Below are 144179 nucleotides of genomic sequence, written 5' to 3'. Positions count from 1 at the left end.
GTATGAGAACTTATTTTTAGTGGTTGAAACTACATTTAACATAACTCAGCACTGTGCAGTGTGCCGGCCCGTGTGGCCGAGCGGTTCTAGGCGCTACAGTCTGGAACCGCGTGACCGCTACGGTCGCAGGTTCGAATCCTGCCTCAGGCTAGGATGTGTGTGATGTCCTTGGGTTAGTTAGGTTTAAGTAGTTCTAAGTTCTAGGGGACTGATGACCTTAGAAGTTGAGTCCCATAGTGCTCAGAGCCATTTGAACCACTGTGCAGTGTGCCCCATGACTCGGGGTAAAAGCAGATACTCTGTGCGGCAGTGCTATTTTTTCCGTCTCATGCAGTTCATCTTCACTCTGTATAATCCTCATGCTTTGAATGCTTTATCATATCATCTGATTTTTAGGTCTCTTTGCAAATAAGATAAGGTGTTTCATTTTCGCCTTCAGAAGAGCGGTTTGCTTCACACGTCTTCCAACTCTTCTGACTCTGTCTACACCCGGAGTCTTTCGACAGATTTTTTACTTTCTGGTAAGAGCTGTTGTTGCTTTGTGATCACGACGCATTTTCCACTTCACCTGGTTGATGGTCTCCCGTAATAAGTAACTGGCGCTACACTCTCTGGTGATACAGTGAATGAAGACTGTTGTTTGCACGTCAGTCGACGGACCAGGAAGTGGAGAAGAAGCAGCAACTGGCTCTGTTGAGTGCTGGGAGTCTGTCATTATTCTTTCTGTTGTATCTGATGACGAAAATTCGTCTTCGCCAAACATATTTACGTTAAGCGAGAAAATACCCGTCTTTTTAAACCCAGATAGGTCATTTAGGATTGTTGGTGTTATACTATATGAAAGTCCGAACAGCTGAGCTATTTGCTGCTGGCTTGTGACTCTCCTCGGATGGCTGTTAACCCATATTTTGATTTCATGACTGTATAAAGCGCTTAATGGTCGCATCTCAAAAGAAAATGCACGTCTTCAATAAGATACAATTAGTCACATTATTAGTAACAAAAATATTATAAAAATTTGTGCAAAATATTTATAAATTCTATATGTAATTATTAACTGGTAATTATTAAAAAGTGTACACGCAAGTAGCGTACCTTTAAAAGCGTATACTTCTTACGTCATACATATTACTTATATGTGACGAAGTCATGCGGTCATAACAGGTAAGTCTGGTTTTACCTCAAACGTTCTACGCCGTTTTCTCCCAATTGTACTTATCTATTACCTATAAAATTCCTTTTGCATAAGAAACAAGGTGAAGAATCGTTTGACACTGCATATGTTCGTAAAACCTGTTACAAGTACTTTTTATTGCATTACTAGTTTCAGCTTGTAAAACGACGGTATAAGTTCCGGACTGAACACAAAAATCACATGAGTAAGATCTCTCTCTCTCTCTCTCTCTCTCTCTCTCTCTCTCTCTCTCTATTCGTTTAGTCGGTTCCGACTCTTCGCGACCCCATGAACCAAATCACGCCACTTTTTCCTGTCTTGCACTTTCTCCCTTAGACCTTCCAGGTTGGAAAACATTGCTTCTGTGATGCCATCGATCCATCTCATCCTCTGACGTCCTCTTCTTCTAGTTCCTTCAATCTTCCCCAGCATTAATGTTTTTTCCAGCGAGGCATGCCTTCGCATTGTGTGTCCAAATTAGGTCAGCTTTTGTTTTAACATTAGACCTTCCAGGGAGAAATCTGGTTTAATTTGCTCCAATATTGATCTGTTGGTTCTCTTGGCAGTCCATGGAACTCTAAGACGTTTCCTCCAACACCACAATTCGAAGGAGTCAATTCTTCGCCGTTCAGCCTTTCTAATGGTCCAGGTCTGACATCCATGCATCACAACTGGAAAGACCATGGCCCTCACAATACGGATCTTTGTTGCTAGTGTTATATCTCTGGACCTTATAACCTCATCAAGGTTTGACATCGCCTGTCTACCGAGCAGCAGGCGTCTCCGGATTTCATGGCTGCAGTCGCCATCAGCAGAGAACTGGGAACCGAGATAACTGAATGTGGTCACTATCTCCATGGTTTCTCCTGCTATATCCCACGAATTGGTAGGTGTAGTTGTCATAATTTTCTTTTTCTTTACATTCAGCATAAGACCGGCTTTTTCACTTTCGTCTTTCACCTTCAGTAAGAGTGTTCTCAATTCTTCTTCACTTTCTGCCAACAGGATCGTATCATCCGCGTACCTGAGGTTGTTTACATTCCTTACAGCTATTTTAATTCCTGTTTCTCCTTCATCTAGCCTCGCATTCCTCATAACATGTTCTGCATACAGATTGAATAAGTACGGTGACAGTATGCAGCCTTGCCGGACCCCTTTCTGAATCTTTATCCATTTCGTTGTTCCATACATAGTTCTCACCGTGGCTTCTTGCTCAAGGTATAAACTCCGTATCAGATGAATGAGGTGATCTGGTACACCCTTGTTTTTCAGTACGTTCCATAATTTGTTGTGATCGACGCAGTCAAAGGCTTTGGCGTAGTCAATAAAGCAGAGGTACACATCTTTCTGGAATTCTCTCTCTTTTTCCATAATCCACCGAATGAGTAAGATGCACAACCATAAAAACTTAAATGGCTCTGAGCACTATGGGACTTAACTTCTGAGGTCATCAGTCCCCTAGACCTTAGAACTACTTAAACCTAACTGACCTAAGGACATCAAACATATCCATGCCCGAGGCAGGATTCGAACCTGCGACCGTAGCGGTCGCGCGGTTCCAGACTGTAGCGCCTAGAACCGCTAGGCCACTCCAGCCGGCATAAAAACTCAACAAATCATTTTACTCAGCAGCAATGCGTCTCGCACTACGAAGCCTAAAGGCGGTACTGAAATTGCTGGCTGTCTTGATGGACTAATGGCCAAAAAACAGTGTTACCAACTCTTCCGCGGTCGACGTGCAATGAAAGACCTAACGGAGTTCCGCAGAGGGCAGATTGTGGGGGGACCGATTAGCTGGAGCATCAGTAACCACGACAGCCAACTTATGCCTTCAGAAAAGAAGAAGAATCGATTACAGATGCCAGCATGAGTAACGCAGAAGTAAATATCCTCAGAAGTTAAGTCCCATAGGGCTCAGAGCCATTTGAACCATCTAATCTTCAGCATTCTGCTGCAGCGCCACATTTCGAAAGCTTCTATTCTCTTCTTGTCTAAACTGTTTATCGTCCATGTTTCACATCCATACGATTTAGAAGAAATATCAGAATGGTACGAACAGTGGCAGTTGACCCTAAATAACGAAAAGTGTGAGGTCGTCCTCATGAGTAAGAAAAGGAACTCCTTAAACTTCGGTTACACGATAAATCAGTCTATTCTAAAAGCCGTAAATTCAACTAATTACCTAGGTATTACAATTACGAACAACTTAAATTGGAAAGAACACACAGAAAATGTTGTGGGGAAGTCTAACCAAAGGCTGCGTTTTGTTTGTAGGACACTTAGAAAATGCAACAGACCTACTGAGGAGACAGCCTACACTACGCTTGTTCGTCCTCGTACGGAATACTGCTGCGCGGTGTGGGATCCTTACCAGGTCGGACTGACGGAGTACATCGAAAAAGTTCAAAGAAAGGCAGCACGTTTTGTATTATCGCGAAATATGGGAGACAGTGTCAAAGAAATGATAAAGGATTTGGGCTGGAAATCATTAAAAGAAGGGCGTATTTCGTTGCGACGGAATCTTCTCACGAAATTCCAATCAAGAACTTTCTCCTCCGAAGGCGAAAATTTTTGTTGATACCGACCTGCATAGGGCGGAACGATCACCACGATAAAATAATGGAAATCAGAGCTGGTATGGAAAGATATAGGTGTTCATTCTTCCCGCACGCTATACGAGATTGGAATAATAGAGAACTGTGAAGGTGGTTCCAGGAACCCTCCGCCAGGCAGTTAAATGTGGTTTGCAGAGTATCCATGTAGATATAGATGTATATGTAGATTGAATCTTTCAAGAGCAACTGTTTCCACAGTTATGGCAGCCTACACAAAACGTGGAAAGACATCATCGTGTAAACGTAATAGTGGGCGCAAGTCAAAATTAAATGATAGAGATCGTCGCACGCTAACAAGAATTATGTCAAACCGACGGCTGCTAAAGTGACTGCAGAGCTCAATAGCCATCTTCGAGACCCCGTAACTATCCACACTGTCAGCCGAGAACTCCACAAAGCTAATATTCATGGACGAACTGCTTTACCGAAACCAATCAGCTCAAAGAAGTGTAGACCATCGTGTCAGGAGCATAAATCCTGGACGGCTGATCAGTTGAAACGCGTCATATGGTCCGACGGGTCAACGTTTTCGTTATTTCCAATATAGGGCCGGGTTTACGTCTGGAGAACGCCGAAAGAAGCCTACAATCGTGATTGCTTGATTGGAACGGTTAAGCATGGAGGTGGAAGTGTGATGGTGTGGGCAGCCATATCATAGTATTCTGCTAGTACCATCATCTCAAAGGCCATGTTACAGCCAACGATTATGTGAACATTTTAAGTGATCAGATGCACCGCATGATTCAAATGTTGTTCCCAACAACGATGCCATGTTTCAGGACGATAATGCACCCATTCACACAGCGAGGACAGTACGAGGTGCATTCAAGTTCTCAGGCCTCCGATTTTTTTTCTCCGGACTGGAAAGAGATAGAAACATGCGCATTGTTTTAAAACGAGGCCGCGTTCATTGTCAATATGTCCCAGAGATGGCAGCATCGTACGGCAGATGGAATTTTACCGTCAGCGGCGAGAATGAGAACTGTTTTAAATACTTAAAATGGCGAAGTTTTCCTTACTTCAACAGCGCGCAATCATTCGTTTTCTGCATTTGCGGGGTGTGAAACCAATTGAAATTCATCGACAGTTGAAGGAGACATGTGGTGATGGAGTTATGGATGTGTCGAAAGTGCGTTCGTGGGTGCGACAGTTTAATGACGGCAGAACATCGTGTGACAACAAACCGAAACAACCTCGGGCTCGCACAAGCCGGTCTGACGACATGATCGAGAAAGTGGAGAGAATTGTTTTGGGGGATCGCCGAATGACTGTTGAACAGATCGCCTCCAGAGTTGGCATTTCTGTGGGTTCTGTGCACACAATCCTGCATGACGACCTGAAAATGCGAAAAGTGTCATCCACGTGGGTGCCAGCAATGCTGACGGACGACCACGCAGCTGCCCGTGTGGCATGTTGCCAAACCATGTTACGCGCAATGACAGCATGAATGGGACTTTCTTTTCGTCGGTTGTGACAATGGATGAGACGTGGATGCCATTTTTCAATCCAGAAACAAAGCGCCAGTCAGCTCAATGGAAGCACACAGATTCACCGCCACCAAAAATATTTCGGGTAACCGCCAGTGCTGATAAAATGATGGTGTCCATGTTCTGGGACAGCGAGGGCGTAATCCTTACCCATTGCGTTCCAAAGGGCACTACGGTAACAGGTGCATCCTACGAAAATGTTTTGAAGAACAAATTCCTTCCTGCACTGCAACAAAAACGTCCGGGAAGGGCTGCGCGTGTGCTGTTTCACCAAGACAACGCACCCGCACATCGAGCTAACGTTACGCAACAGTTTCTTCGTGATAACAACTTTGAAGTGATTCCTCATGCTCCCTACTCACCTGACCTGGCTCCTAGTGACTTTTGGCTTTTTCCAACAATGAAAGACACTGTCCGTGGCCGCACATTCACCAGCCGTGCTGCTATTGCCTCAGCGATTTTCCAGTGGTCAAAACAGACTCCTAAAGAAGCTTTCGCCGCTGTCATGGAATCATGGCGTCAGCGTTGTGAAAAATGTGTACGTCTGCAGGGCGATACGTCGAGAAGTAACGCTAGTTTCATCAATTTCGGGTGAGTAGTTAATTAGAAAAAAAAATCGGAGGCCTTAGAACTTGAATGCACCTCGTACAATGTGTGGCATGCAACTGAAGTGCAGCGTCTTCCCTCGCCAACACAGTCTCCGGACTTGAACGTTATCGAACCCTTGTTGGCGGTGTTGGAGCACAGACTCCGGAGCAGATTTCCGCCACCTTCGTCACTGCAGCAGTTAGATGAGGATCTGGTCGCAGAGCGGCATAACATTCCACTGGACACTATACAATCATTATACGCCAGTATCTCAAGAAGAATCGCAGCTGCATTATCGGTAAACGGAGGTCGAACCCCTTATTAATAAACCATTCCCAAGCAAGTACAAGGGTTCACATTAGGCCGCGCCGGGTAGCCGCGCGGTCTGGGGCGTCTTGCCACGGTTCGTGCGGCTGCCCCCGTTGGAGGTACGAGTCCTCCCACGGGCATGGGTGTTGTGTTCTCCTTAGCGTAAGTTACTTTAAGTAGTGTGCGAGACTAGAGACCGATAACCTTAGCAATTTGGTCCCTTAGCAATTCACACACATTTGAACAGTTTGTTCACATTATTTTGCCCATCCCGTGTATGTCAGAGACTGCGGCAGTGAGACAAAATGGTTCAAATGGCTCTGAGCACTATGGGACTTCTGAGGTCATCAGTCCCCTAGAACGTAGAGCTACTTAAACCTAACCAACCAAGGACATCACACACATCCATGCCCGAGGCAGGATTTGAACCTGCGACCGTAGCTGTGGCGCGGTTCCAGACTGTAGCGCCTAGAACCGCTCGGCCACCTCGGCCGGTTCAGTGAGACATTCAGAGCTCTTTGCAGCTAAAGTCCTTCAGAAGGCAATGCTGCTCAGCGCTGTACACAACTCCGATTCCCCCCTCGCTCTGATGGCACGGCGTTTTCCGGAACAACGGTCCACCAGGAAACTATTGCATGACTACTTCGGGGGCATTCCGGCAGTCTGTGACGTTCGTGGCAGACAAACAAACAGCCCCAGGCAAGACTCGCGACTGTGCGTTCCTGATTGCTTACGGCAGTGCTTTCCTGTGCGTTAGTCTCGGAACTTGATCGGTAGCTAGTTGGCGAGCCCGCTGTTGCTGTTTCCTTCACCTGCAGACTGCTGACATCGGCATTTATTGCTAGCTGCTACGTCCAAGTTCACCATCCGAGCAACATGTGAGTACTCAAGTCCGTTTTTATTGCTGTTCCCAGAGGTACGCTGCTGCATGAGGTCCGATGGAACTTATAAATAAATCTAGTATTTGTAATCCCTTGGGCTTTTTTTAAAATTTTATATAACCACTCACGTTGCTATGAGTATTATTTTATTTGAACTGTAGGTATGTTTCAGCCATACGGCCATCATCAGGTTATCTGTAACAGAACATCTTACAAATTTTGGTACATTTGCTGTATTGCACGTGAGTTAGTTATGAATAATATGATTTTACATCAGTTTCGAAGCCCCGACTTCCATGCAGTATCGTATTTTTGTTGCTGTTTATTTGTTACTGATTATATTTTTGTGTATCAATAATAATCAGCTTTCAGTGTCCAGAATGAGATTTTCACTCTGCAGCGGAGCGTGCGCTGATATGAAACTTCCTGGCAGATTAAAACTGTGTGCCCGACGGAGACTCGAACTCGGGACCTTTGCCTTTCGCGGGCAAGTGCTCTACCATCTGAGCTACCGAAGCACGACTCACGCCCGGTCTCACAGTTTCATATCAGCGCACACTCCGCTGCAGATTGAAAATCTCATTCTGGAAACATCCCCCAGGCTGTGGCTAAGCCATGTCTCCGCAATATCCTTTCTTTCAGGAGTGCTAGTTCTGCAAGGTTCGCAGGAGAGCTTCTGTAAAGTTTGGAAGGTAGGAGACGAGGTACTGGCAGAAGTAAAGCTGCGAGACCGGGCGTGAGTCGTGCTTCGGTAGCTCAGATGGTAGCGCACTTGCCCGCGAAAGGCAAAGGTCCCGAGTTCGAGTCTCGGTCGGGCACACAGTTTTAATCTGCCAGGAAGTTTCAGTTTTCAGTGTGTTGTAACTTATCTTTTAGTAGTGGTCAGAAACACATCTTAGCGTGTACCTGATATTTAGAGACAGCAGTTGTGACGGATGATCAGCGATTTCATTATTTCTGTTCGTGTCTGTGATTATACTCTTTCGTTGTTATTATAGTGAAGATTGCATTTCATATGTTTTTGTATTTTAATTTTCGCTAGAGTATACTTTTTGCATTATGGTCTTTCTTAACAAGTAAGTTTTTAAGACGTGCTTTTCATTCTTAGGAACGCCGGCCGCTGTGGCCGAGCGGTTCTAGCCGCTTCAGTCCGGAACCGCGCGACTGCTACGGTCGCAGGTTAGAATCCTGCCTCGGGCATGGATGTGTGTGATGTCCTTAGGTTAGTTAGGTTTAAGTAGTTCTAAGTTCTAGGGGACTGATGACCTCAGAAGTTAGTCCAATAGTGCTCAGAGCCATTTGAACCATTTAAACCATTCTTAGGATTTTATTATGATTATACTCAAGTGAGAATCGTTAGTAGCGTGGATTTCGTTCAAAGATACCAGATGTACTTTCGCACTGCAGCTTTATTTAGTTTCATAGTTAATACTTTTTGTGGTCCGTGGGTATCGTGCAGACACCTAGGATTAAGTGCAAATAATAATACCGGGTGGTATGATGTAAATGGCTTGTTGTGCTTCGGACACAGTTTTTTCATTGTTGTTGCCGATTGCGGAGTTACTTTAGCTATAAAGGTTACGTGAATTTATGGATACAAGCATTTGTCTTTCCCTTCACCCGTGAACATCACTTTTCATAGTTATTTAATATTCTGCAGTTGAGTTGGCCTTCATCGGTGAATTGAAAATACTGATACCAAGATTATGGTGTTTACTGTTGAAATCATATTTTTTTCACTGTCTCTCATATCGTAAGACAGATCTAGTTTCCCATTCCCCTTTTCTAGTCCATGTTTTCCACGTATTCCATGTCGAACAGGTTCTGCTGGGAACCTCCACACTTTTTTATCCTATTAGTCCCCTTAATTCTAAGCATTTTTCTGTAATGCTGTTCCTTTTCCGACAGTCACAGTCCATGATTGTGTACCTACAGTACCGTACTCTATTACCTTCCTCAAATTAAGTCCCATGTTTTATGTCAGTGGACGTCTTCTTATATACTGCGTTCTTCGCCTGCGATTTTGCTTCCAAGGTAGTAGAATTCCGTCATTCGTCTACCATGTGGTCCCCGATTTTGATCCTAACTTGGTCACTAATCCCATTGATGCAACTTTTCACTATTTTCGTCTTTCTTCGGTCTATCTCCGAACAGATATTCTGCACCTATTAGACTGTTCATTCAAACTGATCTGTAGTTCTTCACTTCCACTGAGGATAGAAATGTTATCCGCGAATCTTATCGCTGATTTCATTCCGCGGTGAATTTTAATCCCGCTACTGAATCCTACTTTAAATTCGTCAGTGCTCCTTCGATGTACAGGTCAATTAGTGCAGGAGAAGTATTGCGTCCCTACTTTATGCCCTTTTTACTTGGAGCCCATCTCCTGTACTCTTCAATTTTTATTCTTCTCTATTGGTTCCTGTACATATCCAGTTTTATTATTTGTATCCTAATGTCTTGATAGTTCAATGAAACCATTCGCGGCCAGTGCCTACTTCTACTCAATATTCAAGGCGGAAAAGCCGTGATCGATGCATAAAAGTTCCGCTTCGTCCCCACATTTGGGACACATATTCAGAGATAAACTATATCCTAAGGTCACTCAACTACTAATTTATACGAGTTTTATGAACTACAGTGAGGTCATCACCAATCGTGTAATATTCGTAGTTTCGGCCCGTACTGCAATATAGTGACACTAAGACGGACTTCCTGTTGGGTATACAAATGGTCCCTAACTCAAGAGTTATACTGAACACTTAGCCCTATGTTTGTATCATCAGTAGAATCTGAGGTATGAACAGCGGAAAGTCCCATGCCGTTTTAGAACATATTGGTAAGCGTACTGTCGCAATTACATAGACAAGTGAACTTCTGAAAAATGTTTATTTTGCATATTTTGAATTGAAACTTCTAGATCAAGACAAACCATGAACTTCACAAAACATGTGCGGTAGATACGAGGAAGATCTTCGGTTGTGGTTTAAGGACAACTCATTTCTGTGATATGGCTTGAACAGAAAAATCAGTCTACCGACTGCTACTTGCGTTACTTAAATGTCAAAGGATCTAATAGAAAACTTAAAATAAAATACCTTACCCCAACCTTGCTCAGCCATTCTTCCACTCTCCCATGCCTCTCAAGTATCAGTTCCACAGCCACCTTCCAATTTAGATAAAATCCTGGTTGAGTCAGAGGACAAAAACACATTAGCTTCCCAGGACGGATCTACCTAATATTTTCCTGTTGACGAAAGACCTCAACTTTATTCTCAGAGTGAGGTGAACGAACTACTAAGAGATTTAGATCTTTCAGAAGATGTAGGCGAACTGCTACGATCAAGATCAAAAACAAAAACCTGCTATTGTCTGTGGGCTCATTTTCGTAGTGCAGACATCGAGAGAATTTACTCCGTTTTTCTCCAAAACGGAAATCTGGTTTACTGTAGTAATGCTCATGGATTCAAGAAGTGTTTTGTAACGGGATATGATTAAGAAGAATGGCACACATTCATTGATTCTTCGAAAGCTATACTCAACGCAGACTTGCTGCGTTATGGAAATGCATTTGCATCGCTTCCTATGCGACACTCGGTTCATATGCAAGAAAAGTATAACGATTTGGCTACCGTTCTTGAGCATCAGTGGATGGTTTTTGAGGATTTCAGTTGATCCAAAGAAGAGCGGCGCGTTTCGTCACGGGGTTATTTGGTAAGCGTGATAACGTTACGAAGATGTTTAGCAAACTCAAGTGGCAGTCTCTGCAAGAGAGGCGCTCTGCATCGCGGTGTAGCTTGCTGTCCAGGTTTCGAGAGGGTGCGTTTTTGGATGAGGTATCGAATATATTGCTTCCCCCTACTTACACCTCCCGAGGAGATCACGAATGTAAAACTAGAGAGATTCGAGCGCGCACGGAGTCTTTCCGGCAGTCGTTCTTCCCGCGAACCATACGCGACTGGAACAGGAAAGGTAGGTAATGACAGTGGCACGTAAAGTGCCCTCCGCCACATACCGTTGGGTGGCTTGCGGAGTATAAATGTAGATGTAGATTAAACACGTTGTTGGGTCAGCGGGGAGGTTATACGAAATATGCTTGCTTTCTTTGTTTACGTGACAGCAGAGCAGGACAGCTGCACTGGACAGAAATTGACTGGCCACCACGAGAAATTTTAACCCCCAGCGAGAAAGACGACATCAGTACGACCTTCCTTAAATCAGAAAAGTTTTATTATGTGTTTTACAAATAAAAACCGACTTTTCTTGCTGCACTGTAGTTTATTTCTACCAGACGCGTTTCGCCATTTATCACTCTAAGGCATTTTCGGTGTTATTTTTAGATTATAAAACAGTTCACGTCGCGTTTTTTATGTTAATAAGTAATTACTTGCAGTTCTTCACGTTTTTGGTTGGCATCTGCGTTGCCTTTCATCTGGTCTGGAGGTAGCACTACATTTCATTTACGTAAGCACATTATTATATTCCGAACTTTTCCTTTCACGCTGTTCGTCTTGTTAACCCCATTTATGTGCTGCACTACACACATTTCTTCGGATACAGTGCTTTAAAAGGCGTAAATATTTTGAGTTTACTATGTGTCTCATCCTATTTGAATTGTATACCGAGAAGTTGCCAACCTAATGAGGTAGGTAGGGTGTGCAACTGTGTGCGTCCGGCCAGCATGCCGGAGATCGGACAAGTATGTGAGACCTTGTTGCCCTGACGACAGGAGCGTAATCCAACGACTCGCCGTGCTTTTGTTAACTGCCATGTCTCCGAAGATGTTCTTATCTAAAATGCTCTGGTTTTCCACTAAAAGAAACTCGGTGACAGCACACTGTGTAACCTCCCCCTCACTTATCGACCTTAATGACAGTGAGAAATTAAACCGCGTGTATCTAATGGAAATTTGGGAAAAGCAATCGTCACCGAAGTTAATCTGTCGGTAAAGAGGGAGGAAAGGGTTACATCTAAATGAAAGGAAAAATGCAAATGAAACTGGTGGAAATTAATTTTGAAAAGGGGTAAAGTTAATAAAGGAAGTAAATGTGCGGCCGTTACGTTAACAGTCAACTAGCGGTAATTAGATATTTGAGATTTGGGGGAAATTACGGTCGCCAGTCCTAAGGACAACTACTATAGTAACTGAAAAAGAAAGGTTATTACACATATAATTAGCACTAGAAGCGTGGCAACTGAAGGTTGACACGTGTAGTGTGAAAACTGAAAGTTTGTCAGAAGTAATCAATTTCGCTACACTCTGACTTAATTTAGCAAAAGAATGAATAAAACGGGAAAATCGAAAGTTAATTTAGTGACTGAAGTTAATAGTGAGCTTTCTTTCTCAAACACATCGAAATTCAGTAAAATATGGTTAGTCTTGGACTACCTCAACAATCATTTCAAAAGCTACTTGCATCTACGCAATTTAGAAATAAGAGATTTAACTTTGAACTTGAATTAAATGATTCTGAACAATTAACAATAGTAAAATTTAGTACGTACCAAGCTGAGCTGCAGTCACAGGTAAGCTAAAATACGGTAACAAAGCTCGCACTCTTAATTCGTGCTTGTGTAATCTAAATATTGTAGCCAGCTATGAATGCCTTAACTGAACTTTGAAATTAAAGCAGTGAAAACGAATTAGTTATATTACTCTAATGCTGGCGTTTGAATTTCAACGACACTCGGGTTCATTTCGGAAAAGGAAGGGACTCTGCTTGGTAATGCAATTGGGACAATGAGCAACAAACGTTCATGCTAAGTTGCTGTAATTATAGTGACGAAAATGGAACAGTTTGAAAAGCTGAGGTCCGCCATACAGTTCTAAAACTTTACGTGCGTCCAGTCTTCCTTGTCGGTTGATTGAAGGTTTGAAGCCGTCGGTCGAGGAGGTGGCGACAGTCACTCATTGTCGGCCGTCGCTGTTGCAGAAGCTGGATGTTGGCGCGCCTTCTTCTCGACACGGTCACCAGATGAAACGGGCTCTTGATGTGCGCTAGTTAATGTTTCCCGTCCGCGACAACATGTCAGAAACTATCATCGCAAATCGAGCGCAATTACATGCTGCCAAACCCCGAAAGCGCGGCAACTCGCGGGAGCGTCACACAACACACCTGCTCCACTCGCTACTTCAGCCACACTCCCTCTGCCCGCGCTCCACGCGGCAGAGTTAACACTACCAAAGATCCTAAACACTCTGGTTCTCCCCACGACCTATCGATGTATTCGTTCGATAGCATAGTTTTCCCTAGGCAAGACCCAGCGTAAAAATACGAATAATATTTACGAAACAAACCAATTATACATCGACATAAATGCATATATATATATATATATATATATATATATATATATATATATATATATATATATACAAATAGTAAAACAATTACAATATACGAAGACACAGAAATGTTATATATTCAGGTAACAAAAATAAGGAAAACAAATTTATAGTACAATAGATGGAAATAGGAGGATATGCATTTCCGGCGTTACAACTGCTTGGAACTCACCTGCATTACAGACAGTATTTAGGTGGCTACACATACCGCCGCCACATAGCGGAACTTCATGAAAACAAATTGTTCAAATGGCTCTGAGCACTATAGGACTTAATATCTGAGGTCATCAGTCCCCTAGAACTTTGAACTACTTAAACCTAACTAACCTAAGGACATCACACAGCCGGTCGGTGTGGCCAAGCGGTTCTAGGCGCTTCAGTCTGGAACCGCGTGACAGCTAAGTTCGCAGGTTCGAATCCTGCCTCAGGCATGGATGTGTGTGATGTCCTTAGGTTAGTTAGGTTTAAGTAGTCTAGGGGACTGATGAACTCAGATGTTAAGTCCCATAGTGCTCAGAGCCATCTGAACCATTTTTGTGACACATATCGATGCCGAAGGCAGGTTTAGAACCTGCGACCATAGCAGCAGCGCGGTTCCGGACTAAAGAGCCTAGAAGCGCTCGGCCACAACGGCTGGCGAACTTCATGAAGGAATGTGGGCTGAAGCGGGAATATTCTGTGATGGCACTTTACAAAGTTCGCGTTTTCCAACCGAAAGTGACCGGGGAAAAATGTATTGCATTACATATTGAACTCCCCTCGTATGTTCAATTCATTGTAATACACTGAAGAGCCAAAGAAACTAGTAGACCTGCCTAATACCGCAGTCACGCAGAAGTGCCGCAACACGACGTGGGATGGACTCGTCTAATGTCTGAAGTAGTGCTGGAGGGAACTGTCACCATGAATCCTGCAGGGCTGCCCACAAATCCGTAAGAGTACGAGGGGGTGGAGATCTGAACAGTACATTGCAAGACATCCCAAATATGCTCAATAATGTTCACGTCTGGGGAGTTTGGTGGCCAGTGGAAGTGTTTAAACTCAGAAGGGTTTTCCTGGAACCACTCTGTAGCAATTTTGAACGTGTGACAGGTCGCATTGTGGTGCTGGAATTGCCGTTATCTGTCAGAATGCGCAATGGAAATGAATGGATGCAGCTGATCAGTCAGGATGCTTACGTACACTTGTCAGATTCATATCCAGACGTATCAGAGGTCCCATATCACTCCAACTGCACACTTCCAACACCATTACAGAGCCTCGACCAGCTTGAACAGTCGCCTGCTGACATACAAGGTGCATGGAGTCATGACGTTGTCTCCATACCCGTACACGTCCATCCGCTCGATACAATTTGAAACGAGGCTCGTCCGACCGTGCTACGTGCATCCAGTCATCAATAGTCCAATGTGGTGACGGGCCCAGGCGAGGCGTAAAGCAGTCTTCAATGGTACACGATTGGGCCTTCGTCTTCGAAAGCCCATATCGATGATGTTTCGTTGAATGGTTCGGTCGCTGACGCCTCTTTATGTCCCAGGATTGAAAACTGCAGCAATTTGTGGAAGAGTTGCACCTCTGTCGCTCTGAACGACTCTCTTCAGTCGTCGTGGGTCGCGTTCTTGCAGAATCTTTTTTCCGGCTGCAGCGGTGTCGAAGATTTGATGTTTTACCGGATTCGTGATATTCACGGTACGCTCATGGAGTGGTCGTACTGGAAAATCCCCAGTTCATCACTACCTCGGAGATGCTGTATCCCATCGCCGTGCGCTGACTACAACACCACGTGCAAACTCACTGAAATCTTGATAACCTGCCACTGTAGCAGCACTAACGATCTAACAACTGCGCCAAACACTTTTCTTAAATAGGTGTTGGCGACCGTAGCGCCGTATTCTGCCTGTTTACATATCTCTGTATTTGAATATGCATGCGGCTTCGGTCAAGAATAGCATCATAACGACCGGGAGAGCGGTGTGCTGACCCCACGCCCCTCCTATCCACATCCTCCCACTGAGGATGACACGGCGGTCGGATGGCCCCGATAGGCCACTTGTGGTCTGCAGACGGAGTGGAATGGAGTAATCCCTCATTTTCCCAGGTCCATTGTTTTTTCTTTCCAATGGAGCAGTCTCCCGCATTCCTCTATCGATAGAAATAAACACCTTGACAGATGATGCCTGTTAGGGAATCGTTCCCTATATAGCCTTACAGCAGCGATAGCATTGCAACGTACTTCCCCATACCCAAGGTGCACGTCAGTGAGTTCTGCGAGTCTGTACTGGTACTGCCCCATCGTACTATACTGTACGTCTCTAAGAGCACTAAGAAATGAATGGATCTAGTACGTCCTGTCATGGGACAACGTAAATACGATACAACAAAGCCACCTTACAGACAAGTAAACTAAAGAAAAGCTGCGTTATGTCTTTCTAGTAAACAGACTAAAAAAACGGTTCAAATGGCTCTGAGCACTATGGGACTTATCATCTGAGGTCATCAGTCCCCTAGAACTTAGAACTACTTAAACCTAACTAACCTAAGGACATCACACACATCCATGTCCAAGGCAGGATTCGAACCTGCGACTGTAGCGGTCGCATTGTTCCAGACTGAAGCGCCTAGAAACGCACGGTCACAGCAGTCGGATAAACAGACTCGTCCTCCTTCTTTCCTTGCAGAAAATAAAGAACATACATATAAAGAAACAGCACAGTACGTGTAAACTTTTATGCATGTTAGTTCAAAATAAGTTGGAAAACAGTAATGATAGAGGAAGCGGTACACAAGTTTACTTCCATAACTCCCAAAGCTGGCGTCTCCAACCTCAAGTTTTTCAATGTAGCGTTCTCTTCATCCTGTTACATTTTTGCACGCCCTGTATATGCGGTATCTCTTTTCTCAGACATGTCCAAAAGAACAGATACCACGTTATAAATAATTAAAGTGAGCACGGCCAAAGATCCCTTTAGTGCAGATGCACACTAAGCCCGAACTTTTACGGGAATCGGCGAAATGCCGCAAGTAATCGAGATAATGGGCAAGGGAAACTACATATGTAGTGTGTGTTTCTGGTGGAAGGCATAATAGGGTAGTTTGTAAAGTCGTGGTGACCACTTGTCCAATTGGTGTAGTGATCATTCTACTTGCTAGCAAGCATAAAACCCGGACTGAAATCCAAGTCCAGCACAAATTTTCAACTTTCCCCATTGATATAAACCAATGTCTACTGGTAGCGACCATCTTTAATTGCTTCGTGCTTTGAAGAGAGTGAGCTGCATTTTACTGGGCTTCTGCCTGCGGGACTGATCACGATTTTTATCGACAGTTTTCGCTCTCCAAAAACTCTTGATCATAAAACTCGCTCCTCAAATTTACAACAGACTGACATATTGATACAGGCCTATAGCTACACTGGAGCGCCAGAGAAAGTGGTATACCCATGTGTATTCAAGCACAGAGATGTGTAAACAGGCAGAATACGGTGCTGCGGTCGGAAATTGATCGTGACCGGGCCAAATATCTCACGAAATAAACGTCAAACGAAAAAACTTCAAACAACGAAACTTGTCTAGTTTGAAGGGGAAAACCAGATGGCGCTAAGTTTGGCCCGCTAGATGGCGCTGCCATAGACCAAACGGGTATCAACTGCTTTTTTTAAAATAGGAACCCCCATTTTTTATTACATATTCGTGTAGTACGTAATGAAATATGAATGTTTCAGTTGGACAAATGTTTTCGCTTTGTGACACATGCCTCTGTAATAGTCACAAACATATGGCTCACAATTTTAGACAAACAGTTGGTAACAGGTAGGTTTTTTAAATTAAAATACAGAACGTAGGTACGTTTGAACATTTTATTTCGGTTGTTCCAATGTGATACATGTACCTTTGTGAACTTATCATTTCTGAGATCGCATGCTGTTACAGCGTGATTACCTGTAAATACCACATTAGTGCAATAAATGCTCAAAATGATGTCCGTCAACCTCAATGCATTTGGCAATACGTGTAACGACATTCCTCTCACTAGCGAGTAGTTCGCCTTCCGTAATGTTCGCACATGCATTGACAATGCGCTGACGTATGTTGTCAGGCGTTGTCGGTGGATCACGACAGCAAATATCCTTCAACTTTCCCCACAGAAAGAAATCCGGAGACGTCAGATACGGAAAACGTGCGGTCCATGGTATGGTGCTTCGACGACTAATGCACCTGTCATGAAATATGCTATTCAATACCGCTTCAACCGCACGCGAGCTATGTGCCGGACATCCATCATGTTGGAAGTACATCGCCATTCTGTCATGCAGTGAAACATCTTGTAGTAACATCGGTAGAACATTACGTAGGGAACCAGCATACATTGCACCATTTAGATTGCCATCTATAAAATGGGGGCCAATTATCCTTCCTCCCATAATGCCGCACCATACTTGTCGCAGCCATCATTTTCCGTTGCCCAGTAGTGCATATTATGCCGGTTTACGTTACCGCTGTTGACGAATGACGCTTCGTCGCTAAATGGAACGCGTGCAAAAAATCTCTCATCGTCCCGTAATTTCTCTTATGCCCAGTGGCAGAACTGTACACGACGTTCAAAGTCGTCGCCATGCAATTCCTGGTGCATGGAGCTATGGTACGGGCGCAATCGATGTTGATGTAGCATTATCAACACCAACTTTTTTAGATTCACGATTATCGCGCAATTTGTCTGCTGCTGATGTGTGGATTAACCGCGACAGCAGCTAAAACACCTACTTGGGCATCATCATTTGTTGCAGGTCGTGGTTGACGTTTCACATGTGGCTGGACGCTTCCTGTTTCCCTAAATAACGTAACTATCCGAGGAACAGTCCGGACACCTGGATGATGTCGTCCAGGATACCGAGCAGCATACATAGCACACGCCCGTTGGGCATTTTGATCACAATAGCCATACATCAACACGATATCGACCTTCTCCGCAATTGGTAAACGGTCCATTTTAACACGGGTAATGTATCACGGAGCAAATATCGTCCGCACTGGCGGAATGTTACGTGATACCACGTACTTACACGTTTGGGACTATTACAGCGCCAGCTATTGCAAAGCGAAAAAAGTGGTCCAATTGAAAACATTCATATTTCTATATGTAATAAAAATGGGGTTTCCTATTTTAAAAAACGCATTTGATAACCGTTTGACCTATGGCAGCTCCATGTAGCGGGCCAACCATAGCACCATCTGGTTTCCCCACTCAAGCTAGACGAGTATCGTCCATTGTAGGTTTTTCGTTTGATGCTTATTTCGTTAGATATATGGCCCGGTCACTATCAATGGACCACCCTGTATAAGACAACAATTGTCAGGCGCAGTTGTTAGATCGTTTAGGGCTGCTACAATGGGAGGATATCAAGATTTAAGTGAGTTTCAACGTGGTGTTATAGACGGCGCACGAGCGATGGAACACAGCATCTCCGAGGTAGCAATGAAGTGGGTATTTTCCGGTATGAACATTTCATAAGTGTACCGTGAATATCAGGAATCCCGTTAAAAATCGCTGCGGCCGGAAAAAGATCCTGCAAGAACGGGACCAACGACGACTGAAGAGAATCGTTCAACGTGGCGGAAGTGCAACCATTCCGCAAGTTGCTACAGATTTCAGTACTGGGCCATCTACAAGTGTCAGTGCGCGAGCCATTCAATGAAACATCATCGATATGGGCTTTCGGAGCCGAAGGCCCACTGGTGTATCCTTGATGACTGCATGACTCAAAGCTTTACGCCTCGCCTGGACCCGTCAACACCGGCAATGGACTATTGGTGAGTGGAAACATGTTGCCTGGTCGGACGAGTCACCTTTCAGACTATCGAGCGGATGGACATGTACGTGTGTGGAGACAACCTCACGAATCCATGGACCCTGCATGTTAGCAGGTGCTATTTAAGCTGGTGGAGGCTCTTTAATTGTGTGGGGCGTGTGCAATTGGAGTGATATGGAACCACTGATGCGTCTAGATACGACTCTGACACGTGGCACGTACGTAAGCATCCTGCCTGATCACCGGGATCCATTCATGTCAATTGAGCATTCCGACGGACTTGGGCAATTCCAGCAGGACACTGCGACACCACATACGTCCATAATTGCTACAGAATGGCTCCAGGAACACTCTGCTGAGATTAAACACTTCCGCTGGCCAACAAACTCCCCTGATATTAACATTATTGAGCATATCTGGGATGGCTTGCAATGCGCTGTTCAGAAGAAATCTCCACCCCTTCGTATTCTTAGAGATTTATGGACAGCCCTGCCGGATTCATTGAGTCAGTTCCTTCCAGCAGTACTTCAGACATTAGTCGATGCCATGCCACGTCGTGTTGCGGCACTTCTGCGTGCTGGCGTAGGCCCTGCACGATATTAGACAGGTTTACCAGTTTCTTTGGCTCTTCAGTGTATTTCCATCTGTCATACGGTCCTTAATGAAAACGGGAATGCCGTGTACTTTTTTCCGTTTGCTAGGTACGTGATAAGTGTTAGAAACCGGACACAATGGGAAGCACCAGGCCCCCTTGCTTTTCTGCTACGGTCGCAGGTTCGAATCCTGCCTCGGGCATAGATGTGTGTGATGTCCTTAGGTTAGTTAGGTTTAAGTAGTTCTGAAGTTCTAGGGGACTGATGACCACAGATGTTAAGTCCCATAGTGCTCAGAGCCATTTGAACCATTTGAACCCCTTGCTTTTTTTCTTTTATCACTTGTTTATTACATCAGAGGAATACACATTTTAAGACAAAATTTAACTACATGAGATATTGCTCCCAGTAAAGGTTAACATAAGCAGTGAAAAAACTTAGTTGTCTTACGGGTTTCTGCTGGCAACTAATTTTAAGGAGGCAATTAAGGTTTACATCAATTTAGCTCAAACACGTAGCTAGTGATTGAATCACGACACAGACACCTCAACAGTTTCGGCAACAAATAAACAGCGTGAATTTGCACTCACAGTAACCAACTAATCAACAGCCTTGCCATTGAATAAGTTGTAGGCCATTTGGAACGAATTAGCAACACCCCGCAACTAGGAGAGTTAATACCAACAGTCTTTAGATGTCTTGCTCCCCATTAAATAAGCAAACTTACAGTAATTAAATGAATAACAAATCAAACACACTATGCTCCACTCAAACTCTTCAGTGGAACCCAAGTCAAAATGAAGATTCCATTAACTGACTAGCACTGAATCACACTAAAGCTCATCTCTGTGTTCCCAGACACACATGGGGCAAACTTATACAAGACAAGATTTTGGAAGGAGCACATCAGTAAAAGCGGTAGTGGAGCTAACTCGTGCCACTGAAAATTAGGGTACAAGACCGGGGCAAGAGGTGGTATACAATGAGGTTGCCTTAGTGCTATACAGCGCTCCAAAATATTAATTCAAATGGCCCATTCAAAATTAAGTACACATAAACCAATATTAATTAACGAGGAGTGACATCAGGTCGCTCGAAGGGATGACAACGCTTAATTGAAAAGACGAATGCCGGAAGCGGCAGTAACATCAAACACCTTATCCGAGTTTTAACCAGGAGTTACTTCCCGCTATACAAGTAAACATTTAGCCAAGCACGAGGAATTAGCAAGAGAAAATTCAAATAAAACACCCAAAGATTATAAAGGACAGGGAAGCCCAACTATTTAAATTTGAAAGAATTAGCTCTCCCCAAAGGCAGTGTAAACGGGAAGGCGACACTTAACAGGCCACCAAAATTGGTTACAAAAGGTCTTATTCATTTGCTCCTTCACTTTAAAAGAAACACAAGGCTGCTTAAATTCTGCTGGACGTCCGGTATGGCTCGTGTAGGATACACCAGGCAGCAACCCAAGCTAGGCGGTCGCAAGGCACGGCGAGCAAAATCAGGAGAGCAGACAGGCAGGCAGCCAACACGTATCCTCCATGCTGAACCGGCAGACCGCGTACAAGCAACTCCACGTATGCGTGGTTGCTTCCCACCTCGTACGCCGCGGCGTCTCAGCAGGTAGCCCGAGCAAACGTCAACTGCCACTCGCCCCGCGAATGCGGAAAACAACAAGGCAAGCAAAGGTGAGAAACCTCGAAGGATCGATAGTGGACATCCAAGAGACTGGCGCGCCAGTAACGAGGGCCACAGCTCAGTATGCTTCATTGTCCCTGCCGACCTACGAGGAATTACTACGAGAAGGGAAACGAGATCTTTTGCACAGTGTGTCTAGAACTGCAGGTCTCTCACCTGATCCAAGCGCCTTCCACTATCAAGCGAAAGAAGAATGCTGTCTTTTGGCATCACTCCTGCCAGCTTTGAACTCCGAAGCAGGAAGACACTGTTGGATGTACCTAACCGAACTGACTGAAAGCTGCAGTCCCCTCCAGAAGTGTGGCAACAGGAGGCGTTGCCACACATATGTAAACAAACACGTGCCATAGAACTGGTTATGCCAAGTGTGCGAAGCAGCTGCATCATGCCCACACAAAATCTCAGGGCTCGTCTTTCAACGTACGGACTATAATCGCAGGAGCTATTTGTTTATGGTCTTCACACTGTGAAGCACTTTCCGCCACAGCCGACATACCAGTTCGTACGAAGTGACAGTTCTGTTTATAATCGGCGAGGGGCAATTTAATAGTTGAAACTTCCTGGCAGATTAAAACTGTGTGCCCGACCGAGACTCGAACTCGGGACCTCCCGAGTTCGAGTCTCGGTCGGGCACACAGTTTTAATCTGCCAGGAAGTTTCATATCAGCGCACACTCCGCTGCAGAGTGAAAATCTCATTCTGGAAACATCCCCCAGGCTGTGGCTAAGCCATGTCTCCGCAATATCCTTTCTTTCAGGAGTGCTAGTTCTGCAAGTTTCGCAGGAGAGCTTCTGTAAAGTTTGGAAGGTAGGAGACGAGGTACTGCCAGAAGTAAAGCTGTGAGTACGGGACGTGAGTCGTGCTTCGGTAGCTCAGTTGGTAGAGCACTTGCCTGCGGAAGGCAAAGGTCCCGAGTTCGAGTCTCGGTCGGGCACACAGTTTTAATCTGCCAGGAAGTTTCATATCAGCGCACACTCCGCTGCAGAGTGAAAATCTCATTCTGGAATTTAATAGTTGTTGTTAGGGTTCCAAGTTCGTAGTGACTTAGCTACAACAACATGAAATTTTATTCGTAACAACTGTCACCAGAGAATGACTTTCATAGTTTGTAGTTCTCAGGTGATCTCTTATTATTGTAGATATCGTGAAGATCCTACCAACCTCAAGCTTGTCGAAAAAATCCTGATCCGATCAGTAACGTAGTAAGTGAAAGAGAGCAAAACTTTCCCTTTTCGTGGCCATTGTTACTGAGTCCTGGATTCTTCGACGTAATGCTCGTTCCACCCCATTAGCGGAGTACCGGTAACCAATTTTCTGAAAAGTGTGCTGCACGTTACTCAGTGTTTCTTGTAAGTAATCAGCTGAAGTATTTTATTTACTCTATGCACCGAGGCTTTGCCAAACTCTGTGGCCGAGCGGTTCTAGGCGCTTCAGTCTGGAACCGCGTTGCTTCTACGGTCGCAGGATCGAATTCTACCTCGGGCATGGCTGTGTGTGATGTCCTTAGGTTAGTTAGGTTTAAGTAGTTCTAAGTCTAGGCGACTGATGACCTCAGATGTTAGGTCCCACAGTGCTCAGAGCCATTTGAGGCTTTACTGTAGATCTACCTTTGTTTTGGATGAAGGTCAGATTCTTTAGGGAGTATGTACTCTTCAACAGATAACTACAGAGCTTTAATGACTTCAGAGTACTGATAATTTTAACCTTGTGTTGTAGGTCCAAGCCAGATCGACGATTCTTATTATTATAGGGTTTAAGATTGTAATTCAATGACTGGTGAATGTTTCAGGTTTCATCGAGGGCCTCACGTCCCAGGAATCATAGTGGCATCAGTCCTTCTGATATTCAGTGTTGAGGTTTGTGGCGATTCCAAAACCACCGACTGTCCATGTTACGTCTCCACACTGTCATCCTGCTATGAATTCTCTCAAGCACCTCCATGTCTCCTGTCTAAGAACGTCTCGTCCTCCATAATTGATCTTCCAACCATCACCCACCTGACTGCTCCCGTGTTGGAGAATGTGCGAAGCGCGCAGATACTCTACATTACGTCCTCTTCCTTGACAACCATCGGATCGTCCGCCTTCGCCAATAACCCATTAGTGTATGAACTCAGAATGAGTACACCGAGCGTGACCATCCTGGAGCCGGGAGTCTTCCGATTACTGCCCAAACTCCAGTACCTGTACATGACGAGTGCCATCCAGAGTCTGGACGAAAACCAGTTCGAGCTGTGCCCAGACCTGAGAACAGTGGTCGTAAACGCCAAGATCCAGGAAATACGGCCAGGAACTTTCAGACAGAACGAGGCACTCAGTTTCCTGAGCCTCTACAACAACAACTTCACGCACTTGCCAAATGGTCTGCTCGCTGGCAACCCAGAATTGCGTCACTTGTTCCTCAATAGCAATGGCATACGGACCATTTCTGGTGGGGCGTTCAGGAACGCTTCGAAACTCCAGGAGCTGATGCTGTCTCGAAACCACCTGAGATATCTGGAACAGGGAACGTTGGACGACGCGGAGCTGCTCACCGATTTCGACGCTTCGGAGAACGAAATCACATCTCTGCCCTCGACAATCTTCGCCAGAACTGTGTCGCTGAGAAAAATTGATCTCCACTCGAACAACTTGACGTCTCTTCCAAAGGACATATTTGCAACTACTACCAGTCTCGTGGTAAGAAAAAATTATTATTTTTTGCTTATTTTTACGATTTAGTACCCGACAGTCATCACAAAGGAAAACTCAGTACTTGACAAGCAAATGTAGTTAGTAGAGTGTACTACCTTAACAGAAAGGAAATGAGACTTTTTAGAGTGTGACTGTGTTTCAGCCTTGGACTACTTCCTTACAGCGACACAGCTCTCCTCAAAATGGATCAGCTCGTCATAACAACCATAATATCTGCCATGCCAGGTTGGGTATCTTATCATATGCTTATGGCATTAATTATTTAGGTCATCCGAGAACTTCTCAAAAGCACAAAAGAAATCCTCCTATATTTCCTCATATTACTTCTGACTGTTACATGGCCGCAGCATCGATTACGAGACGGGTTTGAAGTGTTGGCCACGCTTGTCCATCAGTCGCTTCCGAACTTATGTGATTGCCCTTTTTAGCGATGTCCATTCCTAGTCATATGTACTGCCTACTGAGCTATTTCCTATTGCTGTATTTATAGTCTTCGAGAACTTCAATCGTATCTCGTCACTCTTTAGCTCTACCGAATCCCACTTACTTGCATATTGATTCTTCCTGACTAATCTTAAATTTCTGCCTACTCTTCATCATTACTAGATAGTGATCTGAGTTTATATCTACTCCTGGGTACGTCTTACATTTCAGTATCTGGCTTCGGAATCACTGTCTGACCATGTTGTAATCTAACAGATCTTCTCATATCACCCGGCCTTTCCCAAGTATACCTCCTCCTCTTACGATTCTTCGATAGAGTATTCGCTATAACTAGCTGAAATTTACTATAGAACTCAATTAGTCTTCCTCCTCTTTCACCTCTTGTCCCAAACCCATGTTCTCTTGTAACCGTTTCTTCTACCTACAACTGCATTCTACTCCTCCACGGCTATTAGATTTCCATCTCCCTTTACGTACTGTATTACCCTTTCAATATCTTCATATACTTTCTCTATCTCTTCCTATTCCTTTGCGACTTCAGCATGTATACCTGCAGTATCGTTGTTGGTGTTGGTTTTCTGTCGATTTTGATAAGAACAACCCTATCACTGAACTGTTCATAGTAACACACTGTCTGCCTTACATTCCTGTTCATAACGAATGTTACTCCCATTATACCATTTTCTGCTGCTACACTCATATGGCCAGAAATCCTTATCTTCCATTGCACTTCACTGATCTCAACTACATCTAGATTTAGTCTTAGCATTTCCGTTTCAGATTTCTCGCTGTCCTACCACGTTCAAACTTCTGACATTCCATGCCACGACTCATAGAACGTTGTCCTTTCGTTGGTTACTTATTTTTCACATGGTCACCTCCCACTTTTCAATACCCTCCCAGAGATCCGAGTGGGGGACTATTCCGGAATCTTTTGCCAATGCAGAGATCTTCATGAAAATTTTTCTATGACACGCCACGTGTCCTGTGGATACACGTTATGTGTCTTTAATTCAGTGGTTTCCAATGCCTTCTGCGTTCCCATGCATTTGATGATTACTGATTCTTCCGCCTCTAGGGGCAGTTTCCCGATAGAAAGACAACAGAGTACCAAAGAAAATCTGTCTGCTCTTCGCCCTCTTCGTCAAAGCAATTGGCAGAATGGGGATGACTTCATATGCCACGACTGCCGCCAATTCTGATTATTTTGAAAATTTAAGGGGTGGCGGGTCTCGAACACAGGGCGCTACCTTGAGACCACGAGTGTGCACCCGTGACAAATAAGGATGCAGAATGAAACTTCCTGGCAGATTAAAACTGTGTGCCCGACCGAGACTCGAACGCGGGACCAGGAAGTTTCATATCAGCGCACACTCCGCTGCAGAGTGAAAATCTCATTCTGGAAACATCCCCCAGGCTGTGGCTAAGCCATGTCTCCGCTATATCATTTCGTTCAGGAGTGCTAGTTCTGCAAGGTTCGCAGGAGAGCTTCTGTATAGTTTGGAACGTAGGAGACGAGATACTGGCAGAAGTAAAGCTGTGAGTACCGGGCGTGAGTCGTGCTTCGGTAGCTCAGATGGTAGAGCACTTGCCCGCGAAAGGCAAAGGTCCCGAGTTCGAGTCTGGATCGGGCACACAGTTTTAATCTGCCAGGAAGTTTCATATCAGCGAACACTCCGCTGCAGAGTGAAAACCTGATTCTGAAAACATCCCCCAGACTGTGGCTAAGCCATGTCTCCGCTATATCCTCTCTTTCAGGAGTGCTAGTTCTGCAAGGTTCGCAGGAGAGCTTCTGTAAAGTTTGGAACGTAGGAGACGAGATACTGGCAGAAGTAAAGCTGTGAGTACCGGGCGTGGGTCGTGCTTCGGTAGCTCAGATGGTAGAGCACTTGCCCGCGAAAGGCAAAGATCCCGAGTTCGAGTCTCGGTCGGGCACACAGTTTTAATCTGCCAGGAAGTTTCATATCAGCGCACACTCCGCTGCAGAGTGAAAATCTCATTCTGGAAGGATGCGGAATGTTTGTGATGCAGTTTTGTGCCTAGGAGTTTCCACACCCACTACCAGACTTGACCAGAAGACGTAACCGAGGGCTTACGATAGTCATACGGGGTAGTCCACAACTGCATTTCATTGCTGCACACAGTGTGGCGTTATTAATTGGCAGTCCGTATTTCCTGATCACCGCACCACTACAAACGCCATAGTGGCGTTAACGTAAGCCTATGCATGAGAGAGTCATTCCGTCATCTGCCTGCTGACTGCTGCCAACGAATATTCCAGAGAGTCCATTATTTCTTCTCTGATGACAGGCATTCATAAGAACTAAGAAAGGATTACGATTTGTTTGGTGGAATATAGGGGTCTCTCCCCTTGTCAGACATGGTGGACTGGAACCTTTGAAGCGAATATGCCTCTGCTCATGTTCCCATGCCGTCCAACATCAGACCACTGTCTCATCCGAGTACGCAACATCTCCGTCTCTATACTCTATCATGCCTGGTAAGAGCGACAAACGCGAACAATACAATTGCCCAGCGGTGGCACTTTCACCTATATCTTCAGTCAGTTACCTAACCACAGGTGCTGTCTACCAACAGGAAGTTACACTGACATCTATATCTTCAGGGTGCTACACTTCTGTTGTCAGACACTGTAATAGAACTAAAGAGTCAGTGAGGTATGGATTGGTTTTGTGGGCGTCACGTGATATGAGAACGCCCACAAAAAATGTGACTAGTTTGAGATATGCGGGAGATATGAAATCAAATAGAAGCCAGCCATTGGTTTTCAGTTTTCATTACAGAGGAGTGACATCATTATCATTGCGTCAAGTAAGCTCATTAAAACCTAAACTGCAGGTTTTCCATAGCTAGCACATATAGGCGTTTATGGTGCTACATGGCCAGTCCTTCAAACCTGTCCTCTAATTGGTGCTACACTTATATAACGTTGAGATGACAGGATACGGAAGTGATTTGTGCAAACACCGAAAGTTTTTTTTTTTTGAGATGTTCTCAGATGGCGTAATTAATTAACGCATTTAGTAGATGATAAGGATTCCTAAAGTACGATGGCAAAGATATTCGGTTGTCATGACAGAACAGCAAATCGATTTCGCTGAAATCTGTCTCTCTATAAGGAAATAAGACTTAACTGTGCGCATGTGATATAAATAGCTTTAAAACATGGACTGTGTGTCGAAAGGAGGATATAAGATGAACATCAACAAAAGCAAAGAGGAGGAGGAGATTACTGTTTAACGTCCCGTCGACAACGAGGTCATTAGAGACGGAGCACAAGGTCGGATTAGGAAAGGATAGGGAAGGAAATCGGCCGTGCCCTTTCTAAGGAACCATCCCGGCATTTGCCTGAAGCGATTTAGGGAAATCGCGGAAAACCTAAATCAGGATGGCCGGACGTGGGATTGAACCGTCGTCCTCCCGAATGCGAGTCCACTGTGCTAATCACTGCGCCACCTCGCTCGGTAAACAAAAGCAAAACGAGGATAATGGAATGTAGTCGAATTAAATCGGGTGATGCTGATGAAATTAGATTAGGAAATGAGACGCTTAAAGTAGTAAATGAGTTTGGTTATTTGGGGAGAAAAATAACTGATGATGGTCGAAGTAGAGAGGACATAAAATGTCGACTAGCGATGGCAAGGAAAGCGTTTCCGAAAAAGAGAAATTTGTTAACATCGAGTATAGATTTAAGTGTCAGGAAGTCGTTTATGAAAGTATTTGTATGGGGTGTAGCCAAGTATGGAAGTGAAACGTAGACGATAAATAGTTTAAATAAGAAGAGAATAGAAGCTTTCGAAATGTGGTGCTACAGAAAAATACTGAAGGTTAGGTGGGTAGATCACATAACTAATGAGGAGGTATTGAATAGAATTGGGGAGAAAAGAAATTTATGGCACAACATGAATAGAAGAAGGGATCGCTTGGGAGGACATATTCTGAGGCATCAAGGGATCACAAATTTAATATTGGAGTGCAGCGAGGAGGGTAAAAGTCGTAGACGGAGACCAAGAGATGAATTCACAAAAAAAAAAAAAAAAAAAAAAAAAAGATTCAGAAGGTTGTAGGTTGCAGTAGGTACTGGGAGATGAAGAAGCTTGCACAGGATAGAGTAGCATGGAGTGCTGCATCAAACCAGTCTCTGGACTGAGGAGCACAACGACAAAACATACATATTACATTTTACTCACCATAGAATTCTGTAACTGAAAAATTTACAATATATTCCAAATAACTATAATACATTATATAGCACTTAAACGAGCAGAATGCGAAATATTTACAAATGCCGTGCAAAACCAAACCCCGTGTCTAACAACAACAACAAAAATTGCAGGAAATGGCATGAACTGCTTATCTGATTATCTAGTGCACAAGCATCATGTGACTCTAAAATGTCTCACTAGGCTGAAGTACCGACCAAGAAGCATCATGTGTTTCTAGAATCTTGATGCCTCAGAATATGCCCTACCAACCGATCACTTCTTATAGTCAAGTTGTGCCACAAATTTCTCTTCTCTCCAATTCTATTCAATACCTCCTCATTAGTTATGTGATCTACCCATCTAATCTTCAGCATTCTTCTGTAGCACCACATTTCGATATATTCTATTCTCTTCTTGTCCAAACTATTTATCGTCCACGTTTCACTCTATACTATACTCTAGATGCAAACTCCACACTGTAACGTATCAAACGGACATATTAGGGTAACTGTATAACTCTAGAATCACTCACCGGCCAAGAAGCATCATTTTTTCCAACATAGGTCGGCCGGTGTGGCATGCAAGACTATGTAGCGAACAAAATACACAACAAATAAGGGGTTATACCTGTTCCTAGGACTACTCCAGACTTCTCAATGGTGTTATTAACTTCATTATGACGTTTTCATTAATTTATGTTCCTGTGCATCTCTTGTTATCCGTTTGTATGCTCGAAATGACTTTGAGTTTGGACGGTTATGAATCAAATGACAGAACTGTCATTCTAGTTAAGACATTCAATTATATATATGTTTGTGTTTCGGATCTATGTCTCTGTCTGGACTGAAGAGGCTATTGTCAGTTTACTATTTTTGTTCTATTTTGTAAGCTTACAAATGGCACTATATTGAAATGTGTTCTTCATTCTATTGTAGGATACAATTCGTGTTGAAACAGTTCCAGCACTTCAATATTTTGTTTTAGTGCTTATGTACATATATGGTTGTTTTAATAAAGGAAAAAAAAGCGGTTCTAGGCGCTACAGTCTGAAACCGCACGGCTGCTACGGTCGCAGGTTCGAATCCTGCCTCGGGCATGGATGTGTGTGATGTCCCTAGGCTAGTTAGGTTTAAGTAGTTCTAAGTTCTAGGGGACTGATGACCTCCGAAGTTAAGTCCCACAGTGCTCAGAGCCAATTTTTTTGTTCCTACATATACTATGTTCTAGATGCAAACTCCACCCTGTAACGTATCAAATGGAAATGTTAGGGTAACTGTCAGTAATTAAGTCAAATTTGTCTGTTTGGCAGGTTATAAGCCTACGATATTCTGTCTAGGTCGGTATCCCATTGCCACTAAAACCACTTTTTTTTAAAAAAATATTCGAACTCTAATAATTACCTCCCATCGAAACTAGACTGGGGATAACAATCTGAAAAAGGAAGCCTCCGCCAGTGGTTACAGTACACTGTATTCCCTAGGAATTTTTCAAAGTGTTACTTAAACAGCTGCCTTCGCCCCCACTAAAGGCAGCTAATGTCTGTGCACAACCAGAATTCAGCCTAAATTTCAAGGTGAACTACCCACTCAGAACACTTAGATATCATTGTCACTTTCAGACTGTTGCCCTTACCTTGGTCTACGTGCATTTAGAGAGGTACTGTCCTGTATTCACAGGATCTACTCCTGGCCTCCAACCAGCTGGAAACCCTGGAACCAGGCATGTTCCGGCACACCCCCCTGCTGCACACATTGGATCTCAGAGAGAACATCCTCAAGACCCTCCCTGGAGATGCGTTTGCCGGGATGCGGGGCTTGCGCTACCTGCGCCTGTCCCACAACCGGCTGGCCTCACTGCCAGCTGATGTCTTCAAGGAGACCACTGGCTTGCTGACACTGGAGATGTCAAACAACCTCCTCGAGGAGTTGCCAGAGCAGCTGCTGGCCAACTGCCCTGAGCTGTCGATTCTGTTTTTGGGCCACAACCAGCTCAAGAGACTGCCTGGGCGACTCTTCATCAACAGCACTGATCTCTGGTGTGTCTGGCTAGAAGACAACAATCTCTCGAGGTACGCACTTTTTCTAATTGCTCTTTTTAATTACTTGTTTACTTTCTTCTTTGGAACAGATCAAATGTACCACCCTTGTGATACCAATGCACACTTTAATGACGACGTGTATATATAAGGGGCAGTCAAATGAAAACTGAACACTTGTCACAATGGGACCATGGAATGGTTCCATTCAAAAGTAATCACTACCGCATCCCATTGGGAGATGAGATGATCAGCTGCTGTTTCTCAAAACGTTGTGTGTCAAATACGATCCAAAACCGCATCCACTCTTGGACTTCCTTATACGACTGAAAGCGACGTCATTCTATGTTTTCTTCAGGTCGACAAAGATGTGAAAACCACATGGTGAATGATGTGGGATGTATGGAGGATATTTCTTTATTTCCTAGCCACTCGCTGAAGCATAGCTAGCGTGTGATTGGCACTGCGGAGGCGGGCATTATGGTGCAACAGGATGATTCTGCCTGAAAGTATTCCTAGGGGTTTTGACTTTATAGCTCAAGGCAGTATGTGCCAAATGTCTTTGTAGTGATACATATTGATTGTGGTTCCACGCTCGATAAACCCGACGAGCAGAGTGCCTCTGCAATCGAAGAAAAAGGTCATCATGACCTTACAGTGACACCACTCTCAGTCCGAGGGCAAATGGCTTGGGTGGCAGCTGCTGGCAAACAATCAAGTGCTGTTCACATAGGTCCCGTTAAGATCAAGATGACCTTCTTCTTCGACTGCAGGTGTCATCTGTTCGTCAAGTTCCTCGTCATGAAGTCAAAACACCCAGAAATACAGTTGGATACAATTATCCTGTTGGACAATAACTTCCACCTCCCACAGTGCCATTTGGACGAAGGCTAACGTTTGTGTTGTTAAATACTTCAACATCTTCCTTAAAGCCCAAATCTTTCACTGTGTGTCACGACTATGGTGACCTGATGAAGGACACCTGTGGACGTCTGTGCAAGAATGGGTGTGACCATGGATTCATCAGCGGCCCACTCTGAGAAACAGGAATTGATAATCTTGTCTCACAGTAAGATAAATATGGTAACTTGTGTGACGATTACTTTTGAATGGCCCCATTGTAGCAGGCATTTGATTTCCATATGATTACCCCTCAGAGACTGATACTGTTGTCTAGAATACTCCAGATGTTTCTGATAGGCTGTCCACCTTTGGATGTGACCGTTGTACGGGTGAAGAGTTATCTGAGGATAGTGAAGTAGTAACTGGGGTGGCCACATCTATGTGATCAGACACTCAATTTTAAAATCTGATGAAACTGTATCATCATCTATTGCCCTACTTTCCAACTACTGTTAACCCCAGGGCTCAAAAGCCTATGTATGGATGGTAGTTAGTCTTATTTTGTCATCCTGATTCTAATAGTAGTGAGCCTGCAATATGATTTACCTACAAGTGAGCATATGTGACCGTTCCATTTCAAATCCCCACAAATTATTAAATGTAGTTATGTGAATTGACTGAATACCATCGCGAAAACAATTGAGATGTGGCTGTTTGAAGAATGTTAAAGGTTATGGTGACAAATAATGCATGAAATCAGATATTACAGTGGGTACTTTCTTTATGTTACGTCACATAATTAGGCCCAGAGAACGACTTCCAACCAGAGGGCTTCTCCTCAACCTGACTCAGTTTCACACATGCATGTATGAGGGAACACTGCACCATAGTTCTTAATAACAGAGGCACTTCTGTTATGTATTTATTTGCCAATACCAAGCCCTCGATTCTAAATGAATATGCTCTTCCTATATGGGAATATACGTAAAGTAAGAGAGCAGTTTGTGAGACAAGAAAGATGATGTATGGAAGATTGAGGCTGGCTATGATACGTGTATGAACAGATGAAGTGGTTAAGCTGTAACTCGCCTAAAGTTGGAAATCCGGGTTCGAGCCCGAGTCCAGCACAAGTTTCCAATGACATTGTTCTAACAGCGTCGAAGGTGGATCATACTCGTCCATCTATTTTTTTTCTGCGAGGAGAAAACTTTATGGATTTCAAAGCTCATCACTGTTTAACTATCTAGCCACAATATTTAGGCTTACAATTATGCCTTGATTCTCCATTGTGCAGTGACCTTATACTGGACCCTTTATCTCTTTTAAGACTTTTCACTCACGAATGAGATAATTATTTAGCTCTTTCTTTCGAACAATGCAAGTTCCGCAATCATCTAGCCCAACAGAACTTGCTCAGTATTTTGCACACTTGGTGTTTGAAGTTAGTTGAGAGACTGTGAGATTTTAAAAGGTTACTCAAACTCTCGCTTCGATCATCGCATTAGTTTCTGCCTCATGCGACATCTCCTGTGTTAAGATTGGTTGGTTGGTTGGTTTGTGGGGGTTAAAGGAACCAGACTGCGATGGTCGTTGATCCCTTTTTCCAAAAAACTAAAATCACCCACAGAGAATAAAAAAATGAACGAACAACAGATAAGACGTCAGACGACACAGGACAAGAAAGACTTAGACAGTGATCAGACAAAACAAATCAAAATTACACACGAGGGAAACACTGGTCGAGAGCTCGTAAACCGCTCAGGGAATCGCTACAGATCACGAAGGACTCACCTGAGCAGGAGCGGATATACCATAGAAAAAAAAAAGAAAAAGCCAACCACCGAGGACACACTAAAAACTCAGTTTAAAATCGGAGGCCAAAAGCCAGAATCAACACTAAAAAACATAAACCCTGAGATTAAATGATAAAAACCCCCTGCCCGAATAAAACGCAAAACTAAGTCCACCATGGCAGAGTCATCTATCAAAAGAGCAGGGATTGTGTCAGGCAGCGCAAACGTCTGCCTGAGCACAGCTAAAAGGCGACACTCCAACAAAATGAGGACCACAAACAAAACGGAGCTGCAGCGACATAGAGGTGGGTCCTCACGGCGCAATAAGTGGCCGTGGGTCATCCGCGTGTGCCCAATGCACAGTCGGCAGAGGACGACAGACTCCTTGCGAGAGACTCGCAAGCAGGAGTACCAGACAGTCATCGTCTCCTTGACGGCACGGAGTTTATTAGGGGTGGCCAGACCGCGCCATTCAGCGTCCCAAAGCGAGATAACTTTGCGGCGTAAGACTGCCCTCAAATTAGTCTCCAGGAGGCCAATGTCCAGAGATGGTGTACTGGTGGCCTCTTTCGCCAGGCGGTCAACATTTTCACTGCCGGGTATCCCAACATCGCCTGGTGTCCAAACAAAGACCACAGAGCAGCCGCAATGGGCAAGAGTATGCAGTGACTCCTGGATAGCCATCACCAGACGAGAACGAGGGAAAGACTGGTCGAGAGCTCGTAAACAGCTCAGGGAATCGCTACAGATGACGAAGGACTCGCCTGAGCAGGAGAGGATATACTCTAGGGTACGAAAGATGGCGACCGGCTCAGCAGTGTAAACGCTGCAGCCAGCTGGCAATGAACGTTGTTCAGAATGGTCCCCTAGGGTTAGCGCATAACCGACACGACCAGCAACCATCGAGCCGTCAGTGTAAACAATGCCATAGCCCTGATACGTTGCGAGGATGGAAAGAAAGCGCCGGCGGAAGGCCTCCAGACGGACTGAGTCCTTCGGGCCCTGTGCCAATTCCAGCTGAAGGCGAGGGCGAGGCACACACCACGAGGGTGTACGCAGAGGTGCCCGGAAAGGAGGCGGAAGAGGTAAAGCCCCAAGCCCGGAGAGTAGCTCTCTGACGCGGACCGCGATCGTACATCCAGCTCTGGGCCGACTTTCTGGATGATGGACGTGCGAGTGTGGGAACAGTAGACGATAGTTAGGATGTCCGGGAAAGCTGAAAACATGCGCAACATAAGCGGCCAGCAAACGTTGGCGCCGTAGCCGCAGTGGAGGGACACCCGCCTCCAAAAGTATACTGTCCACAGGGCTGGTCCGGAAAGCACCAGTGGCAAGGCGGATCCCGCTGTGGAGGATTGGGTCCACACCCGCAACGCAGCTGGGGATGCTGAGCCATAAGCCAGGCTCCCATAATCCAGACGAGACTGGTTTAACACCTGGTAGAGCCGCAATAGGGTATATCGGTCGGCGCCCCAGCGGGTGTCGCTCAAGCACCATAGAGCATTTAGATGCCGCCAACACATCTGTTTAAGCTGCCGAATATGAGGCAGCCAAGTCAACCGAGCATCAAAAACCACACCCAAAAACCTATGTTACTCCACCACTGCAAGAAGCTCGGCGTAAAGATAAAGCCGCGGCTCCGGGTGGACAGTGCGTCGCCAGCAGAAATGCATAACGCAGGTCTTGGCTGCCAAAAACTGGAACCCATGAGCTACAGCCCAAGACTGCGCCTTACGGATAGCGCCCTGTAGCTGACGTTCAGCAACTGCAATGCCAGTAGTAAAGGCAGAAGTCGTCAGCATACAAGGACGCTGAGACGGACGTTCCCACCGCTGCAGCGAGCCCGTTAATGGCTATTAAAAACAGGCAGACACTTAAAACAGATCCCTATGGCACACCGTTCTCCTGAACTCTGGAGGAACTATGGGAGGCCACGACTTGCACGCGGAAGGTACGATACGACAGAAAATTTCTGATAAAGATTGGCAGAGGGCCCCGAAGACCCCATCCATGAAGCGTAGAAAGGATGTGATGACGCCATGTCGTATCGTACGCCTTCCGCATGTCGAAAAAGACAGCGACCAGGTGCTGACGGCGGGCGAAGGCAGTACGGATGGCCGACTCCAGGCTCACCAGGTTGTCGGCGGCGGAGCGGCCTTTACGGAACCCACCCTGAGATGGACCCAGAAGGCCCCGAGACTCCAGTACCCAATTCAGGCGCCGGCTCACCATCCGTTCAAGCAACTTGCAAAGAACGTTGGTGAGGCTAATGGGACGGTAGCTGTCCACCTCCAAAGGGTTCTTGCCTGGTTTCAGAATGGGGATAACAGTACTTTCCCGCCATTGCGACGGAAACTCACCCTCGACCCAAATACGGTTGTAAAAGTCGAGGAGCCATCGCTGGCAGTCCACTGAAAGGGGTTTCAGCATCTGACAGTGGATGCCATCTGGCCCAGGAGCGGTATCAGGGCAAGCGGCTAGGGCACTGCGAAATTCCCACTCACTGAATGGAACATTGTACGATTCTGGATGGTGGGTGTGAAACGAAAGGCTCCGACGTTCCATCCGCTCTTTAATGGAGCGGAAGGCCACTGGGTAATTGGCAGAACCAGAACTCAGAGCAAAATGCTCTGCCAAGCGGTTGGCAATTACGTCGGAGTTAGTACAAACTGCTCCACTCAGTGAGAGCGCAGGGATGCTGACAGGGGTCCGATAGCCTTAGAGGCATCGAATCTTGGCCCAGACCTGCGATGGAGTGACATGGAGGCCAATGGTGGACACATACCGCTCCCAGCACTCCTGCTTGCGTTGGCGGATAAGGCGGCGGGCTCGTGCACGCAGCCGTTTGAAGGCGATAAGGTGTACTATGGAGGGATGTCGCTTGTGACGCTGGAGCGCCCGCCAGCGATCTTTAATTGCTTCAGCGATCTTTAATAGCTTCAGCGATCTCAGGCGACCACCAAGGCACAGTTCGCCGTCGAGGGGACCCAGAAGAACTGGGAATGGCAGATTCTGCTGCAGTAACGATGCTGGTGGTGACTGAGTGAACCACCGCATCAGTGTCATTAGAGAGAGGCTCAAGAGCGGCAATGGAGGAGAACAAGTCCCAGTCACCCTTATTCATAGCCCATCTGCTGGGGCGCCCAGAAGAGTGACACCATGGCAGTGACAGAAAGATCAGAAAGTGGTCACTACCACACAGGTCATCATGCACACTCCATTGGACAGACGGTAAGGGGCTAGGGCTACAGATCGAAAGGTCAATGGCGGAGTATGTGCAATGCGCTGCACTGAAGTGTGTGAAGGCACCATCATTTAAAATCGAGAGATCGAGCTGCGCCAATAAATGCTCAACGGTGGCGCCTCGACCTGACCCACCCCACAGAGGGTTATGGGCGTTGAAGTCACCCAGTAACAAGAAAGGTGGCGGCAATTGGGCTATCAGCGCAACCAGGAAATGCTGTGCGACATCACCATCCGGTGGCAGGTAAAGACTGCAGACGGTAACAGCCTGTGGCGTCCACACCCGAACAGCGACAGCCTCTAAAGCTGTTTATAGAGGGGCATAATCGCTGTGAAGAGAGTTAAGGACATAGATGCAGACGCCACCAGACACACTTTCATAAGCTGCCTGGTTCATATAATAACCCCGATAGCCACGGAGGGCGGGGGTTCGCATAGCTGGAAACCAAGTTTTCTGAACAGCAATGCAGAAGAAAGGGTGAAGGCTGATAAGTTGTCGGAGCTCAGCTAGATGGTGGAAGAATCCGCTGCAGTTCTACTGGAGGATGATATTGTCCATGTCTGAGAAAGGCGTGACGGGACTGGAAAGCCAGATTATGTCGCTGGGTCACCTGCTGCCTCCGATTGACCACCTGTGCTAGTGCTATCAATGGTGTCTGAGGGACCGGCGAGATCGAGGTCCTCAGCGGACGCCAGAATCTCCACCTCGTCCTCAGATGCAGAGCTGGAAGGTTGCGGTGGGGTGGGTGCCACCACGAGTTCCTTGGGCTTAGAGCTCTTCTTCTTAGATTTCTCACACTGCTCCTTAGGTTTCACTGGCTGTGAGGGCTTCACCGATTCAGTCTCCGGGACTGAGGAGGATCGCGAAGCCCGACGACCAGCTGATTGTGGGCACTTACGTCACTGTCGGTCGGCAGCCGTCCCGCTGGTGGAAACCTCGGAAGGGAGGGACCCAAGGGACCCCTTGCGAGCGTGAGAAGCCAAAGAAGTTGGACACTTCTCCGGCTGAGAAGCAGGGACGGATGTCCCCGATGTGTAGGGGGTTTTGCTCTCGAGGTAGGTGGCTTGGGAGTAACAGGGGGGATAGTGCCACCCACGGGCAAGGGGCATGAGGCGTTGTATGGCTCTGTGATGTGACTGGAGTATGCTGAACTGATGGGGCTAACACGGTTGTCGTTGCAGCAGCATAGGAAGAAGTCATTTGTACCGGATGTAGTCGTTCATATTTCCACTTGGCCTCAGTATAGGTCAGCCGGTCCAGGGTCTTATATTCCGTGATTTTGCGTTCTTTCTGTAAGATCCTGCAGTCTGGCGAGCAAGGTGAATGGTGCTCTCCGCAGTTTACACAGATGGGAGGTGGGGCACATGGAGTATTGGGATGTGATGGGCGTCCGCAATCTCGACATGTGGGGTTGGAAGTGCAGCGAGAAGACATGTGGCCGAACTTCCAGCGCTTAAAGCACCGCATCGGTGGAGGGATATAGGGTTTGACGTCACATCGGTAGACCATCACCTTGACCTACTCTAATAATGTATCAGCTTTGAAGGCCAAGATGAAGGCACCGGTAGCTACCTGATTGTCCCTCGGACCCCGACGAACACACAGGACGAAATGTACATCTCGGCGCTCTTCATTGGCGCGCAGCTCGTCATCAGACCGCAAAAGAAGGTCCCTATGGAAAACAATACCGTGGACCATATTTAAACTTTTATGTGGTGTGATGGTAACGTTAACATCCCGCAACTTGTCACAAGCAAGTAACCTGCGTGACTGGGCAGAGGATGCTGTTTTTATCAAGACTGACCCAGAGCGCATTTTGGACAAGCCCTCCAACTCCCCAAACTTGTCCTCTAAATGCTCGATGAAGAACTGAGGCTTTGTGGATAGAAAAGACTCCCCATCAGCTCTCATACAAACTAAGAATCGTGGCGAATAACTGTGACTGCCATCCTGAGACGTACGCTCCTCCCGCGCTGTGGCCAGTGAGGGGAACTTTTTCGGATTGTACTACTGAGCATTAAATTGAGCCCGAAAACGCTTGGAGACTGCTGCCGGCTGGCCACCAGTGAGAGATGATGTACCACGATTAATTGCGGGTCATCCGCCCTGATGCCACCTACTCCGACCAAGAGCCCTCCCCACGGACGCCACCCAGCCACAGCAAAGGCCACCTGGCAGACGGCCATTGCCGGGAGTCCCGATGCCCCAGGGAGATGGGCAACTACTCCTTGGCATACGTGGGGAGTTAACGGCACAGGCATCAGTAGAGCGACCCCTGTGTTGTCAGGGGGCTACAACCAACAGGGTACATGGCAGCCCCATCACAACAGACAGGCTACCGTGCTGGATTTTAGGTGACACGTAGTCCATGGTCGTCGTCTCCGCAAAAAGCAACACTACACAGTGCATAGTGAAAATTGCATCCATGAACACATCCTCGCCCAAGAGATGGAGAATGAGCGGGACGGCAATGCGATGACGAGAAAGCGGGATAGAGGTCTTAATGCACGATGGACAAAATGCACCATGTAAGGCGCCCTTCCCCAGTCGGCTCGCTCTTCGGAAGAATTTTGAGATATGGAGGTCAAACCCGACAGGGGACCATCACATTAAGTCTCCGCTATATCCTTTCTTTCAGGAGTGCTAGTTCTGCAAGTTTCGCAGGAGAGCTTCTGTAAAGTTTGGAAGGTAGGAGACGAGATACTGGCAGAAGTAAAGCTGTGAGTACCGGGCGTGAGTCGTGCTTCGGTAGCTCAGTTGGTAGAGCACTTGCTCGCGAAAGGCAAAGGTCCCGAGTTCGAGTCTCGGTCGGGCACACAGTTTTAATCTGCCAGGAAGTTTCATATCAGCGCACACTCCGCTGCAGAGTGAAAATCTCATTCTGGAAACATCCGCCAGGCTGTGGCTAAGCCATGTCTCCGCTATATCCTTTCTTTCAGGAGTGCTAGTTCTGCAAGTTTCGCAGGAGAGCTTCTGTAAAGTTTGGAAGGTAGGAGACGAGATACTGGCAGAAGTAAAGCTGTGAGTACCGGGCGTGAGTCGTGCTTCGGTAGCTCAGTTGGTAGAGCACTTGCCCGCGAAAGGCAAAGGTCCCGAGTTCGAGTCTCGGTCGGGCACACAGTTTTAATCTGCCAGGAAGTTTCATATCAGCGCACACTCCGCTGCAGAGTGAAAATCTCATTCTGGAAACATCCGCCAGGCTGTGGCTAAGCCATGTCTCCGCTATATCCTTTCTTTCAGGAGTGCTAGTTCTGCAAGTTTCGCAGGAGAGCTTCTGTAAAGTTTGGAAGGTAGGAGACGAGATACTGGCAGAAGTAAAGCTGTGAGTACCGGGCGTGAGTCGTGCTTCGGTAGCTCAGTTGGTAGAGCACTTGCCCGCGAAAGGCAAAGGTCCCGAGTTCGAGTCTCGGTCGGGCACACAGTTTTAATCTGCCAGGAAGTTTCATATCAGCGCACACTCCGCTGCAGAGTGAAAATCTCATTCTGGAAACATCCGCCAGGCTGTGGCTAAGCCATGTCTCCGCTATATCCTTTCTTTCAGGAGTGCTAGTTCTGCAAGTTTCGCAGGAGAGCTTCTGTAAAGTTTGAAAGGTAGGAGACGAGATACTGGCAGAAGTAAAGCTGTGAGTACCGGGCGTGAGTCGTGCTTCTGTAGCTCAGTTGGTAGAGCACTTGCCCGCGAAAGGCAAAGGTCCCGAGTTCGAGTCTCGGTCGGGCACACAGTTTTAATCTGCCAGGAAGTTTCAGGGTTAATCCTGCTGATTACCGGATACTCAGTCCTCGATTCATTCACTAGGAGACGGATCTTGCTTCCTGCTGGCTCCACACTGTTGCTCATCCATATTAGTCCTCCCTTAGATCTGGACAACAGGACTGTGTCCTCTGCAAATGCATGATGTGGGATTTTTTTAACTCCTACCTCGATTCCTTCGAGCTTCTTATGGAAAGCTTCCCTCATTATCCTTTATGGCGCTATATTGCACAATATCAGCGACGCACCATCTCCTTGTCTCAATCCTGTATGTTTAAGCTCTAGCTGAGTTGCTTCCCGAGCTTCACTTTACCTTCCTAAACAGAGAGACGAACTCGAAGTAGGCTGATAAGTTTCTGGGGTATTCCAAACGTGGTTAGCTAATTCATCAGTGTCTCCTGGTGGATGTAATCGTATGCCTTCTCAAAATCTATGAGGAGCGCTTGAAACTCTTCGCCATATTCCGACCTTTTTTCAAAAAAAAAAGATAAAAAATAAAAAAACTTCAAATATGTTTGAAGTTTGAAATTTTATGGGACTTAACTGCTAAGGTCATCAGTCCCTAAGCTTACACACTACTTAACCTAAATTATCCTAAGGACAAACACACATACTCATGCTCGAGGGAGGATTCGAACCTCCACCGGGACCAGCCCAACAGTCCATGACTGCAGCGCCTTAGACCGCTCGGCTAAACCTGTTCTCAGTGAGCTGTCACAGTATATAGATGCTGTTCATGGTCGAACGGCCCTTTTTGAAACCACTCTGACACTGGCCGTTCACTTCTTCTGAAAACACTTGGAGTCTACCCACTGTAAAGTCGGTCAGTATCTTACAGCAGACATTCAGAAGGGAGGCTCCCATCTGGCGGGTACAGTCCATTTTGTCATCTTTCTTGTGCATGGAGTAGATGAGTGCTGCCTTCCAACCCTCTGGAATTTCCTGCACAATCCAGTTACTCCTGATTAATTGCTGATTTCTCTTGCGGAGTATCCGGTCTCTCACCCCCACAGTGAGTGACTTCTGCCTGGGCGGCAGGTTAAGTAGGATATTTGCTGCAGCTTTCAGTAATATTTCTCGCTGGAAGGACTAGTAATGGAGACTGGAATACGTATAATAAATTATAGATGATCTAAGACCTAACGATTACATCAATACCAAAAAAATTTCTATAGACAGTAAGAGACTGTGGACAGCTAAAACTGGACAAAAGTCTGACGACAAAGGAATCCCAAAAACTTGTGGCGTTTCCTGATCTCGAGGTCAAGTTCTGAGCCCTCATACAACTATGCCACAAAACTATTTATTGTGGATTTCATCGTCAAACAGTGGTGAATTGTACTGGCTGCTGTCCATTCTGGGAGTTTAGTCCCTGGTCCACTTCTGCTGGGCTGCGTCCCGTGTCCCAAGCAATGAATCGAAACAGACTTCATATAACCGCATTTATTATGTGAGCACAGTTGACAAACAGAGTTCAGATGGTTTAAATGGCTCTGAGTTCTATGGGACTTAGTATCTGAGGTCGTCAGTCCCCTATAACTTAGAACTAACCTGAGGACATCACACATATCCATGCCCGTGGCAGGATTCGAGCCCGCGATCGTAGCAGTCGCGCGGGCCCGGACTGAAGCGGCTAGAACCACTCGGCCAGCGCGGCCGGCCACAAACAAAGTCAAAATATAAACAGCGAATGGCCATGTTTTACCAGTGACGTCAACCTAACTTTAGTAGGGAACAAAGCAATCCTTCATGCTCACAATAAGATGAATAAAAGCGAAAACAAAGCAATTTCAGTGCTAAGGTATCAGACCATAAGGTGCATAAACACTTTATCGAGTAGTTTCCTCAAGACCGAATGAGCAATACTGCATAGCGGAGATCATTTGCAAATCCGAAACAGTGTTTTTTAAACTCTTGCGGGAAAAATAAAAGCTTTACTGGGAAATTAACTATTGAGACGGATGTATCATTGCTTCATCAACATTTTGGTGAGGTACTTCAAAAGACTTGAAATTTCCCTCACGTTTTATCGTACATCAGAGTTGCGTGGAGCAATTGCACTTTCTTGTTGCGCCGGGCGATACGACGTAGAATTATATCGGTGTTGCATCGCTGTCGTCCTTGTGTGAATCGGCTAGTCGCTTCAACTGCATTTCTACATGCTCCACCAATATGTGTTGCTTCTGTGTATCGCAAGTAACATTTCACATACGCTGCTTCGAAATACATTGTGTTATCTGTAAGTATCATTGTCCATAAAAAGAGCGTGGTTGCTGTAGTAAAAGTACTACGGTGTTTTTCCTGTGACTCTGAGAAAACGGTTCCCTTTTACATCAGAGCATGTCAGATGCCTTAAAACAATTCCTTTTTGCTACAAAGCACAAAAGATTTCCGTGTTTTCCATATTTTACAGACGATTATCCCTTAGCTTTCGGCCTATACTCCGACCAGTGACCAAAACTGTCCTATTCTATATCATTCACTGGAATAGGAGTTGCTGTATTCATCTTCCTCTGTCCTTGTTGCCCATCCAAGACTCACAGAAAGGTTTCCTCTTCCCAGGCAAGATAAGTAGGCTTTCTGCGTCCCATGTAGAATTCGCTAACACTTTATGTAATAACCCACCTTCAAGCCTTCCTCTTTCCTATTATAAACAGTTTTCGTATCACAATAAGAAACAACGCAACAAAATCGCTTCAAAATTACTACATTGCAAGATGTCTGCTACAGATGGACACTATTAAGAAATTCTTCACCAGAGACAACAGAATATCGCCGTACATGAGTGTTAAGTACTTGACGTTAAGCTTGTAAGCGAGTAAAGGTTTGGACAATGTTTTGAATTGTGTTTATATTTGTTAGATCCTCAAATATTTTGTGAATAAATTCGGGGTATTTGTGCACAGTACGTTAAGCTGCCTCGAGAGATAAACACAGTTTGTTACTGCAATATTTGTGTTAAATCGGTAACACGGGTTATACATTGGAGAGCCAAAGAAACCGCTATAACTGTTTAATATCGTGTAGGGCCCCCACGAGCACGCAACGTTGCCACAATACGAAGTGGCGTAGACTCGACTAATGTCTGAAATGGTACTGGAGGGAACTTACACCATGAATCCTGGAGGGCTGTCCATAAACACCATGAATCCTGGAGGGCTGTCCATAAAACCACTAGAGTACGAAGAGGTGGAGATCTCTTCTGACTAGAACGTTGCAAGGCATCCCAGATATGCTCAATAATGTTCATGACTGAGGAGTTTGGTGGCCAGCGGAGCCACTCTGTAGAAATTCCAGACGTATAGATGTCGCAGTGTCCTGCTGGAATTGTCCAAGTCCGTCGAAGTGCACAATGGGCATGAATGGGTGCAGGTGATCAGACAGGATGCTTACGTACGTGTCTCCTGTTAGAGTGGTATCTAGACGTATCAGGGTTCCCACATCACTCCAACTGCACAGGCCACACACTATTACAGAGCCTTCGCCAGCTTGAACAGTCACGTGCAGATACGCTGGATCCATGGATTCTTGAGGTCATCTCCATACCCATTCATGTCCATCAGCTCTATACAATTTGCTAGGGATCTTTTTACGGGAGCAGCGATATCGGAGATTTGATATTTTAGCTGATTCCTGATATTCACGGTACATTCATGAAGTGGTTATACGGGAAAGTACCCGCTTCATCGCTACCTCGGACAGGCAGTGTCCCATCGCTTGTGCGCCGACTATAACACCAAGTTCAAACTAACGCAAATCTTGATAACCTGCCATTGTAGCAGCAGTAACTGATTTAACAACTGCGCCAGACACTTGTTGTCTCATATAGGCGTTGCGACACCAGCGCCGTATGCTGGCTATTCACATGTCTGTGTGTTTGAATACGCACACTTATAGCAATTTCTATGGCGCTTCAGTGTGTAACTTGCACAATGCCTCACACTCTCTTTTTTTGGATACGAACAGCTAAATAGTTACTACCTGGTTCGAAATTGTATGCAACTAATGCAGTCCTATGCAGTCTGTACTACATGATAACGTAAAAAGAAGGCAGAGAGAGATAGGATGTCAACGCACCACGAAGGACTTATCTGAATGGGGCACGAATTGGTAAATGTGGTGTACATGTGTATCAAACAAATTATTATATTCCAGGAAATTTGGATCCTTTATTAAGGAGGAAGGATTTCACAAATTGAGCAAGCCAATCACACGTTGGCTCGCATCTGGGCCTTACGAAAACAGCGCTGATTGATGGAATTATTAGATTTCCTTCTGAGGGATATTATGTCAGGTTTTGTCCAATTGGCGCGTTGGATCGTCGAAATCCCGGGCTGGCTGGAGGGCTCTTCCCATAATGCTGTGAATTATGGAGTCGTTCAGCGACCTTTGCATTGGCAAAGACTAAGACCTGCAGTAGAAACTCTCGCAGTGTGCGGGCAGGCATTATCTTGCTGAAATATATGAATAGGATAGTGTGCTATGAATGGCCACAAAATGGGTCGTAGAGTATCGCTGGCATACCGCTGTGTTGTAATGGTGACGCGGATGACAACCGAAGGGGTTCTGCTATGAAACGAAGCAGCACTCCAGTGGTTGTTAGGCTGCATGACTGCCGACAGTCAGGTCGGTATCCAATCACTTTCTGGGACGACTCCAGACAAATCATCCGCCTGGAATCTCGACGACCGTAGTAGGATTGTCTTCAGTGATGAGTCCAACTTCTACCAGCGAAGATGTGTCTGAAGGTGCCCTGAAAAGAGGTGCGATATCAACCAGACTGTCAGCCGCCATACGGTCCGGCCGATCAGCCTTCTACCGGAAATCTCGAAGGTATTCGAGCCACTGTACTCTAAAAGGTTAGTGCTACATGTAAACGAGGAGCAGCTAATCCCGCCGGAACGAATCGGCTTCCGACGCGGACACAGCACCGAGCAACAGCTGCTACGTCCGTCGGAGGACGCGATGAGTGCCCTGGAGTACCGACAGTACGCAGGGGCCGTGCTGCTTGATGTTCCTAGGGCTTTCGAATGTGTATAGTACAAGGGCCGCCTCTACAAATTGTTTGTACTGGGAGTACCGACACCACATGTCCGTCTCATCGAGTCCTACCTCAGGGGAAGAACGTCAAATGTCCGTGCTGGAGTGGGCATATCCGCAGCTAGGCCCATACAGGAGGGAGTAGCGCAGGGCTCTGTTCTCGGACCTCTGCTGTACTCCCTACATACCTCGGACACGCCAAAGGCCAACAGAGTCTCTAGGGCTTTCGACAGGGTATAGTACAAGGGCCTCCTCTACAAATTGTATGTTCTGGGGGTACCGACAACAAAAAATGGCTCTGAGCACTATGGGACTTAACATCTGAGGTCATCAGTCTCCTAGAACTTAGAGCTACTTAAACCTAACTAACCTAAGGACATCACACACATCCATGCCCAAGGCAGGATTAGAACCTGCGACCGCAGCGGACGCGCAGTTCCAGACTGAAGCGCCTAGAACCGCTCGGCCACGAAGCCGGCTACCGACAACACACGTTCGTCTCATCGAGTCCTACCTCAGAGGAAGAACGTTCAATGTCTGTGCCGGGGCGGGCATATCTACAGCAAGCCCCATACCGGCGGAAGTACCGCAGGGTTCTGTTCTCGGACTCCTGCTGTACTTCCTGTATACCTCGGACACGCCAAAGGCCAACAGAGTGTCTAGGGCTTTCGACTGTGTATAGTACAAGGGCCTCCTCTACAAATTGTTTTTACTGGGTGTACCGACACCACACGTCTGTCTCATTGAGTCCTACCCCAGGGGACGAAAGTTCAATGTCCGTGCTGGAGTGGGCATATCTGCAGCAAGGACCATACAGGTGGGAGTACTGCAGGGATCTGTTGTCGAACCCCTGCTGCACTCCCTGTATACCTCGGACACGCCAAAGGCCAACAGAGTCTCTAGAGCTTTCGACTGTGTATAGTACAAGGGCCTCCTCTACAAATTGTTTTTACTGGGTGTACCGACATCACATGTCCGTCTCATCGAGTCCTACCTCAGGGGAAGAACGTTCAATGTCCGTGCTGGAGCGGGCATATCTATAGCAAGGACCATACAGGCGGGAGTACCGCAGGGTTCTGCTCTCGTACCCCTGCTGTACTCCCTGTATACCACGGACACGCCAAAGGCTAACAGAGTCTCTAGGGCTTTCGACTGTGTATAGTACAAGGGCCTCCTCTACAAATTGTTTGTACTGGGGGTACCGACACCACACGTCCGTCTCATTGAGTCCTACCCCAGGGGACGAAAGTTCAATGTCCGTGCTGGAGTGGGCATATCTGCAGCAAGGACCATACAGGTGGGAGTACTGCAGGGTTCTGTTCTCGGACCCATGCTGTACTGCCTATATACCTCGGACACGCCAAAGGTCATCTCTAGGGCTTTCGACTGTGTATAGTACAAGGGCCTCCTCTACAAATTGTTTGTACTGGGAGTACCGACATCACATGTCCGTCTCATCGAGTCCTACCTCAGGGGAAGAACGTCCAATGTCCGTGCTGGAGCGGGCACATCTGCAACAAGGCCTATACAGGCGGGAGTACCGCAGGGTTCTGTTCTCGGACCCCTGCTGTACTCCCTGTATACCTTGGACACGCCAAAGGCCAACAGAGTCTCTAGGGCTTTCGACTGTGTATAGTACCAGGGCCTCCCCTACAAATTGTTTGTACTGGGGGTACCAACACCACACGTCCGTCTCATTGAGTCCTACCCCAGGGGACGAAAGTTCAATGTCTGTGCTGGAACAGGCATATCTGCAGCTAGGACCATACAGGTGGGAGTACTGCAGGGTTCTGTTCTCGGACCCATGCTGTACTGCCTATATACCTCGGACACGCCAAAGGCCAACAGAGTGTCTAGGGCTTTCGACTGTGTATAGTACAAGGATCTCCTTTACAAATTGTTTGTACTGGGGGTACCAACAACACACATCTATCTCATTGAGTCTACCTCAGGGGAAGAACGTCCAATGTCCGTGCTGGAGTGGGCACATCTGCAGCAAGGCCTATACAGGCGAGAGTACCTTAGGGTTCTGTTCTCTGACCCCTGCTGTACCCCGGACACACCAAAGGCCAACAGAGTCTCTAGGGCTTTCGACTGTGTATAGTACAAAGGCCTCATCTACAAATTGTTTGTACTGGGGGTACCGACACGTTCATCTCATCGAGTCCTACCTCAGGGGAAGAACGTTCAATGTCTGTACTGGAGCAGGCATATCTACAGCAAGGCCCATACAGGCGGGAGTACTGCAGGGTTCCGTTCTCGGACTCCTGCTGTACTCCCTATATACCTCGGACACGTCAAAGGCCAACAGAGTCTCTAGGGCTTTCGACTGTGTATAGTACAAGGTCCTCCTTTACAAATTTTTTGTACTGGGGGGTACCGACACAACACGTCTGTCTCATCGAGTCCTACCTCAGGGGACGAACGTCCAATGTCCGTGCTGGAGCGGGCATATCTGCTGCGAGGCCCCTATAGGCGGGAATACCGCAGGGTTCTGTTCTCGGACCCCTGCTGTACTCCCTATATACCTTCGACACGCCAAAAGCCAGCAGAGTCTCGCTTGCATTGTACGTGGACGGCACCGCGCTGTATACCACAAGCGCGAATGCGATCCTCATGTGCCGCCGCCTGCAGACGGCATAAGAGCCACCAAGTGGTGCCTCAAATACAATGCCAGAAAAAGTCAGGCAATCATCTTCTCGAGGAAAGAGATCCCCATCGACCTTCAGCCGGTGCGGATCATGGGAGGCCCCATCCCATGATGGACTCGCACTGCGAAGTATCTCTTGGTGACTTTGGACAGGCGCCTCACGTGGGGGCCACACATTAGGGATATTGGGGGTAAAGCGTGTGGAAGATTGAGAGCACTGTACCCGGTCCTGAACCCGAAGACAACCCTACCCACACGCCCTTAATAAGGCCAGTAATGGAGTATGCGGCACTCGTGTGCGGCAATGCGGCTGACTGCAACATCTGAAGACTTCAGGGCCTCCAGGTTAGAATCCTTCGGATGATCATGAAACTCCCACGTGACTTCCCCACTAGGGAGCTACATAATATCACAGGAGTGCAGAAAATATAGGATAGAATTAGACAGACGGCACGACGTTTCTACGAATAGTCACAGCAGTCAGAAACCAGGCTTGTCTCAAATCACGGGAATAAACCACATAGAAGGGGCACAACGAGATGGCCCGACCTGCTAAGGCAGTAAAAACCACCACAGCGATGTATATTAACCACCACATAATGCTCAACACGCAATAGGACCAACACAAATTATAGGACCACCTAAAATACACATTAGGAAGCGCAGGAATGGTGCAAAGCACTTAACTTTCATAACCTAGAGCTAGGCACTATCCAATTAGGCAAAGATCGAGAGAGCGACTACCAGAATTGATAGTCTGGACTGATATTTCCTTTCATAGCAGGACACCTTTGGTTGTCATCCACGGCAGGGTCGCAGCACACCGGTACGTCGACAATATTCTACGCGCCATTACGTTGTCCTTCATGGCAAGCCATGACTGTCCTCATACGGCGTACGTTTTTGCTGCATGTCTTCGTGGTTTCCAGAAACTACCTCGGCCAGCACGGTCGCAGGATTTCTCCCGAATTGTGAATGTTTTGAGCATCATAGGCAGGACCCTCCCAACTGCTCGGGATTTTGACCATCTAACACGCCAATTGCACAGAACTTTTCACTATGTCTCTCAGGAGAACATTCAACAACCCTGTCAACCAGTGCCAATCGAATAACTGTTTGCATAATGTCCAGAGGTGCTGCAACGCGTTATTGTCTCGCTCAATCTGTGAAGCTCTTTCTCTTTAATAAATTATCTATCTCAAACTGTAACCATTTCTTATTTCACACATGTACATTATACTTACAAACTTCTGCCCTATTCGTTTTTTTGTCTTAGAATGCAGGAAGAGCCTAACACATGTCACAGCGTCCTAGTTGTCTACGTAACGCCTTGCATGTGAAGCAAAATTACATTTTCTGCATTTCATATAATTATTGACCGATTTCAAAATTTAAAATGTTGTCATAATCTACTCATTAAGAAGCACACTCAGTCACCAAACAAACTGGTATAGGCATGCGTGTTCAAATACAGAGTATGAAAACAGGTAGATTACGTCACTTCTGTCGGCAACGCTTATATAAGACATGTGTCTGGCGCAGTTGTTAGATCGGTTACGGCTGATACAATGGCAGGTTATCACGATTTAAGTGAGTTTTGAAGTGGTGGTATAGTCGGCGCACAAGCCATGGGACACAGCGCCTACGAGGCAGCGATGAAGTGGGGATCTTCGCGTACGACAATTGCTCGAATGTACCGTGAATATCAGGAGTCCGATAAAACATCAGATCGACATAGCTGCAGCCGGAAAAAGTTCCTTCTAGAATGGGACCAAAGTTGACTGAACTGCAACCCTCCCGCAAAAATGCTGGGCCATGAACAAGTGTCAGGGAACGAACCGGTCAACGAAAAACATCACCGATATGGGCTTCCGGAGCCGAAGGCCCACTCGTGTACCCATGATAACTGCACGACACAAAGCTTTACGCCTCCCCTAGGCCCGTCACCACAAACATTGGACTCTTCATGACAGGAAACATATTGTAATTCTTCATGCTTCCCCGGCGATCTGTTGACATCTTGGATATTCGGGAATCCAGCCGGATGTTCGCGTCGTTCTCGCACGATATTTCAACAGCGTGCCTCGCTGTCTTCTTCAGGTGCTACCTGAGACTGATCCTTGGGTCGATCGAGTCCAGTATTTATGCCTGGGAGGAGCTGGGCGTTCCCTAATCGGTCCGCGCCGGGTCGAGTGTTCCATCTGTGGTCCGCGCCCGCCAGACTCGGCTTCAATGGACCCCTCCAGTCGCAGATGTTCCGACTGCCGTCGGCGTCCGTTCTGGCTGTCCTCAACGGATGTGGTTATCATCTGAGGTGTGTCAGACCTGGTCTGAGATGTTGGGTACTCTATCTCCTGACTGTTACTATGATTTCCACTTCTGTTTCGTGCTGGGCGCTCCCTAATCGGTCCGCGCCGCGTCGTGTGTTCCGTCTGAGGTCCGCGCCCGCCAGACACGGCTACATTGTCCCTCTCTGGTCGCTGGTGTTCCCTCCGCCGTCCGCGCACGGCCTGGCCGTCTTCTGAAGTCGAGTTCATGATCTGGGGTGTGTCAGATCTGGTCTCCAATGTCAGACACCTTGTCTCACGGCTGTTCTCTCGGTCTCCACTTCTATTTCTTGCCCTGTTCAGACGAGTCTCGTTTCAAATTGTATCGAGTGGATGGATGTGTGCGTATATGGGGACAACCTCACGAACCGTTGACCCTCCGTGTCAACAGGGGACTGTTCAAGCTGATGGAGGCTCTGTAATGGCATGGGGTGTGTGGAGTACGAGTGATATAGCACCCCTGATACGTCTAGATACCACTCTGACTGGTGGCACGTACGTAAGCATCCTGTCTGATCACCTGCTCTGTAATAGTGTGTGGCCTGTGCAGTTGGAGTGATGTGGGACCTCTGATACGTCTAGATACCACTCTGACAGGTGACACATACGTAAATATCTGCGCCCATTCGTGTCCATTGTGCACCCTGACGGACTTGGGCAGTCCCAGCTGGACATTGGATCACCCTACATGTCACGAATTGCTACAGAGTGGCTCAGGAACACTCTTCTGAACTTAAACACTTCCGCTGGGCACCAAACTCCCCAGACATGAACATTATTGAGTATCTCTGGGACGCCTTGCTATGTGCTGTTGAGAAGGGATCTCCAACCCCTCGGACTCTTACGGATTAATGGACAGCCCTGCAGAATTGATGGTGTCAGTTCCCTCGAGCACTCCATCCAACATCAGTCGAGTCCACGCCACGTCGTGTTGAGGCACTTTTGCGTGACAGCGGGGGCTCTACACGATATTAGGCAGGTGTACCAGTTTCTTTGGCTCTTCAGTGTGTAACAGTTGAAGGTTAGCGGGAATTACAGTTTGTGTATCTTTTCCACAGTCTACCTGCCGAGCTGTTTTCCGGGACGGCACCGCTGACGCAGATGTCACTGGGACACAATCCGTGGAACTGCAGCAGCTGCGACGTTAGTGCGATGTCCCGCTGGCTGACATCAAAAAACATCGACGTCGTCGATGTTGCGCCGGAGTGTTCGGGGCTCAACAGCGACATCCGTAAGGTGGAGACTATGGCCTGTTAAGAGGACGGATTGTTTAACGTGTGTATCCGGGAGAGAGATGGGGTTGGACCTCCAAGACATTCCTTAACCTGTTGAATACTGCACACAGAGGATTTACTCAGCAGGAACTGCTGTCTAGGTGTTAGACCTCAACGTGTTCTTGTGACAAGATGTAATGTATCTGGACATCAGGGGAGCTCCAGAACACCACAGTGGCAGCAGTTCTCTTTTATTTGTGTAGTACCTCGTTTCCCTGCGTCAGGACACTTTGTTAGGAGTGTTTTGTTGCCAGCACCCATAAAATAGGTATCAAGTACAGGCTTTTTTCGTGCGGCTGCAATAAACTGTCCTGAGATTAATAAATGAAAAGCATTAATTTGGTTTTGTTCTACAGTATCACTTTTGTTGTTGCCAAAGAAGTTACAGTGTTTGTAAACGACACTGGAAAAGAAGTTACACATCTAGATTGAAGCAGAAATGTACAATAAATAACGTCTTTGACAGTGTGGTGATACTGCAATGTAAAAACTGAAAAGCTGAACAGTAAATAAATGTAAGGGCAGTAAATAGGAAAATCTTTAACACAAAACTAGAGTAGTAAATCTATGTAACAGATTATATTAATAAGCAAAACCAATAAAATAAAATTAATACTTGAAAAGGCTGCTTCAGGAGGTATAAAACGTGAAGATTGATAGCAAACCAATTAAAAGAAAGAATTGTCAGTGTAACTACAGAGTATATGAGGAACGTAAGCAATATCATCAAGATAAGCATTAACGAGTAACTACAGGAAAATGGAGGAGTGTGAGGGTACCCACAGTAAATGTCAACTTTGAGAGTGAGGTGGTACATCATTTTAAAACGTTGAACAATACACAAATGTAAACGGAGGAAACAGAAGAAAACATTAACACTATTCCCAAAATTGTGCCTGTCTTCTATTGGACAATATACAAATGTAAACAGAGCAAACAGGAAAAATATTAACATTATACTCAAAAATATGTCTGCCTTCTGATTGTTGAAGGTATCTGTGCCTTAGAAATCTTAGTGGATTCAACAGTGAACTGATGTAGCAGGAGTTCCAAGACGATTTTATTGCAATAAATTTTCGTTGTTGCCATCATCAACATGAAATATTGCTTTTGTATTTCCTTCACAATGAGTATTAAAGCTTTCGTAATATGTGTTTGCAAGTACAGTGATGTACAGATTTTAAGAATATACAGGGTGAGTCACCTAACGTTACCGCTGGATATATTTCGTAAACTACATCAAATACTGACGAACCGATTCCACAGACCGAACGTGAGGAGAGGGGGTAGTGTAATTGTTTAATACAAACCAGAGAAATATGCACGGAAGTATGTTTTTTAACACAAACCTACGTTTTTTAAATGGAACCACGTTGGTTTTGTTAGCACATCTGAACATATAAACAAATACGTAATCAGTGCTGTTTGTTGCATTGTAAATTGTTAATTACATCCGGAGATATTGTAACATAAAGCTGACGCTTGAGTACCACTCCTCCGCTGTTCGATCGTATGTATCGGAGAGCACCGAATTACGTAGGGATCCAAAGGGAACGGTGATGGACCTTAGGTACAGAAGAGACTGGAACAGCACATTACGTCCACATGCTAACACCTTTTTATTGGCCTTTTTCACTGACGCACATGTACATTACCATGAGGGGTGAGGTAAACGTACACACGTGGTTTCCGTTTTCAATTACGAAGTGGAATAGAGTGTGTCCCACTGGAAACGCGTCGACGTATGTAGTATCAGCACGGTGGTGCACCTGCACATTCCGCAATTAACACTAGGCTGACCGTTGACAGGATGTTCGACGGGCGTTTCATAGGACGCGGAGGACGCATAAATTGGCCAGCCCGTTCTCCTGACTCCTGATGTTACACCTCTGGACTTCTTTCTGTGGAGTACGTTGAAGGAGAATGTGTACCGTGATGTGCCTACAACCCCAGAGGATATGAAACAACGTATTGTGGCAGCCTGCGACGACATTACACCGGATGTACTGCGGCGTGTACGACATTCATTACGCCAGAGATTGCAATTGTGTGCAGCAAATGATGGCCACCAAATTGAACATCTATTGGCCTGACATGTCGGGACACACTCTATTCCACTCCGTAATTGAAAACGGAAACCACGTGTGTACGTGGTAATGTACATGTGCGTCAGTGAAAAAGACCAATAAAAAGGTGTTAGCATGTGGACGTAATGTGCTGTTCCAGTCTCTTCTGTACCTAAAGTCCATCACCGTTCCCTTTGGATCCCTACGTAATTCGTTGCTCTCCGATACACACGATCGAACAGCGGAGGAGTGGAACTCAAGCGTCAACTTTAGGTTACAATATCTCCGAATGTAATTAACATTTTACAATGCAACAAACGGCACTGATTACGTATTTGTTTATATGTTCAGATGTGCTAACAAAACTAACGGGGTTCTATTTAAAAAAACGTAGGTTTGTGTTAAAAAACATACTTTCGTTCTTTTTTTTATGGTTTGTATTAACCAATTACACTAGCCCCTCTCCTCACGTTCGGTCGGTGGAATCGATTCGTCAGTATTTGATGTGGTTTACGAAATATATCCAGCGGTAATGTTAGGTGACTCACCCTGTATAGAGGATGATTCTTACTAACAATCAAAAAGCGCCGAAATGATGTCGATGGCGCTGAGAAAAGTGATGTGGACACAAATGTCGGGTAGTACCCCAAAAGTGGTTCCTTGGTTGGTTCATTTGAGAGAGGGGACCAAACAGTGAGGTCATCGGTCCCATAGAATTAAGGAAGGTTGGGTAAGGATGACGGTCGTTCCCTTTCGAAGGAACCACCCCCCCCCCCGCATCATTTGGCTGAAATGATTTAGAGAAATCACGGAAAACCTAAATCAGGATGGCCAGACGCAGGTTTGTAACGTTGTCCTCCCGAATGCGAGTCCAGTGTGCTAACCACGACGCCACCTCGCTAAGTCCCAAAAGTGAAAGAGAAGTGGTTAAAATGTAATGTCACCACATGACGTAGCTCGCCAGCTATGCAGCAGTGGTGCATGTCTGTGGAGGGATGACTGAGCTATGCTATAGTTGCATTCGAGCAGACGGTGCTAATTTCGAACTTTTTTTTTTTGAAAAGCAGAAGCTACAAAATTATTGTCCACACTGTAACTAAGTAAAAGCTGTTCTTACGTTGTGTTTGTTTCCTTTTGTACCATCTCTTTTTTGTCAGCAGATATTGTTTAGTAAAGAAAACGTGAGTCATTTACTTTGACTCATACGATAGGTATTTATTGTACTGTACTTTGCAGTAAATCATCGGAGATCAACAGACCAGACAATGAAATAGCAAATCTTACTTCAATCTAAACACACAGTTGCCTCAAGCAATGAAAAAAATCCTACCTACCAGACACGATACCTTAGCTCCATGCACTAAAGTCGCGCATGTGGGCCCATAGCCACACCTGCATGAAGGCTGGACACGAGTTGGGATGATCAGCTGTGACAGACCACTAGGCTCAACTACTGAATGTGTGGTGATGTACGTGATCTGGTGATACCACGTGTTCAACACCTGGTGTCCACTTTTCGGGTATTTCCCCACATATGTGACTCCATGTGTCTTACACTAAATTACTTGTCTCAGCGACAGCTACGTCACTTCGGAGGTTTTTAAGTGTTGATAAGAATCACCCTTCAGAATTCCTTATGCCAATACTTTCGTGTATACAGTTACTCTTTTCGTGGAGAATTAACGCCACATCTTTACAACCGTTGAAGGTTTAGATCCCTGTTCGTAATCTGATTTTCTTCCACAAGTAAATCTTTTGACAGACGTGATTTTTTGTTCCTCCAAAGTTACAATGTGGACCATCGCTCGCAGGAAGACACAACACTTAACACTCCTACGCAGGAATGTGCCACCATTGCTGAAGCGTTAAACAGATTGAAACAAACCGTTGATAACTGGTGTCTACCAGCAACTAATAACGGAAACAAAAGATTCAGAAGCTGTGCAGTGGTCTTCTTCTTCTTCTTCTTTTCCTTCTGTCTTCGTCCTGCATTGTTCGCAGGGTCGTATGGGTTACAATGGATATGGCATGGTTAATTTAAAGAGGTGGTCGGATGCCCTTCCTACCAACACCCCATAGCCCCCAGGATGGAATCAGTGTACCCCAGCTGTCTGCATCTAGTGTAAACCATGAAATAGTGCAAACGTGTTTCAAATGCCTGCAAATCGTGTAAGTGAGGCGGGATGTAGATAACAGCCCGGTATTCACCTGTCAGGATGTGGAAAACCGCCTAAAATTGACATCCAGGCTGGCTAGCACACCGGCCCACGTCGTTAATCGGCCAGGCGGATTCGATCTGGGACCGGCGCGCATACCCGAGTCCAGGTAGCAGCGCATTAGAACTCTTTTTTTAATTTTTTTTATTATCAGTGTGACTTGGTACTATCATGAAACATAAGTAGACCATAGTCAAATCATCATGTAATATAAGCTGCAAATGGGAGAAAAAATTAATTATGGTAACAAAATAATAATAGAAGGAGAAAGGAAAAAAAACCGAGAACATAGCCGAAAAACCACAACCAAGCCCTCATGATATACATAAACTACTTTTCTAGTTTCTTATATTTTTTATTTTTTTTGTTGAATTTCTCTTTATTATATATATTAGTTTTTATATAGAGTCCAAAAGCAGAAAGTCAAACGAATCAGATTATATTCTAAATAGCAAACAAAAAAAAATTCCGAAATGTTTTCAAGGAGTGTATACGCTCATGTGTAGATTACTTCGTTTAGTCACGGTTTACTATACAACTGGAGCGACACTGAGTCAAAACGCTAAACAAAACGAGAAGGTAAACTAGGAGAGAACAAGCCGAAGAAAATCAGAGGGGAAACATACATAACAAAGAGAAACACCTACCATCAGAAAAATGAAATTTTACCGACGGGAAACAAGATTCACCGAGTCGGTGAAGACATTTCGATATCGAGTTATTCGCAAGCATGTCTAATAGGCAGTGATCATGTACTGCATGAAGTTCATGGCATCTTCCCCCGCGCCTTCTACAACATAATGAACGAAGTGTCCCAGCAACCACATAGCGGTATGGATTTTCGACCGTGGAAAGAAAGAAGAATCGGGGTGCAATATGATGCCCGTAGTGTATGAAGTCTCAGAAGATCGAGTAAGCAAGGCCAATTGCCGCCTAATCTAAAACCAATTTGTCATATGGCCTCCACAAGTAAAGCAATGTCGTATCGTATCTGTAGACGTACAGAAACTACATAAATCAGTGTCGCTAAGCACAATACGGAAAAGTCGCTCGTTCGTTGGAATCATGTTATTGACTACCTTATACCAACAGGACGCGACGCGCATTGGCAAAATCGGAAGACTGATATTGCACCAAACCGTCGCCCCGTTTGTTTGCAGCGATCCTCTTTCAACGAGCTTCGGACAAGGCACTGCTTTCCAACGAGTCTGTAGAAATTCCAGGGTGAGGACGGTCCTCCATAAAATTTCAGCCCATAAACAGCTCACCGCAAGACTGAAGTAACGAATGTATTTTAACTTATAGTTTATGCGACCAACATCAATAGGGGGTTCAAGAGTAGCAGGACGGACGCAGACAAAGAAACGAGACGTGAATGTGTGAGTTTCTTTAGTTATCAAAACAGTACGTCGCACATAATGGCATCTGCGTCTTCCTTCGTATGTCAGCCACACCCAACCCCCCCCCCCCCCCCCCCCAAAGTAACGAGGCTTCGTGACCACCTCACACCGTAAGCTAAAGATATGTCTTTTCCATAAGAAACGACAGACAATTGCCGTAGTTTCTTCGCCATCACCGAGGGAAGTGGATAAACTTGGGCCACGTAATAAGCTTTGCGTTAGACATATATATCCAGTATTCGGAATTCCTGGAACAGAGCAAGAGAACGCCTTTCACGTTCCACTATCGCTCCCTGTATTTTTTTCCGTAACAGACTTACAGTTGAGCGTCGCCTTTTTAGTGGACAACGAACAATGATGATACCGAGAGACGTATACCGATCCACCACTGTAGCCCATGGAACAACGGCGTCATCAAAACCTCGTAAAGCAAGAAGCCTGCATTTACGTTCATTAAGTAGAGCACCTGAAGTCCGACTATAATCGTCGATTACGGCCTTCAGTGGAGGAATCTCCGCATGATTGTGAAGTAGAACAATCACGTCATCCGCGTATGCACGAACAGCTATAGGCCCTCCAGAAAGCGTCCCACCTTTCAGCTGGGATTCTAGCATCCGAAGTAGGGGCTCCAGGGACAACACAAACAAAGTGTCATTGACAGCGGGCTCCTTGGGGCACTCCCCGACGGATATTTATCGGGGGCGTCAATAGGCCATTAACAACCACCGAATCTGAAATACCCATAAATAGATTTGAGAGCACCCGCCGTGTGAACAGTAAAACCAACTGCCTCCAGAATCATAAGCAAAAAGTCGTGGTTAACACTATCCACTGCGTTATCAAAGTCTAGGAAAGCAAGGGCACAAGAAACTGAAACTAGGTCACAATACTCGACTACAGGAGTAGTAATGGGATGACCATTTGGCAACAATCATCTCCATCAGAACCGAAATCCTACTGTTAACGGCCCTCGCCAGAGTCTTATGACCAAAGGTTAACAAAGTAATTGGGCGAAAGCTATCAGGAGAAGCTGGTCCAGGGCGCTTCGGGATTGAAACAATTTTTCCCACTTTGAACGAGGTCGGCCCTTCTCTACCCTGTAACAATTCATTCAAAAAAGATGCAAAGGTAGCACACAACAGCGGACAAAAGCGCACATAAAAATCCTTGGGTTGGTTGGTTTGCGGGACTGAAGGGACCAGACTGCTAGAGCCATCGGTCCCCTTTGAAAGAGAATGTGAAACACCCACAAAGAATAAAAACGGAACAATGGAGAAGACAAGAGTTGACACAGGACATAAAAGACTCAGACAGAGACCAGACAAAAGGAATTAAAATCACACAGCGGGTGACAGTGGTTGGCCGACCATAAAGACGAAAAAGGGAAAGCCAACCACCAAGAAATGCACTAAAAATCCCAGTCTAAAATCGTAGGCCAAAGGCCAGACTCAACACAAAAATGGACAAACACTTCGATCAAGTGATAAAAGCCCCCTGACCGAATAAAATGCAAAACTAAGCCTGCCATGGCAGTGTCATCTGTTAAAAGTGCAGGGAGAGCATCAGGCAATGCACACCTCTGCCTGAGCGTAGTTAAAAGGGGACAGGTAAACAAAATGTAGACCACCGTCAAAGCTGACCCGCAGCGACATAGAGGTGGGTCCTCATGGCGCAATAAATAGCTGTGCGTCGTCCGGGTGTGGCCAACGTGCAGCTGGCAGAGAACAGCAGACTCCTTGCAAGAGACCTGCAAGGAGGGGCGCCACGCACCAGTAGCCTCCTTGTTGGGTGAAGGAAGGGTGCGCCATTCCACACCCCAGGTGTGAAGTACCTTCTGCCGCAAAACTGACTTGAGGTCACTCTCTAAAAGGCCAATAGCCAAGGCTGGTGCACCAACAGCCCGTTTGGCCAGCATATCAACTCGTTCATTTCCTGGGATGCCTAAATGACCTGGGGTCCATACAAAGACCACAGAGCGGCCGCATCGGGCAAGAGTATAGAGGGACTCCTGGATAGCTATCACCAGATGAGAGCGAGGGAAACACTGGTCGTTAGCTCGTCAACCACTCAGGCAGTCACTACAGATAACGAAGGACTCACCTGAGCAGGAGCAGATATACTCTAGGGCGTGAGAGATGGCGACCAGCTCGGCAATGAAAACGCTGCAGCCAGTCGGCAATGAGTGTTGTTCATAATGATCCGCTAGAGTAAGAGCATAACTGACATGACCAGCAACCATCGAACAGTCAGAGCCTTGAAACAAAGCAATTATTGAAATAAAGCGGCGGCGGAGGGCCTCAGGAGGGACTGAGTCCTTCGGGCCCTGTGCCAAATCGAGCCGGAGGCATGGGCGGGACACACACCACGGGGGTGTACGTAGAGGGTCCCGGAAAAGAGGTGCAAGAGGGGAAACCTCAAGACCAGAGAGAAGGGCTTTGACGCAAACTGTGATCGTACTACCCGACTGGGGCCGACTCGCAGGAAGATGGATGACGGGCTGAGGGAACAGCAGATGATAATTGGGATGCCCTGGCAAGCTACAAACGTGTGCAGCATAAGCAGCCACCGCAATGGAGGGACACCTGCCTCCACAAGTATGTTGTTGACAGGGCTTGTCTGGAAAGCTCCTGAGGCGAGTCGGATCCCACTGTTAAGGATGGGGTCCAGCAACTGCAATGCAGAAGGGGATGCCAAACCGTAAGTCATGCTCCCATAATCTAGTCGGGACTGAATTAATGCTTGGTACAGCTGTAGAAGGGTCGACCGATTGGCACCCCAGCTGGTGTGGCATAAGCAACGAAGGGCGTTAAGATGCCGCCAGCACATCTGTTTAAGCTGCGGAATATGTTGCAGTCAAGTCAACCGGGTGTCGAAAACCAATCCCAAAAACCGATGCGCCTCCACCACAGCAAAAAGTTCGCTGTCAAGATAAAGCTATGGCTCAGGATGAACAGTGCGCCACTGGCAGAAATGCATAACGCAGGTCATGGCAGCCGTAAACTGGAAGCAATGCTCTACAGCCCAAGACTGTGCATTGCAGATAGCGCCCTGTAGCTGCCGTTCAGCAGCTGAAATGCCATTGGAGCTATAGTACAGGCAGAAGTTATCAGCATACAAGGAAGCTGAGACAGACGTTCCCACTGTCGCAGCGAGCCCATTAATTGCAATTAAAAAGAGGCAGACACTTAAGACAGATCCTTGCGGTACGCCATTCTCCTGAACTTGGGAGGAACTACTGTGGGAGGCCACATCTTGCACATGGAAGGTACGAAGCGACAGAAAATTTTGTATGGCAATCGGCAACAGACCCTGAAGACCCCAACCATGAAGCATAGAGAGGATGTGATGTCGCCATGTCATATTGTGTGCCTTCCGCATGTCAAAAAAGGTGTCAACCAGGTGCTGATGGCGGGCAAAGCCGTACAGATGGCAGACTCCAGGCTCACCAGATTATCAGTGGCAGAGCAGCCCTTACGGAACCCACCCTGAGATGAAGCAAGAAGGCCGTGAGACTCGAGTAGCCACCTCAGGAGCAACTTGCAAAGAACGTTGGTGAGGCTAATGGGGTGGTAGCTGTCTACCTCCAGTGCGTTCTTGCCAGGTTTCGAAATGGGGATTACGATGCTCACCCTCAACCCTGATACAGCTGAAAAGGTCTAGGAGGTGCCATTGGCAGGCCACCGAGAGGTGCTTGAGCATCCGACAGTGGATGCGGTCTGACCTGGGAGCCGTAACAGGGCAAGCGGCTAGGGCACATTGGAATTCCCACTCACTGAACGGAGCATTGTAAGATTCAGGGTGGTGTGTGTGAAATGAAAGGCTCCAACGTTCCAACTGCTCTTTCAGCGAGTGTAAGGCCAGTGGGTAATTTACGGAAGTGGAACTCTGAGCAAAATGCTCCGCTAAGTGGTTTGCAAGTGTGGCGGAGTCAGTACAGACCGCTCCATTCAGCAAAAGCACAGGTACGCTGACTGGGGTCCGAAAGCCATAAATTCGCCTAATCTTGGCCTAAACCTGCGATGGAGATGTACAGAGGCCCATCACTTCTGCTTGCATCGGCAAATGAGGCGGCGGGCTCACGCATGGATCCGTTTAAAGGTGATAACGTTTTCCAATGAAGGATGCTGTTTGTGACACTGGAGGGCATGCCTGCGATCTTTAATCGCCTCAGCGATCTCTAGCGACCACCAAGGCACAGTCCGCCATCGAGGGGACCCACAAGAACAGGGAATGGCAGATTATGCGGCAGTAATGAAGCCGGTCGTGACTGAGTGAACCACTGCATCAATGGCGTCAGTGGAAAGAGGTTCAACAGTGGCAGTGGAGGTGATTGTCAGCCTCATTCACACCCATGTACAGGGGCGTCCAGAACAGTGACAGAAAGATCGGTAAGTGGTCACTACTGCACAAGTCGTCGTGCACACTCCATTGCACAGATGGTAATAGGCTAGGGCTGCAAATCGAAAGGTCGATGGCTGAGTACCTGCCATGCGCCACACTGAAATGTAGGAACTCACCATTATTTAAAAGGGAAAGGTCGAGCTGTGCCAACACTTGCTCAATGAGGCTGCCTTGGCCTGTTGCCACTGATCCACCCCACGGAGGGTTATGGGCGTTGAAGTCATAACAGTGCAACGACACTTCAGGACGAACTTCAAAAAAGATCCACCAACTGCTAACTCCATTCGGCGATGGTATGCGCAGTTTAAAGCTTCTGGATGCCTCTGTAAGGGGAAATCAACGGGGCGGCCTGCAGTGAGCGAAGAAACGGTTGAACGCGTGCGGGCAAGTTTCACGCGAAGCCCGCGGAAAATTGGCTCATGCCACAACTGGAGACCGACAGCACCGACTTCATCTTTCAACAGGATGGTGCTCCACCGCACTTCCATCATGATGTTCGGCATTTGTTAAACAGGAAATTGGAAAACCGATGGATCGGTCGTGGTGGAGATCATGATCAGCAATTCATGTCATGGCCTCCACGCTCTCCCGACTTAACCCCATGCGATTTCTTTCTGTGGGGTTATGTGAAAGATTCAGTGTTTATACCTCCTCTACCAAGAAACGTGCCAGAACTGCGAGCTCGCATCAACGATGCTTTCGAACTCATTGATGGGGACATGCTGCGCCGAGTGTGGGAGGAACTTGATTATCGGCTTGATGTCTGCCGAATCACTAAAGGGGCACATATCGAACATTTGTGAATGCCTAAAAAAACTTTTTGAGTTTTTGTACGTGTGTGCAAAGCATTTTGAAAATATCTCAAATAATAAAGTTATTGTAGAGCTGTGAAATCGCTTCAATCATTTGTAATAACCCTGTATTAACGACATAGAACACAACCTCAGTAGCCGTCTTAGATTGTTTGCAGATGATGCTGTCATTTACCGTCTTGTAAACTCATCAGATGACCAAAACGAATTGCAAAATGGTTTAGATAAGATATCTGTATGGTGCGAAAAGTGGCAATTGACCCTGAACAGAGAAAACTGTGAAGTTATTCACATGAGTACTAAAAGAAATGCGCTAAATTTCGATTACTCGATAAGTCACACAAATCTGAAGGCTGTAAGTATAAGTAAATACTTAGAGGTTACAACTAAAAATACTCTAAATTGAAATGATTACATAGATGATGTTGTAGGTAGAGCCTACCAAAGACTGCAATTCACTGGAAGAACACATAGAAGGTGCAACAGGTCTACTAAAGAGACTGCTTACACCACGCTTCTCCGCCATATTCTGGAGAATTGCTGTGCGGTGTGGCATCCGCATCAGATGGGACTGACGGATGATATCAAAAATGTACAAAGAAGGGTGGATCGTTTTGTATTATCGCGAAGTAGGGAGATAGTGCCACAGGCATGATACGTGAATTGGAGTGGCAATCGTTAAAAAAAAAGGCGTTTTTTATTGGGACGGGATCTTCTCGTGAAACTTTAATCACCAGTTTTCTCCTCCGATTGTCAAAACATCCTGTTGGCACCTACCTACATAGGGAGAAACGATCATCGCGATAAAATAAGACAAGTCAGGTCTCGCACAGAAAAATCGAAGTGCTTGTTTTTCCCGCACGCCTTTCGAGAGTGGAACTGTAGAGAGACAGCTTGAAGGTGGTTCATTGAACCCTGTGCCAGACACTTAATTGTGAATAGCAGAGCAATCACAAGACGTAGAAGTAGAAATTCCCTTGACTGTTCCTGCAGATCCACCAGCAAACAACATCAAACGAACGTCCGAAGTTCCTATCCTCAAGCATTACTTCAGAAAGTAACTGAGGTCGATTGAATTACCTTTTATAGAATTTCCTTATATTCTCGCATAGGTTTGCGATGATAAAATCTCAGATCTCTCTGTCTTTCTTTATACAACTATATACCAGTTTACGTTTTACAAAATGGTGCCCAACGATCGACAATTATGTGCATCTGAGTCCCATAGGTCCACCTCTCTCGCTGACTCGACGTGTTTCATCAATTTTACCTCTAACAATTCATGGTTCATTGACCTCCAGCTGATCGGAACGCCTTCAGAACGATAAACGATTAAAATATGTCGGAACAGCGAAGATTTGGCAGGGAAATTATACAGTTTTACTGCATGAAAAGCGAAAATGTATTAAGGTACAAGCTTTATTATTTCCATCCTGGGAATTAATAAACCACTTCAGTTGTATTTATTCCTTCACTACTGAATCACTAACAGCTCATGACACCTAAAGCCACATCTCCAGATGATTATATAACTAAATAGCGCATGTTTTAGTTATATATTCTCTTGGAAATGTGGAATTTAGTGCTACGAAACAGGTTGTTGTTGTTGTTGTGGTCTTCAGTCCTGAGACTGGTTTGATGCAGCTCTCCATGCTACTCTATCCTGTGCAAGCTTCTTCATCTCCCAGTACCTACTGCAACCTACATCCTTCTGAATCTGTTTAGTGTATTCATCTCTTGGTCTCCCTCTATGATTTTTACCCTCCACGCTACCCTCCAATGCTAAATTGGTGATCCCTTGATGCCTCAGAATATGTCCTACCAACCGATCCCTTCTTCTAGTTAAGTTGTGCCACAAACTCCTCTTCTCCCCAATCCTATTCAATACCTCCTCATTAGTTATATGATCTACCCATCTGAGCTTCAGCATTCTTCTGTAGCACCACATTTCGAAAGCTTCTATTCTCTTCCTGTCCAAACTATTTATCATCCATGTTTCACTTCCATACATGGCTACGCTCCACACAAATACTTTCAGAAACGACTTCCTGACACTTAAATCAATACTCGATGTTAACAAATTTCTCTTCTTCAGAAACGCTTTCCTTGCCATTGCCAGTCTACATTTGATATCCTATCTACTTTGACCATCATCAGTTATTTTGCTCCCCAAATAGCAAAACTCCTTTACTACTTTAAGTGTCTCATTTCCTAATCTAATTCCCTCAGCATCACCCGACTTAATTCGACTACATTCCATTAATCTGGTTTTGCTTTTGTTGATGTTCATCTTATATCCTCCTTTCATGACACTGTCCATTCCGTTCAACTGCTCTTCCAAGTCCTTTTCTGTCTCCGACAGAATTACAATGTCATCGGTGAACCTCAAAGTTTTTATTTCTTCTCCATGGATTTTAATACCTACTCCGAATTTTTCTTTTGTTTCCTTCACTGCTTGCTCAATATACAGATTGAATAACATCGGGGAGAGGCTACAACCCTGTCTCACTCCCTTCCCAACCACTGTTTCCCTTTCGTGCCCCTCGACTCTTATAACTGCCATCTGGTTTCTGTACAAATTGTAAGTAGCCTTTCGCTCCCTGTAACGAAGCAGGTAATGATCCAGAAATAAAGTAATAAATACTGCTGAAGCGGTTTGTTAATACCCAAGATGACTACTCATATCTGTTATTTCCCTACATGCAAGGTTGTCTGTTTTTCCCTTTCAGCATATCGTGGGTGTGTTAGAGAAAAAATGTGTCATACAGGTTTGAAGTTGTGTGTATAGCTTGTCCCAAGTCACTAAGTGCTTCAAATATCAAATATTTAAGGAGTATGATCTGACTATTTGCGTGTTATAAGCTTCGATACTTTTTCACCTCCACCCACACGCCTTCGGGGGGAGCTGGTTCTTACCTCCGTCATGGTTCTTTTCAGACAGTAAGTGATTTGTGTACCAACCTTGGTTGAAATCGGTACAGTATTTTATGAGGAGATGTGTAACATACACACTTCCATTTTTTATAACATTTATCGGTATAAATACGAATATTAATATTTCAGAACGAACAGAGACCGCTTATAATATGCAATCAGTGATTCCATGTCCGCTCCCGGTAGCTGAGTTGTGCCGGCACGGTAGCTCAGAGTGTTCGGTCAGAGGGTTAGCTGACCTCTGTAATAAAAAAAAAAAGATAAGAAAAACAACTGAGTTAACCGATCAACGACGAACTTAAACGGGTGTCTTACGACGGCCGCCCCGAGAAGATGAAATCGAACAAAATGAGATTTTAAAAAAAAGGTGGTCTGCGCGACAGAATGTCAATCCTAAGGGCCCGGTTTCGATTCCCGGCTGGGTCGGGAGATTTTCTCCGCTCAGGGACTGGGTTTTGTAGTGTCCTAATCATCTTAATTTCATCCCCATCGACGCGCAGGTCACCGAAGTGGTGTCAAATCGAAAGACTTGCACCCGGCGAACGGTCTATTCAACGGGAGGACCTAGTCACACGACATTTACATTTCAGTGATTCCATGATAGCGAAGGTACTCTACAGTGGGAAAAATACGGCTATACAATTTACCAACCAGATTAATACGTGCCTTGTACCAGCGGTTTCTGCGCGGTGTACTACCAGCATTGTTGGAGAAAGTTGCTCTTCCAGAATGATAACGACTGTGGCTTTGGTACCTCTTTTCCTACATATCGTGCGACACTACCTCACTGTAAGCTTTCATTAGCAACGGATTGATTGACAGCGTTCAGTGGAATGGCCTGCATGGTCACTATTGTTGAATCTGATGGATTTCTGCCCATGGGGACACTTAAAAGTATTTCTGGATATTGAACCGATTGACAATGTGGAGACTTCATCAGAGGAGCAGGTGTACAATGCATAGGACGCATTCCAAAAGGAGGCGGGAGTATTTGAAAGAGTTTCGGATTTAGTGTGAGGAAGTGCTGAAGGACGTGCCAGGGTGTGTGATAACCACACGTAGCATTGCGTGAAACGTCCAATACTATCTACCGTGGGAACGAGAGGACAGGTTGTCCCATATCTCAACGAATATTTCTTTCTGAACATGTGATTGTAGAACCTTTTACCCTAATTTTGACAGATAGATCCTGCTGGAATATGCGGCAATAAATTTTGAACAACCTGTACGTATCACGTGTGTCATTTGGATGATATGCGGTATGCAGGCCTATTTCGCCTTTCACCAAAGAATCAAAGACGGTGTAGACTCAGTCACTGCATCATTCAGTACTTTTGCAGCTAAATCCAGTCAGAAGGAAAATGTGCTCGGAGTTGTACTCAACTCCGATTTCCGCCTCGTCCTGCTATGACGGCGTTTTCCGGGACAGCAGTCCAATGTCTCACCGTGTGAGTTGTTATGGCAACCACTGTAACGGGACATTCTGATACTCAGTGACGTTGGCAGCTTACGCATAAACAGCTGCGGGCGAGACCCCCGACCAAGCGTCTCTGAGTGCGTAGGGCAGTGCGTGTCGGTGCGTCAGTTCTGGCAGTTGGTGCGCGGGAACGCTAGAGTCTTTGATCCATCAAGAGGCATATTCGACATTTCCTACTGGCTAACTTTACTGGCCGGGCAACACATTACATGTTGCGGTTTGGTCTAGCTTTATCATCGGCGCAGCATGTGAGTAATCTGTTTGTGCTCAAATGCTTGAACGGAGTGAAGACCCGACAGACGTTACGGAATGTAAACTTGTCCGAATTTTCACAGCCGAACAAAGAGGGGGACATGGAAAATGGCTATCAAAGTGGCCAACATGACCTCTCTTTCGCCAAAAAAGATTTAACTGCTTGGATGTTATGAAGGGAATTGAGGAATCCCTTGAAAATAAAAATATTAGGAAAAAGTCAAAATGCTGCGTGATATGCTCCAAGAGAAACAAATAGAATAGGGAGGAGAAACATTTGACGTGCCTCTGAATGATGCCCAAAACCATGTGCTGACAGAGGTGCTGACAGAGAATGTAAAGCTTAGTTACTTAGAATCGTAGAAATTTAAAAACGAGTAGAGGATATTTGCCTGATGATACTTGAAATTCTGATCTGGCGCTTCATTTGCTGTACATAGTTTCGATAAACATTTAGAGGCCCGTCAAATGTTTCTCTGTTTTACTTCTGACTTTCAGATAGATCATTTGAATTTTTTTTTTTCACCTATATTTTTTTCACTGGTGTTCACAATTCGTTGCTGAAGCTCTGATCTTATTTTAAGCAAATCTTATACGTTTTCCTTGCTTTCTTGGTATGCACTGTTATATCTTATGGTATGGTATATTTGGGTATTTCTGTATACCTTCGAATCTTTTAGTGCCGAATAGGATAGTCAGAACGATCTGCAGTTTCGATTCGTGAACTCCGTGGAGGGCGTTGTTCAAGCGTATATCAACCCTACTGTCCCTGTTGGCCTACATATAGTAAATGCAAGATATTTAGGTACCTCACGTATTCCAATTTTGAGTCAGTTTCTTACAAAGAAGTAATTATGTGCACTGGCGTATTTTTTTGTGGTAGGAGTGGAGGGCTTTGCCTTTCATTTGGCAATAGCCCAAATTTAAAATTGATTTTATTGGTCCATACTAATTTAATGTCGAAAATTACAAAGTCTGTCATTGGTTTACATCTGCTTAATTAGAGCACTAATGACATTATGAGAACTATTTATTAAGGCTATAAATTAAATCATGAAATCAGTTTTATAGGATTATGAAGTTTGAATATTTTGATAAAACATAATCCATTTGCTAAGAGAATTTTGTGCACAGATTGTATTAATTGCCTAATTTTGTAGTTGAGCCACGTGTTAATTTGCTTTAAAGTGTATAAAATTTATTTTTGGAGATGCTTTAATACACATAAAAAGAAAAAAGTGACTAAACCATTTACTAGAAATTTAAAGAACAGAAGGATGACGGCGGTCTCTTTGTTTTGCCATATCACTTATCACAGGTTCTCGATAAACTGCCATTATGGACAGCTCATTCAGACTACCTGTATTCTTCAGACATGCGTTGATTCTCTTAAAGATGGAGAAACAGCGCTTACATGCAGCCGTTGTCACAGGTATAGATACCGAGAGCTGTAGACACCGAAACACATCGGGATAGACTTGACGCTCGAAGACAGGTAAAGCTTCCATTGAGTTTTGAGGCAACTGCTCCAGTCGACTTAAGCGTTGATGAAAGAGTTTCAAATCAGCGACTAATGGATCTGAAGCATAAAATGGGAGGAGTTTCGCAACTCCATCAATGATACCTATGTCTCCAGTTTTTGGTGGTAGAAGACAATTAAAGCTGTTAAAGAGTTCACAATGTGCCAAGAATTGATCCTGCAGTGAACTAATGAAGGTATCCAGAAAGTATATGAAGAAGGACACGTTTTAGCAACGCTCAACATCATTAACGCTATCCTCATTTGCACGTTTTGCTTGCATGGTAGAAATGCGTGTTAGCTTGATTTCAACTCCATCGGCCGAAGCTAATTCCTTAGCTTGTAAGAAGAGACGCTTGAAAGTATCATCATCATTTTCTCTCATTACCAGCAGTTTCCTTTTGACATCTCTGGCAAAATCTGTATCTTGGCGCTGAAGTCGACGACACATAGACTCACTGAGTCCAAACAGTTCAGAAAGTGTAACCGAGCAGACGACAAAATCTCCGTTCGTGTTGGCTGCTAATAGACTCATGGCAACGTGAGATGTTGTATTGTCGTCAAATTCTTCGACCTTCCGTAGAGACAACAACACTACTACATTTTTCCTTGAAGCATTGTGCCAAGAGCTCCAAACCATCTAGTGAGTGTGCACTTTTCAAACTCTCGATTCGAACATCGGTTAATGTTTCAAGGGCATTAATCAATATTTACCTATTCCACGGTAACGCAAAGAAATTACGTACTATTTCCAGTGTTACTAGTGAATGCTTGATAAATGGAATGTTGCATGTGTCGCTGACTATGAAATTGAAATTATGAGCTGAAAAACGAGAATATACAGGTAAAGGGTACTCCCGTTGTATGAATACATCATCCCTAAGGACTTTCCGCGACATCGATGTAGTGCCGTGATAGCTCCGTTCTCGTGAAAATTACATCTCAAGATCAGTTTCTCCAGGTTTTCAATTATAGTCAGCTAATCCTTTGCCAGCCACATAAAACACTGGAACGGACTATAGGAAAATTTCACGAATCTTGAGATCCGAGGAAATATAACGGGCACATAGAGAGAGCTGCTTAACTCCAGCAACACCACCAGTTTCATCCGCAAGAACCGTGAAACCTTGGACATCATTAATGCGCTGAACAGTTGGTTGTTGATGCTACATATGATCTGATTTTGGATATGGGGCACTAAAGCACTTGTCGCGTTCATCACTTCCTTCCAGCATGCTTGTAAATTTCGTCACCCTGCGGGCGATACTTCAGAATAGCGCGCAAATTACCATTGTTTTTCCCTGGTCTCGCATTCGGGAGGTCGACGGTTCAAACCCGTGTCCGGCCATCCTGATTTAGGTTTTCCCGTAATTACCCTAGATCGCTTCAGGCAAATGCTGGGATGGTTCCTTTGAAAGGACACGACCTACTTCCCCGTACTTCCCTTGCCCGATGGGACCAACGATGACCTCGCTGTTTAATCCAATTCCCAAATCATGCAAGCAATCGATGTTCCTGACTTCTTGTTTGTCAACTTCAATTGCTCCACCAAGCCTTGACCCAGGCAATGTTTTATATCCTCTGTCTTATTCATCACCATGAGAATAAAATTAACATCACTGATTGCAGCAGCATAATGATAAGCGTTGCTCGCATGGACGTTCAAAAACTGGAGAGCATGTTTCCACTTGGAGGTTACCTGGACTCCACCATTTTGATGACTACCATTTCCCGAACTTGTCTTCTTAGCGAAAAACAGGCAGTACTTGCAGAAGTCACTGTTGTTATTGGAAGAGTGTATTAACCAAAACTATTTCTCCATCCACCTTGGGTTGAACTTACGATATTGGCCTCTTTTCAAAGTGAGGGGAAATTTGTAGGATGTGTCGAACACAAGAAGGTTTTGGAAATGTTGCAGCTTCATGTGGTCATCAACTTCTTCGCCATCTGATAGCAAATAGACAGTTATGACATACTTACAGCCTGGCGGTAGATTGTCAGAGCTTGAAGTGTCAATAAAGATGTTAGTTTGCGCTTCAGTCATGGACTGTGCGGCTGGTTCCGGCGGAGGTTCGAGTCCTCCCTCGGGCATGGGTGTGTGTGTTTGTCCTTAGGATAATTTAGGTTAAGTAGTGTGTAAGCTTAGGGACTGATGACCTTAGCAGTTGAGTCCCATAAGATTTAAAACAAAATGTTAGTTGGTTGGTTGTGTTGCAGGAAATGGAGTAAACAGCGAGGTCATCGGTCCCATCGGATTAAGGAAGAATGAGGAACGAAGTCGGCCGTGTCCTTTGAAAGGAACCATCCCGGCATTTGCCTGAACTGATTTAGGGAAATCACGGAAAACCTAAATCTGGAAGGCCGGGCGCGGGTCTGAACCGTCGTCCTCCCGATTGCAAATCCAATGTGCTAAGCACTGCGACACCTCCTTCGGTGAATGTTGTTCATTTTGCTTCAGGATCAGACAGACATGTTTCTGAACTAACAGCAATACTTCTATTTTTTGAAAACAGTGGCGACGGCAACTGTGCTGGGTCAATCGTTTTCCCGGCCTCAGAGAACAGAATTTCTTCTAGTCGTTGCATCTTGCAGAAACAGTTGAAAATATTTCCACCTTTTCTTTGCTGCATTGTCTTAGCTCTCAAACTCAAGCATGCTAGCTTCAATAACACTGTTTTTCGCAGCATTGTCGTTTCAACAATTTAACAACTGGTAACTCAATCGTGCACGAAACGAACTGGAACACTTCCTGGTCAACGCATGCACCGACAATGTGTTCATCATCTCTACAATGCGCATTGTTTCCGTAGTCATTAACGTTCATTTACGGGTACTATAATATGCTGAGACTGAGCTCTTAAGCTTTTAAGCTAATTCACCACTGATGTTAAACTGATATGTCCTCCCTTGGGCATGGATGTGTGTGTTGTTCTTACCATACGTTAGTTTAAATAGTGTGTAAGTCTAGGGACCGATTAACTCAGCAGTTTAGTCCCTTAGGAATTCACAGACATGTGACCACTTTTTTTATGTGCTGAGATTCGTTCGTAAACAGCCTGTCTTTGCCATATTGTAGCAGATTACAACCAGCTTCTGCACATACTGAAGCAAAGGTGTTGTTAATTCTTGTTTCCTAGCCACAGTATTACCATTTTGTATGCAGGTTAGTAATAAAACTTACGTCTGTAACAGCAGTTGGGGAGGGAGGGGGGCAGTGAAGGGGCTTAAGCCCGAAAGCATCCCCCCCCCCTTAAATACGCCATTGCCTATGTTTTTGGGTCTTTCACACTGTTGTTTGCTTGAGGAACTGGAGTGCACTGTTCTTTGTTTTTGCCTCAACAGTGGGCCTCGTTTGGCGCAGTAGTACAATATCATTAGAACTCCATGCTTGACCAAAACTTTTGTGATGTGATCAGTGACCACGTTTATGAAAGAGATAAAAGCTTTCCCTATTCGTGAGCCGGCCGGTGTGGCCGTGCGTTTCTAGGCGCGTCAGTCTGGAACCGCGTGACCGCACGGTCGCAGGTTCGAATCCTGCCTCGGGCATGGGTGTGTGTGATGTCCTTAGGTTCGTTAGGTTTAAGTAGTTCTAAGTTCTAGGGGACTGATGACCACAGATGTTGAGTCCCATAGTACTCAGAGCCATTTGAACCATTTTTGAACCCTATTCGTGAACATCGTTAACTACTTCTGGAGACGTCTTTTTCTCGGCATAACACTCGTTCTACCACCTTTTTGCAGAAACCGTCTTTTAAGAACAGAGTTTTTCTTGGAAGTAAACCGACTCACATAGTATACACGCTCAATGAACCAAGATGTGGCAGTGAAGGGTCTCCTTGCAGTATGAGCATCACTGATCGCATTTCAATAGCCACGGCATCGTGGTCATGTGGTCACGGTGTTGGAGTGCGACCTTTGTGCTTCATATATCTGAAGCACGAGGAATGTTTGAACATGGATTAACCGCGTTTGTAACAGCGAGGTGTAAAGAAGGGACCTCCAAATTTACAGGGTGATTATACGTTAAACTTTCAAAACGCTATAGCAATAACACCACTGGTCAGAATGACGTTAAATTGCATCGGAATATTATCGAAGAAGGGGGAAAACGTATGGCAGAAGAAAAAAATAGGGCGAAAATTGATTATTAGATGGCACTGTACGTGTCAGAATACGTAAATGAAAACATTTGTCATGCGCAGGACACATTGAAGTTAGTATAAACACGACAGGCACACGGCTTTTCCTCCTTTCGCGTCTGCGACGTTCGCCATGACTGTGTCAATGCAGGATCGCGCTCTGCTTGTAAAGTTGTATTACAGGAATGATGACCGTGCAAACGTCGCTCTGCAGAAGTTCCGGACACTGAAGGGTTTGAAAAAAGGCGTTGGTCCGATGACTACCGTGGGTCTGGAGAAAATGATTCGGAAATTCGGAAAGACGGGTTGTTTTAGTGTGCAACCTTATGAGGGAGGACACGAATTGATTCGACGTCAGTGGAAGCAGTGGCCACAGCAATGCAGGAGGAGACAAGTGGTGGTGTGCACGGAGAACTGCCCGAACACTGGAAATACCTGTGAGCACGGTGCGTACAATCCTACGGAACATACTTCTTTGCTATCCACTCAAAACTACCCAAGCACGAGTTGCTTCCTGTTGACCTGCCAGCAAGAGAGACCTTTGCTTTAGAATTTCTTGCTCGCATTTGGGTGGACAATGATTCACCGTGTAAGGTTTTGTGGACAGACGAAGCCCACTTCCATCTGACAGGATACGTCAACACGCAGGACAGTCGAATATTGACAACGGAAAATCCACAAGAAAATCAACCAGTACCACATCATCCTGAAAAGGTCAACTGTATGATGCGCGTTTACGGCATCATTTATCACGGGGCATATTTTTTTTCGAAGAGACAGGTGCTTCCGGACCTGTTACCTGTACCGTCACTGGTAAGCGCCATGAGTGTGTTTTGCTCAACCACGTCACTCCATCTCTCCAACAGGGTAAATGTGTGGATGGGATCATTTTTATCCAAGATGGCGCTCCTCCGCAAAATCAAATCCAGTTAAGCAGCTGCTCAAACGCCATTTCAGAAATGCTAGAATTATCACCCGCCATTTCCCTACAGCCTGACTGTCCCAATCACCTGATCTTAATCCGTTTGACTTCTGGCTGTAGGGCTGTCTGAAAGATGTTGTTTTCAGTGTTCCGATTGTAAACTTAGCTCCTTTGAAGGCACGCATTGCGCAACAGATTCTGAAAGTGACCCCGGAAACACTTAGATCAGTTGTGGAACATGCTCTTTGTCGATTTCAACTTGCTGCAGAAAACAGTGGACACCATAGTGAACATGTTTCGCGTCAGTCACAAGGAAATGAATAATACGATTTGATTTTGTTGATGCTTTTTATGCGGTTTTTGACCTCAGTTAAAAACCGATTTTTCCCAGTCGATGTGATATGACATTACCGTGGTGGATGGGCTTACACAACTGACAGTATCACACCTGTACACGCATGCACACTGAGCAGTACAGTTTTGTAATGTCAAACGTAAGCCTTAGGCATTGTTGTGTGGTTCATTTCTCATTAGTAGTCGACCAGTATTAAATTATTTGCTACATTTGCTACATTTTGTAACTACTTATTGTTCTTCTGCCAAATGTTTTCTCCCCTCTCCGATAATACTCTGTTGCAATTTGAAGTCATTCTGACCAGTGGTGTTATGTCTACAGCGGTTTGAAAGTTTAACTTTAATTATAATCACCCTGTACATACCCTCTACTCGTATTTTTCCTGCAAAAGAACTACATGTTAAAGACTCTAGCATTCCGTTTGGAGGTTTTGGCTCTTTAATACCTTTCCCGTAACATAGATCACACACATTTATTTGTTGTTTCCCTTTTTGTAAGAGGACTATGCTTCATCTCGCCCTGCGCTCATTATTCATCACATTTGCTTGTGACGGTAATACATGAAGAGCCAAAGAAACTGGTACATCGTGTAGATGGTTCAGATGGCTCTGAGCACTATGGGACTTAACATCTGCCGGCCGGTGTGGCCGTGCGGTTCTAAGCGCTTCAGTTTGGAACCGCGTGACCGCTACGGTCGCTGGTTCGAATCCTGCCTCGGGCATGGATGTGTGTGATGGCCTTAGGTTAGTTAGGTTTAAGTAGTTCTAAGTTCAAGGGGACTGATGACCTCAGAACTTAAGTCCCATAGTGCTCAGAGCCATTTGAACCATTTTTGAACTTAACATCTGAGGTCATCAGTCCCCTAGAACTTAGAACTATTTAAACCTAACTAACCTAAGGGCACCACACACATCCATGCCCGAGGCAGGATTCGAACCTGCGACCGTAGCGGTTGCGCGGTTCCAGACTGAAGTGCCTAGAACCGCTCGGCCACACCAGCCGGCACATCGTGTAGAGTAGAGCCACAGCGAACACCCAGAAGTGTGACAGACGACTTGGCATGGACTCGACTAATGTCTGAAGTAGTGCTCGAGAGAACTGACGCCATGAATGCTGCAGGGCTGTCCATAAATCCGTAAGAATACGAAGGAGTGCAGATCTCTTCTGAACAGCACGTTGCTAGGCATTCCAGATATTCTCAGTAATATTCATGTCTGGGCAGCGGAAGTGTTTAAACTGAGAAGATCGTTCCTGGAGCCACTTTGCAGGAATTCTGGAAATGTGGCGTGTCGCATTGTCCTGATGGAATTGCCCAAGTCCGTCGGAACACATAATGGACATGAATGGATACACGTGATGAGACAGGATGCCTATATACCTGTCAGGATCGTATCTAGACGTATCAGCGATCCCATATCATTCCAACTGCATGCGTGCCGCACCATTACAGAACCTCCACCAGCTTGAACAATCTCTTGCTGACATGCAGGGTCCATGGATAAATGAGGTTGTCTCCATACCTGTACGTGTCCATTCGCTCGATACAATTTCAAACGAGACTCGTCGGACCAGGCAGCACGTTTCCAGTCATCAACAGTCCAACATCGGTGCTGACGGGACCAGGCGACGCGTAAAGCTTCGTGTCGTATAATCATGGAGCCTCCGAAAGCCCATATCGATGACGTTTCATTAAATTGTTCGCATGCTAACACTTGTTGATGGCCCATCATTGAAATTTGCAGCAATTTCCGGAAGAGTTGCATTTCTGTCACGTTGAAAGATTCTCTTCAGACGTCTTTTGTCCCGTTATTGCAGAATTTTTTTCCGGCCGCAGCGATGTCGGAGATTTGATGTTTTACCGGATTCCTGATATTGACGGTACACTCTTGAAATGGTCGTAAGGCGAAATCCCCACTTCATCGCTACCTCGGAGATGTTGTGTTCCATCGCTCGTGCTCCGAATATAATATCACTTTCAAACTTAATTAAATCTTGATAACCTCCCATTGTAGCAGTAGTAGCTGATCTAACAACTGCGTCAGCGCCGTATTCTGCCTGTTTACGTATCTCTGAATTTAAATAAGCATGGCTATACCAGTTTCTTTGGCTCTTCAGTGTATATGATTGAGTTTATCTTGGAAGTAAACCGGCTCGCATACTGTACATGCCCAATGTACCAAGATATTGATGGTCATAAGATTCCTAAAGGAGGCAAGCACTGTGTAATACTTACAAGCCGGCTGGTGTGGCCGAGCGGTTCTAGGCGCTTCAGTATGGAACCGCGCGACCGCTACAGTCCCAGAATCGAATGCTGCCCGAGGCAGGATTCGAACCTGCGACCGTAGCGGTCGCGCGGTTCCACACTGAAGCGCCTAGAACCGCTCGGCCAAACCGGCCGGCCACAATGGCTGCAAATGCGATTTCTCGCAACAGCTCAGAAGTTCCGAATAAGAATGGGACTGTTCAGAGTGTAACACAATGCATGATGAATGTTTCAGGTACCATTGGAGGCCCCACGTCGCTGGCACCATAGTGGCAGTTCTGCTTCTGATATCCAGTGTTGAGTTTTGTGGCTCTTCTGACTCTACCGAGTGCTTCTGTAAGATCTTCAGATGGGGGATAGTGTGCAACACCACCTCTCAGACACCTTCGTGCTTCTTCAAGAAGGACCAGGTGCTGATACTGGAACTCCCAACCACGACCCAACTGATCGGCGCGGTGTTGGCCAACATGCCGGATGTGCATCGACTCCGCATTGTGTCCAATTCTCTCACAGTAATCAGATCGACTGTCTTCGCCAGCCACCCACTGTCGGAAATGGATCAGCTCACACTGGACGTGCCAAACGTGACGACCTTCGGGCCCGGAGTATTCCGACTGCTGCCCAGACTCAGGCGCCTGCGCATGTTGAGTGCCATCCAGAGCCTGGACGAGGAAGAGTTCGAACTGTGCCCAGACCTCAGAGAAGTGCTCTTCCACGCCAAGCTCCAGAAGATACGGCCTGGAACGTTCAGGCACAACAAGGCGCTTTCCTACCTCGATCTCGTCGGCAACAACTTGACGCACTTACCAGATGGTCTAATCGCTGGCAACCCACTGTTGGAAACCTTGTCCCTCACTGAGAATGGCATACGTACCATCTCTGCTGGGGCGTTCAGAAACGCTTCGAACCTCCAGCAGCTAATTCTGTCCCGGAACAACTTGCGGACTCTAGAGGAGGGAGTGTTGGACGATGCGGAGCTGCTCACTTATTTTCACGCTTCAGCGAACGAAATCACGTCTCTGCCCCCGGCAATTTTTGCCAAAACAATGTTGCTGATAGAAATCGATCTACATTTGAACAACCTGACGTCTCTGCCGAAGGACATATTTGCACATACTACCAATCTCAAGGTAAGAATACGTAAAAAATTTTTTTTTATTTTTGTTTTGTTTTTAGTGTGAAGTACCTGTCAGTGACCACAAAGGGAGATTCAGCACTCGTTATGTAAATGTTGTCATTGAAGTGTAACTACTTTGACACAAAAAATTGCGCTTTTTGTTGTAGCTTATCAAAGCGCGACTATCTTTTACCTTTGAACTGCTTCAGTACAGTGATATGCTTTCATCAAAATGGATCAGTTCCTCTGCACCGAAAACTGAAAAATTGCACCGTGGCAGATTAGCAATCATTAGAATCGGTTTGTTGGATTAATTAAGTGGGCCATCTCAAAGATACACAAAACTTTAGATGTTTCTCAAATTACTTCCCAACTCTACCAACTAAGGATCTTTCATGAGTGATATCGGTGTAGCACAAATTCGGGCAAAAGTTTAGAGAGCAGGGCAGCATAAATCCCAGAACGTTATTCTCCATGGAAATTTAAGGATTAAAAGTTTTAATGAGCTCAGATAACGCAGATATATTACTGACCTATAATGAAAATTTAAAACTGATGGTTGTCTGTAACTCTACACTGCATATAGGCATAGTAAACAATTGCGTTAATCATGATCTGAGAGTGACCTTAAGACTGCTCCAATCTTTCATCATAATTTACCGTTCCATTTCACCACTTGACAGGAAATGTGAAGCACCCATTGGACATGGTCAAACGTCAGTGAAGCTTCCTACACATTCATACGATATGAAACGTCCCCTTTCAAAAATTTATGAATTACTGTGCCGATAAACCTCTACGTTATTTGATCTTTAAACAGCTGAGCAAAACTGAACGTACTCAGACATTTCTCTCTTTACTTATTCTGATCAACACTAAACTGACACACAATATTTTTTAGCGCAACGCAATCTGACTTTCAAAAATCCATACAAAAGAATGGCCCTGACTAACAATAACCTATACCTTTCATGAATCACTTACCTCACAAAAATCTTCGTTACTCAAACTACTGCAATACAGTGTGCGCCAATACTGCCAGCTGAATAAAAGATTCTAACTACTGAAGGCACTAACTACTGATAATCATAGTTAGCAGATGAAAGATTTTGATAGATTTACCTTAATAGAGTTCAAATGTCATAATATAAATATTAGTTCATGATATCCAGTATTACAAATTTACTCTTTCAGGCGGACACACGTCCAGAACATCCGCTCTTAAAATTCTGCCATCTCTCTCCCCACATCCACCACTGCTGGCGGCTCACCTCCAACTGTGCAACGCTACGCGCTGTTCACATCCAACTGCCCAACACTACAATAGCAAATTCCAACAATGCAAACAAGCCACAGACTGCACACAGCACAGTCAGTGATTCTCATGCAGAGTGCTACGTGGCGTTACCAACATAAAAATCTGAAAAGCCTACTTACAATACTAACTGTACTAGATGAGAAAGAATACCTCCCCCTCCGCCCCTACCCACAATTCCTTACAGCAATAAACAATTGCTCACCATTTTAAGAAAAGTTAATTTTCACGTAGCCCATTGTTAATGAACTCATAGCCGTGCGGTCTAACGCATGGCTTTCCGGATTGAGAAGGAGCGCTTTGTCCCCAGCATGAATCCACCCGGCGGACTTGTGTCGAGGTGTGGTGAGCCGGCCAGTCCATGGGTGGTTTTTAGGCGGTTTTACATCTGCCTAGGCGAATGCGGGCTGGTTCCCTCTATTCCGCCACAGCTGCACTATGTCGGCGATTGCTGCGCAAACAAGTTCTCCACGTACGCGTACACCACCATTACCTTACCATGGAAACATACAGGTTACACTCGTCTGGCGTGAGACGTTCCTTACGGAGGAGGGGGGGGGGGGGTTGGGGGCGAATCCACCGGGGCCCGAACCGCACAATAACCCTGAACCCGTCGTTTCTAGGTCCCCGGTTAACATACAGTACAATAATTAACTCATGTCTCTTGAACTGCTGCCTGCGATAAATACAGATTTTTACCACATGTCTGTGCGACGTCAGCAGTGTGGGATTAACTGCCACCCGAGACAAACTCCAAAGATTTTGTGAAACGTCTTTGACCAAACTACTTCACTGGAACTATTACACGAGTGTATAACTTTTCGTCATAGTTGTTCAGGAATGGATGCTAAGCCGGCTGCTGTGGCCGAGCGGTTCTAGGCTCTTCTGTCCGTAACCGCGCTGCTGCGATGGTCGCAGGTTCGAATCCTGCCTCGGGCATGGATGTGTCTGATGTCCTTAGGTTAGTTAGATTTAAGTAGTTCTAAATCTAGGGGACTGATGACCTCAGATGTTAAGTCCCATAGTGCTTGGAGCCATTTGAACCATCTGAATGGATGCCAAATAGTTAAAAACAGCATAATATTGTTGGTGAGAAATGCAAACCAATGTGGATGTCAGTAAATGTTTTTTCCTATTCTGTGGGTGGCCAGCCCTCTGTCTAAAACTATCCACTCCAGACACCTAGAACTAGATGTCAGCCATTGATTATGGCCCTGACTTCGAGCTGAGTGTAAACCACATGGTCCTCTCTTCCAGGAGCTGAGACTGGGCGATAACCAGCTGAAGTTCCTGGAGCCAGAACTGTTCCGGCACAACCAACGGTTAATCACGCTGGAGCTGAGTGGGAACGCCCTCGAGACCATCCATGGAGACGTGTTCTCTGGCCTGCAGAGCCTGCAGTACCTCTACCTGGCTGACAACCGGCTGGCCACAGTGCCCGCTGAGGTCTTCAAGCCGATCGCTGGCCTGCTGCAGTTATTCTTGTCGGGGAACCTCCTCCAGGAGCTGCCTGGAGATGCGCTGGCAGGCTGCTCCCAACTGGAGTCCTTCTTCGTGAACAACAACCAGCTCAAGAGTCTGCCAGGGCGACTCTTCACCAACAACACAAAACTCTCTAGTGTCTCTCTCGAAGACAACAGCCTCAGGGGGTATGAGTTCTTTTGTACTGCTTGTCCTCTCTCTTGTCGATGGAATACAACAGTCATGCGTCTTCTTGACACCCATAAGGTCTCTGATGATGTATAAGAACATGGTGTTCCGAAAAGAATGCTAGGATTGTGAACACGCGGTACAGAAAAAAGATTCAAGATAATGCACCAACTTAAACGTCTGATTGGAGAGAAAAAATTCAAAAATTTTTTCATACCATAATAAGTTTCGATGTGAGCTCCATTTGTTGCCCTGCAGACAATAAAAAGTTACTCAGTTTCACTAGACGTGTTTTGTAGGTTGTCATGACCGTCAAAATTCGCTCCTGTAGATGCATCGTATTTTCAGTTTTTTTCTGCGCAGACAATGATCTTTACGTTGCCCCCAAAAAGGAAGTCCTCAGGAGTATGTACAGGACTTCTGGGAAGCCGCGCAACCCCGCCTATTCCATCATTTGGATATCTGTCGTTTAATGTGTTGAGCACTTCGAGATAGTGATGAGGCGGGACGCCATCTTACACGAAAATGACCCGTTGAGTCGTTCGTTGTTAAAGTTCTGCGGTTTGAAGAAACACGAACAGCTGACGCATGTTGTTGTTGTGGTCTTCAGTCCAGAGACTGGTTTGATGCAGCTCTCCATGCTACTCTGTCCTGTGCAAACTTCTTCATCTCCCAGTACCTACTGCAACCTACAGCCTTCTGAATCTGTTTAGTGTATTCACCTCTTGGTCTCCCTCTACAATTTTTACCCTCCACGCTGCCCTCCAATACCAAATTAGTGATCCACTGATGCCTCAGAACATGTCCTACCAACCGATCCCTTCCTCTAGTCAAGTTGTGCCACAGATTTCTCTTCTCCCCAATTCTATTAAATACTGCCTCATTAGTTATATGATCTACCCATGTAATCTTCAGAATTCTTCTGTAGCACCACATTCCGCAAGCTTCTATTCTCTTCTTGTCCAAACTATTTATCATCCACGTTTCACTTCCATACATGGCTACACTCCATAGAAATACTTTCAGAAACGATTTCCTGACACTTACATCTATACTCAATGTTAAGAAATTTCTCTTCTTAGGAAACGCTTTCCTTTGCCATTGTCAGTGTACATTTTACATCCTCTCTACTTTGACCATCATCAGTTATTTTGCTCCCCAAATAGCAAAAGTGATTTACTACTTTAAGCGTCTCATTTCTTAACCTAAATGCATATCCAGATGATTTACGCCTGTAAGTGTTATTTCGGCGAATAAGAAAGGGCCTCTAACTTGTTCATAAAATAACCCACACTACAAGTTCACTTTTGGCGAATTACGGGTAAGTTGTGCACAAATCCGGGTGCTTCAGTCCCCGTACCTGAAAACTGTGACGATTAAAGCTACCATTAATTTCGAATGTAGCTTCGTCTGAAAACTGCAATTTAAGATAATTAGGATTGTCGTCAATTGCGTTTGACGTTACGTTTACGCTTAGGCCAATCTTTCAGCTTCATCTCTTGTCGAATCTGAATTTTGTAGGCATGCACTAGTAACCTTTTATGTATGACACTGGAGAATGTTGTCTTACGCATGTTTAACTAAAGATCTTTTCGGGCAAGAGATTTCTTTTCGGGCTACTGTTACAAATGTGTTGTATTTCTTCTTGTTTGTCATCACTGGTTTTTGTACAGGCTGGTACTGTCTTTCCAGTACTCTTCCTGTATCTCGAAACTGGTTGAACCATTGACGGATAAGTTTGTCTTCGGGTGCATTTTATGCTGGATCAATTTCACGAAAGTGACGTTGTATACCAACAATTGATTTAAGCTCAGCGTACCAAAGAACGCAGTCTTTCCGTGCTGTACCGTTAGCATCGTACGGTTATGGGAGCGAAAGTGACGGTACACCAAGGCGAAACATCTTCTCGGATTTCAGGGCCACCGTTTGGCCCCATACGACACAGTGAACAAATCTAAGTTACAGTGAAGCACCAATGAAACTGGTATAGGCATCAGTATTCAAATACAGAGGTATGTAAATAGGGAAAATACGGCGCTGCGGTCGGCAAAGCTTATATAAGACAACAAGTGTCTGGCTCAGTTGTTAGATTTGTTACTGCTGCTACAATGGCTAGGTATCAAGACTTCAGTGAGTTTGAAAGTCGTGCTATAGTCGGCTTACGAGAGATGGGACACAGCATCTCCGAGTCAGCGATGAAGTGGGAATTTTCCCGTATGACCATTTCACGAATGTACTGCGAAGAACAACAGTCCGGTAAGACATCAAATCTCCGACATCGCTGCGACCGGAAAAAGATCCTGCAAGCCCGGGACCAACGACGACTGAAAAGAATCGTTCAACGTGACAGATGTGCAACCCTTCCGCAAATTGCGGCAGATTTCAATGCTGGGCCATCAACAAGTGTCAGCGTGCGAACCATTCAACGAAATATCATCGACATGGGGTTTCGAAGGCGAAGGTCCACTCGTGCACCCTTGATGACTGCACGGCATAATGGTTTACGCCTCGCCTGGGTCCGTCGCCACCGGCTTTTGGACTGTTGATAACTGGAAGCACGTTACCTGGCTGGAAGAGTCCCATTTCGAACTGTAACGAGCGGATGCACGTGTACGGGTTCGGAGACAACATCATGAATCCATGGACCCTGTATGTCATGTCAATTACGGGCACTTCAAGCTAGTGGAGGCTCTGTAATGGTGTGGGGCGTATGCTGTTCGAATAATATGAGACCCTGATACGTCTAGATTCGACTGTGACAGGTGGCACGTACGTAAGCATCCTGTCTGATCACTTGCATCCATTCATGTCCGTTGTGCGTTGCGACGGACTTGATCGATCCCAGCAGGACAATGCGACACCCCACACATCCAGAATTGCTATACAGTGGGTCCAGGAATACTCTTCTGGATTTAAACACTTCCGCTGGCCACAAAACTCCCCAGACATGAACACTATTGAGCATATCTGGATGCCTTGCAACGTGCTGTTCAGAAGGGATGTACACCTCCTCGTACACTTACGGATTTATGGACAGCCCTGCAGGATTAATGGTGTGACTTCCCTCCAGCTCTACTTCAGACATTAGTCGAGTCCACGCCACGTCGTGTTGCGGCATTTATGCATGCCCGCGGGGACCCTACGCGGTATTAGGCAGGTGTACCAGTTTCTGTGACGCTTCAGTATATTTTATTTTCAGTTGATCCGTTTGCGCCGAGCACTTGTTCAAAATCACTGCTTTCTTTCTTGGATACCATTCATAAAGTGCAGTGAAATAAAAACGAGACAGATAAAAAACGCTAGCAAATTGTTTGTTACTTCAAAAGACATCTCCATAACTGTCTATACTGTTATCCCACTGTGAGGCAAGATGATCAGTATCTTCATGGAAAAATTTTTGTGGTTACGTACGGAACGATTATACCCAGGTATGCACATCTTCCTCCGAATGTGAAACTTCCTGGCAGATTAAAACTGTGTGCCCGACCGAGACTCGAACTCGGGACCTTTGCCTTTCGCGGGCAAGTGCTCTACCAACTGAGCTACCGAAGCAAGACTCAGGCCCGGTACTCACAGCTTTACTTCTGCCAGTACCTCGTCTCCTACCTTCCAAACTTTACAGAAGCTCTCCTGCGAACCTTGCAGAACTAGCACTCCTGAAAGAAAGGATATTACGGAGACATGGCTTAGCCACAGCCTGGGGGATGTTTCCAGAATGAGATTTTCACTGTGCAGCGGAGTGTGCGCTGATATGAAACTTCCTGGCAGATTAAAACTGTGTGCCCGACCGAGACTCGAACTCGGGACCTTTGCCTTTCGCGGGGAAGTGCTCTACCAACTGAGCTACCGAAGCACGACTCACGGCCGGTACTCACAGCTTTACTTCTGCCAGTACCTTGTCTCCTAACTTCCAAACTTTACAGAAGCTCTCCTGCGAGTCTCGGTCGGGCACACAGTTTTAATCTGCCATGAAGTTTCATATCAGCGCACACTCCGCTGCAGAGTGAAAATCTCATTCCTCTGAATGTCTTTGTTCAGGGCTCCAAAAATATGGGAAACGCCTGACACGGCGTGGGGTTTGGGAAGAGGATGTTGAAGGCCTTTTCAGAGAAACATCTACAGCGTTATCGTAACAACCTTGGCAACATGTGGGTGGGCATTGTCATAACCGATCTATCCACACGCGATTTCCAAATTTTTTATCCCTGAAGAATGACATTATTGACCATCGATTGGCTTCGGACGAAGAGGTACACCCCTGGGTACGATCAGTGTCCGTAGGTAACCGCAAACCTTTCTCCATGAAGGCATTGACAGTTTTCTCTCACAATGGGATATGCCGGTTGGCTCTGAGCACTATGGGACTTAACTTCTGAGGTCATCAGTCCCCTAGAACTTAGAACTACTTAAACCTAACTAACCTAAGGACATGAAACATATCCATGCCCGAGGCAGGATTCGAACCTGCGACCGTAGCAGTCGCGCGGTTCCAGACTGTATCACCTAGAACCGCTCGGCCACCCCGGGATTTGCCGGCTGGTTATAATTAAAGCGCAGTTGCTTACAGAGATCGTATGGCAGCGAAACTTGGTAAATAATCTACTGCGGTAATGCGGAACGGATTTAAGCTATGAAAAAAATTAGTGCAGGCGCATATCTGGTGCCGCGAATGCGAGAAAAACGTATAGAAATGTTTCCATACGTGTTAGATTGAGAACAGGACGTAAGCAGAGAAGGTCAAAAAAGTGAGAAAACCATAATGCTGATATTATTATTAACCCCCACTTGTGAAATTTGTTCAGTGTGAGCACATGAGACGTCCACGAGATGATGCATTTGTTAAACGACGACGTCTACAATTTAACTACAATTTCATCACGAAAGTTCACAAGAAGTCGAGAAAACACTTGATTGCCACAGCAAAAACAGCTATAGACATGGCAAAATTTTCAGTTAAATGACAAAACTAATTCACAGTTAACGTCGCTGACGCTATAGAAGAAGAAATAAAAACTCACAAATACACCAACATTAAAAAATGGAATGTAATTTTCATGAAAATAAACGAAAAGGTGACAGACAACATTGCCATAACAGTTAATTCCGATAAGGGTAACAGTATATTATCTTTAACCATAACGATTATTAAACAAATAACGTTCTTGTTAACGTAAGGATTAATATTATAAATGTGGTGTCATTTGATTCAAGTCGCACATCTTGCAAGGCAAAGTATCGTCTACTGTAAAACGATTTGAAAGTGTTTATGGTGTAATTAGAATATTCTAGGAGAGGGATAATCGTTTCACATTAAAAAGTTAATGTAGGGAATCATATTTGCTACACTCTCTTCACTACAGTCATCTGGTGGCCGACACGTCTACTTTGTAATGTGTCACACGGCGAAAGCCAGTCTGGCTTCTGAAGTCCAGTAAGCAGTTTCAACTCTGCTCTGATGTTATGTACCAACTTACACATCAGCACATCTGTTCTAAGCATTTTTTATACAAATGTTTGTTCCATCCTTTAAATGCTAGTTCTCTGCATAGTAGATTCGATCTTTAGATGTTGTTAAAGCAAAATGCTTACTCAGGAGCAACAATAAAAAGAAAATAGCGATCAACACAAGAGTTTATTATTGAGCGATTTCTGTAGTTTGGCTACTGTAGTGAGACTTCGTAATTGAGAAACGCTCACCGAATAGTGTCCTGTGCAGGTCATAGAAAGAAACCTAAACCCCATCAGCAGTTTAAAAGGAGCATTCCTGCTACCTCGTAGGAGACTCTAATATAACCGGTTATGAATGCTTTAATACCATACATTTCCAGCTCTAGGAAGACTTGAACATAAGTCTGTTGCAGTTCTTGTTCATCTGAAGCCACAGAGTGCGCTGCAACCTTTTGATGTTACCAGTAATTGCAGATTTTGCGTTTTGTCCACAGCGTGCCAGTTGAGCTGTTTACTGGGACACCATCGCTCAAACAAATGTGGTTGGGACGTAACCCTTGGGACTGCACCAGCTGCGAAGTTGCTGCGATGTCTGCGTGGCTGACATCACACGACATCGACATCGGTGATGTCGTGCCGCAGTGCTCGGGGCCTGGGCCACAGCCTGGGAGAGATATCCGTCAGGTGACGTCAACTCACTGTCTCAAGGACAGTGGCCAGTAGAGTGTAGGGGTAGGTATATCCCAGGAGGAAGCCACTGTCTCCAGTCATCACTACAAAAACTGGGTATCGCCCTCAGTAGTCAACAGACACACCAACTATACAAGCAGGAAGTTCCAGTAATTACAGACCTCCTGTGTATCTGGAGTCATGCACAGCTTCTAACATACGTTGAATGGTGGGCATTCATCTCGATGTATGCTCGTGAGAAGACTTAATGAATTTGGACACAAGTGGAAGGACAACACAGTCTCGGTTTTTGCTTATGTAGCTATGTAGTACATCATTCATTACGTCCATGATATCAGGAAATATTTGACAAATGGTCTGTTGCCTGCAGCTATAAATTAGGTATGTAAATGAAGGATTTTGTGACATGTCAATACAATAAAATTATCTGAGTTGTCTTATCACGTTCAAATGCAGTGAGTTCATGATGTCTGGAGGATGTATAATCATCTAACATGTTCTGGCGAAGTGTTGGTGTCTTTGTGAGAAAACGGAAGGAGATTATACCCTTTCCCAAACATCTTGGACTCGCTATAAATTCATGCAGCAAGAAATTGGAAAATACGTTATTGCAATAAAACATGGCTGTTACCATTGTCAGAATATGTATTTATTTTCACAATGAGTGTTGTTTTTAAAGAATGTTTATCTGCCTTGCTTTTGTGCATACAATTAATCTTTTTCACATATTTCTCCATACACAGGGTGTAAATTTTAAGTTGACAAACCCGAATAACTCGAAAAATAAGCTTCACACGTAAAAATGTGTAGAATCCAAAGTTGATTATTTTCGAGAGGGACATCTGCTGGTGCTAAATTTAGCCCGCCACCTCAGGCCCTGGAGGTGGGGCGGGAGGCGACTTTAAAATTTCAAATGGGAACCCCCAATTTTTATTAAAGAATCAAATTCTACATAAAAACTATGTACAATTTGTCTTAAATATTTGTTTTGATTCTTGGTAGTTGGCGGTGTAATTCAAGAAAATCCATGTTCTCATTTTTGCGTGGAAATTGGTTACGGACTGTTACAAACATTAGAAACTCACTCTCATAAAAATAACGTACAGTACCATAATTCAGATAAATAAGCAACAAGATCGTGTAACGTGTGGCTACGGGATGTAAGATGTAAATCACTGGGACAGTGGCGAGTGGTTACGTTAGATCTGTTGTAAGTATTATGGTTTCAGTTTTACCTGGCTTACGTTATGATAGACGCCCTTTTAATTACTTCGTTCCACTACGATAAAGTTCTTTCTCACTATGAAAACACAGCTAACTAAATTTCGTATGTTCACTTATGGCACAATTTTCACATACAGGTGAAAGTTTCAGGGTCTTTCACGAACTCACGCTTCGAAGCATAGTACAAGCTTTCAGGGTGCATTGACCTCTCACTTCACATGTAGACGGATTTGTTTAAGGTTTTATTACAAATGTAAGTAATCATTACGTTTACTTAAACTAACAGTCGAGATATTATTGCAGATTTTGGGAATTCCTTACTTCGAGCTAGGCTTGTAGCTGAATCACTGTTTTCAGCACGATCGTCAACTCGTTTGAGCATTTTGCTTCTGTGCTTGCGAACATTAAAACTCTCTTGGGTCATGTGAAGTCAATATTACAATGTATCTTTTGTGTTATTACCCTGTGACTGCGGTCCTTCTTGAACCACGTTACCACGATATAAATCCCACAGGTCATTCAATCTATTGATCGTTTTCAGTAAATTGTGGATAAATTCTGTCTTCCTTTTCGGTCATTTTATGTATTTATGTTTCATGTGTGACAATTCAGGTTGGACTGGCACGTCTTTGTAGTTCCAAGCATTACGTGAGCCTGGAGTGGATGCTGTTATCCGCTAGAAGATAGACAAATCGATATTTCCTCGTCTCACTAAACAGAACGAATACTTATAAATGTATCAAGATTTGCATGTGACAGTCTTTGCCAATTTTATTACATTTCTTCTTTGATGGGCTGGTTCAGAAACTGCAATCCTCACACTATAGTTCCACGTAATGGCATCCTATACAGTTCCCCTAAGGGAACGAATACGCGCAGGCTGGAAAAGATTTCGATACGTTGTGATTTATCGAAATTATGAAGTCTTTAACTAATGTGGTGGACTGAGATGTTTGTCCCTTTGCATGCTGGTACGTAAGTGCTGTGTAATCTGCTCCCTTAGTTTTCGGTCGCAACGATAAATCTTCTGTTGTGAGACTCAGAACTTCCTAAAGTACCCAACACACCAATATCCCGTGCTGATGTCATATGTAACTGCCTGGTTAAAAAAGTTTTACTTTAATGAAGCACATAGACATGATTTTTGTCTTGATACGCGATGTGAGTTGTGCTTGCTGTTAATAAATTCCAATTTCGTAGAGTGTGTTTCACTTTCCTTCTCGCACTTTTATATATTTAGTCAATTCCTATCCGCCATGTGTAATCAATGAGTAGAAAGGGGATTCTGCTAAGAAAATGTGTGACAAACGTATTATGAAACTTCCTCCCTGTGCGGTCGTGTGGAAGACTCCATATTATTTTCCACTGCGCATTCTCTCAATTCAAATGGTCAATATAACAAATTTCCGTAACAACTTTGTATGAGACTGCACAAAGTTGACCTCAGGACTGGAAATTCTCTTTGCCCCCATGAACAAGTGTTACAAAGCTCTTTAGTAGTCAAAGATATACGACGCAAATGGTGTTCTGGAAAACAGTATATAAAATACAAATATGAAACAGGAGCCGGCCGCGGTGGCCGTGCGGTTCTGGCGCTGCGGTCCGGAACCGCGGGACTGCTACGGTCGCGGGTTCGAATCCTGCCTCGGGCATGGGTGTGTGTGATGTCCTTAGGTTAGTTAGGTGTAAGTAGTTCTAAGTTCTAGGGGACTTATGACCTAAGATGTTGAGTCCCATAGTGCTCAGAGCCATTTGAACCATTTTTTTGAAACACGAGTATGCATAAAAATATCACACAGAACAGAGACCACAATCATGTGTTATCAGTGATTGCACGATAGCAAAGGTACTGTACAAGAAAAAGGTGATGACAGACTCACAGGCCCATGCACTTTATCAACCAGATTGACACGTCCTGTGTAGCACCGATTTCTGCGCGAGGAATTACCAGAGTTGTTGAATGCTACCCTCGCAGAGACACGACAGCTCTACCTTATGCACGACAGGATATCATCCTGTATTATACACCTGGTGCGACAGTAGCTATCCGCAACGTTTCATGGATGGTAATTTGGTCTACGATAGCTAGCAGAATGCCCTCCACGTTCAGCGCAGCGGCATCTGACACATTTCTGGCCAGGGGGAGGTTGAAAATCACTGCTGAATGCCCAACCCATCGACAATGTTCAGACATTATTACAATGGCGTGTGACCAATGTACCAAAATATAGATGTAAAGAGACAAACGTATGATTACAATTTCACTGAGGTTGGTATCCTACCGCCGTCATGGACGTCTCCTGACACTTCTTCGACATGGAATCTCATTGACAGGAGTAGAATTGTTTTCTCTGCTGAGCTCCACTTTGAAATGAAACCCGATGACCAGCAAAAATGGTTCAAATGACTCTGAGCACTATGGGACTCAACATCGGAGGTCATCAGTCCCTTAGAACTTAGAACTACTTTAACCTAAATAACGTAAGGACATCACACACATCCATGCCCGAGGCAGGATTCGAACCTGCGACCGTAGCGGTCGCGCGGTTCCAGACTGTAGCGCTTAGAACCGCTCGGCCACACCGGCCGGCGATGACCAGCAAAGACATGTGTGAAGACGAACCGGACAGTGGTGGGATACCAGGAATGATGGTCTGGGGTACCATTTCCTTTCATCCCAGGTTACTTTGGTTGTCACCCTAACAGCATAAAGACATCCAAACGACGGTCTACGTCCCGTTTTGTTGCCATCCGGGACTCATATTTCAGCAATATAATTGCCACCCACTGACGGCGAAAGTTTCCATTGCTTGCCTTCGAGCTTATCAACCCAACTTTGGGCAACAAGTTTGCCAAACATCTCCTAAATTGAGAATGTTTGCAGCATTACGGACAGGGCGCTCCAATCAGCACCGGGTTTTGATTATCTCTACTCTGTAGGAATCAACATGGATTCCGGGAACAGCGGTCGTGTGAGACCCAACTCGCTTTATTTGTTCATGAGACCCAAAAAATATTAGATACAGGCTCCCACGTAGATGCCATTTTCCTTGACTTCAGGAAGGCGTTCGATACAGTTCCTCACTGTCGCCTGATAAACAAAGTAAGAGCCTACAGAATATCAGACCAGCTGTGTGGCTGGATTGAAGAGTTTTTATCAAACAGAACACAGTATGTTGTTCTCAATGCAGAGACGTCTACAGACGTTAAAGTAACCTCTGGCGTGCCACAGGGGAGTGTTATGGGACCATTGCTTTTCACAATATATATATAAATGACCTAGTAGACAGTGTCGGAAGATCCATGCGGCTTTTCGCGGATGATGCTGTAGTATACAGAGAAGTTGCAGCATTAGAAAATTGTAGCGAAATGCAGGAAGATCTGCAGCGGATAGGCACTTGGAGCAGGGAGTGGCAACTGATCCTTAACATGGACAAATGTAATGTATTGCGAATACATAGAAAGAAGGATCCTTTATTGTATGATTATATGATAGCGGAACAAACACTGGTAGCAGTTACTTCTGTAAAATATCTGGGAGTATGCGTGCGGAACGATTTGAAGTGGAATGATCATATAAAATTAATTGTTGGTAAGGCGGGTACCAGGTTGAGATTCATTGGGAGAGTCCTTAGAAAATGTAGTCCATCAACAAAGGAGGTGGCTTACAAAACACTCGTTTGACGTATACTTGAGTATTGCTCATAAGTGTGGGATCCGTACCAGGTCGGGTTGACAGAGGAGATAGAGAAGATCCAAAGAAGAGCGGCGCGCTTCGTCACAGGGTCGTTTGGTAAGCGTGATAGCGTTACGGAGCTGTTTAGCAAACTGAAGTGGCAGACTCCGCTCTGCATCGCGGTGTAGCTTGCTCTCCAGGTTTCTAGAGGGTGCGTTTCTGGATGAGGTATCGAATATATTGCTTCCCCCTACTTATACCTCCCGAGGAGATCACGAATGTAAAATTAGACAGATTCGAGCGCGCACGGAGGCTTTTCGGCAGTCGTTCTTCCCGCGAACCATACGCAACTGGAACAGGAAAGGGAGGTAGTGACAGCGGCACGTAAAGAGCCCTGCGCCACACACCGTTGGGTGGCTTGCGGAGTATAAATCTAGATGTAGATGTAGATGTAGATGTAGATCTAATGCTGCATTAGGACAGAATGGGTTCGGTACCCCTCAGGAGGGCATCCAACATCGCTACACATGAACGTCAAGCCGACCGAACAACTGCTTGCTTATGGGCCAGAAATATACCAATGCGTTACTGACTTGCTCAATCTGTGAAACTCATCCTCTTGAATAAATCATCAAATTTTTCGAAATCTTAATAATTTGTTTGTCTGTACAAGTACATCTCACCGACCGATTTCTGTCCTATTCGGACAATTCCTTCGTTTTTTCATTATTTTTGTGTACTTGAGGGACATTCAGAATGAAGGCACGTGTATGTATGTCCGTGGTTCACTGCGAAGAAAGGCTGAAGGATGTGGCAAGATGAGTGGTAACAACTCGCAGCATTGTCTCTAGCGTCTACTTCCACGTCACAGACAGATGGGAAAGAGAAGACAGACTGATCCTTACCACAACAGTTATTGTTTTGTGTACATATATCAGGAACTTTCCTGTTACCTTTCCCTGTAGGAAAATGTTAAAATTTTTTTTTTACTTTTTTGATGTACTGCGTGTTCCAATAGCGGATATGTGGCACGTAGGCCTATTTTGCTTTTCACCAAAAAAGCCAGCGATGATACTATTTACAATATCAGTAAAATAAACTTTTATGTGGACTTCGAGCGGGATAGCACACAATGGACCTGAGGTGCAGAAATGCTTTTCCCCTCTATAGGGTGTAGAAAAATATCCGCTACCAGTCACAATAAAAGGTTATTTATTTGTCACACTACCGGTTTCTGGCTTGCGTCCATCCTCAGGTGTTTATACATTCATGTACATATTTATACTGCTAGAGATCACTGTATAAATACAAAAAAAAATTATTTTCTGGTGACTACACAGATACAAGTGGGAGAATTGTGAGTGATAAGGCAGCATTTGACGAAAATATATCTGTACTTACATAAAGATCAAGCACCATTATTACAGTTACGTTGTGGAAACAGTTATGCCACTTTTTACATAGTATAGCTTCATATTTCACTATTACCATGTGCACTCGTGAAATACACTATGTTTACATACAAACATGTGGGCTGTGGTCAAAGAACTTATATATAGCAGATGTAAAGATGTTGCTCATAGAGAAACTTGTAGGTTATGGCAAAGAGCTTAGTCACAGGAAGTGCAAGGGTGTTGCATATATAAAAACTTAAAAAGCTGCGAAGTTTTTTGATACACATTATGAAATTTTTTGATTCACATTTTTGTCGGAGAACTTAGATCTAGGAAGTACAGTGATGTTATATACACTCCTGGAAATTGAAATAAGAACACCGTGAATTCATTGTAACAGGAAGGGGAAACTTTATTGACACATTCCTGGGGTCAGATACATCACATGATCACACTGACAGAACCACAGGCACATAGACACAGGCAACAGAGCATGCACAATGTCGGCACTAGTACAGTGTATATCCACATTTCGCAGCAATGCAGGCTGCTATTCTCCCATGGAGACGATCGTAGAGATGCTGGATTTAGTCCTGTGGAACGGCTTGCCATGCCATTTCCACCTGGCGCCTCAGTTGGACCAGCGTTCGTGCTGGACGTGCAGACCGCGTGAGACGACGCTTCATCCAGTCCCCAAACATGCTCAATGGGGGACAGATCCGGAGATCTTGCTGGCCAGGGTAGTTGACTTACACCTTCTAGTGCACGTTGGGTGGCACGGGATACATGCGGACGTGCATTGTCCTGTTGGAACACCAATTTCCTTGCCGGTCTAGGAATGGTAGAACGATGGGTTCGATGACGGTTTGGATGTACCGTGCACTATTCAGTGTCCCCTCGACGATCACCAGTGGTGTACGGCCAGTGTAGGAGATCGCTCCCCACACCATGATGCCGGGTGTTGGCCCTGTGTGCCTCGGTCGTATGCAGTCCTGATTGTGGCGCTCACCTGCACGGCGCCAAACACGCATACGACCATCATTGGCACCAAGGCAGAAGCGACTCTCATCGCTGAAGACGACACGTCTCCATTCGTCCCTCCATTCACGCCTGCCGCGACACCACTGGAGGCGGGCTGCACGATGTTGGGGCGTGAGCGGAAGACGGCCTATCGGTGTGCGGGACCGTAGCCCAGCTTCATGGAGACGGTTGCGAATGGTCCTCGCCGATACCCCAGGAGCAACAGTGTCCCTAATTTGCTGGGAAGTGGCGGTGCGGTCCCCTACGGCACTGCGTAGGATCCTACGGTCTTGGCGTGCATCCGTGCGTGGCTGCGGTCCGGTCCCAGGTCGACGGGCACGCGCACCTTCCGCCGACCACTGGCGACAACATCGATGTACTGTGGAGACCTCACGCCCCACGTGTTGAGCAATTCGGCGGTACGTCCAGCCGGCCTCCCGCATGCCCACTATACGCCCTCGCTCAAAGTCCGTCAACTGCACATACGGTTCACGTCCACGCTGTCGCGGCATGCTACCAGTGTTAAAGACTGCGATGGAGCTCCGTATGCCACGGCAAACTGGCTGACACTGACGGCGGCGGTGCACAAATGCTGCGCAGCTAGCGCCATTCGACGGCCAACACCGCGGTTCCTGGTGTGTCCGCTGTGCCGTGCGTGTGATCATTGCTTGTACAGCCCTCTCGCAGTGTCCGGAGCAAGTATGGTGGGTCTGACACACCGGTGTCAATGTGTTCTTTTTTCCATTTCCAGGAGTGTATATGAAATTACTTAAAGCTATTACAAATTAAAATATGACAGCTAGAACTGTTTTGAGCCACACTGTTGTCAGAGAACTTAGATCTAGGCGGTACAATAATGTTATACACATGAAATTTTGAAAGCTATTACACATTATACAATGACAGTTACAGCTGTGTTTACATTATCACTATTACAAATTACGATAATGACACTTGGACTGTTGTATGACTTCTACATCGAATTTCCATAGAATATTACTTTGTTATTATATCAAAGGATAATTAGTTTCTGTTTTGGAATATTTCATGAAATATGTGAATATAGGATTTGTTTGCAAGCTCCACTTGTTCGTTGAGAATAAGGTATGGTGAGTTAGAGCTGTGGATATAAAATTCTAGCTCTTCAAGAAGATTAATTTTCTTTCCTTTGAACACAGTGTGTAGTTTTTGTAGCTTTTCTGTAATGCCTGTGGCTGAGTGACCATAGTCTTTTAGGTGCACTGCAAAGGTGGATTTATCAAAATTATTTAGCCAGAAGGCATCCATATGCTCACGGTATCTTATAGTGAAACTCCTTCCAGTTTGGCCTAAATAGAACTGTGGCCAATTGTCACATAAAAGTTTGTAAAAACCTGATTTTGTGATAGCATTGGCTGTTTGTCTTACTGTTGCTGATGATGTGCTGTTGTTGTTTGTTGTTAGTGCTGAAAGAAATTTGAATACCAGTTTTCTGAAAGAGGTTGGCAGTTTCGTATGAAATTTTACCTGTAAATGGTATGCTGGCGTATGTGCTTTCTCCTTTTTGTGAAAAGACAAAAAATGGTTCAAATGGCTCTGAGCACTATGGGACTTAACATCTATGGTCATCAGTCCCCTAGAGCTTAGAACTACTTAAACCTAACTAACCTAAGGAAGGAAGACAAGGATTTCTGGTCAGATGAGTATCGGGTAATATCAACAGCATCAGAAAATGGTATAACAGGTGTATGATTCGTTATGAATAGGAACGTAGTGCAGAGGGTGTGTTACTGTGAACAGTTCAGTGACTGGGTTATTCTAATCAGAATCGGCAGCAGACCAACACCGACAACGATAGTTCAGGTATACATGCCGACGTCGCAAGCTAAAGATGAACAGATAGAGAAAGTGTATGAGGATATTGAAAGGGTAATGCAGTATGTAAAGTGGGACGGAAATCTAATAGTCATGGGCGACTGGAATGCAGTTGTAGGGGAAGGAGTAGAAGAAAAGATTACAGGAGAATATGGGCTTGAAACAAGGAATGAAAGAGGAGAAAGACTAATTGAGTTCTGTAACAAGTTTCAGCTAGTAATAGCGAATACCCTGTTCAAGAATCACAAGAGGAGGAGGTATACTTGGAAAAGGCCGGGAGATACGGGAAGATTTCAATTAGATTACATCATAGTCAGACAGAGATTCCGAAATCAGATACTGGATTGTAATGCGTACCCAGGAGCAGATATAGACTCAGATCACAATATAGTAGTGATGAAGAGTAGGTTGAAGTTCAAGACATTAGTCAGAAAGAATCAATACGCAAAGAAGTGGGATACGGAAGTACTAAGGAATGACGAGATACGTTTGAAGATCTCTAACGCTATAGATACAGCAATAAGAAATAGCGCAGTGGGCAGTACAGTTGAAGAGGAATGGACATCTCTAAAAAGGGCCATCACAGAAGTTGGGAAGGAAAACATAGGTACAAAGAAGGTAGCTGCGAAGAAATCATGGGTAACAGAGGAAATACTTCAGTTGATTGATGAAAGGAGGAAGTACAAACATGTTCCGGGAAAATCAGGAATACAGAAATACAAGTCGCTGATGAATGAAATAAATAGGAAGTGCAGGGAAGCTAAGACGAAATGGCTGCAGGAAAAATGTGAAGGCATCGAAAAAAATATGATTGTCGGAAGGACAGACTCAGCATACACGAAAGTCAAAACAACCTTCGGTGACATTAAAAGCAACGGTGGTAACATTAAGAGTGCTACGGGAATTCCACTGTTAAAGGCAGAGGAGAGAGCAGATAGATGGAAAGAATACATTGAAAGCCTCTATGAGGGTGAAGAGATAGGGGATCCAGTATTAGAATCGGAATTTAAAAGAGCTTTGGAGGACTTACGGTCAAATAAGGCAGAAGGGATAGATAACATTCCATCAAAATTTCTAAAATCATTGGGGGAAGTGGCAACAAAACGACTATTCACGTTGGTGTGTAGAATATATGAGTCTGGCGATATACCATCTGACTTTCGGAAAAGCATCATTGACACAATTCGGAACACGGCAAGAGCTGACAAGTGCGAGAATTATCGCACAATCAGCTTAACAGCTCATGCATCGAAGCTGCTTACAAGAATAATATTCAGAAGAATGGAAAAGAAAATTGAGAATGCGCTACGTGACGATCAGTTTGGCTTTAGGAAAAGTAAAGGGACGAGAGAGGCAATTCTGACGTTATGGCCAATAATGGAAGCAAGGCTAAAGAAAAATCAAGACACTTTCATAGGATTTGTCGACCTGGAAAAAGCGTTCGACAATATAAAATGGTGCAAGCTGTTCGAGATTCTGAAAAATGTAGGGGTAAGCTATAGCGAGAGGCGGCTCATATACAATATGTACAACAACCAAGAGGGAATAATAAGAGTGGACGATCAAGAACGAAGTGCTCGTATTAAGAAGGGTGTAAGACAAGGCTGTAGCCTTTCGCCCTTACTTTTCAATCTGTACATCGAGGAAGCAATGATGGAAATAAAAGAAAGGTTCAGGAGCGGAATTAAAATACAAGGTGAAAGGATATCAATGATACGATTCGCTGATGACATTGCTATCCTGAGTGAAAGTGAAGAAGAATTAAATGATCTGCTGAACGGAATGAACAGTCTAATGAGTACACAGTATGGTTTGAGAGTAAATCGGAGAAAGACGAAGGTAATGAGAAGTAGTAGAAATGAGAACAGCGAGAAACTTAACATCAGGATTGATGGTCACGAAGTCAATGAAGTTAAGGAATTCTGCTACCTAGGCAGTAAAATAACCAATGACGGACGGAGCAAGGAGGACATCAAAAGCAGACTCGCTATGGCAAAAAACGCATTTCTGGCCGAGAGAAGTCTACTAATATCAAATGCCGGCCTTAATTTGAGGAAGAAATTTCTGAAGATGTACGCCTGGAGTACAGCGTTGTATGGTAATGAAACATGGACTGTGGGAAAACCGGATCAGAAGAGAATCGAAGCATTTGAGATGTGGTGCTATAGACGAATGTTGAAAATTAGGTGGACTGATAAGGTAAGGAATGAGGAGGTTCTACGCAGAATCGGAGAGGAAAGGAATATGTGGAAAACACTGATAAGGAGAAGGGACAGGATGATAGGACATCTGCTAAGACATGAGGGAATGACTTCCATGGTACTAGAGGGAGCTGCAGAGGGCAAAAACTGTAGAGGAAGACAGAGATTGGAATAGGTCAAGCAAATAATTGAGGACGTAGGTTGCAAGTGCTACTCTGAGATGAAGAGGTTAGCACAGGAAAGGAATTCGTGGCGGGCCGCATCAAACCAGTCAGTAGACTGATGAGCAAAAAAAAAAGAAAAACCCTAAGGACATCACACAACACCCAGTCATCATGAGGCAGAGAAAATCCGTGACTCCACCGGGAATCGAACCAGGAAACCTGGGCGTGGGAAGCGAGAACGCTACCGCAAAAAAAAAAAGAAAAAAAAAACTTTCGCCCGCATACCATTTATAGGTAAAACATCTTTACATCTAAGTTCTTTGACCAAAGCCGACATGTTTGTATGTAAACGTAGTGTATTTCACGAGTGCACATCGTAATAGTGAAATATGAAGCTACACTCGATAAAACTGAAATGTGGATGTGAAAATGACAATAAGTGTGTAACTAAGTGGCAAAACTGTCACCACAGAGTGTCTATAATAATGATGCTTCATGTTTATGTAAGTACAGATACATTTTCGACAAATGCTGCCTTGCCACTTACAATTGTCCCAATTATATCTGTGTAGTCACCAGCAAATAATTTTTCTGTATTTATACACTGATCTCCAACAGTATAAACATGTACATGAATGTATTCCGAAACAGGTCGTGTGACAAATAAATAACCTTTTATTGTGACTGGTAGCGTATATTTTTCTACACCCTATAAAGGAACAGTCACGGAGTGTGACAGCATATACTACGAATAAAATTCAGCAGCTTTTCCCCTCACTTACGCCAGAAGGCTCTGTGTTGTTTAGAGCTGTTGCGGCGTAGTCCTGTCAGAAGGCAACGGTGCTTGTCGTTGCACGCAACTCCCGAGCTCCCCATCGCTCTACTGGGACGGCGTTTTCCGTATCAGCGGTCCATTGTGTAACACCGGCGTGCTGTTGCGGCGACGGCTGTAACGGGGCATCCCGGCAATCAGTGGACGCGCAAACAGCCCCGGGCCAGACGCTGCGTGTCTGTGCGTGAGCCTCGGAGTCTGTCAGGTGTTTCGTGGGCGAGACCACAACCACAGCTTGTCTGACACACCGAGAGGCGTCTTCGGTGTTTCCTGCTGCCTAACGCCACTAGTCAGACAGCACGTAACCTGCTGGAGTTTCATCACCTTCGTCTAGCTTCATCATCAGCGAATCATGTGAGTAATTTGTTTTTGTTGAAGTGGCTGAGTAGAGAGTAAGCAAGACGCCTTAGGAGATACTTCTAGTATATATATATATATATATATATATATATATATATATATATATATATATATACTTAGGAGATACTTCTAGGTGGCAATAAATAATGACTCAGTGACTCACGGTACACATTCTCCTTTAACGTACCCCACAGAAAGAAGTCCAGAGGTGTAAGATCAGGACAATGGGCTGGCCAATTTATGCGTCCTCCACGTCCTATGAAACGCCCGTCGAACATCCTGCCAAGGGTCAGCCTAATGTTAATTGCGGAATGTGCAGGTGCACCATCATGCTGATACCACATACGTCGACGCGCTTCTTCCAGTGGGGCATATTAGAGCAACGTTGGCAGATCATTCTGTAGAAACGCGATGTATGTTGCAGCTGTTGAGTGGTACTCAAGCGTCATCTTTAGGTTAAAATATCTCCGGATGTAATTAACATTTTACAATGCAACAAACGGCACAGATTACGTATTTGTTTATATGTTCATATGTGCTAACAAAACTAACGGGTTTCCATTTAAAAAAAAAGGTAGGTTTGTGTTAAAAAACATACTTCCCTGCATTTTTGTATGGTTTGCATTAAACAATTACACTAGCCCTCTCCTCACGTTCAGTCTGTGGAATCGGTTCGTCAGTATTTGATGTGGTTTACGAAATATATCCAGCGGTAACGTTAGGTGACTCACCCTATATATATATATATATATATATATATATATATATATATATATATATATATATAGGGTGACTCACTACTTATTGCCACCAAGAAGTATCTCCTAGGGAGTCTTCTTTACTCTCTTTATATATATATATATATATATATATATATATATATATATTGGATGACTCACACTAGCTTAGTAGCTGAAAAGTCTGTGGGACAAATGTTTAATGGGAAAACGAGACGAATAATATGACGTTAGATATTTGTTCCTAGGTGGGATCGCTTCATACATATGAAGGTCAACTTTGTTTTACTTTTTTTTTTAAATGGGATGCTATACTTTGGTACTTCTTTATGATAGCGGCTGTCGAGATGCATCCAGTGATGTGTAACAGTAAGGTCTTTGTAGGTCAACGAAGGTCACAAAGGTGGCATGAGCGACCATTTACAGAAGGTGTTCGAAGTGATGACCATTGGTATCAATGCAGTGCTGCAGTCTTCTTATCATGGATTGAGTGGTATTCCTTATCACATCGGCATTTATCAAAGCACACGCTCTGACAATTCTGTGCAAATAGTACACTACTGGCCATTAAAATTGCTACACCACAAAGATGACAAGTTACAGACGCGAAATTTAACCGACAGGAAGAAGATGCTGTGATATGCAAATGATCAGCTTTTCAGAGCATTCACACAAGGTTGGCTCCGGTGGCGACACCTACTACGTCCTGACATGAGGAAAGTTTCCAACCGATTTCTGGTACACAAACAGCAGTTGACCGGCGTTGCCTGGTGTAACGTTGTTCTGATGCCTCGTGTAAGGAGGAGAAATGCGTACCATCACGTTTCCGACTTTGATATAGGTCGGATTGTAGCCTATCGCGATTACGGTTTATCGTATCGCGACATTGCTGCTAGCGTTGGTCGAGATCCAATGACTGTTAGCAGAATATGGAATCGGTGGGTTCAGGAGGGTAATACGGAACGCCGTGCTGGATCCCAACGGCCTCGTATCACTAGCAGTCGACATGACAGGCATCTTATCCGCATGGCTGTAACGGATGGTGCAGCCACGTCTCGATCCATGAGTCAACAGGTGGGGGTGTTTGCAGGTCAACAACCATCTCCACGAACAGTTCGACGAAATTTGCAGCAGCACGGACTATCAGCTCGGAGACCATGACTGCGGTTACCCTTGACGCTACATCAGAGACAGGATCGCCTGCGATAATGTACTCACCGACGAACCTGGGTGCACGAATGGCAAACATTTTTTCGGATCAATCCAAATTCTTTTTACAGCATCATGATGGTCGTATCCATGTTTGGTGACATAGTGGTGAACGCACATTTGAAGCGTGTATTCGTCATCGCCATACTGGCGTATCACCCGCTATGATGCTATGTGGTGCCATTGGTTACACGTCTCGGTCACCTCTTGTTCGCATTGACGGCACTTTGAAAAGTGGACGTTACATTTCAGATGTGTTACGACACGTGGCTCTACCCTTCATTCGGTCCTTGCGAAACCCTACATTTCAGCAGGATAATGCACGACCGCTTGTTGCATGTCCTGTACGGGCCTTTCTGGATAAGAAAATGTTCGATTGCTGCTCTGGCCAACACATTCTCCAGATCTCTCACCAATTGAAAACGTCTGGTCAATATTGGCCCAGCAACTGGCTCGTCACAATACGCCAGTCACTACTCTTGATGAACTATGGTATCGTGTTGAAGCTGTATGGGCAGGTGTACCTGTACACGCCACCCAAGCTCTGTTTGACTCAATTCCCAGGCGTATCAAGGTCGTTATTACGGCCAGAGGTGGTTGTTCTGGGTACTGATTTCTCAGGATCTATGCACCTAAATTGCGTGAAAATGTAATCACATGTCAGTTCTTGTATTATATATTTGTCCAATGAATACTCGTTTATCTTCTGCGTTTCTTTTTGGTGCACAATTTTAATGGGCAGTAGTGTCAATATCGGCCGAATACCACGTATCCATCTAACGTGGCATAGGCATGTAAACACCATTCGACGGTTTCGCAATACAACACTAATAGGAAGAATAATACCAGTATTGCTCAATCAGGTGATTGTGAGTGATATATTCCTTCGAAGAACAAGTCGATATGCTTCTCATTTACGGAGAATGCTAACGAGACTTATACGCTGAAAAATATGCTCAACGTACTCTCCCTGCTCGTTGAACATTTAAATATGTGTGTGATAGATTGAGGACTACTTGATTTTTAAGGCATCGGAAACATATCCGCCAATGGAAAGTTACCAACGAGGAAACAGATATTAGTACTCTCGCCACTGTGGTTCGAGATCCTTGTGTTAGTTCTCGTCGAATTGCAAGGGAATCTGGCTTGAGACTGAGTAGTGTTGTTCGTGTTCTGCATCCCCATAAATATCATCCTTATCGTATCGGTCTCACCAAGAATTAAATGGTACGGATTGTATGCGTTGCATTGAATTCTGCCGATGTGCTCAAAAAAACGGCTCTGAGCACTATGGGACTTAACATCTATGGTCATCAGTCCCCTAGAACTTAGAACTACTTAAACCTAACTAACCTAAGGACAACACACAACACCCAGCCGTCACGAGGCAGAGAAAATCCCTGACCCCGCCGGGAATCGAACCCGGGAACCCGGGCGTGTGAAGCGAGAACGCTACCGCACGACCACGAGATGCGGGCCCCGATGGGCTCAGCTGCAGATTCAGATGGATGAGACTTTTACTACTTTGATTTTATTTACTGACGAGGCTACATTCACGTACAATGGAAATGTTAATTTGCAAAACATGCATTATTGGGAAATTTAAAATACTTGTTGGCTGCGGTAAGTTGCACACCAAAAACCGTGTTCGGTGAATGTATCTTGTAGGATTGAACGAAGGAAATCTTAATGGTAGGAAGTACACCACATTTCTGCAAGAAATGTTAGGTCCGATATAGGAAGAAATACCTTTAGGAACAAGGAACAGATTCTGGTATCAACACGATATTTCTCTGATAGCTAGAAATGAGTTGCTGAGACAATTCCCAAATCGTTGGATTGGACGAGGAGGTGATGGGTCGTGGCCGGCTCCTTCGCCAGACTTGACGCCTCTGGAGTTTTTCTTTTGGGGATTCGTAAAAGACATTGTTTATAAAGACATTCTAACTACACCTAAAGATATGCAAGAAGGAGTTGTCAGAGCATAGTCTTGGATAAGTTCCGATGTGATAAGGAATACCACTAAATTCACTATAAGAAGATTGCAGCACTACATTGATACCAATGGTCATCACTTGGAACACCGTCTGTAAATGGAGGCTCATGCCACCTTTGAGGCCTTCGTTGACCTTCCAAGACCTCAGTGTTACACATCGCGAATCGTCTCGACAGCCGCTATCAGAAAATAAATACCAAACTATAGCATCCAAAAAAAAGGAAAAAAAATTGACCTTCGTATGTGTGAAGCAATCCCACCTAGCAACAAAAAACCAATGGCATATTATGGCCCCCGTTGTCCCATGCAACTTTTGTCCCACAAACTTTTCAGCTCCTATCATACTTTCGCAGCTATTCTTAGCGGCAATAATTAGTGTCTCACCCTGTATGTATACGAAAGGTAGGAAATGGACAAATGTGATCATATATATACACGAAGGGTGGGAAATTGACAAATGGTGTCTCAAACTGATCTGCGTGAGGTCCAGTTATATCTACATAGATTGTTTAGAAAATTAAATAGATCGGAGAAACATGAGACATTCCTTTCAGTGATGCTCAAAAAGCATATAAAGTGTTGGTTAAGCATTTAAATTTCAAATGTTTAACTTAGAATCTTAGTAATTTAACGAGTACTCTAGGATATTTGTCTGGTGAAACTTTAAATTCTGAGTCGGCACCTCGTTTAGTGCACGTGATTCTGTGCGTCATTCAACAGCTCGTCTATGTTTCTCAAATCTGCATCATCAGTTACTTCTAAACAAATCATTTCGTAAAATACTTGACTTTTTTCCAATTTGTTTCTTATTCAGTGCTATTCCAGATCTATGCTGTTTCTGAAACTCCGATCATATTTACATAGCTGAAGCTAATACTTGTTTGCTTGTTTACTTTGCAAATTTTCGCTGAGTTATACCTCATGGTTCCTTATTTTGGTCCTGCTCTGTGCATTCACTAACATCTGTAGCCCAGAAAACCACAGTTGGTACGACCTGCAGTGTCAATTCGAATGATTCGTGCACGTTGCTGTCCAAACTAACTGTAATTCTACTTGTGCCATCTCTATACAAATATTCCCTCATGAGTTCGTGGTTAATAGTATCAGCACATTCGAAAGTAACTGTCACATCCAATCAGTGAACAGTAGGCGCAAAAACTATATGCACTTGTGTAAAAGCTCTAGGACCGGTATATAGTAAGGTGTGTCTTACTCTGTAAGTTTAATTTCGAGTAGGCTTCCAACAGAACTGAAAAACGTGAATGGAAGGGCTTAGATTTGTACAAGAATTCCTTGCACTGTTTCAGTGTAACGTATTACTAAGTGCAAATGCTACTGTAAATTTTAATGCCTTCTTCAATTTTGATGCAATTTTTCCTGTTTTTTTTTGTTTTTTTTTTTTGTTTTATGAGATTTCTATGAATTACGTTCTTGCTTCTAATTGCATGGTTCCACAGAACGTCATGAATTATATCAAATCAAATACACAACGCTCTTCTTCACACGGAGAGAGGGGTCGTACGAGGTGAACGCAACGTGTTGCATGAAAAGTGTTTCGTTACACAGTACTTAATGTTCTAGACTCTCTGACTTGCTATTCAGTTTTCGTTGTGATATGCGTATCATAGTACCTCTTGATCGATCAGTAATGTAATATTTTTCGGATGTTGAGTTTATTTAAATTTATTTCATTTACACGTGTCTAGAGACATGATCGTAGCCGGCCGTTGTGGCCGAGCGGTTCTAGGCGCTTCAGTCCGGAACCGTGCTGCTGCTACGGCTGCAGGTTCGAATCCTGCCTCGGGTATGGATGTGTTATGTCCTTAGGTTAGTTAGATTTAAGTAATTCTAAGCCCAGAGGACTGATGACCTCAGATGTTAAGTCCCATAGTGCTTAGAGCCATTTGAATCATTTTGAACATGATCGTATCATATGTGCTATAAGTTACTGTAGCACAATCCACAGAAAATAGGTTGGTCTCCCGTCGTGCTTAAGGAGCATTCGTTGTTGTCTAACACCGCTGATAACGAATTCTGCACAAATCAGTGATGTGCAGCACCTGTTAAACCGTTTGGTCATTTATATGCCCCTGAGAATCTCTCACTGCCAGTTCATGCCCATACAACACTACTGAACCGTTCCTGATCATGATGGGTTGAGGCAGTTAATTATGTCATCCCCTGTGACGACCCACAAGTTAAATGTCACAAGTTATATGACTCATATCTCTGTACGTTAGGTTTCGGACATACACGAACTTCTCTTCTAATTCTGACCGACGCTCCATCCTGTAGGAATATGTGAAACTTTATTTTTAAGTGTGCAGCTTAATGGTCGGTGAATGTTTCAGGTTTCATCGAAGGCGTCACGTCCCAGGCATCATAGTGGCAGCTATTCTGATATACAGTGTTGAGGTCCATGGCACTTCTAACATGATCGACTGTCCATGTGAGGTCTCCACATCGGTGGCATCTTGCCATAATGCCTGTCAGGCACCTCCGTGCCTCCTCTCCAAGACCGTCCTCTTCCTGATACTGGAACTCCCAAACATCACTCAACTGACCGCTCCCTTGCTGGCCAATGTGCCAAGCCTGCACAGCCTCCACATTAAATCCTCCTCCATGACGACCGTCAGATCACCCGCCTTCGCCAACAACCCACAACTGGAAGAACTCAAAATGGAGGTACCGAACTTGACCATCTTGGAGCCTGGCGTCTTCCAGTCGCTGCGCAAACTCAAGCACCTACGGTTGGACTGTGCGATCCAGAGGTTGGATGAGGATCAGTTCGTCCTGTGCCCAGACTTGAGGCAAGTGAGCATTCACGCCAGGCTCCAGGAGATACTGCCTGGAACGTTCAGACACAATAAGGCACTCAGCTTCCTGAGGCTTGGCCATAACCACTTGACACAATTGCCAGATGGTCTGCTCGCCGGCAACCCTCAAGTGGATTACGTGGACCTCACTCACAATGGCATACGGACCATCTCTGCTGGAGCGTTCAGGAACGCTTCGAGCCTGCAACAGCTATTTCTGTCTCGAAATCATCTGAAAACCCTAGAGGAGGGGACACTGGACGGTGCAGAGCTGCTCATCGTTTTCCACGCTTCAGAGAACGAAATCACATACCTGCCCCCATCAATCTTCGCAAAAACTGTGTCGCTCATAGAAATCCATTTAGATTCGAACAGCCTGATGTCTCTTCCAAAGGACATATTTGCAGCTACCACCAGTCTCAAGGTAATATCCCATAATTTTATATTCTACTTCTAGGATTTCTAGGGACTGAGTTCCAATTTCAGCTCTTAATCTCTTGAAATAAGGCAGCCTTGGGAGCAATTTGTTTTATCTATTTATTGGCAATGACGCGTTTCGCCCTTGTGGCGGCCCCTTCAGATTATTTTATAAAACGCAGTTTAACCGTCAGTTATTTATTTGTCCCATTAGTCATCTACCGGTTTCAGTTATTAACCAACATCCAGAATGTAGGGTAAAACTGTGTAATTAAGAGCGTGACATTTTTCTTCGAAGCTGAACAATATCGAAATTATCCGGCAAAATTGTACAAGCAATTGATATAGTTTGTCTTAGAATACTGACAGTCATATCTTATGTTAAACAGACAGACTTCACAGGTCTGTTTGACTTGAGTATTCTAAGACGAATTATATCAGATGACTCTACAGTTTCACGAGATAATTTCGATACTGTTCAGCTTCAAACGAATACTCCATGCTTTTAACTAATCAGTTGCACCCTACATCCTGGATATTGGTTAAAACCCGAAACCGTTATGCGACTAATGGAACAAACGCATTTTATAAAATACTTTACTGCTGTTGAACCTCGCCTTATGGAAACAATACCTTCAGATTAATCTAGAGTGTAAAATAACATTGTGAGGCATAGGCACATTAAAAACGAGGGATGGTGATAGTACGAGGTAAAGTTCTATTCTGTGTAGCCGTCTCAGCAGCAAACAATAACTGTGAACTTACGTAAAACGTGATGTGGTGAGTCAACATCCTCCTTTAATACCAGAATAAGACATTAAGATAAAAATTATAAGGAAACATCGTTCTATTGCCATTAGACAAAGAAAAGTATAAGGGACCTGAAACAGGGAATAAAATGCCAAGTACAACTGCAATATCTACTGGGAAAAGGAACTATGGCAGACCAAAAAAATATTTAAAACAGTTTACGTAATAGGGAGCCAACCGCATTCTGGTGTACACAGCATGGAGCGTTGAGTACAGTGGACGAGATGTAAATATAATGCAATCGAGAGCACGAGATACGTCATATCTCGCAGCCGGCCACACAAACATAGAGCCGTAAAGGCAAGATATGTAGCCAAAATAACAGACATTATGGATAGATGGCATTGGTTAATTCAAGGAAAGTGGCTGCACAGTACATGTAAAATAAATAAATAAATACATTTTGTAAACACTAATATTATTAAAATTAAATTAGCGCAGTTATAGTGACAAAACAAGTGCGAAGACGTAAGCTATGTAAGGGTAAAATGACGTCCATGAAGTATGAAATTGTTATAACTTGCCTAAAAATAAAACTTAAAATTAGAGTAAAGCATAGCAGGTGGTAAAATAAAAAACCAGTAAGATGATAAATGAATGAATAATGTAGTGTCATTTCACAATAAAGAACTACTGACGGATCAATATCGTGAGTACGATAACATCATAATAAAATAGGTTTTTGCTAAGCAATAGATTATTCAGCGGAGATCTTAAGATCTCTTCTATTTTGTCCACAGCTGGTGGTCTCGCGGTCGCGATCTTTCTCCCCAAGAACGTGGTCGGAAGTTTCATGCGGCTTTTCGCGGATGATGCTGTAGTATACAGAGAAGTTGCAGCATTAGAAAATTGTAGCGAAATGCAGGAAGATCTGCAGCGGATAGGCACTTGGTGCAGGGAGTGGCAACTGACCCTTAACATAGACAAATGTAATCTATTGCGAATTCATAGAAAGAAGGATCCTTTACTGTATGATTATATGATAGCGGAACAAACACTGGTAGCAGTTACTTCTGTAAAATATCTGGGAGTATGCGTGCGGAACGATTTGAAGTGGAATGATCATATAAAATTAATTGTTGGTAAGGCGGGTACCGGGTTGAGATTCATTGGGAGAGTCCTTAGAAAATGTAGTCCATCAACAAAGGAGGTGGCTTACAAAACACTCGTTCGACCTATACTTGAGTATTGCTCATCAGTGTGGGATCCGTACCAGATCGGGTTGACGGAGGAGATAGAGAAGATCCAAAGAAGAGCGGCGCGTTTCGTCACAGGGTTATTTGGTAACCGTGATAGCGTTACGGAGATGTTTAACAAACTCAAGTGGCAGACTCTGCAAGAGAGGCGCTCTGCATCGTGGTGTAGCTTGCTGTCCAAGTTTCGAGAGGGTGCGTTTCTGGATGAGGTATCGAATATATTGCTTCCCCCTACTTATACCTCCCGAGGAGATCAAGAATGTAAAATTAGAGAGATTAGAGCGCGCACGGAGGCTTTCAGACAGTCGTTCTTCCCGCGAACCATACGCGACTGGAACAGGGAAGGGAGGTAATGACAGTGGCACGTAAAGTGCCCTCCGCCACACACCGTTGGGTGGCTTGCGGAGTATAAATGTAGATGTAAATGTAGATGTAGATGTAGAACGTGGTCCCGGGTTCGATTCCCGGCCGGTTCAGGGATTTTCATCTGCCTCGGGATGACTGGATGTTCGTGCTGTCCTCAACATTTAATCATCATTCATGAAAGTGGCGAGTTTGGACTGAGCAAAGGTTGGGAATTAGTACGGGTGCTGATAACCGCGCAGTTGAGCGCCCCACAAACGAAGCATCATCTACATCATCATCTTCTGTTTCCTACAAATGCATGAGCTTTTTTTCCTTTGCGCGCGGTATGTAGTACATGTAAGTTCTTTAACGTCGGGAGCGATCAGCGAAAGTCTAATTCTGTTTAAGATGACCTTCCTTGTTAAATAAACGATCACTAAATCTCGCTAGAAATTTCCTACCAGTCTGGCCCACATATGTGCCAATATCTTAAAATGCTATTTTACACCACTATGTTAATCAGAAAATGCCCCCACAAAGCCGAAACGCGAAATGGCCAGTAAATAGATAAAACAATTTCCAACAAAGACTTTCTTATTTCGGGAAATTCATAACCGGCTGCTGTCCCCAAGCACCCAACCTGGAATGGAACCAGTCTGTTCTTAGTCCTTTGCTATTTCTTCATTGTCTCATTACGTCCCTTTTTCAAATGGTTCAAATGGCTCTGAGCACTATGCGGCTCAACTGCTGAGGTCATCAGTCCCCGAGAACTTAGAACTAGTTAAACCTAAGGACATCACACACATCGACGCCCGAGGCAGGATTCGAACCTGCGACCGTACCGGTCGCGCGGTTCGACTGTAGCGCCTAGAACCGCTTGTCCACTCCGGGTGGCTGTGCCACTTCCCTTTTCCGTCCTGTCTTGGAATTCTTCCTGTTTTAAAATTATCTTCCCTAAAAAAATACTTCGTTTCAGTGTTTCTTCTTCTGATAACTTGCTCGTTTTCTTCAGCCTTCTACATACAGTTGGTTTCTTTTCCCTAAGGTGTCTGATGATCAACTGGATGAATCTATTTTACCAGTTCTGTAAACGTGTCCAAAAATAGTTATCCCCTCTTCCATGTTGTTTCTGGTGTTTTTTTCTATGCTCTAATAAACTGTATCGTTACACCGTAATTGAGCCGCTCAGGATTGGCTGAGCGGTCTAAGGAGCTGCAGTCATGGACTGTCTGGCTGGTCCCAGCGGAGGTTCGAGTCCTCCCTCGGGCTTGGGTGTGTGTGTTCGTCCTTAGGATAATTTAGGTTAAGTAGTGTGTAAGCTTAGGGACTGATGACCTTAGCAGTTAAGTACCATAAGATTTCACACACATTTGAACATTGTTTTGAACCTTAATTTAAAAATGCTACGCTTTTCTGAGGTCCTAATTTTTGCGTGTAATTCTTCTTTTTAATATTTAGAACTTGTAATTTAATACTAAATATACTACTGCAGAGCACCCTTCAAGTTTGAACTATTTCAATACAATGTTACCATGTTCCAGTAAAATGGATTAGCTCCTCTGTCGTGGCTGTTGAAAATTTGGGCGATGTCAGGTTAAGAATCCTTATCGTCTTATTGCATTAATTAATTGGGGTTGGGTTGTTTGAAGGAGACCAGACAGCGAGGTCATCGGTCTCATTGGATTAGGGAAGGACGGGGAAGGAAGTCGGCCGTGCCCTTTCAAAGGAACCATCCTGGCATTTACCTGGAGCGATTTAGGGAAATCGCGGAAAACCTAAATCAGGATGGCCGGACGCGGGATTGAACCGTCGTCCTCCCGAATGCGAGTCCCGTGTGTAACCACTGCGCCACCTCGCTCGGTCATTAATTAATTGCGCCATCGGGGAACATCTCATGAATACACAAAAACAGTCCGTGTTTTACTCATATTTCTATCCAACACTGCCCTATGAGGATCTCTGGGTGTAGCACATATATGGGGACGGACTTGATGAATTGGACAGGCGGTAGCAAAAACCCTCAGAATGTTCTTATCCATGGAAACACTAAGATGAAACGTTTCAATGAACTCAGTTAACGAGGTCATCATGATATTATCAGTCACCCATGGTGAAAACTGAAAATTCCTAGCTGCAGCCTTAACCAGTTACGTGATCTGAAAACACTGTAAACAGCGACACAGTTTTTTAATGTCATCGATACTCACGTTCTATTGTTTTCGAGTACCCGAATCTCTCACAAGATCTATGTATGACAAGTAGAACTGAGGGTATGGATTTGGTGGAGAAATCCAGCTGTTTCATTGACCCTAGTATTTTCTTATTCGTAGAAACTTTGAAATAACAGATGTTAACAATATCTATTAACTTGAAGCTTGTATTGTGGCACTGCCCGTTGTTTGTGGAAATCGAAAATTTCTGATAGCTTATGATTCCAAGTGGGTCTCGTGCTTGCCATGAGTAATCGCCTCAACCAATTATACTATCCGAGACCTCCTCCTGGATTGACGTAGGCTTCCAGTGTGACCAGATCTGTTCCTTCATTGTTGCCACTCCCACATATTGTGTGTATGATCCTTTGGTTGCAGGGACAGGAAATAATAAGAGGAAAATATTACACTTCTGTCTCGGTCATGGATTCATTCTCGCACGACCCACGTCCTTAAGATGACAGCACGCGATATGTATAACATTCGCTCTCGAATCCCATTACTTACCGAGCGAGGTGGCGCAGTGGTTACACACGGGACTCGCATTCGGGAGGACGACGGTTCAATCCCGCGTCCGGCCATCCTGATTTAGGTTTTCCGTGATTTCCCTAAATCGCTCCAGGCAAATGCCGGGATGGTTCCTTTCAAAGGGCACGGCCGACTTCCTTCCCCATCCTTCCCTAATCTGATGAGACCGATGACCTCGCTGTCTGGTCTCCTTCCCCCAACAAACCAACCAACCCATTACTTAATTACTCACTGGTCATACCGGACTCGAGAGTCCATTACCGCAGCAACGTATTTTCGCCATCTGTCCCTGTCCTGGGCTATTTCCTTCCATCCACCTTCAATACCTAGGCTCCTCAAATCAGCCTTCACGTTGTCCTCCCATCTACGCCTCGGTCTCCCCACAGGACGTTTTCCCTCTAGGTGCCCTACCAGTACTCTGCGCGCTGCCCTGCCCTCATCCATTCGAGCTACGTGACCCGCACATCGCAACCTACGTCATTTAATAATACTGGTTATGTCAGGGCTTGAATAGAGTTCGTGAACCTCTTCATTATGCAGTTTTCGCCACTCTCCGCTAATGTCATCCTTTTTTATCCGAAAAATTTTCCTCAAAATTTTGTTTTGAAATACTTGAAACGGCTTTTCATTTTACACAGTGAGAGACCAAGTCTCACACCCATACAGCATAACTGGTAGAATAATAGTTTTGTATATTCTAATCTTTAAATTCCTAGACAATATCCGTGATCTAGAATCCGATTGCGACACAGAGTTTCGTTTGCTATTACAGACTATTAATAATGCAGTCGCCACTGTAAGTTATGTTATTGCATCCTTTTATTTAAAATAACTACTTGTGGTCCCCGTTGAAGCAAATACCTTGTCACTTATATATAGTTAGCCTATTTACAGCCGTAATTCACCATCATCATAGTTTCTCTCCTTAATGACAACAGTCTTTCGCACTGGTCGTCGTTAGCTAGATTAAAGTTTCCTTTGATTTTCAATTCTCAATTATTGGACAGTTTCGGAAGTGTAGCGGTTTTCAAGTCTGATCCTTTTTTTTTGTCATTCCTGGTATCTTTCATTAATTTTAACATTTGTTTATAGCTAAAAACTACCTCACTTTCTCAATCTCATTTTCTACTTCCCATTTCATGTCCTTTCTTTCTCTTGATCGCTTTGTTTTATTAATTTTTATCTTTTTATACAGTTAAGAAAAATAATGTAGTGTTTAGTTTCGTGAATGTACACATCTATACTAATCTATACTACTATATAGACGTTGCTGTCGTCAAAAAAATTTTCGAAAATCTTTTAACCCATTTCCTTAACTGGAAAAATTGTTAGAAACAATCTTCCTGTGCTGTGAAAACGCGCTGTTTCGTTTTTCTTTCTAGCAGTCAGTTTCTCCTGTACGTATTTTCTGTCTCCTTATATGTGATTTTCAACAAAAATTGTATGCACGACAATGTGCTGTTTTTTTATTCCTCACATTCGCTTTTAAGCAAAATCAGAGAAGCCCTATTTATGACTAATCCGCTTTTGATTAGAATACTACGAGCCGTGTTTTTGTAAGTGACTACCGTTTGGAAATTAAAAAAAGGACGTGCTAAGATATCTCAACAATTTTATTTTTACATGAAAGCCTGTACCTTAATCTACTTTTCTACATAGTTTCCGTCAGTATTGAGGCACTTGTCATAACGTTGTACCAGTTTTTGAATACCCTCCTCATAGAAGTCTGCCGCCTTACTTGTTAACCACTGCATCACCACTCTTTTGACTTCGTCATCGTCTTGAAGACGCTGACAGCGCAGGTGTTTCTTCAAGTGCAGGAACAGATGGTAGTCACTGGGCGCAAGATCGGGGCTGCACGGGGGGTGTTCTAGAGTTTCCCATCGAAAAGATGAGATATTTGGTCTGATTTGCCACATGCGGACGGGCATTGTCTTGCAGCAAAACGATGCCCTTGCTCAACTTCCATGGACTGTTGCTTTGATTCTGGTGTGGCGTAGACCACCCATGTTTCATCGTCCGTAACAATTTGGCTTAAGAAATCATCACCGTCGTTGTGGAACCGCTCAAGGAAAGTCAATGCACTGTCTAAACGTTTGGTTGTGCACATGGGTCAACATTTTTGGTACCCAACGCATGCACCATTTTCGGTAATTCAAGTGCTCGGGCACAATGCCATACAAAACACTACGAGAAACATTAGGAAAGTCATTCCGCAAGGAGGAAATCGTAAAACGTCTGTTTTCCCTCACCTTACTGTCCACTTCCTGCACCAAACTTTCATTAACGACCGAAGGACGCCCACTCCCTTATTCATTACGCATATTTGTGCGGCCATCTTAAATGCTCTCACCCACTTTCTTACCATTCCATCACTCATGATGTTTTCTCCGTAAACTGCATAAATCTCACAATTAATATCGATCGCTTTTAGGCCTGTAGCACTAAGAAATCTTATAACAGCCCGTACTTCACAGTCGGCGGGACTCACGATTATCGGAGGCGTCTTAAACACTCAGTACACAACGTAAACAAGGAAGAATCAGACTGTAATGGCGTCAGTGCGTAGATTAAGGTACAGGCTTTCATGTAAAAAATAAAATTATTGAAATATCTTAGCACGTCTTTTTTTAATTTCAATACGGTACTTACTTAAAAAACACGCCTCGTACGAGGTGCATTCAAGTTCTTAGGCCTCCGATTTTTTTTCTAATTTACTCACCCGAAATCGATGAAACTGGCGTTACTTCTCGACGTAATCGCCCTGCAGACGTACACATTTTTCACAACGATGACGCCATGATTCCATGGCAGCGGCGAAGGCTTCTTTAGGAGTCTGTTTTGACCACTGGAAAATCGCTGAGGCAATAGCAGCACGGCTGGTGAATGTGCAGCCACGGAGAGTGTCTTTCATTGTTGGAAAAACCCAAAAGTCAGTAGGAGCCAGGTCAGGTGAGTAGGGAGCATGAGGAATCACTTCAAAGTTGTTATCACGAAGAAAATGTTGCGTAACGTTAGCTCGATGTGCGGGTGCGTTGTCTTGGTGAAACAGCACACGCGCAGCCCTTCCCAGACGTTTTTGTTGCAGTGCAGGAAGGAATTTGTTATTCAAAACATTTTAGTAGGATGCACCTGTTACCGTAGTGCCCATTGGAACGCAATGGGTAAGGATTACGCCCTCGCTGTCCCAGAACATGGACACCATCATTTTTTCAGCACTGGCGTTTACCCGAAATTGTTTTGGTGGCGGCGAATCTGTGTGCTTCCATTGAGCTGACTGGCACTTTGTTTCTGGATTCTACGTCTCATCCATTGTCACAACCGACGAAAAGAATGTCCCATTCATGCTGTCGTTGCGCGTCAACATTGCTTGGCAACATGCCACACGGGCAGCCATGTGATCGTCCGTCAGCATTCGTGGCACCCACCTGGATGACACTTTTCTCATTTTCAGGTCGTCATGCAGGATTGTGTGCACTGAACCCACCGAAATGCCAACTCTGGGGGCGATCTGTTCAACAGTCATTCGGCGATCCCCCAAAACAATTCTCTCCACTTTCTCGATCATGTCGTCAGACTGGCTTGTGTGAGCCCGAGGTTGTTTCGGTTTGTTGTCACACGATGTTCTGCCTTCATTAAACTGTCGCACCCACGAACGCACTTTAGACACATCCATAACTCCATCACCACATGTCTCCTTCAACTGTCGATGAATTTCAATTGGTTTCACAAGACGCAAATTCAGAAAACGAATGATTGCACGCTGTTCAAGTAAGGAAAACGTCGCCATTTTAAGTATTTAAAACAGTTCTCATTCTCGCCGCTGGCGGTAAAATTCCATCTGCAGTACGGTGCTGCCATCTCTGCGACGTATTGACAATGAACGCGGCCTCATTTTAAAACAATGCGCATGTTTCTATCTCTTTCCAGTCTGGAGAAAAAAAATCGGAGGCCTTAGAACTTAGAGCTTTGTACTTCTACCTGTTCACAGATTACAATTATGCGAGATGGACAGAGGGATGGGGAAGTATTGGACGGAGAGAGAATTAGGAAATGAACATAGAGAGGAGGAAGAAGGAGACGGGGATGGAGAGAGAGAAAGAGAGAGAGAGAGAGAGAGAGAGAGAGAGAGAGTGAGGACGAGGAGATGGAGAGAAAGATAGAGGGGAGGAGGAATTGGGAAGACAGAGGGTGGAGGAGGTGAGGCACGGAAAGAGGATGAAGGAGGAGGAGTTAGACAAAGAGAGGAGGGAGGTGGCGATGGGCAAAGAGATGGGACAGTAGCAGAATAGGACCTATATCCGAGTCACATGCATATGTGGCAGTTGTGAAGCATCCGTGGGTTCGCTAACAACTTTATAAAAGAAGAAAACAATTTTATTGGTGTACTGTGGATTGTCTCAATAATACCAAAAATTGTGAAACTAACGATTGAAAATTAGTATAAACCGTCAAACACACATATTAGAGTTAAGTCTACTGTTAAGCCCGATATGTTCGTTTGAGAGGTATGGATTTATTGGTTGATTATTCGGCCGCTTGGTGCAATTCTTTCTATTTGACGCTACTTTTGTGACTTGCACGTCTTTGTGATGAAGATGAGATGAAATGAAATGATTACACACAAGCACCCAGTCCCCGACCGAAGAAAATCTCCACCATGGCAGGGAATTGAACCCAGAATTCCATGATCAAGAGGCCGTAGTGCTAACAAGTGGGTCACAAGCTGCGCACCGTTTGTCACGTTGTACTACACTATACTTGATATTAGCTACACCGCTGACATTGTGGAGTAGTAGAGAATACAACATATTTGGATATTTTGCTCCAACTAATCACAGACAATGTAGCAAATTACGGTAATGCAGAAAACCTGATTTCACTACGTGCAACACGCAGCTAGAATCATAACCTTTATAAAGTTTTTATTATGAAACCACCGAGGCGTGCTAATGCCCAAACTAGTTAACGATTAACAATGTGATTATATCAGTGTCATTCCCCACGACTTTTTCCTACTATACTCTGGTGAACTTTTACAACTTGTTACTTCCATGGTTGCCTTCTTTGGAATGGACAGCAGTAGATGTTTGTAAACATTTCGCCACATAGTGTGGGTGATGAGACATGAGGTTATCTGCAGAATTGGAGAAGATAGAAATATCTTTCTATGCTATACAATGACAAGAAAACAGGATAATATACATCATCATCATCATCATCATCATCATTTAAGACTGATTATGCCTTTCAGCGTTCAGTCTGGAGCATAGCCCCCCTTATACAGTTCCTACATGATCTCCTATTCAGTGCTAACATTGGTGCCTCTTCTGATGTTAAACCTATTACTTCAAAATCATTCTTAACCGAATCCAGGTACCTTCTCCTCGGTCTGCTCCGACTCCTCCTACCCTCTACTGCTGAATCCATGAGTCTCTTGGGTAACCTTGCTTCTCTCATGCGTGTAACATGACCCCACCACCTAAGCCTGTTCGCCCTGACTGCTACATCTATAGAGTTCATTCCCAGTTTTTCTTTGATTTCCTCATTGTGGACACCTTCCTGCCATTGTTCCCATCTACTAGTACCTGCAATCATCCTAGCTAATTTCATATCCGTAACCTCAACCTTGTTGATAAGGTAACCTGAATCCACCCAGCTTTCGCTCCCATACAACAAAGTTGGTCGAAAGATTGAACGGTGCACAGATAACTTAGTCTTGGTACTGACTTCCTTCTTGCAGAAGAGAGTAGATCGTAGCTGAGCGCTCACGGCATTAGCTTTGCTACACCTCGCTTCCAGTTCTTTCACTATGTTGAGAATATGCATCCTAAGTACTTGAAACCGTCCACCTGTTCTAACTTTGTTCCTCCTATTTGGCACTCAATCCGTTTATATTTCTTTCCCACTGACATTACTTTCGTTTTGGAGATGCTAATCTTCATACCATAGTCCTTACATTTCTGACCTAGCTCTGAAATATTACTTTGCAAACTTTCAATCGTATCTGCCATCACAACTAAGTCATCCGCATATGCAAGACTGCTTATTTTGTGTTCACATATCTTAATCTCACCCAGCCAGTCTATTGTTTTCAACATATGATCCATAAATAATATGAACAACAGTGGAGACAGGTTGCAGCCTTGTCTTACCCCTGAAACTACTCGGAACCATGAACTCAATTTACCGTCAACTCTAACTGCTGCCTGACTATCCATGTAAAGACCTTTAATTGCTTGCAAAAGTTTGCCTCCTATTCCATAATCTTGTAGAACAGACAATAACATCCTCCTAGGAACCCGGTCATATGCCTTTTCTAGATCTATAAAGCATAGATACAATTCGCTGTTCCACTCGTAACACTTCTCCATTATTTGCCGTAAGCTAAAGATCTGGTCCTGACAACCTCTAAGAGGCCTAAACCCACACTGATTTTCATCCAATTGGTCCTCAACTAATACTCGCACTTTCCTTTCAACAATACCTGCGAAGATTTTACCCACAACGCTGATTAAGGAGATACCTCTGTAGTTGTTACAATCTTTTCTGTTTCCATGTTTAAAGATTGGTGTGATTACTGCTTTGCTTTAAGATATCAGGGAGTAACCACACATGGTATTAGAGAGTTGTACAGAGTAAGAACTATAACAGTTGAGAACATGGTAAAAGTGCAAAGTCCGAAGTGACCGGAAAATATCGCTGGTGATTTCTGCATATCAGAAGGGTAAAAGGACGGACCTGCGAAATTTAAGACCAATATTTTCAACATCGGTTTGCTGAACAATCCTCAGTTCGAATATAAAAAAAATTATTTTGAGAGGCAAAAGCTTGTATCCACAAATCAGGACCTTCTTAGGATGAAACGCTTTTGCAAAACTCAGCTTACACTTTTTTCACTTGAGATCCTGCGAACAATGAATGAATGGCAACAGGCGGATTCCATATTTATACACTCCTGGAAATTGAAATAAGAACACCGTGAATTCATTGTCCCAGGAAGGGGAAACTTTATTGACACATTCCTGGGGTCAGATACATCACATGATCACACTGTCAGAACCACAGGCACATAGACACAGGCAACAGAGCATGCACAATGTCGGCACTAGTACAGTGTATATCCACCTTTCGCAGCAATGCAGGCTGCTATTCTCCCATGGAGACGATCGTAGAGATGCTGGATGTAGTCCTGTGGAACGGCTTGCCATGCCATTTCCACCTGGCGCCTCAGTTGGACCAGCGTTCGTGCTGGACGTGCAGACCGCGTGAGACGACGCTTCATCCAGTCCCAAACATGCTCAATGGGGGACAGATCCGGAGATCTTGCTGGCCAGGGTAGTTGACTTACACCTTCTAGAGCACGTTGGGTGGCACGGGATACATGCGGACGTGCATTGTCCTGTTGGAACAGCAAGTTCCCTTGCCGGTCTAGGAATGGTAGAACGATGGGTTCGATGACGGTTTGGATGTACCGTGCACTATTCAGTGTCCCCTCGACGATCACCAGTGGTGTACGGCCAGTGTAGGAGATCGCTCCCCACACCATGATGCCGGGTGTTGGCCCTGTGTGCCTCGGTCGTATGCAGTCCTGATTGTGGCGCTCACCTGCACGGCGCCAAACACGCATACGACCATCATTGGCACCAAGGCAGCAGCGACTCTCATCGCTGAAGACGACACGTCTCCATTCGTCCCTCCATTCACGCCTGTCGCGACACCACTGGAGGCGGGCTGCACGATGTTGGGGCGTGAGCGGAAGACGGCCTAACGGTGTGCGGGACCGTAGCCCAGCTTCATGGAGACGGTTGCGAATGGTCCTCGCCGATACCCCAGGAGCAACAGTGTCCCTAATTTGCTGGGAAGTGGCGGTGCGGTCCCCTACGGCACTGCGTAGGATCCTACGGTCTTGGCGTGCATCCGTGCGTCGCTGCGGTCCGGTCCCAGGTCGACGGGCACGTGCACCTTCCGCCGACCACTGGCGACAACATCGATGTACTGTGGAGACCTCACGCCCCACGTGTTGAGCAATTCGGCGGTACGTCCACCCGGCCTCCCGCATGCCCACTATACGCCCTCGCTCAAAGTCCGTCAACTGCACATACGGTTCACGTCCACGCTATCGCGGCATGCTACCAGTGTTAAAGACTGCGATGGAGCTCCGTATGCCACGGCAAACTGGCTGACACTGACGGCGGCGGTGCACAAATGCTGCGCAGCTAGCGCCATTCGACGGCCAACACCGCGGTTCCTGGTGTGTCCGCTGTGCCGTGCGTGTGATCATTGCTTGTACAGCCCTCTCGCAGTGTCCGGAGCAAGTATGGTGGGTCTGACACACCGGTGTCAATGTGTTCTTTTTTCCATTTCCAGGAGTGTAGATTTCCAGAAAACATCTGACACGGTCCTAACTGTTAACGAAGGTCCGAGAATGCGAAATACGTTTCCAGATATGTGAGTGGCTGGAAGACTTCCTAAATAACAGAACCCAGTACGTTGTCCTCGACAGCGAGTGTTCATCAGAGATCAGGGTGTCGAGAGGAGTGCCCCAGGGAAGTGTGATAAGACCGCGCTTGTTCTCTGTATGTGTAAATGACTAGGCGCACAGGGTGGGCAGCAGTTTACGTGTATTTGCTGATGATCCCGTGGTATACGGTAAGGTCTCAAAGTTGAGTGGCAATAGGAAAATACAAGACGACTTCACAAAATTTCCAGTTGCTGTGATCAATGGCAGCGAGCTCTAAATGTGGCAAAATGTAAGTTAATGCAGATGAACAGCAAAAATAAACAAAAAATGGTCGAACAGTGTGCTAGTAGTGTGCTGGTTGACACAGTCACGTTCATTAAACAACTGGGATTAACGTTAAAGGCGAATATGAAGTCGAACGAGCATAGAAGGACAGTAGTCGGGAAGGTGAATGGTCGACATTTTGTTTATTGGGGGAATTTTAGGAAAATGTGGTTCATCTTTAAAGGAGACAAAACACTAGTCCAATCCGCCGTTCAGTACTGTCCGAGTGTTTGGGACCCGCAACAGTTTGGATTAAAGGACGACATCGAGTCAATTGACAGGTGGGGTGGTAGATTTCTTGCCAGTAGTTTCGAACAACATGCAAGTATTATGGAGCTCAGAAAACTCAAATGGGAATCCCTGGAGGAAAAACGATGTTCTTTTCGAGAGGATTAGGGCGTACTGAGACATATAGACAGTGGCTTTTCCCTCGCTCTATTACCAGTTGGGACATTAGAGGAAAATAAGTGGTAGTGGCATAGGGTACCCTCTGCCACGCACCGCACCTTGTCTTGCAGAGTACGTATGTAGATGTGGATGTAGGAGAATTGTGGCTCGTTGCATCAAACCAGTCAGAGATATGGTGATTAAAAAAAAATGGATAACCTTGTGGATAAAATCGGAAGTTCACTGAGACTTTTTGCGGATGATGCTGTGATATGTCGAGAGGTTGTAACAACGGAAAATTGTACTGAAATGCAGGAGGATCTGCAACGAATTGACGCATGGTGCAGGGAATGGCAATTGGATCTGAATGTAGACAAGTGTAATGTGCTGCGAATACATAGAAAGAAATACCCTTTATCATTTAGCTACAATATAGCAGGTCAGCAGCTGGAAGCAGTTAATTCCATAAGTTATCTGGGAGTAGGCATTAGGAGTGATTTAAAATGGAATTATCATATAAAGTTGATCGTCGGTAAAGCAGATGCGAGACTGACGTTCATTGGAAGAATCCTAAGGAAATTCAATCCGAAAACAAAGGAAGCAATCCGAGCCGGCTGGGATGGCCGAGTGGTTCTAGGCGCTACAGTCTGGAACCGCGCGATCGCTACGGTCGTAGGTTCGAATCCTTCCTCGGTCATGGATGCGTGTGATGTCCTTAGGTTAGTTAGGTTTAAGTAGTTCTAAGTTTTAGGGGACTGATGACCTCAGATGTTAAGTCCTATAGTGTTCACAGCCATTTGAACCATTTAAAATGCAATCCGAAAACAAATTAAGTAGGTTACAGTACAATTCTTCGCCCACTGCTTGAATATTGCTCACCAGTGTGGGATCCGTACCAGATAGGGTTGATAGAAGAGATAGAGAAGATCCAACGGAGAGCAGCGCGCTTCGCTACCGGGTCATTTAGTAATCGCGAAAGCGTTACGGAGATGATAGATAAACTTCAGTGGAAGACTCTGCAGGAGAGACGCTCAGTAGCTCGGTACGGGCTTTTGTTGAAGTTTCGAGAACATACCTTCACCGAGGAGTCAAGCAGTATATTGCTCCCTCCTACGTATATCTTGCGAAGAGACCATGAGGATAAAATAAGAGAGATTAGAGACCACACAGATACATGCCGACAATCCATCTTTCCACGAACAATACAAGACTGGAACAGAAGGGAGAACCAATATACTCAAAGTACCCTCCGCCACACACCGCCAGGTGGCTTGCGGAGTATGGATGTAGATGTAGCTAATTACCTAAAAGATGAGCCACCGCTCCAAACACCCAGAAACGAGAATCACCAATGTATTGTGGGCCTGAGAGTAAGTCGAGTTGAGTTTGGAGTGTACGGTCCTTCTGCCCCAGGTACTGAGCCTGCGCTCCAACTGACTGGAGTCCCTGGAGCCAGAGCTGTTCCGGCACACCCGCCAGCTGACCACGCTGGAGCTCACTGGGAACGCCCTCAACACCCTTCCATCAGACGTGTTCGCCGGGCTGCAGAGCCTGCGCTACCTCTACCTGTCGGACAACCAGCTGGCCTCACTGCCCGCCGATGTCTTCAGGCCGACCACTGCCCTGCTGCAGCTGGTGATGTCAGGGAACCTCCTCCAGGAACTGCCAGAGGTAGTGCTGGGCGGCTGCCCCCAGCTGGCATTCTTCTTCGTGGACCACAACCGGCTCAAGAGTCTGCCCGGGCGACTCTTCGCCAACAACACCGAGCTCCGGACTGTCTCGCTCGAAAACAACAGTCTTAGGAGGTACCAATTACTTTTTATTACTTTGAAATTTACACTTTGTCTGTGTACGCGAGAGCGCAGTGGGTTCTTGAACTGGGTCGTGATATGACATTGCATATTGAGTCAAATGTACAAGGTCGTTAGCCAAAATATGTAGCCCAAATACATTGAAGAGCCAAAGAAACTGGTACACCTACCAAATATCATGTAGGTGCCCCGCGAGGACGCAGAAGTGCCGCAACACGACGTGGCATAGACTCGACAGTAGTGCTGGAGGCAACTGATTCCATGAATCCTGCTGCGCTGTCCATAAATCCATAAGATTAAGAGGGGATGGAGAGTTCTTCTGAACAGCTTGTTGGAAGGCATGCTGAATAATGTTCTTGTCTCGGGGGTTTGGTGGCCAGCAGAAGTGTTTAAACTCAGAACACTGTTCCAGGAGGCACTCTGTAGCAGTTGTGGACGTGAGGGGTGTCGCATTGTCCTCATGGAATTGCCCAAGTCAGTCGGAATGTACAATGGACAAATGGATGCAGGTGACCAGACAGGACGCTTACGTATGTGTCACCAGTCAGAGACGTATCAGGGACGTATCCGGGGTCCCATATCACTTCAACTGCACACGTCCCACTGCATCACAGAGCGTCCACCAGCTTGAACAGCCACCTGCGGACATACAGGGTCCATGAATTCATGAGGTTGTCTCCATACCCTTACACGTCAATGCGCTCGATACATTTTGAAAAGACACTCGTCCGACCAGGCAACTTGTTTCCAGTCATCAATGTCGATGTTTATGAGCCCAGACGAGGCGTGAAGCTTCATGTCGTGCAATCATCAAGGGTACACGAGTGGACCTTCGCCTCCAAAAGCCCATGTAGAAGGTGTTTCGTTGAATTGTTTGCACGCTGACTCCTGTTGATGGCCCAACAGTGAAATTTGGAGCAATTTGCGGAAGGGTTGCACTTCTGTCACGTTGAACGATTCTCTTCAGTCGTCGTTGGTCCCGTTCTTGCCGGATCTTCTCCCGGCTGCAGCGAAGTCAAAAATTGGATGGTTACCGGATTCCTGATATTCATGTACACTCGTGAATGGTCGTACGGGAATATCCCCACTTCGTCGCTGCCTCGGAGATGCTGTGTCCATCGCTCGTGAGCCGACTGTAACAACACATTCAAACTCACTTAAATCTTGATAGCCTGTCTTTGTAGCAGCAGTAACCGATCTCACAACTGCGTCAGACGCTCGTTGTCTTTTCCGACCGCAGCATCGCATTCTGCCTGTTTGCATATCTCTGAATACGCATGCCTATACCAGTTTCTTTGGCGCTCAGTGTATGATGAATAACACAAAGCGAAGTTATAGTTCAAGGTAGTTCAAGGGGGAATCTAAACAACTCCCAGTGGTCAGTAAATAAAATTATGATCATACGAGTAACTGTAGTACTCATTATCTTCTCTGGAGAAAAAGTTACTGATCGTTTGATTTGGTCAGTGTGTGCACAGTGGAATCATCATCACAGTGAGAGCTACAAAATTAGGCATACAATAGGTAATATTTGTTATTTGTGGATCTCCTAACCATGGAATAGTTGAAACTTCCTGGCAAATTAAAACCGTGTGCTGGACCGAGGCTCGAACTCAGGGCCTTTGCCTTTCGCGAGCAAGTGCTATACCAACTGAGTTACTCAAGCACGACTGACAACCCATTCTTAAAGCTTCACAGTACAAGACGAGGTACAGGCAGAACCGAAACTGTGAGCAAGGGTCGTGAGTCGTGCTTGGTTAGCTCAGTCTGTAGAGAACTTGCCTGAGAAAGGCCCGAGTTCGAGCCTCGGTCCAGCACACTATTTTAATCTGACAGGAAGTTTCATATCGGCTCACACTCCACTGAAGAGCGAAAATCTCATTCTGGCATGGAATAGTTCTTTAACAGTCTTGGCATCTTGAAATCTCAGTCAAGTCCAATAGATTTTTATTTTCTCTATATGACGGAGACAAACCACAATAAGTTGACAGAGGGAAAAGTTCTCTAAAAGCCTGATCGAATGTATACTATATGAATCTAATGCAATGTAGAGGAATCATATTATATGGAAGAATGCGTGGAGAAAACGCAACAAGTTTTCCTTATATAGGTAGCCCACTGCTTCAAAGTTAATAAGACCGAAACGCAAACTATAATCAACTTGGCATCTCAAGCCGCTTCCCACAAGAAGCAACTTCAGTAGTGTTCAGAATGTGGGTGACGCTACTGCATTTCCCCTTTATCAGCAAATCATGTGACAATCAACACCAGATAGGAGCGACGAGATGAATAGCCTCGAATTTTCGTCCTGCGTCCTCAGCCTCTAATGTTTAAAAACCTCTACTTGAAAGGGTCGACTGTGTGCTGTTGCCAATGGGATGAACAACAATATCGCTTATATCGCGAAAACACAGGGAAACTCAGCAGAAAATTCCTACTCTTGTACAAAACGCACGTTAACATGCAGGAGTTTGGTAATGGCCTGGAGCAAGCTCACCTTGATTGCCTCGCCCCAAGCAGGGTGGCGGGGACGACTCGTTCGATTGGATACGGCGAACTTTTCGAGCGAAAGCAACTGACGTTCCCACTCTGGTCAGAAGGCGCCACAGCGTCCTCCCGTCTGATGCCCATACAGAAAGGCAAAATTATTATGCTTTCTCTAGAAACCGCAATGGTGGTACATCCTCTCTCCACAGTGAGGCCAAGCAACCCATTCACAATCAGGCTAGTCGGTCGAACGCTCCCTCGTCCCCTCCCCCTGCTTACAGGATTGCCGACATATCTGACTGTGTGTGGGCACACCCTCTCGTAACCCAGTCTTGTGGCAGCTATCATCATGTCAAAATGGAAAGGAAAAGGGCAGAGCGTGGAGTGGTAGGCAGCAGGTGGGGCTAGCAGGTACACTACTGGAAATTGAAATAAGAACACCGTGAATTCATTGTCCCAGGAAGGGGAAACTTTATTGACACATTCCTGTGGTCAGATACATCATATGATCACACTGTCAGAACCACAGGCACATAGACACAGGCAACAGAGCATGCACAATGTCGGCACTAGTACAGTGTATATCCACCTTTCGCAGCAATGCAGGCTGCTATTCTCCCATGGAGACGATCGTAGAGATGCTGGATGTAGTCCTGTGGAACGGCTTGCCATGCCATTTTCCACCTGGCGCCTCAGTTGGACCAGCGTTCGTGCTGGACGTGCAGACCGCGTGAGACGACGCTTCATCCAGTCCCAAACATGCTCAATGGGGGACAGATCCGGAGATCTTGCTGGCCAGGGTAGTTGACTTACACCTTCTAGAGCACGTTGGGTGGCACGGGATACATGCGGACGTGCATTGTCCTGTTGGAACAGCAAGTTCCCTTGCCGGTCTAGGAATGGTAGAACGATGGGTTCGATGACGGTTTGGATGTACCGTGCACTATTCAGTGTCCCCTCGACGATCACCAGTGGTGTACGGCCAGTGTAGGAGATCGCTCCCCACACCATGATGCCGGGTGTTGGCCCTGTGTGCCTCGGTCGTATGCAGTCCTGATTGTGGCGCTCACCTGCACGGCGCCAAACACGCATACGACCATCATTGGCACCAAGGCAGAAGCGACTCTCATCGCTGAAGACGACACGTATCCATTCGTCCCTCCATTCACGCTTGTCGCGACACCACTGGAGGCGGGCTGCACGATGTTGGGGCGTGAGCGGAAGACGGCCTAACGGTGTGCGGGACCGTAGCCCAGCTTCATGGAGACGGTTGCGAATGGTCCTCGCCGATACCCCAGGACAACAGTGTCCCTAATTTGCTGGGAAGTGGCGGTGCGGTCCCCTACGGCACTGCGTAGGATCCTACGGTCTTGGCGTGCATCCGTGCGTCGCTGCGGTCCGGTCCCAGGTCGACGGGCACGTGCACCTTCCGCCGACCACTGGCGACAACATCGATGTACTGTGGAGACCTCACGCCCCACGTGTTGAGCAATTCGGCGGTACGTCCACCCGGCCTCCCGCATGCCCACTATACACCCTCGCTCAAAGTCCGTCAACTGCACATACGGTTCACGTCCACGCTGTCGCGGCATGCTACCAGTGTTAAAGACTGCGATGGAGCTCCGTATGCCACGGCAAACTGGCTGACACTGACGGCGGCGGTGCACAAATGCTGCGCAGCTAGCGCCATTCGACGGCCAACACCGCGGTTCCTGGTGTGTCCTCTGTGCCGTGCGTGTGATCATTGCTTGTACAGCCCTCTCGCAGTGTCCGGAACAAGTATGGTGGGTCTGACACACCGGTGTCAATGTGTTCTTTTTTCCATTTCCAGGAGTGTATTATGACTTTTGATGACTATTAAGGTAAATACATTGTTTGTTCTCTATTAAAATCTTTCATTTGCTAACTATGCCTACTAGTAGTTAGTGCCTCCGTAGTTTGAGTCTGTTATTTAGCTGGCAGTAGTGGCGCTCGCTGTATTGCTGTAGCTTGAGTAACGAAGATTTTTGTGAGGTAAGTGATTTGTGAAAGGTATAGGTAAATGTTAGTCAGGCCATTGTTTTGTAGGGATTTTTAAAAGTCAGATTGCGTTGCGCTAAAAATATTGTGTGTTAGTTTAAGCTCAGTCTTGTATAATTTGTTCTAAGGGGACGTTTCAGTATGGCAGTGGAGTTGACAAACCTGGACCCTAAATCCCACTGCTATAGAATGGTCCACATAAAGGCTAGGGGAATTGGCCAAGTGGTCAGCCTGTGAATGGGCAGCTAAAAGACTGGATCCGCCATTACCACAAAACTGTCCAACTCCCTGGGAAATGCAAAGACAAGCAACAGACAGGGAAAGACTGGCAGCAATAGGAGATCATTCTAAAGACTGATGAATTTAAAAAAAAACCGCAAATGAATGAGATTAGCGCCCCTTGAACCAAACTTAGACCAATATCCGAGATTAATTTGTTGCAGTGAAGAGTCAGGATCAAGCAAGGCTTCCTGACAATTTCAGTATCTGGAGGAACTCATAACATGAATTGTCACATCCATTATCATTCCAAGAAAAGTGACCTTACTGCATTTGGCTATGAGTGCATTATTTCTGTACATTATCCTTTCAGGAAAGCAGTCCTATTGAAATGAAAATACAAAACACACAGTCCTGAGTTTTACCAGCATGGATTAACCCATAACTGAGGATAACTCCCCCAACAATTTCTTGTGTATGTCATGTTAGCAAGCTTAAAACCCATCATCAGTTCTGAAACAGTTATCCTGCCAGTTATTAGACAATTTTGATGTTGACATAAAAGTTTTCTGGGTTTGGTACCGCGTCATAATGTAAAAACTACTGCTGCTATAGAAAAGCCAACGTTTCGGCCACGATTGCAGCGGCCTTCTTCTGGGTCTAGACCCAGAAGAAGGCCGCTGCAATCGTGGCCGAAACGTTGGCTTTTCTATAGCAGCAGTAGTTTTTACATTATGACGCGGTACCAAACCCAGAAAACTTTTATGTCGACTGACTCTGGCCGCGGAAGCCTACGCAATTAAATTTTGATGTTGTTAGCTATGAGTTTATTAAGTCTACACGTTTCCCACCCGAGAGAAACTTGAAACTAATTCTCACGACCTTCCTGTTCATCTGAAACCACAATGTAGAGTATGGGACAATGAGCAATTTATGAACTTGTCGTATACTAGGTTTGTGTCTTATCCACAGCCTCCCAGCTGAGCTGTTTTCTGGAACACCATCGCTGAACCTTCTGCTGTTGGGACGAAACCCGTGGAACTGCAGCAGCTGTGACGTCACAATGATGTCTGCCTGGATAGCATCACGACACATCGACATCGGTGATGTCGTCCCACGCTGCTCAGGGCCCGGGCCACAAGCTGGCAGGGACATACACCAGGTGGTTCCTGGTCACTGCCTCAAGCATCGTGTCCTATAGGGTGTTGGGGTAGGTGTCTCACAAGAGGAAGCTACACTATCCAGTCAAGTCAATATGACCGCTGGATGTCATCCAGAAAGTCACACATCATCTGGACAAGGAGGAAGCTACAGCTCTTACAAGTATATAGTATATTTGACGCAATGCTGTTGGCAAACTTCCCACACTTACCGAACCCTGCGTGTAGAGGATTTGCTCAGTAAACACCATTTCTGCAGGTTTCCCTAGGTTATTTTTGTGACAAGGTATAGAAAATTTGGGCACCAGAGAAATTACTACAGAGTTTCATTCTCTATTATCTATATAAGTACATCATTGAGCCAATACCAGAAAATAATTTCAAGAATTTTCTGTTGGCATCAGCCGTAAAGCGAGTACGTAAATAAAGGTTTTCATGGCATGTTAGTGCAATAAAACGTTTTGATGTATCTCATTATGTTGGTCTGCAATGAGTCAGTGCCGATTAGGAAATTACATAGTCATAGTCTCCTTCCATCTGTTGGTGAAGTCTTTCCCAGTGGAATGAGGTAATACTTCTTCCAAAGTCACTGTGAGTTGATGCAGCAAGAAACCTAAGATTGTACTGTAATAAATTATGGCTGTTGCCATCATCAGCAAGAATAATTACTTTTAGTATTGTCGCTTATGATTTCCTTTCGCATTCTGTATAAAAAATGTCAAAATATGATTACACAGATACTGATGTTGTGTGGTCTTGCAGAACGTTCTCTTCCAACTATTTCGAGCATACAAATAATTCTGACATATTTTTATCTATATATTACCTCTATTGTAGAAGGCTGACAGTGGAGAATTAATGACACATAATTACAGTATTGGAAGGTTCAAATGCCTATTCACACTTTGCTTTTTCTATAATTAAGACTCTCGGCAGATGTCATATTTGTTTCTTGAAACACAACACAAATTTACGATGCTGACGTTTGCTCGCAGGAAGATACAATGTACCATCCTCCTATGAAGAAATGTAACATCCATACTGATGTGTGTAACAAGATATAATAATCCATCGATAACTACCTCCAGCTAATGATGGTGTGTAAGCCATCGGTTCAGAAACTGCGCAGTGGTCTTCAAAGGTGAACGACAGGGAGGGATGCATGTAAATTAGACTTACAATGGTTCTTCATGGATTCATGAGACGTAAACGACTGTCAGAATCCTTCTCAGAACAAAACTTTGAGCCTAGCAGGTTTTGTGATACTCATACATGGAATTTTGTGTTAGATGAAGCCATCACACTGCAGTTTAAATATAGTTTCATAATTGAATGAAAGTATTTCAAATCCTACAGCACCATGTTACTCTGATTGCTACTAAACACATCATTCTCATGTAACAGCAGACCTGTCCGACCTCTGAATCACATATACACTCGTGGAAATGGAAAAAAGAACACATTGACACCGGTGTGTCAGACCCACCATACTTGCTCCGGACACTGCGAGAGGGCTGTACAAGCAATGATCACACGCACGGCACAGCGGACACACCAGGAACCGCGGTGTTGGCCGTCGAATGGCGCTAGCTGCGCAGCATTTGTGCACCGCCGCCGTCAGTGTCAGCCAGTTTGCCGTGGCATACGGAGCTCCATCGCAGTCTTTAACACTGGTAGCATGCCGCGACAGCGTGGACGTGAACCGTATGTGCAGTTGACGGACTTTGAGCGAGGGTGTATAGTGGGCATGCGGGAGGCCGGGTGGACGTACCGCCGAATTGCTCAACACGTGGGGCGTGAGGTCTCCACAGTACATCGATGTTGTCGCCAGTGGTCGGCGGAAGGTGCACGTGCCCGTCGACCTGGGACCGGACCGCAGCGACGCACGGATGCACGCCAAGACCGTAGGATCCTACGCAGTGCCGTAGGGGACCGCACCGCCACTTCCCAGCAAATTAGGGACACTGTTGCTCCTGGGGTATCGGCGAGGACCATTCGCAACCGTCTCCATGAAGCTGGGCTACGGTCCCGCACACCGTTAGGCCGTCTTCCGCTCACGCCCCAACATCGTGCAGCCCGCCTCCAGTGGTGTCGCGACAGGCGTGAATGGAGGGACGAATGGAGACGTGTCGTCTTCAGCCATGAGAGTCGCTTCTGTCTTGGTGCCAATGATGGTGGTATGCGTGTTTGGCGCCGTGCAGGTCAGCGCCACAATCAGGATTGCATACGACCGAGGCACACAGGGCCAACACCCGGCATCATGGTGTGGGGAGCGATCTCCTACACTGGCCGTACACCACTGGTGATCGTCGAGGGGACACTGAATAGTGCACGGTACATCCAAACCGTCATCGAACCCATCGTAGTACCATTCCTAGACCGGCAAGGGAACTTGCTGTTCCAACAGGACAATGCACGTCCGCATGTATCCCGTGCCACCCAACGTGCTCTAGAAGGTGTAAGTCAACTACCCTGGCCAGCAAGATCTCCGGATCTGTCCCCCATTGAGCATGTTTGGGACTGGATGAAGCGTCGTCTCACGCGGTCTGCACGTCCAGCACGAACGCTGGTCCAACTGAGGCTCCAGGTGGAAATGGCATGGCAAGCCGTTCCACAGGACTACATCCAGCATCTCTACGATCGTCTCCATGGGACAATAGCAGCCTGCATTGCTGCGAAAGGTGGATATACACTATACTAGTGCCGACATTGTGCATGCTCTGTTGCCTGTGTCTATGTGCCTGTGGTTCTGTCAGTGTGATCATGTGATGTATGTGACCCCAGGAATGTGTCAATAAAGTTTCCCCTTCCTGGGACAATGAATTCACGGTGTTCTTATTTCAATTTCCAGGAGTGTATTTTTCTAGATAATTACAGCTGAGAAGAATAAAATGCGACGCAAGATAACGGTTTTAACAAGACAAGCTTTTATAGCCTTTTCTGTGCCCAAAATTCAATATAGAAATGAGTAGAAATTTTCGGATTTGAAACTACGGAAAAACTCAGAAAAATAGAGAGCTATTCCACAGTTTTGAAGCCTGTCTTAAATTTATGTCGTGTAGATGTGTAGCTCTGTGAAACCATACGTAGCATTTATGCTCCCATAATATAAATTTCTTTGGTTGATAGAATGTAGACTAAATCCTTATGAAACATTTTGAATTACAAAAAGATGTGTTGTTAATAAAAGCACTCTGGGAAGGAAGATACTAGTGTTGTTGCGTAGGCTCACCGTATGTCACTGAACAACAAAACATCAATGTAAAAAGTTTTTTTTATATCTGAAAGAGGTGTGGTAAGTATTATACGTGTTGTGGACTGTTAAGACAGCCAATCCACTAGGACGGGAAACCGAAAGGCAAGCGTTTAAGCTCACGCAGGCTGGCGTGAGGTCTGGAACAGTTAAAGGAGTTGAGTTTAGTAAATAAAGTACGGAGCTTCTGGAATACTTAACTTTAATCCATGATTGGTGTACATCGGTCTGACGGTACAGGCATCACAAGATAAATAGCAAATGATCATGGCGCCTTGCTAGGTCGTAGCAAATGACGTAGCTGAAGGCTATGCTAACAATCGTCTCGGCAAATGAGAGCGTAATTTGTCAGTGAACTCTCTCTAGCTAAGTCGGCTGTACAACTGGGGCGAGTGCTAGGATCTGTCTCTAGACCTGCCGTGTGGCGGCGCTCGGTCTGCAATCACTGACAGTGGCGACACGCGGGTCCGACGTATACTAGCGGACCGCGGCCGATTTAAAGGCTACCACCTAGCAAGTGTGGTGTCTGGCGGTGACACCACAATACAAAACATTATGGGCCTGACTGCATCTTCGGCATCAATTTATTGCTTATGGAACCTACATTGGGCTCGTGTATGCTGACTTTTATAAGGCCAAACTTCTATGGGGGTATCATCATGAACACCAAAAGCGCTGACTCAGAAAATCTCATGTTGCTCTTTTAGTTTACGAGATACAGAAGGCTGTAGACAGCGTAAGTGACGTTGATACTACATTTCCTTCACATGTGGAATGCATTCCATATATCTCTGCTCTGTCGACTGGCAAATACAGTACATGCATGCAGAATATCCGAATACGTGCTGATGAGACTTGTATAGTGCCTGTTAAATGGGGAGATCAGTATCAGTGATGAACATGTGGCTGAATCAAAACACAGTTCGACAGACACCAGTTTATAGAGTGAGGTGACAAGAGTCACGATATGCCTCAGGCTCATTTTGCCCAGTGTAGTGCAGTAACGCATCGGAAATCCCCTGCACAAATAGTGAGCAAATGCTGCCTCTATAGCCATGTATAATTGCGAAAGTGTTGCCGGTGCGGGATTTTGTGCACGAGCAGACCTCTAGATTATGTCCCAAAAATGTTCGATGGAATTCATGTCGGGCGATCTGGAATTGTCCAGAATGTTCTTCATACCAATCGCAAACAACCGTGGTCCGGTGACACGGTGCATTTCCATCCACATAAATTCCATCGTTTTTTGGGAATAATCTGCATGGCTGCAGATTCCCTCCAAATAGTCGAACAACCGATTCCAGTCCGTGACCGGTTTAGTTAAACCAGAGGACCCAGTCCAATCCTTGTAAACGCAGCCCACACCATTATGGAGTCACCACCAGGTTGCACAGTCCTTGGCTACATGGTCCATCAGGAAACCTGTTCAGACACATTGCCACTAGATAGGAGCCAAGCTGTAAGAAAAAGGAAAGCAGTTACAGTTTAACTTGGTTCACTGACAAGGGAACCTCCCCATCGCACCCCCCTCAGATTTAGTTATAAGTAGGAAATGGAAAACACTCTTGCTACACGGTACAACATGAAAATTAATAAGTCAAAAACAAAAATCTTAGTTGCAAGCACACAAAATAATCAAGCAATTACGAATATAAGGCTGAATGGAGAGAAGCTGAAAGAAATACAAGACTTTGTCTACTTGGGAAGCAGAATAACATCAGATGGTCGTAGTAAGAAAGATGTAATAAGTAGAATAAATCAGGCAAAGATTGCATTCTATAAAAGGAAAGGACTCCTCACATCAAATATGATAAGTCTGTCGTTAAGGAAGCGGTTAATAAAGACCTTTGTTGGGAGTGTGCTTCTCTACAGCAGCGAAACCTGGACACTAGGAGAGGACGAAAGAAGAAGGATTGAAGGATTCGAAATGTGGTGTCTGCGAAGGATGTTAAAAATTCCATGGACGGCCAGGATGACAAATGAAGAAGTCCTGCAGAGAGCGGAGGAAGTTCCAGTTCTTTGGAAGACGGTCAAGAAGAGGAGAGATATATGGATGGGACACATTCTGAGACATGAAAGTCTTCTCCACACTATAACGGAAGGCCTTGTGGAGGGCAAAAGGGCAAGAGGCAGACCTAGAAGAAAGTACATAAGCCAGATAATGCAGGACCTAGGATGCGGAAGTTTCACGGAATTGAAGAGGCTGGCCGACAATCGCACTGAATGGAGAGCTGCTGCAAATCAATCTTAGGATTGGCAACTTAAGGAGAAGAAGGCACAGTGGATAGGCCTTGATAACTGAACACAGATCAATCTAGAGAACAGGAAGAAGTTGTGTGGAACTATGAAAAAAATTAATAAAATATACAAACTGAGTAGTCCATTTGAAGATAGGCAACAACAAGGACAATCTGAGTCAGGGAGCGCCGTGGTCCCGTGGTTAGCGCGAGAGCTGCGGAACGAAAAGTCCCTGGTTCAAGTCTTCCCTCCACTGAAAATTTTACTTTCTTTATTTTTGCAAAGTTATGATCTGTCCGTTCGTTCATTGACGTCTCTGTTCACTGTAATAAGTTTAGTGTCTGTGTTTTGCGACCGCACCGCATAACCGTGGGATTAGTAGACGAAAGGACGTGCCTCTCCAATGGGAACCGAAAACATTTGATAGCAAGGTCATAGGTCAACCGATTCCTCCACAGGAAAACACGTCTGATATATTCTATACGACACTGGTAACGGCATGTGCGTCACATGAGAGGAATATGTTGTCGGCCCACCTAACTTGTACACTTAGCGAATGGGTGAAAAAATTCTTCTACCTTGCCCGATTTAGGTTTTCTTGTGGATGTGATAATCACTCCCAAAAAAGTGATGAAAACATAAGAGTTTGTCACATAAACTGAAAATAAAAAATTAAACTTTTTACTCGATGGAAGACTTGAACCTGGGACCTCTCGTTCCGTAGCTGCTCTCGCAAACCACGGGAATACGGCGCTCCTTAATTCCCTTTGTCCTTGATGTTGCCTATCTTCGCATGGACTACTCACTTTGTACATTTTACTAATTTTTTTCATAGTTCCACACAACTTCTTCCTGTTTTCTCGATTGATCCGTGTTCAGTTTTTCAAGGCATATCCACTGTGCCAACTTACAACTAAATCTGAGGGGGGTGCCATGGGGAGGTTCCCTTGTGAGAAACATAGACAGAGAAACACGTGCTTGTCAAAATGATTTCAAAATATAAAACTGCACTTTCTCAATATTAATAGTGCAGCCACTCTCGCTGAATACCAAAATAATCGTTTCTACTCTTCCACTGACTGTAAGAATACGACAAGTGCCATAACCAGAGTTTCCAAAAAACTTCGCTCAGTGGAAGAGGGGTCACAATAAACGAACACTTGCCTCGGCTTATCTGCAGATACTCGGCCGTTTCTGAGGCAACGACGTCAAAGTTTTCGAGGTACTTTATGTGTCTTTTACCGCGCAATGTCGTCAGAAGGCGGTTCTAGGCGCTCAGTCCGGAGCCGCGCGACTGCTACGGTCGCAGGTTCGAATCCTGCCTCGGGCATGGATGTGTGTGATGTCCTTAGGTTTGTTAGGTTTAAGTAGTTCTAAGTTCTAGGGGACTGATGACCACAGATGTTAGGTCCCATAGTGCTCAGAGCCATTTGAACCATTTTTTGTCGTCAGAAGAAATGGTGGTAGGTCAGCGTATTCGGTCTGAGTAATAAAAAATCTGGGTAAGTATTCAATGATGAACTTGAGGTGGGCGTCACAGTATTCAATGATGAACTCGAGGTGGGCGTCATGTGACGAGCGCCCAGATCAAATGACGAGAACAAGGACGAACAAAATGGGAAAAAGGATTTTAACGTCGCGACTTCTTAATTTTTGCGCCCCGTGTTCGAAATACGTATATTACTTTTATTTTTGTTTTTCGTTTATTTGTCCATGTCGGCAGAAAATTACTACACGAACTTTTTCCAGTGTGTACTGATATTTCGTTGTCCTGATGGTGTCAAGAGTGTGCTGGGAGCACCAAATTTCAGGAATTACCTCTCACCACATACAACGCTCTGGCCGACGGCTTTCACTTAACGACGAGAGCAGCAGTGTTTGCGTACAGTTGTCAGTTCTAACAGACGCGCAACGCTGCCCGAAGTAACGGCAGAAATCAGTGTGGGACGCACTAGGAACGTATCCCTAAGGACAGCTGCCAACATGAGTCACGTAGAAGTAAATATCCTCGGAGTAAAGCAACTCAAATCACTTAATAAAAGCAAGTTTTCAGGTCCACACTGTATACCAATTAGGTTCCTTTCGGAGTATGCTGATGCATTAGCTCCATACTTAACAATCATATACAACCGTTCGCTCGACGAAAGGTCCGCCGCACCCAAAGACTGGAAAGCTGCGCAGGTGACACCAATATTCAAGAAAGGTAGTAGGAATAATCCACTAAATTACAGGCCCATATCGTTAACGTCGTCATGCAGCAGGATTTTAGAACATATATTGTCTTCGAACATTATGAATTACCTCGAAGGATACGGTCTATTGACACACAGTCAACATGGGCTTAGAAAACGTCGTTCCTGCGAAACACAACTAGCTCTTTATTCGCATGAAGTGCTGAGTGCTATTGACACGGGGTTTCAGATCGATTACGTATTTCTGGATTTCCGGAACGCTTTTGACACTGTACAACACAAGCGGCTCGTAGTAAAAGTGCGTGCTTATGGAATATCGTCTCAGCTATATGACCGGATTTGCGATTTCCTGTCAGAGAGGTCACAGTTCGTAGTAACTGACGGAAAATCATGGAGTAAAACAGAAGTGGTTTCCCCAAGGTAGTCCTTTGCTCTTCCTTATCTATATAATTGATTTGGTAGACAACTGAGTAGCCGTCTTCGGTTGTTTGCAGATGACGCTGTCGTTTATCGACTAACAAAGTCATCAGAAAATCAAAACAAATTGCAATACGATTTAGAAAAGATATCTGAATGGTACGAAAAGTGGCAGTTGACTCTAAATAACGAAAAGTGTGAGGTCATCCACTTGAGCACTAAAAGGAACTCGTTAAACTTCGGTTACACGATAAATAAGTGTGATCTAAAAGCCGTAGATTCAACTAAGTACCTAGGTATTACAACTACGAACAACTGAAATTGGAAAGAACACTTAGAAAATGTTGTGGGGAAGGCTAACCAAAGGTTGCGTTTTATTGGCAGGACACTTAGAAAATGTAGCAGACCTACTAAGGAAACTGCCTACACTACCTTTGTCCGCCCTCTTTTAGAATACTGCTGCGCGGTGTGAGATCCTTACCAGGAAGAACTGACGGAGTACATCGAAAACGTTCAAAGAAAGGCAGCACGTTTTGTATTATCGCGAAATATGGGAAAGAGTGTCACAGAAATGATACAAGGTTTGGCCTGGACATCATTAGAAGAAAGGCGTTTTTCGTTGCGATGGAATCTTCTCACGAAATTCCAATCACCAACTTTCTCCCCCGAATATATATATACACTCCTGGAAATGGAAAAAAGAACACATTGACACCGGTGTGTCGGACCCACCATACTTGCTCCGGACACTGCGAGAGGGCTGTACAAGCAATGATCACACGCACGGCACAGCGGACACACCAGGAACCGCGGTGTTGGCCGTCGAATGGCGCTAGCTGCGCAGCATTTGTGCACCGCCGCCGTCAATGTCAGCCAGTTTGCCGTGGCATACGGAGCTCCATCGCAGTCTTTAACACTGGTAGCATGCCGCGACAGCGTGGACGTGAACCGTATGTGCAGTTGACGGACTTTGAGCGAGGGCGTATAGTGGGCATACGGGAGGCCGGGTGGACGTACCGCCGAATTGCTCAACACGTGGGGCGTGAGGTCTCCACAGTACATCGATGTTGTCGCCAGTGGTCGGCGGAAGGTGCACGTGCCCGTCGACCTGGGACCGGACCGCAGCGACGCCCGGATGCACGCCAAGACCGTAGGATCCTACGCAGTGCCGTAGGGGACCGCACCGCCACTTCCCAGCAAATTAGGGACACTGTTGCTCCTGGGGTATCGGCGAGGACCATTCGCAACCGTCTCCATGAAGCTGGGCTACGGTCCCGCACACCGTTAGGCCGTCTTCCGCTCACGCCCCAACATCATGCAGCCTGCCTCCAGTGGTGTCGCGACAGGCGTGAATGGAGGGACGAATGGAGACGTGTCGTCTTCAGCGATGAGAGTCGCTTCTGCCTTGGTGCCAATGATGGTCGTATGCGTGTTTGGCGCCGTGCAGGTGAGCGCCACAATCAGGACTGCATACGACCGAGGCACACAGGGCCAACACCCGGCATCATGGTGTGGGGAGCGATCTCCTACACTGGCCGTACACCACTGGTGATCGTCGAGGGGACACTGAATAGTGCACGGTACATCCAAACCGTCATCGAACCCATCGTTCTACCATTCCTAGACCGGCAAGGGAACTTGCTGTTCCAACAGGACAATGCACGTCCGCATGTATCCCGTGCCACCCAAAGTGCTCCAGAAGGTGTAAGTCAACTACCCTGGCCAGCAAGATCTCCGGATCTGTCCCCCATTGAGCATGTTTGGGACTGGATGAAGCGTCGTCTCATGCGGTCTGCACGTCCAGCACGAACGCTGGTCCAACTGAGGCGCCAGGTGGAAATGGCATGGCAAGCCGTTCCACAGGACTACATCCAGCATCTCTACGATCGTCTCCATGGGAGAATAGCAGCCTGCATTGCTGCGAAAGGTGGATATACACTGTACTAGTGCCGACATTGTGCATGCTCTGTTGCCTGTGTCTATGTGCCTGTGGTTCTGTCAGTGTGATCATGTGATGTATCTGACCCCAGGAATGTGTCAATAAAGTTTCCCCTTCCTGGGACAATGAATTCACGGTGTTCTTATTTTAATTTCCAGGAGTGTATATATTTCGTTGTCACCAACCTACATAGGGCGGAACGATCACCACGATAAAATAAGGGAAACCAGAGCTCGCACAGAAAGATATTGGTGTTCATTCTTTCTTTGCGCTATACGAGATTGGAATAAAAGAGAATTGTGAAGGTGGTTCGATGAACCCTCTGCCAGGCACTTAAATGTGATTTGCAAACTATCCATGTAGATGTAGATATAGATGTAGAGTTAGACGAAGTTTGGCGTTAACCTGGTATGGCAACAGACACCTGATTCGAGCGCTTTCGCTAACAGCACGACATTGCCTGCAGCGCCTCTCTTGAACTCGCGACCATATCGGTAGGATCCGAGATGACTGGAACACAGTGGCCTGATCAGATGAGTCACGATTTTAGTCGGTGAGAGCTGATGGCAGGGTTCGCGGAGTGGCGCAGAATCTATGAAGCCACGGAACCAAGTAATCAACAAGGCTACAGACCTATATCTCTGACGTCGATCTGTTGTAGAATTTTCGAACATGTTTTTTGCTCGAGTATCATGTCGTTTTTGGAAACCCAGAATCTACTATGTAGGAATTAACATGGATTCCGGAAACAGCGATCTTGTGAGACCCAACTCGCATTATTTGTTCATGAGACCCAGAAAATATTAGATACAGGCTCCCAGGTGGATGCTATTTTTCTTGACTTCCGGAAGGCGCTCGATACAGTTCCACACTGTCGTCTGATAAACAAAGTAAGAGTCTACGGAATATCAGACCAGCTGTGTGGCTGGATTGAAGAGCTTTTAGCAAACAGAACACAGCATGTTGTTATCAATGGAGAGTCGTCTACAGTCGTTAAAGTAACCTCTGGCGTGCCACAGGGGAGTGTTATGGGACCATTGCTTTTCACAATATATATAAATGACCTAGTAGATAGTGTCGGACGTTCCATGCGGCTTTTCGCGGATGATGCTGTAGTATACAGAGAAGTTGCAGCATTAGAAAATTGTAGCGAAATGCAGGAAGATCTGCAGAGGATAGACACTTGGTGCAGGGAGTGGCAACTGACCCTTAACATAGACAAATGTAATGTATTGCGAGTACATAGAAAGAAGGATCCTTTCTTGTATGATCATATGATAGCGGAACAAACATTGGTAGCAGTTAGTTCTGTAAAATATCTGGGAGTATGCGTGCGGGACGATTTGAAGTGAAATCATCATATAAAATTAATTGTTGGTAATGCGGGTACCAGGTTGAGATTCATTGGGAGAGTCCTTAGAAAATGCAGTCCATCAACAAAGGAGGTGGCTTACAAAACACTCGTTCGACCTATTCTTGAGTATTGCTCATCAGTGTGGGATCCGTACCAGATCGGGTTGACGGAGGAGATAGAGAAGATCCAAAGAAGAGCGGCGCGTTTCGTCGCAGGGTTATTTGGTAAGCGTGATAGCGTTACGGAGATGTTTAGCGAACTCAAGAGGCAGACTCTGCAAGAGAGGCGCTCTGCATCGCGGTGTAGCTTGCTGTCCAGGTTTCGAGAGGGTGCGTTTCTGGATGAGGTATCGAATATATTGCTTCCCCCTACTTATACCTCCCGAGGAGATCACGAATGTAAAATTAGAGAGATTAGAGCGCGCACGGAGGCTTTCAGACAGTCGTTCTTCCCGCGAACCATACACGACTGGAACAGGAAAGGGAGGTAATGACAGTGGCACGTAAAGTGCCCTCCGCCACACACCGTTGGGTGGCTTGCGGAGTATAAATGTAGATGTAGATGTAGAAGGCACTGTGCTAGATGGTGGTTGTTCCGTAATGGGGTAATGGTTACATGAAATCGACCGGGTGCTCGTTGTGTTCGGTTACTTGAGGACCACTTTTAGGCATTCAAAGACTTCATGTTCCCAGTCAACGATGGCATTTGTATGGTTGACTACGCGCCATGTCACTGTCCACAGTTCTTCGCGATTGGTACGAAGAACATTGTGGACAATTCGAGCGAATGACTTGGCGACGCAGATCACCCGATATGAGTCTCATGGAACATTTATGGGACATAATCTGGAGGTCAGTTCTGCACCGGCATCACGTTTGCAATTATGGACGGCTGGAGAGGCAGGATGGCTCACTATATCTGCAGAGGACTTCCAACGACTTGTTGAGACCATGCCACGTCGACTTGCTGCATTACGTTGGACAAAAGGAGGTTTGACACGATATTAGGAGATATCCAATGACTTCTCACCTCAGTGTAATGCGGTAGGTTATTCCACAGTTGGGTTCCTGCTACTGAAAAGGACTTCGAGAATGTGGCTGAGTGATAGAGTGGGACAGAAAAGATTTTGCACCGATGGGAATGGGTGTCTATGCCATGTTGTTCAGATAACAGCGTTGAGGTCGAGAACAGATGTGAGAGACATAAAAAAAAAAACGCTTAGCGTACAGTATCGGCTGATGAGGACATGAAGTCAGTAGCCAGAGCGATACACCACCCCGTTCTTTCGCGTGGTGTTGTGGAAACGTACCAGCATGTACATTATGGACGCTTTTTATTGTTGTTGTGGTCTTCAGTCCTGAGACTGGTTTGATGCAGCTCTCCATGCTACTCTATCCTGTGCAAACTTCTTCATCTCCCAGTACCTACTGCAACCTACATCCTTCTGAATCTGCTTAGTGTATTCATCTCTTGGTCTCCCCCTACGATTTTTACCCTCCACGCTGCCCTCCAATACTAAATTGGTGATCCCTTGATGCCTCAGAACATGTCCTACCAGCCGATCCCTTCTTCTGGTCAAGTTGTGCCACAAACTTCTCTTCTCCCCAATCCTATTCAATACTTCCTCATTAGTTATGTGATCTACCCATCTAATCTTCAGCATTCTTCTCTAGCACCACATTTCGAAAGCTTCTATTCTCTTCTTGTCCAAACTGTTTACCGTCCATGTTTCACTTCCATACGTGGCTACACTCCATACAAATACTTTCAGAAATGACTTCCTGACACTTAAATCTATACTCGATGTTAACAAATTTCTCTTCTTCAGAAACGCTTTCCTTGCCATTGCCAGTCTACATTTTATATCCTGTCTACTTCGACCATCATCAGTTATTTTGCTCCCCAAATAGGAAAACTCCTTTACTACTTTAAGTGTCTCATTTCCTAATCTAATTCCCTCAGCATCACCCGACTTAATTCGACTACATTCCATTATCCTCGTTTTGCTTTTGTTGATGTTCATCTTATATCTTCCTTTCATTACACTATCCATTCCATTCAACTGCTCTTCCAAGTCCTTTGCTGTCTCTGACAGAATTACAATGTCATCGGCGAACCTCAAAGTTTTTATCTCTTCTCCATGGATTTTAATACCTACTCCGAATTTTTCTTTTGTTTCCTTTACTGCTTGCTCAATATACAGATTGAATAACATCGGGGAGAGGCTACAACCCTGTCATACTCCCTTCCCAACAACTGCTTCCCTTTCATGTCCCTCGACTCTTATAACTGCCATCTGGTTTCTGTACAAATTGTAAATAGCCTTTCGCTCCCTGTATGTTACCCCTGCCACCTTTAGAATTTGAAAGAGAGTATTCCAGTCAACATTGTCAAAAGCTTTCTCTAAGTCTACAAATGCTAGAAACGTAGGTTCGCCATTCCTTAATCTTTCTCCTAAGATAAGTCGTAAGGTCAGTATTTCCTCACGTGTTCCAACATTTCTACGGAATCCAAACTGATCCTCCCCGAGGTCGGCTTCTACCAGTTTTTCCATTCGTCTGTAAAGAATACGTGTTAGTATTTTGCAGCTGTGGCTTATTAAACTGATTGTTCGGTAATTTTCACATCTGTCAACACCTGCTTTCTTTGGGATTGGAATTATTATATTCTTCTTGAAGTCTGAGGGTATTTCGCCTGTTTCATACATCTTGCTCACCAGATGATAGAGTTTTGTCAGGACTGGCTCTCCCAAGGCCGTCAGTAGTTCCAATGGAATGTTGTCTACTCCGGGGGCCTTGTTTCGGCTCAGGTCTTTCAGTGCTCTGTCAAACTCTTCACGCAGTATCGTATCTCCCATTTCATCTTCATCTAAATCCTCTTCCATTTCCATAATATTGTCCTCAAGTGCATCGCTCTTGTATAGACCCTCTATATACTCCTTCCACCTTTCTGCTTTCCCTTCTTTGCTTAGGACTGGGTTTCCATCTGAGCTCTTGATGTTCATACATGTGGTTCTCTTATCTCCAAAGGTCTCTTTAATTTTCCTGTAGGCAGTATCTATCTTACCCCTAGTGAGATAAGCCTCTACATCCTTACATTTGTCCTCTAGCCATCCCTGCTTAGCCATTTTGCACTTCGTGTCGATCTCATTTTTGAGACGTTTGTATTCCTTTTTGCCTGCTTCATTTACTGCATTTTTATATTTTCTCCTTTCATCAATTAAATTCAATATTTCTTCTGTTACCCAAGGATTTCTACTAGCCCTCGTCTTTTTACCTACTTGATCCTCTGCTGCCTTCACTACTTCATCCCTCAAAGCTACCCATTCTTCTTCTACTGTATTTCTTTCCCCCATTCCTGTCAATTGTTCCCTTATGCTCTGTACAACCTCTGGTTCTTTCAGTTTATCCAGGTCCCATCTCCTTAAATTCCCACCTTTTTGCAGTTTCTTCAGTTTTAATCTACAGGTCATAACCAATAGATTGTGGTCAGAGTCCACATCTGCCCCTGGAAATGTCTTACAATTTAAAACCTGGTTCCTAAATCTCTGTCTTACCATTATATAATCTATCAGATACCTTTTAGTATCTCCAGGGATCTTCCATGTATACAACCTTCTATCATGATTCTTAAACCAAGTGTTGGCTATGATTAAGTTGTGCTCTGTGCAAAATTCTACCAGGCGGCTTCCTCTTCCATTTCTTAGCCCCAATCCATATTCACCTACTACGTTTCCTTCTCTCCCTTTTCCTACACTCGAATTCCAGTCACCCATGACTATTAAATTTTCGTCTTCCTTCACTATCTGAATAATTTCTTTTATTTCATCATACATTTCTTCAATTTCTTCGTCATATGCAGAGCTAGTTGGCATATAAACTTGTACTACTGTCGTAGGTGTGGGCTTCGTATCTAGCTTGGCCACAATAATGCGTTCACTATGCTGTTTGTAGTAACTTACCCGCATTCCTATTTTCCTATTCATTATTAAACCTAGTCCTGCATTACGCCTATTTGACTTTGTGTTTGTAACCCTGTAGTCATCTGACCAGAAGTCTTGTTCCTCCTGCCACCGAACTTCACTAATTCCCACTATATCTAACTTTAACCTATCCATTTTCCTTTTTAAA

General features: G+C 45.1%; 3 protein-coding genes across 4 annotated transcripts; all 3 read left to right on the top strand.

Moving 5' to 3' along the window:
* The first annotated feature begins 23617 nt into the window (after positions 1 to 23617).
* Positions 23618 to 51803, top strand: LOC126109481 (leucine-rich repeat-containing protein 15-like). The gene is made up of 3 exons (XM_049914508.1): positions 23618 to 24178; positions 30540 to 30931; positions 51605 to 51803. Exons 1-3 carry the CDS (start codon positions 23618 to 23620, stop codon positions 51801 to 51803), a joined length of 1152 nt encoding a protein of 383 aa, XP_049770465.1.
* A 25302-nt stretch (positions 51804 to 77105) lies between these two features.
* On the top strand, positions 77106 to 122492 carry LOC126109702 (platelet glycoprotein V-like). Of its 2 annotated transcripts, XR_007523715.1 has the most exons (4): positions 77106 to 77706; positions 80266 to 80657; positions 86601 to 87177; positions 122374 to 122492. XR_007523715.1 is itself a non-coding variant. In XM_049914754.1 (3 exons), exons 1-3 carry the CDS (start codon positions 77131 to 77133, stop codon positions 86827 to 86829), a joined length of 1197 nt encoding a protein of 398 aa, XP_049770711.1. In that variant the 5' UTR covers positions 77106 to 77130; the 3' UTR covers positions 86830 to 87381. The 2 variants fall into 2 exon arrangements, 1 of the variants encoding a protein (XP_049770711.1); XM_049914754.1 differs by lacking the exon at positions 122374 to 122492 and having other exon boundaries at positions 86601 to 87381.
* On the top strand, positions 105897 to 128697 carry LOC126109480 (platelet glycoprotein V-like). The gene is made up of 3 exons (XM_049914507.1): positions 105897 to 106703; positions 122404 to 122765; positions 128469 to 128697. Exons 1-3 carry the CDS (start codon positions 105897 to 105899, stop codon positions 128695 to 128697), a joined length of 1398 nt encoding a protein of 465 aa, XP_049770464.1.
* Positions 128698 to 144179: the final 15482 nt, after the last annotated feature.

Source organism: Schistocerca cancellata, chromosome 12, assembly GCF_023864275.1.
Source record: "Schistocerca cancellata isolate TAMUIC-IGC-003103 chromosome 12, iqSchCanc2.1, whole genome shotgun sequence".
NCBI classification, from domain to species: domain Eukaryota; kingdom Metazoa; phylum Arthropoda; class Insecta; order Orthoptera; family Acrididae; genus Schistocerca; species Schistocerca cancellata.
Note: the sequence above shows the minus strand (reverse complement) of the source record. Positions and strands in the feature narration are given on the sequence as shown.

Excerpts from the sequence above, each read along its gene's own strand:
- LOC126109480 (XM_049914507.1), top strand. The coding sequence starts at position 105,897 with ATGATCGACTGTCCATGTGAGGTCTCCACATCGGTGGCATCTTGCCAT. Across the intron at positions 106,704-122,403 it reads CAGCTACCACCAGTCTCAAG|TCCCTGGAGCCAGAGCTGTT; the intron begins GTAATATCCCAT and ends AACTGACTGGAG. Across the intron at positions 122,766-128,468 it reads GAAAACAACAGTCTTAGGAG|CCTCCCAGCTGAGCTGTTTT; the intron begins GTACCAATTACT and ends TCTTATCCACAG.
- LOC126109702 (XM_049914754.1), top strand. The coding sequence starts at position 77,131 with ATGGATCAGCTCACACTGGACGTGCCAAACGTGACGACCTTCGGGCCC. Across the intron at positions 77,707-80,265 it reads CACATACTACCAATCTCAAG|GAGCTGAGACTGGGCGATAA; the intron begins GTAAGAATACGT and ends CCTCTCTTCCAG. Across the intron at positions 80,658-86,600 it reads GAAGACAACAGCCTCAGGGG|CGTGCCAGTTGAGCTGTTTA; the intron begins GTATGAGTTCTT and ends TTTTGTCCACAG.
- LOC126109481 (XM_049914508.1), top strand. The coding sequence starts at position 23,618 with ATGAGTACACCGAGCGTGACCATCCTGGAGCCGGGAGTCTTCCGATTA. Across the intron at positions 24,179-30,539 it reads CAACTACTACCAGTCTCGTG|GATCTACTCCTGGCCTCCAA; the intron begins GTAAGAAAAAAT and ends CTGTATTCACAG. Across the intron at positions 30,932-51,604 it reads GAAGACAACAATCTCTCGAG|TCTACCTGCCGAGCTGTTTT; the intron begins GTACGCACTTTT and ends TCTTTTCCACAG.